Below are 119,585 nucleotides of genomic sequence, written 5' to 3' on the forward strand. Positions count from 1 at the left end.
GCATGACTTGGCCGTTGATAAACAGCAGAAAATGAACGGATGAATGAACTGATGAAATGAGCTATTAAAATTGTAAGTGCTTGGATTTGTATATAAAGCGTTAGAGAAAAACTGCATTGAGGGACTTTCAGATGCCTGAAATTTCAGAATTTCAGTCAAAGCTACAACTGACCACAGCCTAGAAAAAAGGTTATCATCTTTTTTCTAGAAAAAAAAAGCAAATCACAAAACATCAATGCAAACACAACACAACTAAACACAGCAACACGACTACAACATGTTTTTGTTCAGATAAAACTTGTGTCCTCCTTCACTTAAACTGAAAGCAGATTAGAAAGGGACTTTTAAAGGACAGTTTTAACAAGCAGAGTGATTACAGCAATAAGCTTCAATGCTCATAATCTATCCTTTAATTCAACATTATAATTTACCAAATGACAAAAAAAAAAAAAAAAAAAGCCATGTGGTGTCATAAATAGTTTACACATTTGTTTCACTGCAAGCTCAAAGGTGCATCCCTCCCTCCTTCCAGCTCATACAGTTTGCAGCTACCGGCCGAGGGAGGAAGCCAGCTTGTCTGCCCTGCAGTTACCACCTCCCTGCCAGCAGAGGCATCAGAACGACTTACTGTGTGATCCTCAACCTCAGCTTGAGCCCCTCAACAATCTCCATAAATCACGCTGAACCTGCTAATCATAGCTCAGTATCCATCTTGCCAAACATCCTAAAATAACACAGCTGACATGTCTTCTTCTTCTAGATCTTGTGGGTTTAAACCATGTAGCTCTGAATGCACAGCGTATGTGTGTTTGTATGTGAGTGTGCGTGTGTGTGTGTGTGTGTGTGTGTGTGTGTGTGGGGGGGGGGGGGGGGGGGGGGGGGGGGGGGGGGGTATGTTTAGGACCACTGGCATGAGCAGTCAGTGGGCTCCTGGATAGTGTAGCTGACCCAGGTTGCATTGCCACTGCAGTAGAGCTGCACAGAGCGCCGCTGCAGCCCCGTCTCTCTGCAGCACTTGCAGAAGCGAGCGTACGTATTGATGTTGTAGTTGTAGATGCTGGCGGAAGGACATTTTCCATCACATGAGACGATGTTCACCTGAAGGAAACAGACAGTCAGTAAAGAACATGGAAGGAAAAATGTCCATCCACCCATCCATCGATTCTCTTCCGCTGATCCTGTTCAGGGTCAGCGGGGGGGCTGAAGCCTGTCTTTGAAGTAAAAGCACCAAACAGCAGGACTATTTTGTATGGCCGCCCACTAAATGCATAAAGTAAACACAATCAATACTACAAACATCAGAGGAGTGGTCGTGTCACTTTTTACAGCATGATGTAACAATCCGTGACATGCAGAAACAAAACTGAAATACTGATCCAAACCTATTTATATAACATCAAATCACAACAAACAGTCACCTCACCTTCACAAAGTTTTCTGTTAACAGTTCAGATGGCGTACCAAATCAGATCACAATTTCCTGGAACAACCTCTTTCCATTTGTTTAGGACTTGTAACCAGTTTATGTAAATGAATTTATAGCCACCACACTCTCTGCAGCTGCACTGCTGCACTTACACCAACAGGATTCAAATAGGACCCTAATACTAAGCTGCAACCACTGAAATTCAGCCATGAAAACTTACCGGTCTGTTGCTGCGGCAGTCATTCTTCCTGATGGTCATCCTCACCGTCACCTTCTGACATGACTTTCCGTCTTCTTTGCCTGTTCACACAACAAACCAGAAGAAATTCATTGGAACAAAGGTTAAAAAATAAATAAATAAATACCCAGAAGAAAAGGTGTGAACAAACACCAGAAATGGAGGTGATGAGGACAGAGGAAGGAAGGAGATCAAGAGCCCTGAGAAGCTCAGAAGCTGTCGATCATGCAGAAGCAGAATAGCAACAGATAAAATGCGAAAGGAATAATACCGAGGATTGTGTGTAAGAACTTTATAGCTAGAAAAGCCGAGACGTGAAAACCTTCCAGGCAGGGAGCAAGGATGAACGAGACACAGCATAAAGAGTCAAAACTGCTGGAAGGATCAAATCTGTCATGCATTCATCCCGCTCATAAATTAGTGGATAAAAAACAAAATAAACTGGTATTTAAATGAATATAAGAAAAAAGAAAAAACAAAAGAATACAGAAAATATGCCATCAACACAAACAGAGCATTAAATTAAAAACATTATGTGCGGCATTTAGTTTTCTCCATATTAGGGTCATATAATAACTTCTGTGGTAATTTGTAAAAAATGTAACCCTAACAGTGACATCACAGTCATCACAGAACTCGTCACTGCTCGAGATGTGGACGTTCCAATACACTGGCAGGGTCTAACAAAAACAAATGATAAAGTTTCATTGTGTGGAATGTGGGATACAGCTGATATGAAACTGCTGGTCGATGCTGAAGAATGAATCTCTGTGACCATCTATCTCAAATTCATTTCTTTTATTATTTTACTGTTCAGTATATTTGGAAGGCTGCAGCCCTCACTTGCTGTAACTGTCCCCCCACCCTGTCTAACATTAATAACTGCTACCTTTTCTGCACTGATGACTCTATGAAAATGATGAAATGCCACACACAGCAGTTTCAGTTTCACACACAGCTCCCTCTGGAGTGCTCCAGCTATACTGCAGCAGCATGCACATCATCTACAGCAGCTATGAGTTCAGTGATGAAAAGACCCCAACACCATCCCACATCAGCATCTAGTGACACATGCAGATGTCTACGCCCGACTACTGGGCTACTACCAACAGTACATTGTTGGCAATCAACAATGCACTGCCCAAACAGTGCTAAATGGGGGAAAGGTTTATTTGTTGTGTACATGTACACAGGGGATCCAGGGGGAAGGGGAGGGGTAAAAACATGGTTCTGTCCTCTCAAGTGTGATTTCATTTTTTTGGCCTACATAAATAACATGAATAGGATGCAAAATGATCAGATTATATAATTATATTTCTAAAGCCAAGTCACAAGCTATAAAGCTAGGATGAAGCTACATCTATGAGTGCTTGTTTAATCAGCGGCATATGTTGGTTATATTCATTTTTTTTCAGAGACCTGAAATGAGAGAACAGTTGAGAGGACCTTTCTGCAGAAGGGAGTGGGTTTCAGTCAGACTTTGGGGTTTCCTGTGTGTGTGTGTGTGTGTGTGTGTGTGTGTGTGTGTGTGTGTGTGTGTGTGTGTGTGTGTGTGTGTGTGTGTGTGTGTGTGTGTGTGTGTGTGTGTTTTTTTCTTAGAGGGAGTACATTGTTGAATATCAACAATGGCACTGGCAAGCCTTGTTGTTTTGTACCTCTTTCACAGTTTGTGTTAACTGTGGGAGTCAGGGGGCTAACAGGGAAAGGGAAGAGAGGGAATCCAGTACCTGGTGGGATTGGTACATGATGGTAAGCTGCAGCACATAAACCATAAACCCACTTTGTATATCTTCAGATGCTTTTCAGTGACAGGAACTTCAATCATTTGGCACTTTAGAGGTTTTCTGTCAGTATTTTAACTGACAGCACAGAATTCACTGAAAAGCACACTGACAGATCTCTAATGTGAAAAAACGACACATGTAAAGGAAAACATCAGCTGGGGTCCAGACACGAGCCAATTCAGACAATCTGACTGAGGATTTTAGTCTGAAACGAACAAACTGAAGGGCAAACATGTTGGAAACATGTTGAGCGGCAGATGAAGACGCTCTTCAGTGTCTGCTGCGGCCTACAGCTCTACACTAACTACAGAACTGCTGCTGTGATGCTCTGATCAGGTACTCACATGTCTTGCAGCATCCATCCATGTAACTTACGACAGTCCCACCGATCTGAGTGTAGACGAGAGTCACAATGTTAAGACAAATGTAGAAAAATTGATTTCTCCTCCACAGTTTGGTCAGCACAGTTTCTGAAAATGTCACTTGAATGTGTTTGTGCGAGCGTGCTGCCGCATGCTGACCTTCATACACTCTGTTTCGTTGAAGGGAGGGCAGCTGAAGGAGTAGGAGATGAGTGTGGGTCCAGAGAGAGTGTCTGTGCAGTCGAACTTCATGCAGCTTGAGACCCAAGATTTTCCCGGCTGAAACCATCGACAGCATCAGCAACTAAACTACAGCAGCAGCTTTGACTCAAGCTTACTCACACAATACATGGAATAAAAAACTGGGAAAAAAACAGGTGTGAGATCAGCCTTAATACTAACTGTAGGAGAGCCCACCTGAGATTTTAAGTTCAGATTAACAATTTAGAACTGAGACTACAAGTGAAATGTGTTGTGGAGTTGGACTGTAACTGTCTATCAGCTATTTAAACCAATAGTAATTCATTTTAAAGATGAGAAAAAAAGAATTGCTGAATTGTATTATGATTGTGTTGGATATGTCATAATTAATGTTCCATTGATGTTAAACAAATGACTATGTAACATAACAAGATAAATATATTCTCATTTTAGTTCCTAAACCTGGAAGCAAGAGTTTAACAGAGAACTGTAACTCAGGCCTCTCACTTTTAAGTATACATAAAGTATGAAGAATAATGTGGAGGGCTGTTTATATAATATGCAATATGCTTTGTATGTTAGCATAGTTTGTTATTCAGATTTGAAAATTGGTTAACAGCTTTTCCTACCTTATAGAGACCTGTAGTTCCATTCTCATGCTCATAGAGGCAGGAAATGTTCTTACAGACACCGCAGCATGTTGACTGCTCTTTGGGAGGCACGTAGATCTGATTCTGAAATAAAAACATGCCTGAGATTTTTTTTTTTTTAAACATTTAAAGCCCCGGCAACCCAGCCCAGGATAAGCGGAAGTGGATGGATGGATGGATGGATGGCTGGCTATAACTAAGCCCGCCAGCTCAGGTATCTGTGATCTATTCTGTTTAATGTTGTTCTGTGTTTACTACGCTACATGTCAGCAAGAAAGCTAACAAAGCATAAAGGAAGCTAACATTAACGTGTTAGCAGTCTGCAGTTTTTCTCTCCTGCTACAGCAACAAGTTCTGTTTGTTCACAGTAGTTTCTTAGTTAACCTTAAACTTTGGTCAAGTGAGATGACACAACTGAGATGGGCAGGTTGCCACGCCAATACACAGCAAATACAGTGAGGCTGACAACCAAACACTCCCATACCTGGACTGAGAGAGGATACTAAGAGAGGAAAGGCCCCAGCCAACCAGGAACCTTCTTCCTGAGGCAACGGGATGAGCTAAGATAGTTGTAGATTAATTTCTGTTGAGTAATTAATTGATAGATTGATCAGTTGTTTGAGATGTGCTCTCCTCTGATTTTACCAAGTTTGTTCAAGATCTTCAATAAAACGGTCTGCCCTCTGTGGGTGTACCGCTGTGTCGTGGTCTTACTGGTTGGCACTGGTTAGAGCAGTTGACGCTGAAGGTGCGGAGCACATGGAAGCCGCTCGCTGGGTCGAGGCTGCGGCTGCACTGCCTGCTGTGACACAAGCCGTCGTCTCCGCGCTCCACCAGAGTCTGACCGGGCCGCAACACTCCTCGCTCTCCAAGCACACACACAGCCTCACGCACTAAACACACAGCAGAGGTCAGAGGCGCAGGTTTAGTAAGTGCACGTTGTATTTACTAAAGTCAAATGGCAAAAATATCTTCTTTTTTTTTTAAAAACTCTGAACAAACATAAACAGAATAAACACAATAAACTAAATGTTCGAATGTGTACTCAGGTTCAGCTTACAGCAGGTTTTAGTGAGATTAGAATTTACATGATACTATTTCTGCATCTTAAATTTCTCGTCAGAACCCACCACACTTGTATCTTTTGCAGGCGCACTGGTTCTGAGGATCGGACAGAAAGGCTCGGTCCAGCTGGGCAGCCTCCCCCTGCAGAACACGCAGAGAATCAGGTTCACAGAGACACAGAGATGAATATGGAGCACGCAAAAAGTAAATCACACAAGGAACCAAAGACACAAACAAATATTAAAACACACAGAGCCAGTGCAAACAAGGACAAGTGACTAGGATATATTAACAAGGACACATTATATTATATATTATTATAATCAGTTTTATGCTCTATGATCTGGTGGTACAGCATATTCAAGATGTTACTTTTTAGCTGCTACAAAGGCTACAACAAAGTCAGGACATACCAGGCCACATTTTGGGGAGGCGATCTTTTCACAGGAACACTCTGAAAACAGAAAACACAAACAATCATCATCTTCAGATTTAAGTTATTTAACTGACTCGACACTGACACCACACAACACAAAAACTCTACTTTCTCATAAACCAAGGTCAGTTTAAAATCTCTTTAAATCCTGGCTATAAAAAGATCTAAAAGAGCTTGCACTGGTCTGAAATAACAGAGCTCTTTGGAGTAATTTTATCGTTCCTATTGTGGATGGGTTTTCCCCTCATACCGCATGCTTGGTTGGGACAGCAGCGACCTGGACTGGACACAGAAGCCACTGACATCCCGACAGGACAGGTGAGCTGAGGGCACCTGTAGGGCTCACACACTGCAAATACATACACACAAAGCAAAGACGTGCAAGTCATTTATGTGTTCAAGCGATCTGATAGTTGGATCATTTTAACCTAAAGGGGCTCTAATGCTCAGCTTCACGTTTTTATTTTTGAACTCTAATAGAGCAGCTTTATATGATTCACAGTTCAGAGCGATCACTACTGAACTGCACCAAGGCCCACTGAATAGTCGGCCTTGGTGCAGACCAACTTTCTTATGAGTGGCTCCTCCCTAAACAGAAGGTTTGAACAGGAGGTGAGTGGGGCTGTCACGACCACATTAGGGATATTCACTCTCACTGACGTCATACAGAGCCAAGGGTAGAAAAACAGCTGTCGAAAACCGCGAGTCTGGAGCAATCTGCAGCCTGAGCTGTTGGCTCACAGGGATTAATTACGCATACGCTAGTCTTGTTATTTGAAACTCTACGCAAGTTTAATATGAACAGTCATCTTTGTAACAATATAACTATGGCAGAAAATAAGGAAATATATAATAATTCTCCTCTAAGTATCAAAAAAATTGAGTCATGTTAAATGGAAAATGTTTTAATGATCCAACTATCGAAAAGCTAATTAAGAACTGACTAACTGTAAAATGAGAATACACATCTTTGTCACAGTTATTGATAACTAAAGTTAGGTGTTTATAATTAAAATAATATTTCTTATATTTGTACATGTTAGAAGTAAATATGGCCAATTATTTCTAGGCCTCAGACATGTGACTGGAAGTCAATATATCTGAGAGTATGCCAAACCTTTCATTGTTTCTCACAGGAAACTCCCATAATTTGCACAACTTATTGTGGATAACTGGATTTAAAGGTTTGTATTTATGACTGATATCATCCAAGCTGCCAGACTGTCTATGAAATGCAGTCTACGTGTACAATCCCCCCTAACCCCACTGCTCCTGGCAACATACACCTCGATTCAATGAGTGTGTGCAGGAAATCTCTGTATGGGCTGTCTTAGCTGTTCCTTTAACACTTCAGCTCTCCTTACTGCACACAGTAAAAGTGAGACTTTAAAACACATCATAAGAAATATTAGCAAGTTGAGCAATATGTGTGAGTCATCAATTGTGTATGACTGGAAGTTCCATCCTTCTTGGAAAGATATTTACAAAAAAACACAAATATCACCCCATTCCAGCTGCATTAAATCAGACGACCTTCGACCTTTTTACTTCATACCTTGTAGCTTTTTACTTGAAGTAGTAGCTAAACCCACAGAAGAGTGTGTGTGTGTGTGTGTGTGTGTGTGTGTGCTCTGACCGCACTGATAGGTGGGGCAGCAGCGATCTGTGGTGTTGCTGTCGACAGTCAGAACTTCACCATCCTGGCAGAGGGGAGGCGTCTCCACACAGGAAGCACACACTAAATGAAAACACGCTTATTTAACCGCACTGATAACTTTAAATGTACCTGCCAAGAATTCTCTGTTGGCCAAATGTGCCACAAAACAGAATTAATCTGATCAGTTTTTGAACTGACTGCAGATGTGGGCGAGACAGCAGCTGCCTTCAGCTCTGGTGGCGATCCGAACCTGGTCATCTCTGCAGGTGGGAATGTCCGACTCACAGAGCACTGGATCACATTCTGTAACACAACAAAAATTATGTGCTTCTTCACTAAGTGTTTGTTGAGATAATTAGTTCCATTCTCAAGTCTGTACAGTAAATAGAGGCTGCAACAAGAGGACAGTTTAACTTAACTTGGCATGATGACTAGGAACAAGAGAAATGCCCACCTGTGTTTGTCTAGAGGTTTCAAAATGCATCGCTAAAGATTACTAATAAATATGCATGGTGCAAGCACGATGTCTTCTAATAAGAAGGCATAAAGTGTTTGTTTTCATTTTTTATTTATCTTTCAAACCTGCTGTCCAGTTTTGAATGTGCTCCTCCCTGAGCCCGGTTCTACTGGAGGTTTCTTCCTGTTAAAGTGAGTTTTTTGCTCATAGGGGGACGTTTTGATTGTTGGGTTTCTCTGTAATACTTGTTAGGTCTTTACCTTACAATATAAAGCACCCTGAGACAACTATTGTGATTTGGCGATATAAATAAAACTGAATTGAATGTCACTCTTAACTTCTGTAAAGTGTGAAATGTACGGTTTCTGACATTTGCAAAAACTTCTTTTTTACTTGAGGTATTGAATAGTAAATATATTACAGACGACAGTTTGTGAATGATGGGAACAACGAGAGCACCGCCTAGCGGGGCAAAATAAGGCTGTCGCACTGTATCAACCCTGTTTGTTGTCACATGAATAACAATAATTATGTGACCTTAACTTTTAACCTTGACCTCCAGGAGTTGATCTCTGCATAATGTCTTGATATGTAAGCATTCATCAAAATCCTTTAAACCATTTCTTAGATATGAAATGGACATGAAAAAAAAATTAAAAGCAAAGATTTAACCATATGACCTTGACCCCAGTGACCCTATATACAATCCCAACCTTGCTTTGGTCATAAGCTATCTACCCATGAGGTTTGGTAAGTGTAGGCCAAACAGTTCTTGAGTTATTGAGCGGATACCTAATTGGACACCGCCTGGATGCCCGCCAGTCTCCAATGGGTGATCACATAATGCGTCCCGTCTTTCAACAGACGTATAAAAATTGAACTACAAAGATTCATGGCAAAATAAAAAGAACATTACAATAATTGTTGCTTGCACATAGTTACAGTACTTACAAAGCAGGTATCTGCACTAGAACCAGGATCTGTCAGTGATCAAACAGTGGACATAATAAGTGGACAAATGTAAACTCACCACAAGTGTACTCGGGACAGCAGGAGTCCTGTCTGTAGTATGACACCAGCTTCTCCCCATATTTGCACTCAGGAGGGAGCTGGTCACACAGGCTCTGGTTACACACTGCAAGGTTAGAAATTACATCATATCATTAGATAGCTCATTCTTTGTTAGTTTATTAATTTATAAGTGAAATCTATCTTAAATCTGAATCTGTCTTATATGTGAAGTGTTAGACTTGTTGATTTGAAGGCTTTTCTCTGGCATGCTTCAGACTAAAGCACTTGGGACTCCTCATGGACTCACCGCAGACTTTTTGGGGACAGCAGCTGGTGTCATCAGCCAGGCTGATGATCACCTCCCCTGCTCGACGGCACACAGGCGCCACTATGCTGGAGCAGTTGTATTCCACGGGAATGATGGTGTCATTGTCGCAGCGGTACATGCAGCAGGCATCCTTCGAGGCTTTCCAAACCTCCCCGTGTGCACGAGGAATGCCAGCGCTGTCGGTGCAGGCTGGAGACAAGCATACACTGTATTTTAGATAAACACTCCTGGATGACACTGAATGCTTTAAAGCTAAGCCAGGGTAAAAAAAAGTTCAGCTGACTGAAGAAACTACCCCACGCTAAGAAATAACTGTGGATGAAAGATCTTTGACACAGATTTCAATGTAAAAACTCGTGTACACGATGTCACGAAAACATTTCTAGAGACATGCTTGGATGTTTTCTCAGCCCGTGTTTACCATCCTGTACTTTTGAATCGCATCTAAAAACCTTCACTTCTTGCTTTGTGCTCTGCTGTAATGGCAGGTAAACTGGGGTCTTACCGCACTTGTCAGGTGGGATGCAGAGGGCTGAGTATGGCCGGTGAAGGAGGGTTCCCTCAGGGCACACACAGCCCTCAGTCAGGCCAGAGCACTGGTCTGGATCAGAATCAAAGTCGTTGTTTGGGCAGGACTGAGACGTGCAGGCCGGCAGGCAGGCCTGATACCTCAGGGTTTCAGGACACACAAAGGCTGCAGGAGGAGACACAGACTTGTCAGCACTGTCAATATATTATTTAAAATTTTTTCTGTAACCAGATTCATGAGATTAATAATATTATCTGAAAGAATCCAAAATCAAGGTAGGGCTGCCTGGATAAAAATTAATATAACAATAAACAACACAATTTCAGCGTTTATGTAACTCATATTGATGGCCAATTTTAGAATCACTAATTAGCCTAACAAGCATGTCTTTGCATTGTTAGAGGAAGCCGGAGTATCAAAAGAAAAACCATGTGAGCAAAGAGAGAACCTGCAAACTCCATACAGAAAGTCTCCAGCCAGTTCAAACCAGGCATTTTGTTATTGTGAGGCAATACACCACTGCACCACCATACTGCCCTTTGAGGCACCCACCCATCCATCCACTCATCCATCTACTCCAGGGCCTCCTCCTGCTAGGACATGCCCAGAACACCTCACCCAAGAGGTGCCCGGAAGGCATCCTAGTCTGATGCCCAAACTACCACAACTGGCTCCTTTCGATGTGGAGGAGTCGTCCGAAAGTCTTTTTCCTTGACCTCACTGAACTCCTCCAAAACCCGAGTTTTTACTTCAGCCAAGGTCCAAGCTGGATTCTGCTTGGTCTGCCTGTATCCATCAGCTGCTTCTGAAGTTCAAGCTAACCAGGGTGGTTGTGGCTTAGGAGGCAGAGGAGGTCACCTACTAATCAGAAGGTTGGTGGTTCAATCTCTGTTTGCTCCAGTCTGCATGCCAAAGTATCCTTTGGCATCCAAAGGATGTGTGTGAATGTTAGACAGAAAGCACTTAGACATAGAAAAAAAGTGTATGCATGAATGTGTGTATGAAGAAGATATGTTGTATAAAGTGCTTTGAGTGCTCAGGTAGAGTAGGAACCTCAACAACAAAGGTGTGGAAAAAGAATTCCAATACTGCGACCTATAGTAGGATGTCCTGGTGCCACGTGTACTTATTGACATCCATATGTTTGAACATGGTGTTCATTATGGACAAACTGTGATTTGCACATAACTCCAATAACAGAACAACGCTCGGGTTAAGATCAGGCAGGCCATTCCTCCCAGTCACACCCCTCCAGGTCTCACTGCCATTACCCACGTGAGCATTGAAGTCTCCCAGTAGGATAATGGAGTCAACAGATGGAGCACCCTTGAGCATCCCACCCAGCAACTCCAAGAAGGCAGGGCACTCTAAACTGTCATTCGGCGCAAAAGCACAAATGACAGTCAGGACCCATTCTCTGGCAAAGGCGTAGGGAAACAACCATCTCATTCCCCAGTAAAACCTACAACCTACAGGAGACTGGTTCCAGAGTCCAGGCCATAGCTTGAGGTGAGCTTGACTATGTCTAGCTGGTATTGCTCAACCTCACACACTAACTCAGGCTCCTTCCCCACCAAAGAAGTGATGTTCCATGTCCCAATAGCCAGCCATCTAGAGCCAGGGACTGGACCACCAGGCCACCGCCCGACACACATTGCACCCAACGCCACATGGCACCTCCTGCGAGTGGTGGGCCTACAGGAGGGCAGGCCCATGTCTCCTCTTTGGGCTGCACCCGACCAGCCCTCATGGGCTAAGGCCTGACCACCAGGTGCTGTCCTTCGAGCTGCCTTCCCAGGCCTGACTCCAGGTTGGGGCCACAGTAATTCTATCCCAGGCAGGGTAAACTCTTCCCTTGATCTTCCTCTCATAAGGGTCATTGTTTGGGCAGGACTGAAATGTGCAGGCTGGCAGGCATCTGCTAAATTCCCACTTACAACAGGGCTCAAGTCTTTTTTGTTTGCTGCCATCTCAAAATAAAATCATTTCTGGAGTTTTTGTTAACATCTTTGTAGCTGCACAGTAATTTTTATTCTTCTGTACAATCTGCCTTATTTTATTTGAGCTTCTTTTTAACCATTTTTGTTGTTTGCATTGCTCTGTTTCTTTTTTATCTTGTCCAAATGTCTTTTATGCTCACATAAAACACTCTTAATATCTAAGTAACTTTATTTAATAAATGTATCTTTGCCCTGCCTTACATTGCTGTGTAGCTGAAACTGTGGATGTTGAAGCTCTGACACATCTGCCTACTGTCACTGCAGTGTTTAGTTTGCTCCCTGTCCATGTAATGGCTTTAGCTTCATTTCTGGATGCATCAAGGATCAATCTGACAGCAGTCTTACGGCAGTAATCTGGACTCCTCCATTCAATGCAGATATTGAATTTGTGACAGGAAGCCACGTAGGCAGCCAGCGCCACACACTGGTTGTTGACATACTCTGAGTCTCGAACCCAAACCTCACAAAATGTGGTGGGTGGGACCTAAAAACAAAGAAACAATCATTATATGAAACTGCTGTTACCACAGTATATTGGATTACTCTAATTATGCAATTATGTTTGCAACAATATGCAATCCACTCAAAATGATCTAGTTTATCCACATCTTTTTGCCGTTTTATCATCTTCTACTCAGAAGTGACAGAATGGTGTTCAAAATCAGACAGGTAACTGCTGACATACTGGATTCCCTTTAACTAAAGAATTGATGCATGGATTCACATACAAAGGTGTGGCAGGGGGTGAAGGTCTGGTTCTGCAGCATGAAGAAGCAGCTGGAGCAGTCACTGGTGGAGCAGTTGAGCTCACGGCGGCGGCTGTGACTGATGTAACTTGTGGTGTTGGGAACTTGCCAGCTGTCGATGAACACAGCTGGATCTTCACTTTCACCCACTGTGGTGCCATTGGCCAAAGTCAGGTCGTTTGATGGGTCCCCATCACAGAAGCCTAAGACGGGTGGGGAAGAGGGATTCACATCATAAAATTCACCTCAGCCATGACACATCATGACATACATGTCTGTAAATATGTAATGTTATGATTGTGATGGTGGTTTGTCAGAATAAACAAGTTCACCATGTTAAAGGTTTTAAGCCTATCAGCACAACATCTTAATTGTGTAATGCTTGAAAGAAAGAAGAATGCATTTAAGGAGACTGAAACACCTTAGTGTTTTCTTACCACAGAGGCCCATGGTGGAAAGCTTGTTGCCGGAGCTGTCTGTGTCAATGACCATCATGCCTGTGCTGTGGTACCACTGCAGCTTGAGACCAGCTGGGCTCCGGATCAGGTACATGTTGCCTGTGTCATAGATCTCAAAGCCGTACTTTTTGAATCGAGGTTTAGCATACCGCGAATTGACGTATAACTGAAAGAAAGCAAAAAGCGCCAAATGTCATCAGATAGATTTTTATCAGTATTTTTAGCTTTAATTAGCTCAAGGAAGAAGAGCATCTCTTACTCTCCTCTGCAGCCTGTTGATGATGATGTGGTTGGATTTATGGGTGATGTTGAGTGCCACCAGACACAAGTTGGTGAAATTCCAGAAGAGCTTCAGAAATAAAAAAGAAACAATAGAATGATGATAGAATAGCAACTTTTGTCCAAAACGCTTTCAAAGCAACTGGTATGTGTGTGATATTTACTCACTGTTGACTGCGAGTCAGCGGGACACTCCTGAACCAGAACACTGACAGTCTCATTGGGCAGCTGGGTCACTATAAAGGTGGCAGCCTTGTAGATGGCAAAGCTGTTCCCATCAAATGTAATCACGTTCAGATCAGGGAACATTGTGCATCGACCTGGCACAGTAGGGATACCAATGAACACAGTTAAAGATAACAATCTGCCAAAGTCAAATATGTATGGGAGAATTATTATCATTCAGTCAGAGCAGTATTTACAAGGCCAAAGTAGGTTGTCTTGTTAAAAAAATAAATAAACAAATAAATATTCATAGTCAGTTTAATTCATTTGTGCGTTTTCCTCACATGGACAGTCCCACTTAGGGCAGCACTTGTCTCCGTTTACGAGGATAGCAAAGCCAAGCAGGCCACAGTTCGGTGGGTCGGCAGTGTAAGGGCAGCTTTGGGATTTGTTGAACAGGATGAGCTGGTTGTTGACACAGATGTACTTTGTGCATTCATCAACAATCTCTGCATATGGAGGCTGATGCAAAAGAATTTTTAAAAAAAGGTTATTGTTATATATAAGCAGGAGAGTAATATATGTTTTGGCATCACAGTAATCACTGAGCTCAGATTTTACCTAAAGTCAATCTTCTGTATCTGATGAAAAATGAAACACTCAATGTTCAATTTAGGTTTTTCTTTCATACATTTGGCTGTGAGATATTCTCAGAAACCTCAGCAAATGGACTGTAAATGCATTAGCTTAGCCTTTAGAAGAAGTTGTGTGTCTGAAATAAATCTGTCTACCACACTAAAGCAGGAAAAACACAAGAAGGGGAAAAATCTACAATCCTTTATTTTTCAGTTTGTCAATGAAGACCGATATTTCCCTCTCCAGTAATTTATATTTGTCAGCTTTGCTCTGTCCTGCTCTTCCACACACATAAATGGAACGTACAGGACAAAAGAGCACAGAACAGAGCACACATTAGTGGGAACAGATCCAGTCATTCAAACACTGCATAAAAAGAGGAGCTGGGTGAAGGTGGGTTGCAAAGCGGCATGCAGATGTCCAGCAATGACAGGCAGGCTAAAGCAGCTTAAATAGCATGCTCATTTCCTGTTACTGCCTGAGCTTGACTTTGTACCCTGCCTTAAGTTATGCTATACTAGATTTTCCTGAATAAAACTGTTTATATAAATCTGTGCTATTATTTTCAAAAAATATAAACTCCAAATAAAGCCATTGTTAGCATTTACAGAACTGAAATGAAGCCACACAACAAGTTAACCCCCCGTGCACGTCCTTGTAGGTAATACAGCAATAGATGTTGCTCCTTCTGTTGTGTGGCTGGTTGCTTCTGCTGGTGGGTGAGGAGAAGGCGGTGCTGGAGGTGCTGTTGCACCTGGACTTGTACGATAGACTCTGTCCAGCATAGTCGTTTGGGATTTGGTGGCTGATGGAAGTAAAGTTGTAGCAGAAGTAGGAATACTGGGTTGTCGAGTGGAGCTCAGTATATCAGGCACTGGCGTCACCGGCTGGGATGCAGATGGTGAAACATCAGTCTCTGTAATTGTCAAAGTTTCCTCAGGTGTGGTTGACTCTCTGGGGGCTAAAGCTGAGCTGGCTGTAGATGTTGTGGGTGTTGTTAAAGTAGGACCAGGCACTGGAGCAGTTATGGTGGTCGAGCGGGGGCCTGATGTGGTTGTGTCAGGAGGTTGGGTTGTGCTCGCTGTAGTAACTGGCTCTGCTGATGTGATGGTTGTAGATGTCACTGATGTGGTTGTGGTGCCAGGGCTTGGTGTAAGAGCTGGTGGGCCAACAGTGGTTGATCTGGTGGTTACTGCTGATGGCCTTGTTGCTACTGTAATTCTTACGGTGACTGGCCTGACGGTTGAGTGCTCAGTCGACGTGATTCTGGGGGTAATTCTTGTTGTCACAGGAAGTCTAAGTGTCGTCCTGAGAGTGGGTGTCCGTGTGACAGAGGAAGTTGTCGTACCAGGTGTAGCTCTTGAAGTGGACACCAGCCGGGTGGTGACTTTGTCCAGGATAGTTGTTGTCCTTGGAGGTGCTGTAGAAGTGGTTGTGTGGAGTGGAGACCAAGACGGACGTAATGTGGTTGTAGATGTTGTTGACACCTGGACTCTGCCTGTTAACGGATGCATTGTCTCTGCAGTCGATTGAATGATGACAGGTCTTAGTGTTGTGGTAGCAACAGCAGGTGGTACACTTGTAGGGGCTGTGGTGAGAAGTGTCTCAGGGGACATATGCACAGGTAGAGGGGGTGTATCCGGTTTCTTGGCTGTGATGGCTGTGATTTCTGCAGTTGAGATTTCAGGACGTCTCGTAGCTTGGGCAGTGGTGGGTGTGGAAGCAACTGATGTCAGCTCAGTCGTTACTGGGAGATGAGGGACTGCAGTAGTTGTAGTGGAAGTGACCACATGGACAGCAGTTTCAGATTTGACTTCTGGTGTCATCTCCACTGTGGGTCTGTCGACTGGGGTGGAGGAGGTCTGCCAGTGAGGGGGACGCCATGGTTCAGAGGTACTCCTAGTGGTTGGTGGACTGGTGGAGCTCTCAGTTGTGGGCGATAGTGACTCCGGAGTGGTTTCTGTAAGACTTGTTGTGACTAGAGGTCCTGTGGACACAGTAGATATTTCTGGTATTTCCAGAGGTCTTGAGGTTGCAGTGACGGTGGTTATTCTCTCCGTAACTGGGACAGCTGCAGACCAGGAGGTTCTCTCAGTAGTGGTTGTGGAGGTGGACACAACAGGAGTTGTCACCTTTTCAGGTGAAGGTACAGCTGTTGTTGTGATAGATGCAGTGGAGTCAGTTATGGTCACTTTCGTTGTGGGTGTCCTCCAGTCTGTAGTAGTTGAGGTAGAGGGAGTTGGTGCAGCTGTGGTTGGTGCAACATGGATAATGGTTGTCGCAGGTAACTCGGGAACAGTTGTCGTTGAAGTTGTCAGGTCCGTAGAGGTTGTGTGCAAAATCCTCTCTGTGGTAACAGGTGGTGTTCTCATGTGTGGTGTTGTTTTACTAGTAGTTGCAGCTGGTGTGACTGATTCTGTCATCTTTGTCGAAGTGATTTCTGGCACAGATATAGTTCCTGTTTCCACAAAAGGAGAAGCTGGAAGAGGTGAACTGGTTGTGAAGGCTGTACTTGGTAAGCCAGGTGGGATGGATGTTGTTGTAGTTCCTTCCACTGTTGAAGGCTTTGTTCTGGTGTCTGTGTGTGCAGAGAGAGCTGTAGTAGGAACTGTAGCTCTTTCTGTAACTACAGAAGTCCCAGAAACAGGAGCAGGACTGGGAATGGAAGCCGTTACGATTGGAGTGATCCCTGTGGAATGTGTTGTGGCCTCAGTGGTCTGCACAGCTACAGGAGTGCTGCTTGTGCTTGTCCCCTCTACAGAGGTTGGGGTCTCAGCTGCAGTGGTGGTGGTGGTGGCTGACTCAATGGTCACAGGAGTGGTGGTGAAGAGTGGCTGCTGGAAATCAGTGGGCTTGGTGGAAGACGTGAGCCAGAACAGGGGTGTGATAGCAAAAGGGGTGCTACTTGTCCTGGACGTGCTGGGACCAAAGGGGCTGACAGTAGAGCTCAGTGGCCCAGTTATCCATGTTGTTGTACCCGTGATAGTGGTGGGTGGAGCTTCCGTCACTCTGACAGTTGACAGTGGCGCCACCACCTCAGGACTCACAGCAGTGGGTATCATTGGGGGAGCTGGGGGCTCTACTGTACTGGAAGGTTTAGGAGGTGCAGAGGGCAAGATGAAGGCAGGTGGTGTTTGTGAGGAGGTGGTCTGCGCACTCTCCTCTGGAACAGTGGTAGTGACTTTGGTCACGGGAGCAGTGTGAGGAGTGGCAGCAGATGTGGCAGTAATGGAGGTGGTTGTACTGAGGGTACTGGTGGAGGCAGTAGTACTTGTAGTAGTTGTAGAAGTAGCAGCTGCATAGGTTGGCTGTGCAGCGGATGGTGTGATGGGCAGCACGGTAACTGGGACCTTGATACCTGTCCAGCCAATAAAAAGCATGTTAGAGAAACAATGAGCTTGGAAAAGAGACATGGGTCATGAGGCAGAGTGAAAGGATGCAGAGAGCTTTCTTAGGAACTTTCTTTCACTGTTCATACGTTGGGTTAGCAGTAATGTCAGTGATTAGGTTAAATCTGAGATAGCTGTAAATGATTTTTCCTAAATGTGCAGGCGGTATGGTGAAGATGCTGAATGGGTTTATTAAGCCTTTGCAATAATAACAACAAACTAGATTTTTAATAACAGAAAATCTGAAAACCATTGTTGCACATATAGCATTTATTACATGTTTGTTACTGACTGCCATATGTTACTATCATTTTGAATTTTGGTTATATTACTGATCTGTTGTGGTGCCTTAGTTTGATCTATTTCTATTCTATAGGTCACCTATTAAACATTTAAAACTGCCAACTAACTGATATGTTTAGCCTTTGTTAACACTGTTTATTAAGAAGTGTTACACAGATACTCACAGTCTTCAATATAGACACACCGACGGGTGACCTCATCCAGGACCATGTGTAGGGGGCACACAGGAAGGCAACCCTCCACTCTGTACAGAAAACAATACACAGCTATGAAACTACAAACTCTGCTTCGCTACTCAGAGACGAAAGTGTTAAGATCTGTTTGTATGTTGTTTTTAGAGGAGTGTACAAAGACGTAAGAAAACAAAAAGAAAAGGAATTGAGGATTTTATTCCTAAAAGACCAACAATTTGTCATCATTTTAAGAAAAATATATCATGATCAGCATCAGGGAAAGTGTGCCTCTGGATCAGGTCCACAGTATAACTCACTGTATTTCAGCAGTCTCTCAGAAATGACAAAACTTCAGAACCTGTCTGTTTTTAGTCCTCAGTTTTTAGGATTTCTCCAGTCTCAAAATAATTCAGAGATTGTTGTCACTACATTTCAAATATACTTTGAAAATTGTCATTGATGTTTAAGTTCATAGATTTTATTGCAGAGCACCAATCCCACTATTCTCTCGATATAGTGATGATTGATAGCTTTTCTTGTTATTCCAAGATCTTCTATTGTAATTACAAGATCCAGGTCTCATAATTACGAGATCCACCTGTGTTCTGACTGATGATATTGATATTGAGCCTGAATAGATAACCAAAAATCTTAAAGTTTTTCCTGTCACTTTAAATATGCTACCATTAGTCTGGTTGATTAATGGTTGCAGCGACCAACTGGTCACCCAGTGGTTGAGTGTGCAACCCCCTCATCCTCTTTTGATTGCAAAATGACCACCTGGTGGGAAGCAACCTGTCTCCAAACAGTCGTGGCCCAACTCAGACTGACTGTAATCACTGCCTGACAGATTAGAGAAGGTTTGCAGATAAACACTAACAGACTGCCAACACTTTGCAATCAATCTGAGTCAGTCTGCACTGATGAGCACAACTCATCTCCACTGTCTTTTTGCAATAGGCAACTTGACTCAGCAGGATGCCAACTGGTTGTACTCTTGTTATATTCCTATATAAAAGAAAGGTTGCAGAGTGCCTATGTCATTTTGCTGTTAAATCACCGTCAGGCAGCAACTAAGTCACTATTTGTGGAGGAGCTTCTGGATTTCTGTTTCAGATCTATGAGGTTCAGGCTGGAGTCTGAATGTCAATAATTAATGCAGCAACTGATTTCTGATTTTCTCCTCTTTATCACAATTAATATAAACATATTAATCACAAATCTACAATCATAAACTGATACCAGACTGACTGCATCTTGTTTTTCTTTTATCGCTGTCTTGATGCACCAAAGTAACTTTGAACATGACAACCGGCCGCAAGTGTTCTCAGATTTGGTCTCTGTCTCTGAAGAAATCATTTCAAAGGCAAAGAGATCACAAGTGTGTTGTAAACAGTTGCAATAATTTTGAATGTGCTGCAGTCTGATGTGACTGTAGCACTACAGTATAAGCCAGCATCCTGTGGAACAGGATAATTTGTAAAAAAAAAAAACGGTAATAATTACTAAATCTCAAATATGCAGCACTGACTATTCAAAGTGCGGGGGGGAGGCAGGGGGGTGTTATAAGTAAAGGAGAAGATCTCACTGTGGGATGGTGACACAGGCTTCAGCAAAAGGGTCGCTGCATGTCTTGAAACACGGGCTGACACAGGCGTCGTACCTCCACTGACAGCGAGGAGCTGGCGGGGTGTCTGGGTTGGGGCCTGGTCAAAAACACACAGCACTTGTATAAATGCTCTGGGCTACTAGTAAATGGAATAAGTGAACAAAGTGCAGATGCCATTTAATTGTATCGGAGTTTAGTGAGTATATGGCAGTACGTCTGTTAATAAACCTCCCCTAAATTTTCAACTTAAACATGGCAGAGAAACAATGGAAACAAATGTGAGTTTATAGAAGTAAGATTGAATAATTAGTTTGAAGCAGTTTTAAGAGTTAACTGAAGTTGAGAAACCTGAATCAGCAGTTATTCAGTCTTGCTGACTGATGTTTTCAGACCTGCTTTCAGTTCAGTTTAAAGACTTAGTTGGTTATCTGGCATGAGGAGCCTACAGCTGCAGCAGTTAAAGTTTCATTTCAAACAAAACATGTGACACTGTTTCCATAGAACGAAGCCCTTCGTTAGGGTTCAAAATTAATTAATTTTTCAAGAAACACTAAAAAAACTAACATCTCTACTGAGATTTAACTCAAGTAAAACATGCTGGAAGTCTGTTTATATGTAAATCATGGTTCAATTAATCAAAAGACTTGGCTAGAGTTATAAAGTAGCCTAGATAATCTGAGTTTAAGATTAAAATTAGGAAACCATTCAAATTTACAGTAAGTAATGATTCACTGATTTACAATGGATTCCTCTAACACTGTAGGAGGCTGCTTTTTTGTTGTTATGACTATAAATAAAGATGTCTCAGTAACATTGACGATTAGTGTTGTGTGATGAGTTTGCTGCTGACCTGTCAGTTTGAACAGTGTGGCCTTGCGAAAGCTGTCAGTGTGTCTGTATTTGATTAGGTGGAGGCGTGGTACAGTGGCGTGTAAGAAGAAGCCAGGTTTTGCATGGGACTCGAGCGAGTCATAGCCCGGGATCCAGGTGTTCCTGCGGAGGACGAAGGTCGCTCTTTCCCAGAATGCCTCGCTCTCCTCCCACTTGGCCAAAGTCAGATGGCCTCTGGGGCTTGCAAACAGGAAGTAGTTTGGTCTGTCAGCTGCCTCAAAGGAAATCCGTGACGTGTCTATGTAGCAGAAAAATAAATAAGCCATAAGTGTAACAAAAAGCTGGAGAAGCAGGAGTGCTACTGAGTAAAAGAAAAAAAAAAGGCCACCTTTGGATGTACCTATTCCACATACACACAATCACACTGTGGTGGTTAAATAAATCAATTTATGGTGAAGTCTTCTTATAAACTAACTTAAAAAATATTCCAGTATGTTTGTTGGTTTTAGGTTTTAAACAGATGCCAGGTGATAGGTGAAACAAGGTGTGTGACTCCCTGTAAAAGCTAGCCAGCATGGAAATACTTAGAAAGGGCCTAAGCCCCATTCCCACAGGAAGGAAGTGGTTAGGAACTGCATAGCAACCATTGGTCGCCAGGAAAACAAGAGCGTTCCCTCCCGGGTTGCGAGTGCTTGATGAAGGTTGCAAGTAGTCACAGTTGTTATGTTGCTCCCTTATAGTGTCACTAAGTAAACATTATTACTCGACACACAGAGCATGGAGGACAACTTCTTGCTGGTTCACTCGTTTTTTTATTATGCTACTGTTGCTATGGTTACATTCAGAACCCCTGTATGCCCTAGTGGCGGTCTGCCCCTCTGGTGGTAAGTATTGGTAGGACATCTCTAGGTTCATACATCACAACAGTGAAATCGATTGCTCCACACGTACATGGGTATTTTTTAAAATGGGGATTTTCCCAAGTTTGTTTTAAAAAATATATTCATCTGCACGAAAAAGGCGCATAACTTTGATGCTGCGGAACAAAATCTCTATTTTCCTTGTCCACGTGTAAACACAAAAACAGTTTCTGAAAACTTTCACCCTGCAAGGAGTTTTTCAAAAGCTCAATTTTCAGCAGACCCGTCGCTATGGGCGGGCCCTAGGGGGCCGTGCCCGCCCACTGATACGCTTGGGCCCGCCCTGGCCCGCCCGCCCACCCAAGCCAAATCACTAATCAAGCTAATAATAGTGGTGCCCCCCTGTTGGATTTCATAAGCCCCCCTTAAGACTGAGATCTGGCGACGGGACTGATTTTCAGTGAAACAAAACATCTTTTCTTCATGGATAAAAGTATGGAAGCTTGTTTCCGCCAATAAACCAAAATAAACAAAAAAAAATTTTTTTAAAAATCGCCATCCGTAACCCAAAATTTCAAGTTAGTATCTCGAAATTTTGAGTTACAGATGGCGATTTTTTTGTTTTGTTTTTTTAGTGGTAGAAACAAGCATCCATACAAAGGCCAAAACACACACACACACACACACACAAAAAAATGTCTAAGTATAACAAAATACCCGTGTACTTGTGTATGACCAGTGGATGAAATCACAGTGGCTACATTCATCTTTTATATAGAGTCTCTGAACTATAAGTGATGAAGTCTGTCAGCAAGTGAGCTATAGTACAATAACTGAGTTTATTATTTATTTAAAAAACAGACTGGCAGCTTTATAATAACTTTTTCACCAAAGCTGCTGTTAATTTGTTTTAAGCTTTTCATAAGCAGAATCTGCTGTTTCTGACCAAACAGCTATATTAATTAAAAATGTGCTTACTGACATGCTGAGGTTTCAGTAGTTTGATCTCTAAATGTAAATTGTTAAATTTGACTTCTGAAACAGACGAGAAACAGACTAAGCCATTAGGTCTGGGCATGTAAAAGGTCTCAGGTTATGGCTGCAGGCAGGTAATTCCAAAATATAGGAGCACTTTTGAATGTATATTACACATTCTTATGCTTATTACATTCCTGTGTCCTCTTCAAATGTATAATAAATGAAAAAATAATGTGTATTAAATGGGAGAAATTGTGTTTGGATGCCTCTTGACAACAATCCAAAGTGCAGCAGTGTCTCAGCGTACACGTGATAAACAGTGAGACCAGCTTGTTCCAGTCTTGGCTCACTGACCAACCTGCAGCTCAGGTTGCTATATTAGCATTTAGCAATCTGATCTCTGGACCCGGCTACCACTGTAAGTCAATGAGAGTCCATCTCCTCCATCAGTGTTTTCACTAGTCGCACTCAAGTCATTCCAAACACTGTCAAATACAAAGGAAACAGTAGAAGATGAGAAAGCCAGCTGGCCAGTTTTCAGACAAAGCAGTGAGAGATTCTCACTGAAGCTCTCTGATGTTCCAGTTATTTTGAGGTGATGAGCTGGAGGAAGATCAGCCGGCATACAAGTCAAATGTAGGAATTCTGCCCTCATCAGGAAATTAAGTTCAAGCAAGACCTTTAAATTCAAGCACTAAAAGGCAACACTGGGCAGTTTTTGAAATAATAATTTTAACATTAATATTTGTACTGTAAACAAACTGTAAATGGCTACTCTTGGTTCAATGCAACATTTTAATAAGCGTTTTGGTTTTCTGGCCCACAGCTTTTTTGTTGATTATCATTATTAAAAAGTGTGTAGAGTAAAACAGAGCAGAAAGCAGAGAGAACATTGGGCTTACAATTATTCTCTAAAACAATAAAATAATATATCAGTGCTGTGTTTTCAGCTCGTCTCTGCAAGTGTCCCAGTGCTCTGTGTTTTGCAGCTGATACTTTCAGAATGGATACTAAAGTGTGCAGGCTGACATCATTTTACTTCCAAGAATGAAGACGATCTTTACTGGGGTACCAAACAGTTATAGTTGAGACACCAGACTTGAACTTCAGACACTCACATAAGATTTTATTTGTCAGTTCAGAAGGACGCAGCCTAATTCTGTAATTAAGGTGAGAGGTCCTCTGGTTAAACAGCTTCCTACTGGCTTCCTACCAGCATACTTGCGTCTCTTTCATTCAGCCGCCCCCTGTATTCTGCTGACAGGAAAACATACCACTGTGGTATCTACACAACGATCAAACTTTCCCAAACCCACTACAGTAGATCTCTTTCATGCACTGATACGACCAAACCCTGCACTAATAAAGCAGACACAGACTTTTTTCTACAGTGAGAAGAAATGAGTGTAAAATAAAACTATAAAGCCTTTGAACTAACCACAGGTTTCCCACACTTACCAAGACATCAAGTATAAAGACGCTGATTCAAGAAGGTTCCTGTTCACTGCTCTTGGAATTATCAATTATTTCTAAACGATCTATTGGAATATCTTAAATATTACTATTAATAATATTAAAGACTGTTTCTGTCCATTATGAGCTTTGCAAATTTGATAAGAACTGAAATGCTGACATTTAGAAGAAAAATATATAGAAGGAAAATATTCCTAATCTGCAGAATTTCACTTTTGAACAAACTTGCTTTGCTGCTGACTAACCTGTAACACCACCCAGCTGTGAATTTGGCTGCAAAGAAATGATTCCTTCTCTGCAAATAAAGTGAAAATGTTAAATTTACTCACCATGTGGTCGAGCTCTGCTGAGGCCAGGTGTCATCATGAACTGCGAGAGGACGCCGGGGGTGTCGGTGGTGCTGATGTTGCCCCGCTGCAGGAACACAAAGCCACTGGACTTGCTGGCTGCCAACAGGGCCGTCCGATCCCTGAAGGTGAAAAGCCTGAAGGGACCTTTACCCAGAACTGCAGACAGGTAATCATGTTAATACAGCACTGATGTGAAAACAAATCACATGTCCCTGATGGACCAGACAACCATTTTCCAAATCATACTACTCAGTGTTTCACTTTTATGATTGATTTTTCCCTCAGTTCCAGGTGATCATTGGTTTCCATTTATTTCTGTAACTACAGTACACACTCATGTGGCTGTATCCAAACTCCTGGCTGGTACTCAGAGGGGTTTCTTGGCTTTTATTGTATTGACTGCTGTTCTATCACTGCACACTGATTGACTGTTAATGGTTAATAAATTAAAGATAATCAATGCTGCATTGAGAATTACCCAAATTCCATGAATTCCATGATAAATTAAATGCAAGGGTTGTGTTTTAATAATGTGCTTGTGCTTCTTTGTGTAAAGTGCAGGCCATATCATTTACATGTATAGATCCAGACTTCCATGTACAACATTTGTGAGTGTGTGTGTTTAATGAAGTGAGTAGAGAGGCTGTTATACCTTTGTTGTAGAATTCACAATCATAAGCTGCAGAGAGACAAAGACACTCCTATTAATAACAGGATGAGTACTACTGCTAATAATAATGATAGAAATACTATTAAAGTAATACTGAAAGGTGCTTCGTAAACTAAAAATAATGCTCCTTATTTTCATCAAAGTCCAACCAATATGAGACTTTTAAGATCAATACCAATAAAGATCTTTGGTCATTTAATGATCTGATATTCGGGTATATCGGCCGCTATTTTTCTTCTTGTAGATACAAAAAACACAAACAGATTTTGCTAATATTTGTTAAGTGTAGTTTTTACTTGTGCTGTCTGACTCTGCTTGGATCAGTTAATTGTTGTTTTTGTGGCATTCCAAACACTTGTTGTATCAGCAGAGAAGTTGCAGTGTCCTCTCTGGGGGACAAACTATCTCTGTCTCTTTTTTACTTTTTAAATTTTAATTTATTGGGCATTACAAATACAGATAACAATAGAGTGGCAAAACAGTTAATATCAGCCGATAATACTGGGTCACCGATAAATAAGTCAGGTCTTCATTTTTATAGTTGTAACATTTACATAAATTTGCTAAATCTACTGTTAATAATTGATATACAGGGCTTTATAACATCTATTAATAGTAATTTGCACTTCAAATACAATTTGCAGTTTAACTGATTAATTGTCTGATAATGATGCTACTACCATCTTTTCTAAGTGTAAGGTAACCAAATGAAGCAGGAAGTTGCTTTATTCTTTAGGGTTTTTTTTTTTAAATGTTTTGCTAATAAGCTGCTGAACCTCCATCCTTAGAATGTCTGCATTCAAATTAAGTACTGACAGCACAAAATAAAAATGATCAAAACAGAATACTTTAACAAATAAAATCTTTGACCAGTGCTGAAATTCTGACCCTTGGATGACTTATTGTTGGAGCTTAGACAGGAACAATAGAAGGGAACTTTGGTCCCTGTGTTCTGACTCACAGCATAGAGAGGGGGAACGCCAGTCAACAGGTACACCCTGATGGCAGCAACGCTGGGCGTACGCCGCCACACTAGTGCAGAAACACTCGCAGTCGCCTCCGCGGCTGCAGGCACACGTGTCTGCCAGACAGTTCATGTAAAACCAGGTGACATCCACCTGAATGCAAAGATGAGAAACACTTTTGAGTAATTTACTACAACCAGATTCATTAATAACAAGGAGAAATGATTTTAGAATCCCCCTCCCCATTAAAAAAATAAGACCTAGCAAGTCTGTAGATCTTCTAAAAAGTTCAGGGGGCTCCTGCTGTATTGTTACTCACCACTGGGTGGCAGGCCTGGAAGATCTCACTGAGCAGAACAGCACATTGTCGCTTCGCAAAAGGCTCTCTGAGTGGACTGAGAGTGCAGGGGTGTCTGATATCTGGACTGTTTACACACTGAACACACAAGCATGCACAGGGATATTAAATGAAGCCATTTTTATGTCAAAGGAGTGAAATCTACTTTACTGTCACTCATCAATCAAAATTTCAATTTAAAATGAAAATTAAATTGTGATGAACAGGCTTGAAAATTATTGTCAGAGAGCTAAAAACACTCAGACAGTCAACAACCTTCATCAGCTCATCAGAGCCTGAGGATCATACAGGGGATGTTTTGCTCACCTCTGTTGCAGTCCAGCTATTTCCAAACTCCTGTGGTGTGGGGGAGTCGATGTTGTCAGGTGTTCGCATCTCGTTCACCGTCTTCAGGTCAAAGTTCCCACACAGCCCACTCAGCTTCCCCTGAACACATCACATCACTTCTGTTTAGTCTGTTAGATCCTCATATTGTTGACAATATCTTCATGATTACTTCATGTCATATCCTCTTAAAAATCTGTGACTGACAGCAACACAAATCTGCCTGTGTGGTGGTGTTGCTCTGCAAGTGGTGTGTTGAACAGTCCAAAAAAATAAAAATTCTCTGCAGGTTTGTCGGTGCTTAAATTTTAGCAGAGGATACACTTCAAGATCCTTTATTCACACCATCTGACCTTTCATAAAAACAATCAACTAAACTGACAAGCGAGCCGAGGAACTAATAAATCTAAACATGAAGATAATATCAAAGTGGAATAACAGTGGCTTATAAGGCAACAAATTTGGAGTCACTCTGTATTGAAGATAAGCTAAAGCTCTGCACTTTGTCTGAACCTTGAACCTGCATCCTACCTGCCAGCGAGGTCCAACCTGGACGTGAACTGTGGTCCTCCGGTCCCAAAGGACTGTGACGTCCTCCTCTGGGAAATGAATCACTGTGAAGTATCCAGCTGGCCAGATGAGCATCCCCTGCTTCCTGTCAATCACGCTGGATGGATTCTGCATGAAAGAGGGCAGTTTGATAGTAGTTACATAGCAGCTTGTCACAGATCCTTAAACATTATCCAGAAGAAACAAACAAACACATATGACACAATAAGACACTGTGCAGCAAAGACACATCAATCTTTAACAAGCCAACAGTAAAACCTGCTTTAAAAGTGACTCTTACTGGCTTCCCAGTGTCATCATCAAACACTACAAATGATCTTCCGATGTTGATCAGCAGTGATTTCCTGCAGATGATTCCGCTGTCGAAACAGTCGACATTCTCAGCTGTGACGCTGAACATCACATCAGCACTGCTCTGTGGAGGTGAGAAAACACAGCAATTGTGGCAGTAATTGTTTTAATAGCTGAGAAATCCCAGTATAACAATAGGCACTGTGTTTATTACTATAGAATAAAAGCCTCTATGTCTTTTTTTCTGCATTTAAACCCAAAAATGCATTACATACTGATGCTGGGACTATAATGACCATAATGAAGCTGACTAGAAAATAGTTTAAACTATGCAATGAAAAGCAGCTTTGGTTCTTTTTTTTAAAAAAAATCACAAATAAATACTCATACCTTTACAAGATAAACTTTACATGCCCCAACGTAGTCAAATAAGAGCCCATCAAACGTTCTGTAGTGGCGATCACCGTAAGCCGTGCACAAGGATGGGCACGGACGAAACACACACTGGAACGTCCCGTGCTGGCAAACACTACAAAGACAGCAAAGCCTCAGTGATTCAGCATCAACTTGTTCCCACTTAGTTCGAGAACATTTTTTCATGTCTAATAGCCTCCTTTTGTCGAGCACCTCGGGTTTACAGCAGGCAGAAAAGGGACCAGTGAATTGTCAAAAGGCTGAATCGCAGCTCTTTGAGCTATTAGGCTGTCATCTACATCTTCTTCCCTGGCTGAGGCTTGAAGATGAAATGGAAGGATGGGAGAACGACTGAGATCACTGGGAGAGTGTTTCCTTTCACCAGTGATGAACAGTCTGAAGCAGAGAGAATCAAAGAGTCATACAAGGGGCTGCTCTGTTTTCAAGGCCTTTTTCTGTGCCGTGATAGCAGCGAATTATAGATATCAGGTGGCCACTTTCGATGCTCTGACAACCTCAGGACTCTGAGCTTTCAGGCTAAATCTGACTTTGAAAAATTGGCGATGTTGCTAGAAATTGTTTGATTGTCTTATTCATCTTGACAGCCATTGTTATTGAGGCCAAATACAAATTTGTAAAGCATGAAAAAAATGAATGGTTGCCTGAAGAGAGAAAGGAGATGCAATATGTAAAGATAACGTGAAACCAAGATATTCAATTTTAATAAACAGAGTTTTCTAGAATCTGTGGAAACATACCACTGGTAGCAGGGGGATGACACTCTGTCGCCAGGGTAATACTCTTTTCCTTTCCACAGACAGGGGCACGCAGCAGGTTCAAAACACTCATCTCCATGTTTCAGCAGGCTGTGGGAAACACCAAACTGTTCAACAATTTTAAACCTCTGTATTTACTGAGTTTTGGTAGAGCTTAGATGTGAACTGAGGCCAACAGATTCTGAGGATGCACAAATATGTGTTCTTGGGTTAAACCCAAAGGATGCAATTTCTGCAACTTGGATCTCTCATAAAATGCATATAATGGAGAGATGTAGCTTCTGGGGCTGAAAAGTGAAGTCAGTATTGAAGTGCCCTAAACCTGCATTCTTTCTCATAGCCAGCAGGGATCCAAAAAAACATTCATCTCTCTCCTCACTGCTGTATTCTTAAATGTACCTATTACAAATGAAAGAAATTTTACAGAGGCAAGATCGTCCATTGTTTTCCCAAGAACCCCCTACTTTACTAAGCATAGAGCCACAAAATAAAAAAAATATCCATATTTCATGGTGGGGTCTTGCTCAAAAGTGCATTATATTGCCAAAAGTATTAACTCATCTGCTTTCACACACATATGAACTTGAGTGACATCCCATTCTTAAACTATAGGGTTTAATATGATTTCAGCCCACCCTTTGCAGCTAGAACAGCTTCAACTCTTCTGGGAAGGCTTTCCACAAGGTTTAGGAGTGTTTATGGGAATTTTTGACCGTTCTTCCAGAAGCACATATGTGAGGTCAGACACTGATGTTGGATGAGAAGGCCTGGCTCACAGTCTCCGCTCTAATTCATCCCAAAGGTGCTCTGTCGGGTTGAGGTCAGGACTCTGTGCAGGCCAGTCAAGTTCTTCCACACCAAACTCACTCATCCATGTCTTTATGGACCTGCTTTGAGCAGTCAAGTTGGAACAGGAAGTGGCCATTCCCAAACTGTTCCCACAAAGTTGGGAGCATGAAATTATCCAAAGTATCTTGGTATGCTGAAACATTAAGAGTTCCTTTCACTAGAACTAAGGGGCCGAGCCCAACTCTTGAAAAACAACCCCACACCATAATCTCCCTTCCACCAAACTTTACACTTGACACAATGCAGTTGGACAAGTATAGTTCTCCTGGCAACCACCAAACCCAGACTCATCCATCAGATTGTCAGACGGAAAAGCGTGAGTCATCACTCCAGAGAACACATCTCCACCGTTCCAGCTCTGAGTCCAGTGGCGGCGTGCTTCACACCACCACTTGCATTGTGCTTGGTGACGTAAGGCTTGGATGCAGCTGCTCAACCATGGAAACTCATTCCACGAAGCTCTCTACACACTGGCTTGAGCTAAACTGAAGACCAATTGAAGTTTGGAGGTCTGTAGTGATTGACTCTGCAGAAAGTTGGAGACCTCTGTGTAGTATCCGCTGACCCCACCCTGTGATTTAATCTGGCCTATCACTTTGTGGCTAAGTTCCACTTTTCACTGACTGTGGACTATTTAGTAGTGATTAAATTTCACAAGTGGACTTGTTGCACAGGTGGCATCCTAACACAATACCACGCTGGAATTCACTGAGCTCCTGAGAGCGACCCATTCTTTCACAAATGTTTGTAGAAGCAGTCTGCATGCCTGGGTGCTTGATTTTATACACTATGGCCATGGAAGAGATCTGAACACCTGAATTCAATGATTTGGATGGGAGAGTGAATACTTCTGGCAATATAGTGTATGCAGCATACAGGCAGATGTTAAACATATGTATTTCATGTGCTATGTTATCAGTCACTAATTTAAAGTCATATTGAAGACAAAGTGAAGTTCATTTAGTAAATTATGATCCCCATAAAAAGGAGAATAAAGCTGGGTATGCTTTATAGTCATTATAAGCGACTGTCGGTCAGATCCACCCCTTGCTCATCTTATCCATTTTCAAAACACCAAGATAGAGACAGCAAAAAAGGCCAGCTTGAGGTTTTACAACAGGGCTTTATTAACCACTGTGTATCTGCATCCTTTTTAATATAGAGTTAGTGAAAGCAAACAACAAATTAAAATAATGAATTAGTGTGGTGCAGATCTTTGGAGTTGTCTTCATCACCACTGCCAATGAAAATGTATGTGACATGTTCACAACTGAAGTAGTGCACTTTTAAATAATGTATATTTAGTATTTTTGCATAACTAGTAAGGTACATTTTCATCATGTAGTTTAAGTCTAATGAAACAGTAACAAGTAATGTTAGCCAACATAAAGTTTATTGTTAACTTACCTTTAAATGAGTAAACTACCCGTACAGCATCTGCAGTTATAACAAATTCCCAGCACTGTTATCAAACAGATATACTCAAAAGAACTCCATCAGTATGTTTTTGTGAGTATCGCTGAGACATTGCCATACCCATTATTTTATTAGCATGAGTAAAGACAAAATACCTGACAAAACTGTCAAGCACAATGGTGGACAGTAATGATTTTGAGCCACAGGACCTGGGCACCTTGCAGTCATTAAGTCGACCATGAACTCCTCTGTGTACCAAAGTATTCTAGAGACAAATGCAAGATCATTTGTCCAACAGCTTAAATTAGGTTGAACTAGGTTGAATTAGGTTGCAACAGGACAATAATCCCAAACACAGCAGCAAATTTAGAACAGAATGGCTGAAAAAGAAAAGAGTCATGGTGCTGTACTGAGCCAGTCAAAGTCCAGACCTCAGCCCCCTGAAATGCAGTGGTGGGACCTTAAGAGATCTCTGCCTACAAATCTTAATGAACTGAAGTGACATTATGAAAAAGAGTGGGCCAGAGTTTCTCCACAATATTGTGGGAAACTGATAAAGTTATACAAAAAGTAATGACTTCAAGTTATTGTACTGCTACTAAAGGTATGGTTTGGAGTAGAGAAAATCCAAATTCTTGTTTTTTAAAGTCATTAAAGATGTGTGCTGCACCCTGGAATAGGAACAGTTCAAAGAAATCAATAAAAACCTAAAATTACATTCCTGCTTATGATGGGGTGGCTGTAGCTCAGCAGGTAAAGCAGGTCACCCACTGATCGGAAGGTCGGCGGTTTGATTCCTGGCTGCTCCGGGCTGCATGCCAAAGTATCCTTGGGCAAGATACTGAACCCCAAGTTGCTCTCTGATGCAAGCATTGGAGTGTGAATGTTAGATAATGAAAGCACTTAGCTTAGTTAATCATGGAAGTGCTTGTATGAATGGGTGTGAATGGGGTAAATGTAAACGTGTTGTATAAGCGCTTTGAGTGCTCAGCTGGAGTAGAAAAGCACTATATAAGAACTAATCCATTTACCATGAGTGTTTGTAGACTTCTGAGCACAACTTTATGTCACCAAGATGCCTAAAATGAAAACACTGTACTATAACAAGAGAAATGTAGTCTGACCCGTTAACAGTGACATTATAATCCCGCATGGAAGGATGCTAAAATAGTGGATAAAGTCAAAATATTTTTAACAGTTACAAATATGTAATGAATGTGCTTTACTACATCACTGGCACCTATGAGAGCGTATCATGTTACACGAGTTACACCATGAGAACAAATAAATCTCGAAGACTGTTGTAAAATGCTACAATCACAATCACCACATGATGAACCTGACATAAATGTGACCACATTAAAAAGACTTTATCAGAAAATTATCTGCCCAGTTCAGTTGCCGTGTATTGTTATCCTGCAGAACCGCAACTGTGTAAATTCAAATTAATTTTATATGATCAATATTTATATTTACCAAGTCGGAGACAGAGAAATTTCACATGGTTTATTTTATGCTGATTGATAAATAATTATGCCAATCGACACATATCCAATCACTTCCTAAGAGTTCCTGTGTTCGTCTCTAACCCAGATAACGGGACCGTTTTTTGCCAAGAGAATAACAGAGGTAGAGCCAAAGCAGCTCTACTTCCAGAGCAGAGTGATGCCAGGAACCCAGAATAAGTTTCAGGGGTGGGCAACTGTGGATGAAAAGCAGTAACACTCATGTTAGCTACATGAGAAAACCAGACAATTAGGATTCTCAGAGATAGAGAAAGAAACAGTCTTTGTCTGGAACCCTGCATTTGCTTTCGTCTCTGCAAGACGAAGCTGATAAGTATCTTGTAATATCCAGGGTTGAGCTATATCCACTGGCGAGGCTGCAGTGACACGCTGAATGGTCCCACCACAAACCTCAGGTTCATCTGAGTAGAGTTACACCACAGATAAAACGGTGTTAACAGCTTCCTTTATTTGCCAGCCAAGCTGCTGTATCAATTTCTCTGATCAAAGATACAAAAATCATTTATTCTACTGACCTACGAGCACATTATGAATAAATTCTCATAAACACAGCCCTCATTTTGAATTTCATTCTATCAGCCGATGTAAAATGGACTGAGGAAGAAGTAGCTGAATAGCATGACGACAGATGAGTCAAACAGCGCAATGGCTCGACTGCAGGCTGCAATGCATCAGGTGTCCTGCCAAGTGTTGCACACACAGTAGATACAACAGGTTGAAAATTGTCCTAAATACTATTGACACCTTTTTTGTCTACACTGATGGTATGCAAGCTTTGGCCTAACCTTGGCCTAAGGTTCCACTCTCCGTGTCTGCGTTGATTTCCTCCGGGTACTCCGGTTTCCTCCCACAGTCCAAAGACATACAGTTACTGGGGTTAGGTTAATTGGTCACTCTAAATTGCCCATAGGTGTGAATGTTAGTGTGAATGTTGTCTGTCTCTCTGTGTTAGCCCTGCGACAGGCTGGCGACCTGTACATGGTGTACCCTGCCTCTCGGCCTATGACAGCTGGGATAGGCTCCAGCCCCAGCCCCCACCCCCGTGACCCTGATCAGGATAAGTGGATGGATGGATGGATGGATGGATGGATGGATTCTACTAATATAGTTTTTTTTTTCCTTTCATGTTTCCACATTGCTTTTTTTATGCTTTGCTTAATGTAATGTGCAGTTGTAATATAGTGGTGGTTACTGTTGCAACGATTGCAAATTGTCCGTCTTACTATGTAACGACACATTTGATTGCTCACAACTTTCAGCGCTGATGTACGGTGGCCCAGAGAGGTCACACGCACTGCAACTTAAGAAAACTCCAGTAAAAGTAAACAAAACCCACAAAAAAAAAAAAAAATCTCACAAAACCCAACAGAAATGTTTCTGAGGAGACAATAATGTGACGAACAGCTGCAGATGTGACAGAAACTAAAACGTGAAGGATTTCACTGAGACACACTTAAACTTTAGTGTTGTGAGGGAGAAAAAAAATGCAAAGTAATGGGTTTTTATTGCGTGATTCATATAATACTGCTGATACATGTTTGCTATTAGCTGTTTACTGTTAGCTTGTTGCTTCCACAGCTGTTCCATCATGCTGTTGTCTCCCTGGAAACATTTCCATTGTGTTTTGTGTTTCCTCTGTTTTTGTGTGAGCTTTTTCAGCATTTCCATTGTGTTTTAGTCACCTTCTGTTGTGTTTTGTGTGCTTTTGCAGCATTTTTCTATTTGTTGGTGCTTACTTAAGTTGCAGTGCATTTGACCTCTCAGGGCCACTGTACTGATGCCCCAAAGTAACCAGAGAGTGGTTAAAATAGTAGACTATAGATGGATGTAGTTTCAAGGACTGAAACGTGTAAGCCTATGTCTGCAATGCAGGTTTAAGTGCCTTAAACTTGCAGTATTTTTAAAGGCCAGTAGGGAGCGACTCTTTCAGCTTCAAAAAGACCTCTGTTTGTGGTTTCTGTGGGAAAACAGCACCTGAGATTCCTTTCTGGAAACATCTTCTCAGTGAGCTTCTGCTCTTAATCTTTAGTCTCAAGTCTTGCTGAATACAATATAATGTTAAGTTTGTAAATTATTGTTCCCATTTGGAGTGTTTTAGATCAGGCCAACCTTTAAATTGACAAGTCACTAGTGTGTAAGTGTGCAATGTCTCTCAGTTTCTTCAAAATGCTAAAAATGGTAAAACACTCAGCTCGAGGCTTTACAAAGGGGACTTCATAAACCAACAGGCAGAGGTGGGAAGTAACGAAGTACTGTACAAATACTTCGTTACTGTACTTAAGTACATTTTTCAGGTATCTGTACTTTACTTGAGTATTTATTTTTCTGACTACTTTTTACTTTTACTCCCTACATTTTTACACAAGTATCTGTACTTTCTACTTCTTACATTTTTCAAAACAGACTCATTACTTTAGGTCTGAGAAAAGTTTGCATTTCCGTCAAACATCAAACAATCTGAACCTAAACGGAAGAATAATAACATGTAAGAGACAATCGAACTGGCATATCCTCCATCACCGGGGCTTATCGGGTACAAAGGGATTATGTCATGTCCTGGGCCGTTGGCCCAGCGTTTTGTGTTAATTTATTTCCTGAGTTTGTCCTCCCTGTATGTTTGTCATGTTCCCAGTGTTGTGACTTGTCTGCGTGTTCCTTGGTTTATCACTTCCTGTTTTATTTTGCCAATGTGATTTCCTTGTGCTTTGTGTTTAGCTTTGCTTCCCCTGTGTAATTAGTTTCATTTGCCTCACCTGTTGTTCCCTGCTGTTTCCTCTTGCCCTGATTACCCATTGTGTATTTAAGCCCTCAGTTTTCATTTGTTCTCTGTCGCGTCGTTGATGTTGTGTGCCCGTGTGTTCCTGTGCTCCCTGTGGTTCCCCTTCGTCTCCCTTCTGAACGGTTTTTGTATTGTTTTTCCCTACATTAATAAACGCCTTTAAGTTATGCCCATCTCCGGAGTCCTGCATGTTTGTCCTTCCTCGTCCGTTTCCTCCCCGGCCATGACAGAACGACGCGACCATTACAAAACCCCCTCCGGCTCCAATTTTTTCGACGGCACTCGTCTAGCGCTGGGGGGCCCGGCGTCTTTGAACAGTCCCCGTCATCGTCACTCACCTGCCTCCCCTTTCGCTGATCCCTCCCTTCCTCGGCAGCCGCGGAGGAGAGGGAGTTCCCGGCAGCAACGGCGGAAGGCACCCCGAGACCCGAGCGGTATAACGCCGCGGACCGCTTCACCACTTCACACCCAATCCTCCGTTTCCGTGAGTAACACTGGCTTCAACGCTACTATGCCTGCGGACAATTATTCCCGTCACCCCCCCTGCCTTTCCCCTCCCTGAGGTGGCAAAGCAGACCATTATCTGTTGGGTGGATTCACTGGTTATGGACCTTCTGGCTGACCCATGTGAGCAGGAACAGCAACAGCTCACGGCCCAGCTGCAAGGGCTAGTCGATGATTACCCTTGGTTATTTGGCTCTCTGCATGGGTTAGTGCAGGATTTCTTAACCTCCACCCTTCACCTACAGCAGTCCCCAGTGTCAGCTCATTCTCAGTCCCCAGTGTCAGCGCATTCTCAGTGCCCGGTGTCAGCTGTGTCTCAGTCTCCCCAGTCAGCTGTGCCTCAGGCTGCTTCCACGCAGTCAGCTCCTCTCCCTAGCTCACAGTCAGTCTCCTCGCAGTCAGTCTCCTCGCAGTCAGTCTCCTCGCAGTCAGTCTCCTCGCAGTCAGTCTCCTCGCAGTCAGCTCTAACGCCCTTAGCTCCTGCTCTCTCTAGCTCGCAGTCTGCTCTTTCTGTCTCCCGGCCTGCTTCCACGCGGCCAGTTTTGACGTACTCAGGCCCCTCTAGCCTTCAGTCGGTTTCCCTAATGTCTGTTCACCCTAGCACTCTGTCAGTTCCTCCAGTGTCAGTTCCTCCAGTGTCAGCTCCTCCTCAGTCGCAGTGTTCCCAGTCAGCTGTAGCTCCAGCTCCTCCTCAGTCGCAGTGTTCCCAGTCAGCTGTAGCTCCAGCTCCTCCTCAGTCGCAGTGTTCCCAGTCAGCTGTAGCTCCAGCTCCTCCTCAGTCGCAGTGTTCCCAGTCAGCTGTAGCTCCAGCTCCTCCTCAGTCGCAGTGTTCCCAGTCAGCTGTAGCTCCAGCTCCTCCTCAGTCGCAGTGTTCCCAGTCAGCTGTAGCTCCAGCTCCTCCTCAGTCGCAGTGTTCCCAGTCAGCTGTAGCTCCAGCTCCTCCTCAGTCGCAGTGTTCCCAGTCAGCTGTAGCTCCAGCTCCCTCTGCTCACCCTGCTCCCGCTCCCTTGGCTCCAGCTCCCCCTGCACCCGTACCTGTTCCGCGGGTGGGGGCAGCCACGGACGGGCTGACCTCTGCACCCGTACCTGTTCCGCGGGTGGGGGCAGCCACGGACGGGCTGACCTCTGCACCCGTTCCTGTTCCGCGGGTGGGGGCAACCAGGTCCAAGCCTTCGCATCGGTTTTCTGTGTTAGCTGCAGCAGCAGGGTCTCAGTCAGCTCTAGCTCCAGTCGCTCTCCCTCGCCTTCAGTCAGCTCCAGTAACTCTTCCTCGGTCCCCAGTGTCAGCTGTTTCAGTGCCCTCTCAGTCAGTTCCCTCAGCCCCTGTCTTAGTTCCTTCGGTTTTGGTCCCAGTTCCCTCAGCTCCTGCTCCTTCTGTAGCTCCAGTAGTGTCAGCTCCCTCTCAGGCCCCAGTGTCAGCGAGCTCTCGGTCTGTTTCCACGCAGCCAGATCTCCCTAGCTCTCGGTCTGTTTCCACGCAGCCAGATCTCCCTAGCTCTCGGTCTGTTTCCACGCAGCCAGATCTCCCTAGCTCTCGGTCTGTTTCCACGCAGCCAGATCTCCCTAGCTCTCGGTCTGTTTCCACGCAGCCAGATCTCCCTAGCTCACAGCCCGCTCTCTCTGGCTCCCGGCCTGCTTCCACGCAGCCAGTCGTCTCCCGGCCTGCTTCCACGCAGCCAGTCGTCTCCCGGCCTGCTTCCACGCAGCCAGTCGTCTCCCGGCCTGCTTCCACGCAGCCAGTCGTCTCCCGGCCTGCTTCCACGCAGCCAGTCGTCTCCCGGCCTGCTTCCACGCAGTCCCCTGCACCTCTGCTATTCCTCGAGCAGCCCCTGCTGCTCAATAAAGCAGCAGTGTGCCCTGTTCCGCGGTCCCAGCCTACGCATCCGGTGCCTCACTATGTAGGCCCCGTTCAGCCCATGGGCTCAGCTCACTCCAAGCCGATGGGGGTCTCCGCTCATTCCGAGCCGATGGGGGTCTCCGCTCAGTCCGAGCACTCCGCGCCAGAGGGCCCCGCTCAGTCCGAGCCGATGGGGGTCTCCGCTCAGTCCGAGCCAGGGGGTCCCGCTCAGTCCGAGCCGATGGGGGTCTCCGCTCAGTCCGAGCGCTCCGCGCCAGAGGGTCCCGCTCAGTCCGAGCGCTCCGCGCCAGAGGGTCCCGCTCAGTCCGAGCCGATGGGGGTCTCAGCTCAGTCCGAGCGCTCCGCGCCAGAGGGTCCCGCTCAGTCCGAGCCGATGGGGGTCTCCGCTCAGTCCGAGCCAGGGGGTCCCGCTCAGTCCGAGCACTCTGCGCCAGAGGGTCCCGCTCAGTCCGAGCCGATGGGGGTCTCCGCTCAGTCCGAGCGCTCCGCGCCAGCGGGTCCCGCTCAGTCCGAGCCGGTGGGGGTCTCTGCTCAGTCCGAGCGCTCCACGTCACCCGAGGGTTCCCCACCAGAGCCCGGGGTCGCCCTTCTCCGCCGCCGCATGCCCCGCGGTCGGCCTCCAGTGTCTGCTCCCCGTCGCCGCCGCCGCACGCCCCGCGGTCGGCCTCCGGTGACCCCTCCTCGTCGCCGCCACCGCTGGGAGCGCGGTCGGCCTCCAGTGACTCCCCCTCGTCGTCGCCGCCGCCGCTGGGAGCGCGGTCGGCCTCCAGTGACTCCCCCTCGTCGTCGCCGCCGCCGCTGGGAGCGCGGGCGGCCTCCAGTGACTCCCCCTCGTCCTCGTCGCCGCCGCCGCTGGGAGCGCGGTCGGCCTCCAGTGATTCCCCCTCGTCCTCGTCGCCGCCGCCGCTGGGAGCGCGGTCGGCCTCCAGTGATTCCCTCTCGTCCTCGTCGCCGCCGCCGCTGGGAGCGCGGTCGGCCTCCAGGGATTCCGTCTCGTCCTCGTCGCCGCCGCCGCTGGGAGCGCGGTCGGCCTCCAGTGATTCCTTCTCGTCCTCGTCGCCGCCGCCGCTGGGAGCGCGGTCGGCCTCCCTCGTTGGGATTTTGCTTTGTGGCCCCTTGGCCTCTGCGGCCTCCTGAACTGTGTGTTTTTTGTTTTTGGATTTCCCACTGACTCCCCTGAACTGTGGACTGTTTTTTCCCCTGCTGTTTTTTGTTTTGTCATAGCTCCTGGACTGTTCCTTGTTTCGGCCCCCTGTTTTGGACATTGGAGCTCTCCGGCCTTGTGCCGTCGCTTTTTGTTTCATCCGGTTGTTTTTTTTTTGCTTCTCGTCCCCGTGTTTTGTTCTTGTTTGGACTGTGTTGCCTCTGCTCTGCCTCATTTTGATGCCCCCTGTTGGACTGTCTCCGGCCTTGTGCCGTCGCCTTTTGTTCTGGTCCTGTGTTTTTGTTTTCTTCCTGTCCGGGTTTGATTTGTTTTGTTCACGCCCTGTGATTTCTGTTTTGCTCCCTGTCTTTGTTTTGTTTTGGGCCCTCCCTCCTGGTCCCCCGCCTCCCGCCCTTGTCTGGTTTTGTTTCTGGTTTTGGCCGTCGGGAGCCGGCCTTTGAGGGGGGGGTACTGTCATGTCCTGGGCCGTTGGCCCAGCGTTTTGTGTTAATTTATTTCCTGAGTTTGTCCTCCCTGTATGTTTGTCATGTTCCCAGTGTTGTGACTTGTCTGCGTGTTCCTTGGTTTATCACTTCCTGTTTTATTTTGCCAATGTGATTTCCTTGTGCTTTGTGTTTAGCTTTGCTTCCCCTGTGTAATTAGTTTCATTTGCCTCACCTGTTGTTCCCTGCTGTTTCCTCTTGCCCTGATTACCCATTGTGTATTTAAGCCCTCAGTTTTCATTTGTTCTCTGTCGCGTCGTTGATGTTGTGTGCCCGTGTGTTCCTGTGCTCCCTGTGGTTCCCCTTCGTCTCCCTTCTGAACGGTTTTTGTATTGTTTTTCCCTACATTAATAAACGCCTTTAAGTTATGCCCATCTCCGGAGTCCTGCATGTTTGTCCTTCCTCGTCCGTTTCCTCCCTGGCCATGACAGATTAAATACGCAAACATATATAATTTATGTCTCATTTATAGCGCTATAATCAGGGGTTACAGCGGGCCAGACCGAGTCCGTAAGTTGTGCTCGCGGGACATAAACAGCTTAGCTAGCGCTACTGAAGAGGCGCAAGAATAAAGGAAGTAACGTGTGTCAGATAAATGCAATCTTTAAATGCTCAACAAATATCACCAAACACACAAAGTGTCTGCAGTTTGTCAAACAGTGTGTCTGCTAGCTAAAAGAAGAGCTGCTGTATTTCAGGGAGAGAAATGAGAGAGAAGTTCACTCAGAGATGGAAAAAGATGTAAGAAAGAGGACAGGAGAGGAAGAAGAGAGGTTAGATTTAAAGGTACGGACTGCAAAACATACTGAAGTATGCTGACTTTGTGTTGTTCAAAGACTGTATGAAAATACTGCAGTTTAGCATGTAACAAACAGGTCAGCTTGTTGTACTGGATTTACAGTAAAGCTCTGTGTTGGTGCACTTTGTGTTCATGGTCAGAGTTACAGGTTACATCAGTGCAGCAGAGATGAGTTTGCATCAAAGCTGCTGATGCTGAGATTCATTCACTGAATCCAACATGTATTCAGCCTGTATGCTGTCAGTGTAGGGGATGGAGATCAGTTCAGAGAGCTGTGAAATACTGGGTTACATCTTTGTGAGTTCAGTTCATCCACACAGAGCAGTAAACCTCAGAGCAGCAGCAGCAGGTCAGCTGATCACAGCCTGCACACAAGATAACTTACTGGAGCTCACAATAGAAAGTTGTGATTCTTCTCCCCGTGCGGAGCCATTACAGCTGATCTTAGGGTTCCTCCACCTTCTGAATCCCACTGTAACCCCTGAGTATCCTCATGTTGGTGTTTAGATGGAGGCACAGTCACCCTCTACTATGGAGAATAGAGCTATGTTTAAATTAACTTTGACAGTTTGTGTCCTACATAACAGATTCAAGCTGAGTGCATTCATTAGACTTAAAATTTAGATTTGAATAACATTTCTATTCTCATGTATTATTTTATATTACAATAATATACAATGAGGTTTGTTTAGCTTTACAGAAAAATAGCTGGTAGAAACGTCCTCCAAAGAGCTACTTTTACTTTCTTACTTTAAGTACATTTCAGAGCCTGTACTTTTTTACTTTTACTTAAGTACAGAATGTCAGTACGTTTGCCACCTCTGCCAACAGGTGACCTCAGGTGACTGTGTGCATATTTTATAAACAGTCTATAGTTAAAACATAACCAAATCTGAGAAAATGTTTGCCTGAAATGTTTTTGAAGTTCTTAGAGTGGAAAAGGTCAAAGGAGAGGACCTTCACATATCCCTCTGTATCAACCTTAACTGGCAGATTAAACACATAAAAGCAAATCAAAGTTGCTATCTAATACAACTAAAAACCTAACTAATCCCTTAATGAAGGCAACTATTGGATAACTCACAAAGTAGCCATTAATTATCACAAAACATATCATACAGACATAATGAGCAATTAATAAAATGCATAGAACAACTTCTACTACAAATCACTAACTTTTTTTCTGTTTTGGAACTCAAAACAGAAACCACCCAATTTCCAGAGCCAGTGAACACCTTTGTGCAAAGTTTATGATGAGGCGTGTGATCTTTATCACCTCCCTAACATTATTCCTGAGCGTTAAACTTGTTTTTGCTCATAACACATTGAACCGTCTCTTGAGAAGTTAAAAATGAAACAGAATCTCTAACCAAAACCAAATTCCAGTATGCTGCATGCTTGTGTTTTGCACCTGAGAGTCCAGGTTCATATGAGTTCAGCTGGGCTAATTGACACAGAAGGACTGAATGAATGGTCTACATTTTAATCATAAACAAAGTGTGCCATTGTGAATGCAAACACAATGGATTCATCTGTCTGCACCTCAGCTAATTATTTCCCACTAGAGATTTTAAAGTCCTGCTGTGGATAAATACCTTGCAGTTGACTATGGAGAGATTTTTGCATTATGGTAATCATTTAAGTGTAGAATTAATATAAGAAGGCTATTTATTATCGGTTGTCTATTTTAGACTGTACAACTGAAGCTGAAGAGATATGGCTAATCTTATTGAAAGATGAAATGTACAGTGGGTTACAAGATAGGCATTTATTAGGCCAAGGAGTGGTTCAGGATGCAACAGTGGAGTCTGAATTATTAATGTGTGCATCTCAAGCCTGGGGACATGGCTTCATATGCTGTGATTTTGCATTTGTCTTCAAGTTCATCATGTATATGGGAAAAAAAAACTGCACTAATTTTGGTATGTTCCCTTTAGTTTTAACTGTTCCAGATCTTTAAAATCCTATAAATCTGGATTTGTGACATTTTTATTGCATATGTCATTACATTTAAATAACATTTTTTAAAAATCAGGACTATTTACATAAAGTATATTATGCTGCAAGTTCAGACAGTGTGTTGTAGACAAATCAAGACAGAAAATACCAAAATCACCCCATAAATAATCAAGCAGTTTCAAAATAGTGACTACCGGAGCAGCGATGCAAAGAAATGCTAATGCAGCTCAGCCCTTCTGGGTCAGAGACAACTCAATTTAAGCATGTAGCTTAACTAACTACTGACTAATGTTATCACAGATTAGTCAGTTAAACAGACAGGGGCCAGTTCTGATTCCCAAAACCAAATGAACACTCCTCTGTGAACTGAATCTTTTCTGATGTTTTTCCTCGACATTGGTCACATTCTCATTTGGACAGTTTCATTAGATTAAAAAAAACTAGGGTGTATCCCAATTCACCCATTACATTCATTGTCCAGATGTATACTGAGTTTGAGTATCTACATAATATACAGTGGGAGCTCTTGAGATAGTCCTCAATTAATAGAAATGAACCGAGATACATGACTAAGAAAAAAACAGTTCTAGAAAAGAAGCCCTCATTTTATTTCAGGCTGCCAGCTTTTTGTTAATGGCTGCTTGTTGTAGCCATTTTTTTGTGAGATAGTTGTATGCATTTGGAAACACAAATTTGGTAATTATAAGTAATTCTGCTTGTAATGGAATTGTTAATCAATGACTAATTTGTAGAATAATTTGTTGGTTGTGATGTTTGAGGTTTGTATACTGGTAGGAAATGAGGAAAGGGCACCGGAAGTCACTGGACCCTAGAGCAACACAGTTTTTCGACCTACACTACGCTGTACGATGCAGTAAACTAAGTCAGTAAACTAAGTTAAATCAGAAAGGTCAAGATTTCCTTTATGTTTGTACTTTGCTTTCTTCAGTAAAGATACACCAGAAGATTTTTGGACTCAAGACCTTTGTTTACTAACGCGTGTGTGTTGAGTACGGAACACTTGAGGGTCCAGGCTAGGGAGGCAGCCGTGCCGCTGCAGCCACATTAGTCGAAAAACTCGCTATAGTGGAACGACTTGCTGAAAGGCTACCGCTTGCTGTGGAAAGTGTGCCTGGCTTGCCGCAAAGATCCGCAAGGGAAGACGGTGTGGAGCTACAAGGAGCTAACCAATCGGGCTAGCTGGCGGAGGCTACCGAACTTGCTAGCAAAGAGTAAGGAGTACCTTGACGCTGAGTATGCTACGGCAGGAGGCGGTGCTGCAAGTAGAGGTCTGTGCCAAAGGAAGAATCCTCTAAAAAAGGTCTGACACTCTCTCTCTTTATTCCGTTAACTACCTGACGCCACTAATGTTAAACACCATCTGAAGTGAACAAAGTAAGCAGACACTCGGGATTCCGCTCTGAAAATCATTGTGTTTAATTCTACACATAAAGAAACTCCTTTTGCAACTGTTGTGAAGTTTAAGAAGAGTTAGAAGCTGTTGATAATTCGAAGAATTGTAACAGTTTGTGTAGTGATTAAAATAAATGAAGGAATGATCGAAGGAAAAAATTATGGCGGAAGGAGGTGCTGTCCCGCGTTCTGACCAAAAGAGGGCGCCAAAGCCCAAGGAAAAGGCGATAGAGGAGAAAATCAAACGGCTGTCAGGAGAGAGAAAGGGAAAGTTGGCACACGTAACCAAACAGAAGAATGACCTGGAGAAATTAAAAGAAAATGAGCACAATGTTGGACTCATTAAAGATCAAGCATTATTGATGTTTGAAAAATCCCTTGGAGAATTTGCACGTCTTAACGAAGAACTGTGTGAATTATTGGATGTGGATGAAAGACAGGTAGATCAAGAGGTTTATGATAAGAGATATTCAGAGTTTAAACTGTTCATACAAGGCGTGAATGAATGGATTGCAAATGTCCATAAAGATCCTCAAGAAGATGTTGATGGAAAGCCATGTGATAATGAATCAGAGGCCTGTTCAGTTGTATGCCATAGCGTATCTAAGGCCAGTTCAGCTGTAAGTCATGTCTCAAGTACTACTACTGCTAAGCTGAGAATTAAAGCAGAACGTGAAGCGTTGTTGGCAAGAGCAGCAGCAATGAAAAGGAAAGCAGCATTGGAGCAGGAGGAAATTCGTTTAAAATTACAAAGGGAGCAGTTGGATATTGAAACAGAGCTTGCCGCTTCAGATGCCAAATTAAAGGTGTATGAGGAATACGAGGATGCTCGTTCAGTAGATGAACTTTCCGAGCCATTTCCAGGACTCAGGAATTTATCTATGACTGACAAACCAGATAATCTTTACAGCAATGACAATTACGCGCCTCATCAAAGTAAGCCTCTGGTATCCAGTTCAAACCCAGCTGCAAATGTTTCAGAAGAAAGAAAGCTTTGGCCAGGATTGGATGCTAGCAGCGCTGCGCCCCGTCCTGATGATCACGACCATGCTGATATCTCTTCAGACAGCTTGTATGAAGTGCTACGGCGCCAAAATGAAGTCACAGAGATTCTCATTAAACAACAGAGTTTGTCTCAATTGCCTCATAGAGATATACCAATGTTTAGAGGAGATCCTCTGACTTACAAATCCTTCATAAGAGCTTTTGAGCATGCCATCAACAGTAAAACAGACAGCCCTCAAGATCGGTTGTATTATCTCGAACAGTTCACAAGTGGAGAACCACTCGATCTTGTTCGTAGCTGTGAGCACATGAGACCTGACAAAGCTTACAAAGAAGCCAGGGAATTACTTGATCGCCACTATGGAGATGAGTTTACCATCGCCACAGCTTACATCAAGAAGGCAATGGAATGGCCTCAAATAAAACCTGAAGACAGAAAGGGATTGAACGCCTTTGCTTTGTTCTTGATTGGATGTCGTAACACACTGAATGATGTAGACTACATGGACGAAATGAACAATCCAACAAACATGAAGTGCATTTTGTCTAAGCTTCCATTTAAACTGAAGGAAAGATGGAGAAGCTATGCTTATGATATCCAAGAAAAAACAAGAAAAAGAGCTAGATTTACAGATTTAGTGGAGTTTGTTTACTGTCAAGCAAAGGTAGCAAATGACCCACTCTTTGGAGATATTCTGGATTCCACTGTAGGGAATCAGAAAGGCTTGAAAAGAAAACCTAACATTGTCAAAGGTGTATCTAAAGGAAGCAGTTTTGCTGTGGACGTCTCTACTGAGAAGAACGCCAGTAAACGCCAGCTTGAGAAAACAACAGTTTCAGTCAAGACTGCAAGCGTTTTCCAAAATCCATGTCTTTACTGCCAAAGGAGCCATGCACTCATTGTGTGCAGCAAGATCAAAGAGCAGCCTTTGAAAGACAGAATACAGTTCCTGAAAATGGTTGGTCTTTGCTTTGCATGTCTAACAGCAGGTCATCGGGCCAAGGACTGTAGAAAAAGAACCTCATGCCCAGAGTGCTCCCTCAAGCACCCAGCAATCCTGCACGTGGTAAAGGATGTTAAATCAGATTTGAACAGCACAACTGGTGGCTTGCAAGGCACAGGTGAGGTCACAAGTGCTCTTGTGTCAGGAGAGAGTATAAGCAAGAACACTGGGGCTAGTGAGTGTATTCTTCCTATTGTACCTGTGCAGATAAAACACAAAAGGGACTCAAGGATGATCGAGACCTATGCCTTCCTAGACCAAGGAAGCACGGCAACTTTCTGTACGGAAGACCTAGCCAGCAAGTTGAACATCAGAGGCAGAAAGACAGAGTTCATCCTTCGCACGATGGCAACCGAACAGAAAGTAAGTAGCTGTGTGCTTACTGATCTAGAAGTGTGTGGCTTAGGGAAGCAAGACTTCATCCAGTTGCCCAACGTGTATACTCAGCCAGAAATCCCTGCAAAGAAAGCCAATATACCTCAGAAGAGTGATTTGGCAAGGTGGCCTTACCTGAGCAGAGTCCATCTCCCAAACCTTGAAGCAGAAATTGGTCTTCTCATCGGTTCCAATGTCTACAAGGCCATGGAACCATGGGAGATCATCAATAGTCAGAATGATGGACCGTATGCTGTAAAGACGGTGCTCGGGTGGGTTGTCAATGGGCCAATTAGTAGATGCACAGAGAAAGAGGCTGAAGACAACAAAGAACAAAGTTTCCTTGTCAATCGTATCTCTGTGATGAACATTGAAGATATGCTGGTGAAGCACTATAACGCTGACTTCCCAGAAAACCGGTGTGACGACCGGCGAGAAGACTCTGAACAGGACAGGCAGTTCATGCATACAGTGGCAACATCAGCACAACTCATTGATGGCCATTTCTGCATTAAGCTGCCGTTGAAGGATGACAAAGTGAAGATGCCATGTAACCGTGGTATTGCTGAACAGCGACTTAACTCACTAAAGAGGAAATTCAGCAGAAATACAGACTTTGCCCAAGAATACAGAACATTCATGAGCAACATACTTGAGAAGGGCTATGCAACACAAGTTCCTGAACAGCAGCTGAGTCGCAGTGATGGAAGGGTGTGGTTTATCCCACACCACGGCGTGTACCACCCGAGGAAGAAGAAGCTGCGAGTAGTTTTTGACTGCGCCGCAACTTACCGAGGAGTGTCGCTGAATGACCAATTGTTGCAAGGACCAAACCTGACAAACACACTCATTGGCGTACTGCTAAGATTCAGGCAGGAGCCCGTCGCCATGATGGCAGACATAGAGTCCATGTTCTACCAGGTGCGGATACCTGATAATGATGCGGACCTGCTACGCTTCCTCTGGTGGCTGGATGGTAATACAAATTTGGAACCAGCTGAGTACAGAATGTGTGTGCATCTATTTGGCGCAACATCGTCTCCCAGCTGTGCGTCATACGCACTAAGAAAAACAGCAGAGAATGCATTAACACAGACCTCAGCAGAAGCAGTGCAGACAATTCTCAAGAATTTCTATGTCGACGATTGCTTGAAGTCTGTTCCCACAGAGGACCAAGCAGTTGCTCTTGTCAAGGAACTGATGACGTTATGCACTGGCGGTGGTTTCCACTTAACCAAGTGGATCAGCAACAGTAAGGCCCTACTGTGCTCAATACCTGAACATGAGCGAGCTGCTGAGGTCAAAGATCTAGACCTAGAGAACGACGAATTGCCAGTAGAACGGGCACTGGGCATGCAGTGGTGCACCAGTACAGACAGCTTCAGATTCAAGACACACCTGCCAGATAAGCCATGTACAAGAAGAGGCATCTTAGCCGTCGTCAGTACAGTGTACGACCCCATGGGCTTCATAGCACCACTCCTGCTACCTGTGAAGCGTATTCTGAGAGACCTCTGTAAAGAGAAAAGAGATTGGGATGAAGAAATCCATGGAAGGCCACGCAAGACATGGCTGGATTGGTTAGCACACCTCCACAAGCTTTCAGATCTAAAGGTTAGCAGATGTTTTAAACCTGCCACCTTTGGTCTAGCAAAGACTGCTCAAATCCACCACTTCTCAGATGCCAGTCAGGATGGTTATGGCGTTGTGTCATATCTTTTGTTGACAAATGGACAAGGTGAGAAGCATGTATCATTCTTGATGGGAAAGTCCAGAGTCGCTCCACTCAAACAGATCACGATTCCCAGAATGGAATTGACGGCAGCGATGGTGGCAGTCAAGGTAGATCGTATGCTGAAAAGAGAACTTGAAACTCCCTTGATGGAATCGATCTTTTGGACAGATAGTACGACAGTACTAAAGTACATTCGAAATGACACACTTCGTTTTAAAACGTTTGTAGCCAACAGAGTTTCGTACATAAGAGAAGCAACAACGCCAGCCCAGTGGAAGTATGTCAACACGGCTCAAAATCCGGCAGATCAGGCTTCAAGGGGCTTGAAGTTCGAGAGTTTCATTAAAAATGGGAGCTGGTTTCATGGGCCCAAGTTCCTGACTGGTGAGTGGCCAGACCAGCCTGAGCAAACCTACCTCACGGAAGATGATGCTGAGATTAAGACATCGGCTGCAGTATCATGCTCAGTTCAGGAGGAGTGCAAAGAGCCACTGAACAAACTCGTGGAGTATTATTCCAGTTGGCACAAGCTTAAAAAGGCCATTGCTTGGATTTTACGTCTAAAGGAGTCATTGAGGTATTTATGTGAGAAAAGGAAAGAACTGGAACGAACCATGCAACAATCTAAAGAAGGTCCAGAAAGGCAAAGAGACATTATCGAACAGCATATGGTGACATGTAAGAAGAACCTAGCTAAAGGAATTCTTACGGTTGAAGATCTAGCCAGAGCTGAAACAGAAATGATTAAATACAGTCAGAAACAGACCTATGCAGAAGAGATAAAGGCTTTGCTGCTTGGAAACATGCAAGTGAAAAGAAACAGTTCAATCTTCAAACTGGATCCATACCTGGATAATGGTGTGCTGAGGGTAGGAGGGCGTCTGAGCAAATCAGCGATGCCCGAAGAGGCCAAGCATCCCGCTATTCTACATAAACAGCATGCAGTAGCCCGCCTTATTCTCCACCACATCCACCAAGAAGCTGGACATGGAGGCAGAAACCATGTCTTAGCCAAATTACGGCAACGCTATTGGATACCAAGGGCCAATGCAGCAGTGAGAAGGGTGATTTCAGAGTGTAACCTCTGTAGAAGACTGTATGCAAAGGCAGGAGAGCAGAAGATGGCAGACTTGCCACCGGATCGGCTACTGCCAGACAAGCCACCCTTTACTAACACTGGTGTAGATTATTTTGGCCCGTTTGAGGTCAAAAGAGGGCGTGTTAAAGTCAAGTGCTATGGAGTGCTTTTTACATGCTTAACTACAAGAGCAGTGCATATTGAAATAGCCCATTCCCTTGACACAGGCTCGTGTATTAATGCTTTACGGCGTTTTCAAGCCAGAAGAGGGCAAGTGTCAATCATTCGTTCCGACAATGGCACGAACTTTGTCGGTGCTGAACGAGAGCTACGAGAGGCATTGGCAGAGCTGGACCAGTCTCTTATCAATGAAGCAATGGTGAAAAAAGGCGTGCAGTGGATTTTCAACCCACCTGCTGCTTCCCACCATGGCGGCATTTGGGAGCGTCAAATCCGCACAGTGAGGAAAGTGTTGAGCTCCGTCGTGAGGCAACAGCAGCTAGATGATGAAGGGCTACAGACTTTACTGTGCGAAGTTGAGAGCATTATCAATGGAAGACCCTTGACTACAAACACAGACCACCCAAATGACCTAGAGCCACTGACGCCAAACCACCTCCTCCTAATGAAGGCACAGCCTAACTTTCCACCCGGTGTATTCAATAAAAATGATCTCTACGTCCGCCGTTGTTGGAGACAAATTCAATACTTGGCTGATCTGTTCTGGCAAAGGTGGACTCGTGAATATCTCCCTCTGCTGCAAGAACGGCAAAAGTGGCACATCCAGAAGAGGAGCTTCACAGTTGGAGATGTCGTCCTGGTCATTGACTCAACCCTGCCAAGGAACTCTTGGACATTAGGAAGAATCACCAGAGTGGTACCAGATTCTGAAGGGGTCGTTCGAAGTGCCGAGGTCAAAACGAAGACAAGCATCATTCAAAGACCCATAACTAAACTTTGCTTCTTGCAGGGAGAAGATTGAAGCTTGAGAGAAGAATGAAGACCAGATTAGTTTAGAACTGGTTAGGAAAGACTGTTATTTCTTTGCTAATGTTATTCGTAAAGGGATGAAACCTGTTAAGAAATATTAGTTGATCAGTGTAAATGGCTCCAATTTAAGTTTAAGTTGGTAATTGATATGCTGAGGCATAGTCAATTAGGGGGCGGGATATGTTGTAGCCATTTTTTTGTGAGATAGTTGTATGCATTTGGAAACACAAATTTGGTAATTATAAGTAATTCTGCTTGTAATGGAATTGTTAATCAATGACTAATTTGTAGAATAATTTGTTGGTTGTGATGTTTGAGGTTTGTATACTGGTAGGAAATGAGGAAAGGGCACCGGAAGTCACTGGACCCTAGAGCAACACAGTTTTTCGACCTACACTACGCTGTACGATGCAGTAAACTAAGTCAGTAAACTAAGTTAAATCAGAAAGGTCAAGATTTCCTTTATGTTTGTACTTTGCTTTCTTCAGTAAAGATACACCAGAAGATTTTTGGACTCAAGACCTTTGTTTACTAACGCGTGTGTGTTGAGTACGGAACACTTGAGGGTCCAGGCTAGGGAGGCAGCCGTGCCGCTGCAGCCACACTGCTAATTGGTCAGTTAAGGAGCAGGGAATAATGAGTGAATTACTTTGGATACGTTAGTTTACCTGCTAATCAGTGTTAATTTCGTTGAATTTCGTCAACGACCCTTTTCTTCATGACGAAAATGAGATGACAACTAAATAAAAACTACCTAAAAGGATAAAAATGATTAAGAAATTAACTGACACTTTTTATCAACGAATGAAAACAAGACGAAAATGCTTGGCGGGGACGACATCCAATCAGAGCTTATGAAATTTTGTGACAGGGCGGGACAAGTTAGGAAAACATCCAATCAAACACACAGTTGCACAAATTTAGTCTAAACCTGGGAAGGACAAACTACTCTGTGATTTGTCTTTACTTCTGATAGAACTAAGTTATATAAACAATGTCAGCAGGGAGAAAGAGGAGAGCCGATGTATGGACACATTTGTCATTTGATACCATGACAAACAACACGATGTGTAAATTATGTGGGGCGACTATCTTTGATAGAAGACACGACAAATCTTAAACGACATCTGCAAACCAGTCACCCAGATCTCCATGCAAAGGTCAGCATTTTAATGTCATGCAGGGTAAAGTGTTTTTCCCAGTTTAGCGTTTGTGTTTAGAGAAAATCTCCACACCGCGGTGGATTAGCCTTTCCTAATCTTAGTCCTGAACACTGCCCTGTACCTTTCAGAGCGTGTCCTGCTGTAAAACGCTCGTATTATCTCAGTAAGGTGGTGGTAATGATCAGGTGTGTGGGAAGCAGGTGAAACGCTAATGTTAATATTATTAATAATATTTAATAACTTTTAATAAATGTTTAATTTTGTGTAAGTGTGTACAATGACTAATTCAAGGGAATTGAAGAAAAAGCATTTACATTTTACACCCTTTATATTTTAGTCGACTAAATCGACTGTAGATTTAGGATAATTTCGTCGACTAAAACTAAAACTATTCAGATGACTAAATTATGACTAAAACTAAATTACATTTTCGTCAAAAGACTATGATTAAAACTAAATCAAAATTTGCTGTCAAAATTAACACTGCTGCTAATGTAGACACAGTGCTAGCTAAGATTGCAGCTAGTTGACTATATTTAACTTATTTTCTTGTTACCAAAATACCATCTGAAGCTGGTTCAGTTTTTGCTTTTTGAACTTATGTAGAATTTCTTTTGGGGCTTGTGTTGTGCTGGGAGCTAGTCCTTTGGACTCCATTTCTAAGCTAATATTGCTGCTGTAGGGGAGAGAAAGAGTGGCATTTGAGCTTGGGAGTGAGTACAAATATCACATTCCTTTGGATTTTCACAGCAAATCAAACCAATGTCCTTCACAAAGAAATCAGTCCACAGGGTGCTGGTAATGTGACTTAAAAAAAATGAGGCTGCCTCAGTCAGTTCACACATTGGCTATTAAAAGAAAAAGTTTCAAACTGCTGCTATAAAATCAGAATCATAATAAAGGTCTCTTCTGAAAAAATAAGCGTTGATTAACAGAAAAGCTGTGAAAAACAAACAGGCTTCTATCAGGCAGAATGACTCCAGGCTGATGTCATGCATCAGGTGATCACCCAGTGAACCTTAAAATTGTCTCCCTATCATTGCACTTATTAATACAGCTGTCATCGGGGAGCAGAATGAGATTTCTTTGTGTCCATATTTACCAGGAAACTCAGGTTTCAGTGACTTATTAAACTCTTGAACTATAACTGGACGTCAGATTTAGACGTTGTGGTGTTGTTGACACCAGAAAGGTCAGCTTGCTCCATGTGGTGAACAGTCACATCTGAATCACATCGGTGAGGTCAGCAGAGGCGGCACAGGGTTCAGATGACCACCAGGCCTTTCTGCATCTCACCAACCTTTTCAATGTGTCACTGTATTTCAGTAAGTTTGTTGAGATAGTGCTCTGAGTAACAGACAGAAAACCAAAACTGGTGTTATTAATAGAACAGGGCTGACCTAAGGAAAGAGAGCTTCAATGCAGAGCCAAGGCTTCCAGGAAGCCGGTTCAATAAACTCTGAGCTGATTAATCCGTACTGAGTATGTTCACATATATAAATTCTCTGTACTGTCCTAATTTTACATTTGATTTTTAAATCTAATTATTCAGCTCTAACCTGACAGGAACAATGTGTAGGTGACAGAAACTGATAAGATGAAAATGTGGAAAAACAGATAAGATGCAGTTTTCTGATTGACCTGTGATATTAGTTCATCAGGTACCAATAGACTCCGGGGTGGATCCGTCCTCAAGGCAGTTTTTTTTAATAAATTAAAAATTGTTTCTGCATGAGCTTATGACCGTTTCATTTTTTTAAATCTGCCTAATTGTTCATTAAAATTTAATCTACTGATTGGCTGTAACTACCTCGTTTAGCGGATTTTATTATTTCTGCCTTTACAGGATAAAAAAATGCTTAATGAGATTTACAGATAAACTATGAAAAAATGTTCCCCTGTTTAACCAGTTATAATTAGATCTAATATCAGCCTTAAATGACAGATGATGAGCCACAGCAGATGTTTTTACTGAGTTACTGTTAACTCAAAAACAAGTCTTTAATGAATTTTCAAACTTTCTCTATTTTTTCTCTATTTAAAGTTTATCAGTAAAGGCAAACATGGCATAAGAAATATCTAAGCTTTTATAGAGCTATCTACATGATTTTAGATATTTCAGTATAGTTTCACAAGGCTGGTCTCTTTTAGAGGTTTTTAGAATAAGGAATTCAGACTGTGTCAGGACAAAATAAGCCACTATGAATGAATCCAAAACAGATCCGGACAGAATGAGCTGGGAAACAACAGGATCCAGATTGGATTAGGATCTTAATCTGTGACACTTATCTGTTTTGGATCCATCCACCGTGCAAGTGGACTTGAATGCAGACCTGATTTGCTTATCTGTAACAGAGTCCATGGGAGGATCCAGTTCTGGGGAGATTTTCAGGGGAAAATATGTTGAGATTCAGACTTTGAATTTCAGACACTGTAGCTTTCAAAATGCTTTCTGACATCATTTTATGACTGAATCTCAATCTGTGAACAAATTTCAACATCAAATGTTGAGAGCAAAAACTATCTGCAGCCTGCATTTAAACAATCACTTTAAACTATATTTAACCACGTTTAACAATCTTAAAGTCATTTCAATCTCATCTTCACTTGAATATTTACATAATTGCCAAGATCCCAAACATGACAGTTATTGACCACTTACAACAACAAATGATTGATCATTATCATGGTGTTATGTGTCGAAGGCTTTATTTAGATGGGTTTGATTTCAACAGTAATAACTAAGGTACACCAAATGGTTCCAGTGGAAGGAAACTGGCTGACAGTCTGACAGCTGCATTACTGTCTACAGAGTCAGTGTTAGAAAGATGGAGGCTATAGATTTTCTTCTGAGCTTATAATAAATCTGCGATGTGATCGCCGTCCCCATCCTTACACTGATTGATTATAAAATCAGCTACGTCAAGTACAAAAAAAAAAGTAAACTTACATCTAACTAGGATTTCTGTTTCTGTAAAAGTGTGAACTTCTCAAAATTAATTCACTCTGCTATGCACTTTCATAGTAACTTTATGAATGAGGAAATGTGTCAGTCAGCTGGGAGGGGAGAAGAGAGGTCAATGAAAAACTCAAAGTTTGCTGAGAAAAAGCTGCCAGCAAGAGGGTTAAAATTGTTACCCCGGTAGCCCCGGTATAATCCATTAGCTGTAAAATTAAAAGTGATCAGAAAAATGGTAAGACAAAAGAGGATTTTCAGGAAATACTGTTAAATGTTCAGTTCAGACATATGGCACATATGTCATGGATGTTAGAATAATTATTGTAGGTGATTTTATCTGAACTGAGAACTAAATCAGATAAAAAAAATCTTAGAAAATCAGAAACTCTGAGTAAGGGCCAGGAGGACAAAAACAACAACTAGAACTGTTTTTTTTTTGTTTGTTTGTTTTGTTTATTCCAATCAGAATGGACAAGGCTAAGAGTCCGGCTTTCGAAAGAAACTAAAAGTCTGGATCTTTGGTTGATTAATATCTGGAGTGGAAGATTGCTGCTACTCCTCCTCCTCAGCCTGTGTTTCTGAATGCAGTCCGGGTGACTCGACATTCATTTCAATTAGCAGATTGAATCATTTAAACTAGCATATTCATCCTGCTCTAACCAGGTTTCTGTAAGGCAGAATAAATCAATGTTGATAAATCATTGAATCATTTACTAACAGGGACTTAGAGCCCTAATGTTTAATAGTCCACATTAAACTGTTTTACTCTTTGGAGCAGTTGAAGATGCTATATTGTTCTTTCTTTGTGAAATTGTATGCTTAAATATTATTTTGGTGATTTTTGATTTGTTTTTTGGTGTTCTGGGAGCAGGTACCGTCTCTGTGGGTATGGGGTTTTGGAGAGAGAAACTGCAGAGAGTTGTGTAAGACTGCAACACTGTTTCCTGGTCCAACTCTGACAGGCACATTTTGGGGTAAATCCAGTCAGATTTCTAGAAATGAGATACTCCATCTAAAGTGGGATGGATGCTGTCTCTCCCAACAAGACTAAGTTTTCAAGTGAGAGAAAACTACAGAGTCCAGTGTTGTTTTATCATTTATTGTTTTTGACTGTGTGAATGCACATATTTATATACATAATGCACACTTTTAATTGTTTTACTTGTATTTTTGATTGTTTTGTGGTATGTGCTTCTTTCTGCAGTGCCCCCTGGTGTGTATAATATTGGTGTATACATGTTAAAAGTTAAACAAGCTGCAGTCAAAATTAAGGTATATATCACGTCATTGTTATTATCACCTTTGAAGTAAAAACTATTTTTTATTAAAATCGAACATACAATTTATGCAAGAAAATAAATTTAAAGATTTTTTTTTTTTAATCTTTGTTTCACTGCAAACATCAATTAGCTCTATTTTTGGTTTCATGTTGAGTGAATTGTTTTGAAATGGTAACAAAACTGACTGCAGACAGACCAGTTTGAAGTCTGATCTATTCCATTACATAGCCCTGCTGATGATATGAGCAGAATGTATTTTGGCATTGTCGTGCTGAAATAGGCAAGCCTTAAAAAGGCATCTTTTGTAGTACATGTTACTATAAAACTTTGATATAGCATTAATGGTGCCTTCACAGATTTACAAGTTACCCATGCCATCTCATGCATCCCTATTCACAAGGATGTGAGTGTTTGAACTGTACATTGATAACAAGTCAGATGGTCCCTCTCCTCTTTAGCTGGATCTATGATTTCCAAAATTTCTAATTTTCATTGGTCAGTTTTCAAAATCACCCTGAGCCATCTGAGAAATGCACAGACCTAAGAAAGGCAGCAGTGTTTCAGGATCTGGTTAATGCACATGTGTTTTATTTTTTCTTAAACTAAAACTAGGGCCAGGTATTTTTGACAATGTCAGGAAGCCTAACAAAGTTAGGTTTATTTGTTAATAGAATTCCTTTATAAATAGATGATTTGCACTTCACAGACTGAATCTTTGTCTTTCAAGAACAAATTATAGCATTACACTGTTTCTCTTTATGCTTCTTCTAGTCTTTTCACATAAAAAAAAGACTGTGTTGTGACAATTCCTAAAACAGCAAAATACAATCCTTCTTTTGCAGGTGTAGAGTTGTCATATAATCTGAGTAAATGTGTTATAAGATAGGACACATTTACAAGCAGTTTGACTAACCCACAATGTAATCAGGATGACTCTTGGTTGATGTCACAGAATGAAACCACTTAACCCCCTTTCAGGCTGACAGCCAGGGAGGATTAGTGGGATTAGATGACTGTATTCTATCTATAATGTCTGTTCATCTCATCGGCTAGAATCAGGTCTTTTATCTCCCATGGATAATGTGAATGTTTTCTTATGTCACATCAACAGACACTTCCACAAAAGTTATGTCTTTAAATCTATAAATTTTAAAATTGATCTAAAGTATTTGGACAATTTTAGCAGTTTAAGTAGTAGTATCTGAAATGAATGTTCAGAACTGATGTTTTAATTACTTTTGGTCTGATAACAGACCTATATGACCTCAGATCATTCCCGGTGATCTGATGAGTTTTCAAAGTGTTCTCCTTTCATTTATTTTTGAGGAGTATATATTACGAGTCAGCAAGGAATTAGGAGGCTCACCCACAAGATGAGTCAGGTTAACAGAACAGAATTAGGCTAGCTTTGTCTGAATCTGTCCACACAAAATAAACAGATGTATGTGCTTTTTTTGGAGCAGTGTTGGGTGTAACACATTCCAAAGTAATGCATTACTCTAATCATATTACATTTTTCAGTAACACAGTAATGAGTTATTGTACTAAATTCAGTAATCACATTACAGTTACACTTATGTTACTTGTGTTACAAAGATTCTTAAGTTATCTGCACAATGGGCAGATAGAATGAAAAAAAAAAGCATCAAAAAAACCTTTTACTTAATGTGCACTTGTGCTACAGTCAGCTAATTTCAGCTGGCGTGCAGGGAGAAGGAAAATAGCGGCGCACTGTACAACTTTGGAGGAGTGGACATATGGACATTACTTACATTTTTATTGCACAAAAGAACAAGAGTGAGATGGTGAAAGTGCAAACTGCACGAAGAACAGAAACATATGCATCATACTACTAACACAGCATGAGCAGTCAGGCTAGCAGCAAGTCTCTTTGGCTGGTTTTCAACTTTGCATTTTGTTGTTCATTGGTAACACTAAAAGAAAGATTGTATGTGTGTCCTCATTCGGATAGGTATTTGTGTCAGTGTGTGGGACTGTAGCCTAAGGTTTATATAGTTTACTGATAATTATGTGATGATGCATTTCAGGTCATGTTACAAAGTAATGCAAAATTAATGTAACAAGTTGCTTTCTCTGACAAGTAACATACTGCATTATTTTACAGAAAAGTAATGAGTAATGTGTAATATGTCACTGTTTAGGAGTGATACCTTATTACTTTACATTGGGCGAGAAATGGTTACAAGCAAATGCTGACTACATGTATTGCACAAGTAGCATCAAATTTTGTTTTATCCCTGATCCAGTGCCTTCCTGCACCAGAGGAAGGAGGGGGCTGGAAACCTATTTCAGGCCTGTGTGACATTTGCAGAGACTTTAACCAACCCGCGACCCACCTCTCTGTGACATCAGTCAGGTACACTCACAGCTTAAGATTTCATCAAATGACGCACTCATTTCTTGACCTTTACCGCTCAAGAAAAACAACTTGTTCCTTTGCTCAATCAACCTGATGTATTTTAACACCAAACAACTAACTAGGATAATTACATTCTGCTTGAAGATTTCGTAGCAGTTTTGGGAGCCATTTTGGGCCCTTTGAGTTCCTATAGCAATGTTTTATGAAACATAATGGTTAACTTGTTCCATTCAGTTTCTGTCTGTAGTCTGACCTTACTTCCTCTCTGCCACATTTAACACAGGTTTGGCAGTCACAAAAGACCAACGTACAACTGAAGCAGAGTGAAGAAGCAGTTTGACATGTTTAAGTTGTTCAGGATGCTAGCCCAGGGGTCGTCAGTCTTTAATATCAAAAATGGTGCTTATTTGATTCTTACAATGAAGTTGACACAACCTGACAGCTTTACTACTGGGCGTCAAATCTGGATCTGTTGTTCTATGTTGAATTCTGCCATTTGCTAATTTCTCACTGCAGATCACACATCCCACTAAGTCAGCAGGAAGAAAGCAAATAAATCTTCCTACACACCTTTTCCATTTTCTATTTAATCATCTACTTTCCTCCTTTTTACTTCCTTTTTTGGATTTGGAAGCCATAACAAGAGGAACTCAAGATTAGTCTTTGTTTAAAATTGGATAATGTAAAGAATCACTGGCAATGAGGATATATTAAAATCTTAAAAATGAAAAAAAAAAATGGTCCATGTCTATGTTCATATTTTTTTTTGTCAAAATCACAGGTAACCACTGGAACTAGGCAAGAGATGCTCCAGAGCTGCAGGTTTGAGACTCCCGTTGTAGCTTTTAAGAAATCCCTGTTACAACACACACAGCTTGATGACGACCTCAGTCTGACCAGTGTGACCAGTCTGACCTTTCACTGGACTGCTGTTCTTATAGCCACCAAACTCCTCTTACATCTGAAATCAGTCAGCGTGAGCCACTGGACACAGCTCAACTTTTTTTTGTCTACTGTGAGGATTCAAACCAGCGCTCTTCCTGTCACTCACTCTGAACAAAAACCAGTTGACAGTAAACTGTGAAACCTGCCACCCACAAAAAAGAGAAGAAGGAAAGCTCAGAATAGACAGCCCCCCTTTTTTGGGTGCAGGAGCAGCAGGAGGGGAATGGCACATCAGCACTTTGTGTTAGATGTTTGTTTGTTTTTAAATCACGACAGGCAGACATATGATTTGCACTTCATCACACAAGTAACATGAGTCCCTCTCCTCACATCGCAGATCAATACACAGTTGACAAAATTGGCTAATCTATTTACGCTGCAAACTTTCCCTTTCATGTGAGTGGGGCTGTCTGTCTCTGCCTGCGGTTTCAACAACTCCACCACCCACAGCATTCACCTGGAGGCTCTATTACTTTTCTAATCTCTCCCTAACTTCAAATGCATTGTAGTGTGGGAAGTGATGAGCTGTAACATAGACGCCAAACTGTATTCTACTACAGAACTGAATCCATCAATTCAAATATGAACTTCTGACTGGCAGTGTACTGGAAGTGATTGGTTAATGTAAGTTTGGCCAACAATCATTCATATTTTAAACAACTGTATTTACAGTTTATATGATTTGTTATTTTACATAATTCTCCAAAATAAAACAAAATTCGATATTTCAAATTATCAAGCAGTCATTAACTTCGATTTATTCAGCAATGAACAAAATATTTCTATACGAGCTGTCACTCACCCAGGTGGGCAGACACATCCAGCCAGACAGGGCTCATGTACTGAGCAGGTGAGGTTGAGCAGGTAAGACTCACAGGTGCGCTCACAGGCCACACCCCTTTCTGGCAGGAGGTCATCCTCCCCCTCTGAGCAGTTCTGGTAGATCTGACCCTCTGGACACAACCTGCCTGCAAGAAGTAAACAAAAAAACTTCCGGTCAGCTTAAAATATCACTGAAAAACAGATTCCTATAGATATAATCATTCAGTGTGGCTCTCATTACTGAAAGTTAATGTAACACAATCATGTATTCAATGAGCATCTTCTTCTTTTGGCTGCTCCCTTTAAGGGTCACCACAGCGGATCATCTGCCTCCATCTCAGCCTATCCCAAGCATCCTCCTCTGTCACACCAACCCTCTGTATGTCCTCCTTCACTACATCCACAAATGTCCTCTGTGGCCTTCCTCTTTTCCTCCTGCCTGGCAGCTCCATCTTTAACATCCTTTGTCCAATATATCCACGATTCCTCCTCTGCACGTCCAGGCCACTTTTATTCTCTGACTTTGTCTCCAAGTCACTCAACATCGTCAGCCCTGCGGCCTCCACCTTGGCCTTCTGTCTTTTTGTCTCCAAAGCATACATCACAGCAGGTACCTTGTAAATCTTGTAAATCTACACTTTCACTCTTGCTGCTATCCTTCTCTCACAAATCTCCCATCCTTTCCAGCTCGAGCTCTGTGCCAGGCTAATAGATACAAGTCCTTTTCTCCTTCCTTAGTGTCCAGCATCACATACAACTCACTATAAGCCTTTTCCTTTGCCACCTCTCTCTTTCCTGAGTGCCTAACCTCCCAGTATTCCTGTCTACTTTCTTCATCCCATTTTTTCTTTGCCAGACTCTCATGTACTTCCTCATTCCACCACCAAGTCTCCTTGTCCTCGTTCCTTTGTCTAGAGGATACACCAAACATTTTCTTTGCAGTATCCTTCACCCCTTCAGCTGCACTTCCCAATTCATCTGGTAGCTCTTCCCTACCATTCAGTCTGTCTCGACTCCTCCCTGAACTCTGTGCAACATTCTTCTTTCTGTAACTTCCACCATTTAATCCTTGTTTCCACCTTAAATTTCACAAATACAAATAATAAAAAAAGACCAGGTTGCCAAAATGAAATGGACTTACCAGTGTCTGTTTGTGTTTGGGACACCAGTCTACCATTCAGACAGAGCCTGCAGAGGGGCACAAAGAGACCTTACTCACCTTTATGAAGGCGACTGCAGAAACTGCAGTTCACATATTTAAAACTAAATGCAGGAATACTTTGGTAATAACACCAATATACTGTAGTGGTTGAAGATTTTTTTTATTTGTTCTCATACAACAGGACCCCCCCCCCCCCCCCCCCCCCCCCCCCAACATGCCTAATTAAAAATTTATAGAACACGTGCAGCCGTCTCAGGGTGGAAATGATGTTCGCCTTCTTCAACACATTCAATGCTTATTCATAACTGAATTAGCATCTCACCAAAAGGTTTGCTGAGCACAGTCAAACAGTTAGTCCCCACACAATTAAGGCAAACAGTCTATGTTACGTTACTTAACAAAAGGCTGTGAATTTTGCTTTTTTTGGTCTTTTGATGAATACAAATATATTTTATTCTTGAGGAAAGAAAAGCTCACTTTAAAAATGTTCCTGGTTTTCCTTTGGTGGAAGTCTAAAACTGGGACGGGGGGGGCCTTTTATTTGGTTGTGACTGACAGGAGGTGCAGCCTTATATAACTAAGAAGCCTTTTTATTGAAGAAAAGTTTGGAAATCTGACCCACAGCAAACCAGAAACTTTGTTCTGAAAGTAATTTCTGCTCCTCAGTACTGCATCGTTTTACCGGGCTAAATCAATAGTAGCTCCAAGTGTTTTCTGTGTCTCTAACTGCTAACTGAAGTGCCTCAAGCAATGTCTTTAATCAGCACAGTACAACATTAAAATAGAAAATGTAAATAAAAAAGTGCAAAGTTTGGATTGAAGGCAGAGACGGAGAGGAGGAGCTTACTGAACACCTGCTGAAGTCATGATCACATCTCCTGGTTCGTAATCTGCTCCGAGGAAACTGCAGGGACACTCGCTCCTGGAAAAAGAGATGAAACCAAAAAGAACAAACTGACTTCGTCTTGCAGCAGACCTGACTAGAACGACTGGGGTGCTGTAACCCTGCAGGCACTCTGCATACGGTTACATGTTATGCACTGGCCTATCTTGAAATTTTGACTAAAGTAGGTGCAATCCTTGGATTCTGTAATTAACTAATATGCTTACAATTAATTTTTGGCAGAATTTATGGCTTTATGATGACAATGCATTTGATGCCAGACAGCTGCTGTTAACATAACATGGAGCCTATCCCAGCTGACAAGGCAGTAAGATGCAGGGTACACCCCATACAGGTCACCAGCCTGTTGCAGGGCTGACACAAACAACCATTCACACCTGTGGGCAACTTAGAGAGACCAATTAACCTAACCCCAGTAACTGCATGTCTTCAGATTGTGGGAGGAAACCCATACAGACACAGAGAGAACGTACATGAGTCCACACAGCAAGAGTCCCAGGCTAAGGTGGAATTGAACCCAGACTATCAGATAGCTATTCTAGCTGTGAGGCAGCAGTGCTAACTACCACACCACCATGCTGCCCAGTAACACAAATATTTTTTACAGTGTTGAACTGTGTCTGTTTAAATTTGATAAATAAACAAACATGATAAAACTCAGCCCTGCTGAACGCTGGTACATTAACATTTACAAATAACATTTGTCCATGGAACAATAAAAAACTATACGAGAGAGCGTTGTGAACAAAAACCAAACAAAAATACCAAATGTCTACTATTCCAAACAGTGAGAGGCCTGGGCCAAGCCAGAATTGAACCCAGACCTTCTAGATGGTATTCTACCTGTGAGGCAGCACTGCTAACCATCATGCCACCATGCAGCTGCGCATTAAGCCAGTCTGTTAAAACTGGTATAAACTAGATTTTTAGCAGGTGCAAAACTTGATGATATTAAGTTGTTTGAACTCAAACACATGATTACAATAAGATAGACCATCAAAAAGTACAGTCTACTCAGCATTAACAAGTAATGTTCACATTCTAGGCAATTTTAAGTAATATGAACTCAATATTTTTAAGTGGAATCAAAATCTGGGTTTACAGTGTATAGAAGGCAAAATATTGGAGCAAATGTTGAATTAATGACCAACCATTTTTTAAAAATGCAATATGTTGAGATAAAATTCTTTGAACTACATTGTGGTAATTTATGTTTAGCTGAGGCTAAAAGCCTTTGTAAACATATAGGCCACTGCCACACATCAGCTTCTGTACTACAAATTCTTTCTCACTGGTTATCAGATATCTGTGTCGTCCCCAGCCCGAGTGGGAATGAAAAGGGGGTTTCACGGTGAATTCCTTGATGTAACTCTATCACATGGTAAGTAAGGCACGGCGCTGCACTAGGATGTAAAAACCTGGGACATTTAAGAGGAATTAAGCTGCATGTCTTCTAGGGCAGAGCAGGCTAAAAAGGAGAGCACGGTTACTGAGGTCCTCTGGCTCTATAATGTTTGCAGGAAAGATACAAGGCTTTCCACTTAAAGGCTGACCTAAACTTCAGAGCAGATACAAATATCACTTTGAGGGGATTGGTTTGGTGGAGTCACTCCAGCTTCGCCACCATCCACATCAGCACAGCAGGTAGAACAGAAGTGGCTCCGGGCATCGAGTCCCACCTGCTCCATCATATAACTATATTGTCTTCTAAATACAATTTAAAAAAAAAATACCTGTGTGTTGTAATGTTATAAAAGATTAAATACTGCATTTTTTCCCTTTTTTTGCCTTGATATACTTCTACCTGCGAACACCACCCCCTCATCCTTACCTGTGCACACAGGTGTGTGTTCGGTGGTTGTAGAAGGAGCCCTGAGGACAGACGCAACCCTCTTCACACTCCTCCCCACAGTGCTGCGGGACGGAGAGGGAGGAGCAGCGACGCTGGCAGGAGGACACACAGGTGCCATACTGCATGGTGGCAGGACAGGTGACAGCTGCGAGACAGAATTAAACACAGACTGAGAGTCACAGACAGTCAGTCTCGTGTGATGGCTAACCGTACGGTGGCATTTGAATTGGGTACATCAGATAACTTGGTGATGTCACTGTATTGTTATGACATCATCAAATTATCCAGTTTAACAACAAAGACAAAGTGTAGAGATACTGATTGCAGCAGGACCATGCTCCGCCACTGTTTTCCCTCCAAATGAGGAAATGGAATACACACAATTTGCTTTGCTTGTGACATCAATTCATCCACTGAATAACCTGCAGAAATAGTCATCATGACGATGTCAAAAGGAGCCAATTGAAGTGGTTCAGGCATCTGATTGGGATGCCTCCTGGGCACTAGGGTTTAATATTTTTCCCGAAAATGACATGAATCAAATCCCGGGAAATGACGAGCCATTTCCCGGGAATCCCGGGAAAAAGTTTATTTATTTTTTTATTTTAATTAGGCCTTCTGTAGCCTGTGTCGGCCTTAACCTATTGTGATATTGTAGAGGTAGCTTTCCAGCTATGTCCTGTTATGCCCAGTAGGGGGCAATGTTGGCTTGATTAATGCAATAAAACCTACATCTCGACATTTGAGTGCTCGAGCTATGCGGTGTTGTATCGTTCCTCAACACTCCCTTAACAAATATAATTCGAATATTCCTCCATTGTACATGGAATTATACCAAGATATTTTACAACTGCTGGTGCAAAACAATACGGTTCATCTCCACAGCATTGATAAAGGCTCAGCCACGCTGTCGTGGCGCCATCTGTTGCGCTATATCTCCACCAGTGGAACGCTGTAATAGTCATTGAAAAGTTAACTACAGTACTACACTATAATTTGACATAACACAGGGCCTTGAGTAATGCACTACGACTTGGTCATTGCCATTCTGGCAACAACAAATTTATAACACCGTGTCTGAGGGTTAAAGTAGGTTCGCTGTGAATCGTCTTTTGAAAAACTGGCCAATCCTTATAGCCTAAAAAATATACATTTTACTCAACTCCATTTTAAAAGCGAAATATGTTAAAGCAATCTATTTCATGATACTTTCTTCACACATTAGGCCCGCATCCTAATTCATGATTGTTAGTAAGCGGCTGCAAACGAGGAAAAGAAACACTCGAAGTTAAACAGATATTTCTTTATTGTTCAGGGCAGGCATATTTTATAGGCTATATAATGCAATATAACAATATATAATAATATAAAATTATATAATAAAAAATACAAACACATTACCTACGATTTCAACAAATTAAAGAGGAAAAAAGTACAACTGTGTAATACCTCTATTAAAACGCTTGAGATGAAGGCTGAAGCCTTAAACGGAGGCTGAACGTGCCTGAAATGAAGAGTAATGCTTTTCGCATTAAACGAACCCTTCTCTTTCCTTAAATTTAACATTCTGAAGCTTTCTTTTCTTTCTGAAAGTCAAATCGACGCGCGCGACTTTTTTCCCGGTTTCCCGTCTAACGTTTCCCGGGAAACGGGAAATGGTTCTGATCGCATTTCCCGGGAATCCCGGATCCCGGGATTAAACCCTACTGGGCACCTCTTGGGTGAGGTGTTCCAGGTAGGCCCCGGTGCAGACCCAGGACACGCTGTAGAGATTATATCTCTCGGCGGGAGGAGGTGGCTGGAGAGAAGGAGGTCTGGGTTTCTCTGCTTAGGCTGCTCCCCCCACATCCCGGCCCCAGATAAGAAGAAGAAAATGGTTGGATGGATTCCTATGTGCACATACTTGACTAACATTATCCAGAAAACCAGTGAGGTGCTCATTAATGTGCTCCAGTATTTAAACAAAGAACAGCACAAAGGTTTGACGTTAATGATGGGATGATGTTTGTTGTGGACCTCATTAGAAATGCATTCACATTTCCTACTTAATGGCTCTGTCACACTGAACAACCTCCTTGCCACTAGGAAATGTTGGTGGTTGCTCGGCAATTGCACTCAACACCCTCAACTGCAACTGCACAGGTCACCTGGAGGCAACTTGTTTTCAAACAATGGTGGCCTGAAATTACTCTCAGAGAGATTGGTGAAGGTTTGCAAATAATTGCTGTCTAATTTCTAAAGGCACACAGACTGCCAGCATGTTGCAATCAATCTGAGTCAGTCTGCACCAATGGGCACCTGTTTCATTTTGCTGTTAAATGATCCTGCAGCAACTGCATCACTATTTGTGAAGGAACTTCTGAATTTCTGTTTCAAATCTTTGAGGTTCTGGCTGGACTCTGAATGTAAGTAGTTCATATGAATTTCTGTTTAATGTTCATTTCTGTCTATGTAGACGGCCACAGAGATTTGCAACACATGGCAACAGGTTTACTAGACTGATTTTTGCTGATTTAATTACAGTTAATTACTGTAATATAAAGAGAATGTAAAGAGATTGCACATAATTGGCAACTTGGTCCCATTCAATCGCAAACTGATAGCAGGAGCAGACTGACTTCATTTTATTATCACCCTCCTGAAGCACCAAAGTCGCTTTGAAGATGGCAACTGTGAATGGTCACAGAACTGATCCTCATTCTTAAAGCAACCATTTAAAAGGCAACAATAACGCAGGTTCATTGCATACAGTCTCAGTAATTTTATTACTGTGGAAATTTAAATTTTAGCAAGATCGATTAATTAACCACACATATCAATCAGCTGGGTCAGTCACATCTTCTGACTGAGGTAATTGCTTTAATCTCTTCTTTGTTAAGAGTTGCTCTGAGAATTTTCCAAAATTGCTCCTAAGCTGTGACTAATTGCTGAAACTAGTTGGGATAAGTTAGGAGCTCGCAGAGGATTTTCTGAATGTGTGTGAATATAGCCACAGTTTGATCTTTTTGTCATATCGTACTCTAAAAGGTAAGATTCCCATAAACAGTCCTACCAACGACTCTTCAGTCTTTTACTGTCACCTCACTTCTCTCCTCTATGTACTAAAATCATCTAAAAACATGAACAGTGCATGTGGATTTGATATTAGACATGAAAACAAAAACAATCTCTGAGTGGCACCATTGTCAGAAATAATTAACATGTTTGGCGTGAATGTGACTCACCACAGTCGGATATGTGTGACCGAAAGTCGATGATGACAGAGAATCTGCGGCAGTGGCGAGCGTAGTGGGCCAGCGATGAGCAGAGGCAAGGCGTCCCGCACTTACACGTGTCTGAGCGACACTGCTGGTGGAAGGGTGTTGGACTAAGGTACTCATGGCAGGCAGAGAACAGATCCTGATTCAGCACATCGCACATCTCTGAAGCATAGGTCACTGAGGAGGAGAAGGCGCATGTAGAGATATGCCAAGAATGTTAAAAATATCAGTTTAGAAATAACTCAAGTAAACAAGGCTGCCTCTTAGTAAAAGCATCTAGGAGTCTGATGTCATGACTAAAATACAGACCCTAAAAATAGATTTTTATAAAAGTTTGTTGTAAATATGTCTGCAAGAGCAGAGCCAGGGTACAGTATTTATATTTTTACTATCATATCAACATCAAAATGCCCAAACTTTATATAATAATGCATATGTTTTATGTTATAAGGCATCACTTAGTAAATATCTTCATTTTCTAGACTGCAACAGAAAATAGGAGGAAGAGAAACTGACCAGCCTGCTGGTGTGTGTCACAGGGGTCAAGCTGAGGCGTACTCAGGCTGGACAAACAAGCAGACGAGACCCTCCAGGCATTTCCAAAGAGCTGAGGAGTGCTTTCAATCATACCTGATGGAGATCTGCACCAAAATCAAAGCAAAGATTGAATACAACAGCACACAGAAGAAAAAAAAATACTGTTAAGCAACATTTATACTGCTGAAGCATCATTAGCTGAGCTTTAGTTGTTTTGGTGTTTGAAACCTGAAAAGTACTGGTCGCTGAGCGAGACAGCACATCTTGCATTTTTGAAACTTTTAAAGAAAAGTTGTGCACTATTAAATATCAATTTTACTTGTGTTTCTTTGATGTCTAGCAGGCAAGAAGCAATTGACGCAGTAGTCTCATCTCTGTCCAAGCCACCATTAATCAGATGAGTTTCACCCACTTCTCTCTGAAGTAAGAACAGACGCCTGCATTTCTAACTTTCTGACTTACTGCTCATTTTGTTAAAGCAAAGCAAAACAAAAGAAGTTAGCACCCTGCACCAAATAAAGAAAACCTAGACTGAAAGATACAATTCTGCAAGTCATCACTTTAACTGCGAAGTGTTTCTGTAGAGCTTCAGGCAAAGTGAATTCTTAGCAGCGTACGGCCACTTCAGTCACTAACTGCAATGTATATCCACTTACAGCTGTTAGACAACATCCGCCCTTTATAGTCAGCCATTACGATACAGTACAGTGGAGCCCCTATTCCGCTAACAGTAAATTCCTTGTTGAAGTGGCGTGTCCAGTTGGGCGCTCATCTGGTCCACCTAAAAGAGCTGATCAGAGAGCCGGGCTTTTGATGCCGAGCCGCCCGACCAGTGTGCATTACAGAGAGCACAAGTGTGAGAGGGAGAGCACTTCACCATCACCTCCCTCTCTGCCTCTGAAACAAGAGTATGCTCTCGCTTTTTATTATTGGAGGAGGGGTTAACAAAGAGTGCGGGAGGGGTCAAAGGTCAGCCAGCACACACTTACAGGAAGTCATCTTGAATGTTGCCATTGAAGGTGCCGCACAGCCCCACAGTGTCATCCTTCCACAGCTCATCAGCCTGCAGGTAGAGGCGAAACTCCTTCCAGCTGTACTGCAGACGCAGGCCAGACATCGTCCTCACCTGGAGGAACATCGACGATAGCTCCTGGATGTGGAAGAGGTCTGCGGGACATGTACAGGACAATATTTAGCTCAAAGGCTTGTTCTTTAAACACTTTCAAAACAACATCATTTGCATGTAAATTTCCAAACTAGAAACCTTCTTTCTTGCATGTTTCTTGCAGTTTTGCATGGGTAATTCACTTGGCATGTTAGCACCACAGGTGGTGCATCAAATTAATTAATGATCAAAAACTCTATACAGGAATCTTTAAAGAATAAAACAACATTATGCAAGAATGATGATAAAAAAATTAAGCCAGTCAGACCCAAACAGACTCCAGCACACTTGTGTACAAGAAAACTATGACACCCATTTCAGGGTCAAGAGGGAGGAGATCAATAATACATGAGAGACTCACAATAAAGCTACTCCTCCAAATCAAAAGGAGCCAGTTGAGGTTTTTCAGGCATCTGACTAGGATACTAGGATGTACACCTGCTACTGGACAAGGCCCTGAGGGAATACCTAGGACAAACTGGAGAGAGTGGCATGTACACCTCACCGCTTAATGATGGACTTTATGCCACTCGGACCCTAGCAGACTCACAGAACCAAAATTATAATTATGGCTTTAGTCTCCTGCCCCGTGACTTGGATGCATATAAGCAGCAGAAAATGGATGGATGGTTCATACAATAGACTAATATTAATGCTTCAGAGAAGAATCACTGTCAAGGACAGATCAGGGTCATGATGTTTTGGTAGTAAAATAATTAAAATCATCAACATAATAACGACCCAAAGTTGCAGATGGTGTCATCTGAGACTCTGGTTGCTATTTCGTTCTTTTCCAATGTCGTCTTCCAGCCATTTGTGATTGACCGGGCAGCCACGGGAGCTGTACCTCGCTGGTTCAATCATGACCTTCCCCAAGGAGGTCGTGTTTTTGGTTGCAATCATTCTGTCTGTAAACACGAGAGCTCAAAAAGTTTTGATGAATTCTGATAAAACTAGTCAAGTGGGGTCATGTTAATAATCCATTACAATTTGCTTTATGTCCACCGAGGTCTTCAAGGTCATTTTAATGATTTATTGGTCCAAAATTAACAAAAAGCCTGATAACTTAGAAACTATGATTCTTACAAGTGTTTCGTGTGTTGCCTACATATAGAAAGTGCTGTATAAAGATTTAAAATATTATGTGACATTTGACCTGTGACCTCTCCTTCAAGGTCAAAAGATTGATCTGAAGGTCAAAGTCATAATAATGCTATACAGAGCTATCTAAAACCACGTTTCTTACCACCATTGTGACATACAGGCATATATGATATGATCTATGGGGATTCTAAATATCACATTACTTTGGACCTCTGACCTCTTCTTCAAGGTCAAATTAGGTCAAACTTTCATAAAATGTCTTCTATCTTTAAAATTTTGCTTATTTGTATTGGCAAAATTTAGGAAATGATACTGGTATATGAGGATTCTAAATATCATATTATGGTTTGCATCCAAATATCATGTCACATTTGACCTTTGACCTCACTTTGACATTTCACAGCTGCTTTTCTTTCAAGTTGACCCCAAAATGTTTTACACCTTTAAAGAAAGTTTCATCAAGAAAAAGAAAATGAGCTGCCTGGTTAGTTAGAAATATTAGTACTTTTTAAAGTAAAAAAGATCAAAGAAAACATGAATAAATACAAAATACAATATTATTCCCTTAAAAGTAAATACTGCCCAGAGAGCGAGCTGCCTTGGTGGAGGTTTGTGCTCTCGGAGTGCTTCTTATTAATTAATTTTTATTTAACAGTTGCTGAGCAATTTAAATCTCTTTTAGAAGAGTTTGCTGCGGTACTTATCCTAACCATAGCTCTATATCCAGCCACGGGGGGTAGAGATCAGCGTTTTTGATTCTTTAAAAATGCTTCAGCCAGAAGACAGCATATCATTTTTAGATGGTAACTGGCTAGCTAACTAACAGGTAAGTTTTAACTCTGGTGAAACTTTTGCACAAATGCCTAGATGCAACATTTGATTGTAATGGCTTTAGCTTTGCAATTAAAGAAAATCAAACTGACTTTAATCACTGTTTTAATCAGGAACTTGGTAAGTTGATTAATTAATTGTTTAGGCCACAAAACAATAAAATTCCAAAGTGATGTATTCAAAAGAATTAGTTTAACCAACAGCCTAAAACCTAAAAACGTGTCATTCATAATGATTCATTTCAATTTTGACTGTTTGTGGGTTTTTATTTAGAACTTACAATCTTTTTTATGTCAGTACAGCACAGCAATAAATGGAAACTACCTGTAACAGAACATAAAGCCTAATAGCTGTTAGTGTTTTTATTCATTCAGGTACAAAATATCAGATCACTCTCACACACTGCCAGATAAAGCACACAAAAGCCTGTTGACTTGATCTTGAAAACACTGGCAGGTAAAATGAGCAATGCTCAGAGGATAGACATTTGGTGCAACACAATGTGAGAGCTAACCCAGTAAAGTATTGGGAAAAAATTCCATTCAATAGCACATCTGTCATTCAATCTGTCTCTGCCGTAACCCACAGAGTGCTGAATAAAGTCGGGCCCTGGATGGGAACAATGTTGGAAGGTGATAAAAGATGAGGAGGTTACCATCAGAATAGGGCAGGGAGATGCGGTACTGTCCAGCAATGAAGACCTCTCCGATGTGACTCAGTGTAATTTCTGTTCTTGGATCTTCATCAATTACCAGGTTAACCGACTGTATGCAGGCCCCATCCAAATTCTGCAATTGAGACAAGATGGCGTGATAAAGCACTCGGACATTTTCCCAAACAGATACACAACAGGACACACAATGAGACCAAGATAATGGGAAGAAACAGACTCAAATAAAGCTCTCACTGTTCCAGAGTGAGAGCTAAATAGTAGTGTATAAAAGCATCAGGTGGGATTTTACTCTAGAAAGACAGCTGCAATCATTTTCTCTTTACTATTTTCAGATAAATAGTGAGAGACACACAGTTCACGTAATACCAGAATATGCTCTGCACCCCCACTGCACTGGTCTGTTGAAATGAACAGACTGTAACTCTTCATTCATATCTTCATAATCAAGGCTTTAAGGAGGTTGGAGTGGATGGTTTGGCATTGGAAACATGTGAGTTTGATACTGGAGACTATGTTGCCTGTTCTGCCTCCTACCATCACTCAACACTGGTGCCAATAAAGCGACAATAACAGATTTTTCTGGCTTCTTGAGGGCTGCGGAAACAAAGGCTGTAAATACAGCACTGACATGACCTTCTAAGTTGATGAACCGGCAACTTATGGCTTCTTTCAGCTCTGCAGCAACTTTTCTCAGTTTTTTTTTGCCAAATAATCCAAAATATTCTCCCACACAACACTGTGAGGACATTAGCAGTGAACCAGAACAACAAAGATGCATGCAAGAAACCAAATTAGCATAAAGAATTACAGGTTTGTTCCCCAGAACAACCCCTCAGACACACACATGACTGTGTAGTCTATTTTCAGGATGAAAAATGTTGCTTATAGTCATTTTAGTGCCCTGAATCTGAACTATATGACTGGACAATTCAAAATAGGTGCATGAAACATTTCAGCAACTATCAATGGGGCAATTTTGCAGAACAATTACACAAGTGCCACAAATAATTGCTGACAATTCTTATAGCAGTTGACATCTCACAATACCCAGTGACAGATATTCCACTCCTTGGGCCAACCATTATCAGGACAAAAAAAAGTCTCATTTTTCATATTGCATCAGAAGATTGTATCAGATAAAACTTAATGGTACAAAATAAAAATACTTAAGGCCAGCCCTAAATCACAAAACCACCAAAGTTACTCTGTTACTTTTTTCTAAAGTAATGAAGCCTGAGTGTCGCTGACAATAAACAATCTGCCTCTATGAATCGTCTCTTTCATAAGTGGCAGAGCCCCACAGCCGAACGGCTTTAGCACCCCTCCTCCTTCTACTCTTCCCATCATTCACCTCCTGTTTTCGCATAACCTTCTCTCTGTCCAACCACACACACACACACACACACACCACTTCAGTGCCCACTTCACTACAAAGCTGTACGCTGCTCTGTCAGTCAGGCCAGATAAGGTAATCCTGTTCAGTTGGCTGTTAGAGGTCTCGGGCCTCTGCTCTGATGAGTGGGACATCTTATATCTCACCTCCTTCCCCTCCATCTCCCCCCACCTGTCTGCTCGGCAGCTCAAAGACTGCTGGGAAACTGAAGGCTTGGAGATGAGGGGGAAAGAGAAGAAGCCCTCAGTCTTCTGTATTTTTTTCATTCCATGATCATTATCTGCCAGAGCAGTTGCAGCAAGGCTCTTGAACAAAAAAGGACCTGGACTGAGGGGATTATTGAGCACTTAAATTATGATAGGATCTACATGAAAGACAAATTGTATGAATTTGTAAGCTGAGCGAGTAGAACAGTTCTGATTGCAGTGGCTGAAGTGAAGGAGTTGGGCAGTCTCCCAGACGTAGGAACACTTGTTTCAAAAGCAGAAAGAGGAAAATGCAACAATTATGCAAGAAGTAGTAATACAGATTAACTCACAGCTCCACAGGGCATGTTCTGGATGGTGACTGTAAACTTCCCTGAGTTGCGACTCTTGGCGAGCACGTACTGGCACGTTGCAGGAAAAGTGTAGATCCGCCCATCAAAGGATTGAAAATACATGTCACCTGTGACTGAGCACTCGACTGTAAAGAGAGTGGTACATTTATTACATATTTACTTCAAACCAAAGTCACTGCAAACGTGCCTTGCTCCATAGCAAATATCAAATCTCTTTCCCTGTGAGCTTTTTCCACCCTTGCTTTGCTCCATATCTAATATAACTGGTTTGCCCTTGGTTCTTCCTTGAAGCTTCCTTTTGTCACAAACCCTAACCAGAAACTTTATTTCCTCCCAAACTATGAGTATTATTTTCTTCCATTCTCCCTCAGCATCCTCTGCCCATTTCTTTAAAACTTGCTGCCATTCTAAGAAGCATCCTGTGTTCTTGGACCATGTCAAGCATTTTTGTTCCCCATTAATTGAGCCCATGCTTTTTTCTTCCCTGTTTCTACTAACAATGACGAATCTAGCCTTTTATTAAGATTTTTGCTTTGTTTGCCTACTTTTTTGCTTTTTTACAAAATTAGAGGAATTTCCTTGCAGGATACATTCCAACGTCCTTCTCGCTGTCCCACAGGGACAGGTGCTTTATAGTACCTTACAAAGAAACCCTTCTCTTGCCTAACTAGATAATCTTTAAATAGCGCAAACAGAAAAGTTTTCAGATCCAGTTCTCCATCTCAAAAATTTGTTAGATTCTTTTTTTCCACATTAATCTGCACATATTACCCCACAATGAACCAGCAAAATCAGTAGCGTTTTTTTGTAAATGCATTAAAAGTATATTACTAAAATTATCCATTTTAAATGCATTTATTCAGACCCTGATACTTGGTTCAAGTCTCTTTGACACCAACAGCAGCCTCAAGTCTGTTTAGTATTGATTATCCAAGCTCAGCACACCTTTTCTTTTAGATGTTTCTCAGATTCTTGGCTTGAGGTTGGAGCACCTGCAGTTTAAAATATCTCCAAAGATGCTAAATTGAGTTTGGGTCCAGATTCTGGCTGGACACTAGAGAACTTTATTACCAAAAAGCACAAAGCCACTAATGCGATTTCTTAGATGGCCTCATTGTCTTGTTGAAAGCCTGAGATCCTGAACACTCCATGGTTCCCTTTATTTTATAAGCTTGTCAAACACAATGGTGGCAGGATTGGGTCTGACTGTAGGCAAGGTACACATGTTGTTGGGAATTCCAGTCAACCAGTTCAATCTTAATTTCATCAAACCAGACGAGTTTTCTTCTCATGTTGTGAGAGCCACAGAGCTGCCTTTTACCAAGCTCCCAGCAGGTGGTCATATGCCTTATAGCGACTGATATCTTCCCTCTGGCCTATATTGTAGGGTACTACACTGATCTCTCATCCTCATACCTCTGGACCTCATTCATAGTGACCACTGAGTTTTTGGTTATAGCCAAGGCCCTTTGTTCTGATTAGTTGGGAGAAGCAGACAGATCTACTGAGAATGCAAACTTCTTCCTTTTGAAAATGATGGAGGCTGTTGTTTCTAGAGCACCTGCCATGTTGCTGTGTCTAGATTGTGTCTAGACACAACCCTCAAATATGTACAAACACTTCTCCGGACCTCAAGGCTTTGTTTTCACTGATATTTCAACTGTACCACCAGCGCTCAGCTGGAGTTATCATAAGAAAGGGTCTAAACAGTTCTAATAATATTAAATGAGATATGGCTCTTATTTTCATAAGTTAGCAAAACACTCTAAAAAGATCTTTTCACTTTGTCATTGTAGAGTATTGTATGAAAATTGAAAGTATCCAAATTGGAAAACTGGATCTTGCTGAATTTGTCCTGTAGTACCAGTAAAGTAAAAATGTAACCACCCACAGAGGAAAGGCACAAACCTGGGCAGCTGTGGTCAGTGCAGTTCCACACTCCACCCACGCATGTACTGAAACAGAAAGCAGAGACGTCCACAGGTGGCTCTGGGAACATGAAAGGCTGAGCTAATCAGCAGGGTCACTGACAGAAACTGGACACACTGCGCCCAGGTGGTCAGATCTGAGAAGATTAAAAGGACTGCATGGAGAGTGCAGGATAATATCTTGTTTTTTAAATACATGATGCTGAAATGCAATGAAGCACGCTCTCGTATGTGTCCATCTGCTAAACAAGGAAAACCAAAACTGTCACGACAGGAAGAGATGTTATTTAAATACTGTAAAAATAAAAAACCTGGCAGGCCTCGCTGGTCCCTAACTTTTTATGGGATGAACAGTATCTGAACAGATAATGAAAAAATGTTTAAAAGTTTCTTCATCCAGATTATTATAATGGTATAGAAGGTGATAAAGGTGTTAGCACTGCTCACCAGGTATTGCATTCCTCCTGCAGCGTCTGACCAGATGGATAAAACATACCGTGGTACTCACAGGGACAGTCGGAGGGCATCACGCAGCCTCCATCTTCATATATTAGACCTGGGGACAGATAGAGATTATTACTTCAGATCACTTGGGGTTGAAAACATCACAATGCAGATAAGAAAGAAAAATTAAATAATGTGTTAAAAGTTATCTGAAGAATGCAAAGGGGAAATAACTAATAAATAATAATAATAATAAATAATTAATCTATCTTAAGCTGTTTATCTTAAGGTCAAAACAAGACAGAAAATAAAACAAATAGAGCTATTTTGAACAGTGAAGTAGTAGAACCTTAGTAGAAACTCACCATCGGGACAGTAGCATCCATCCAGGCAGGCGAGCTTGCTGTCGATACATGTTCGCTCCAGGTTGCAGGACTCCGGGCAGCAGCTAATACATTCCCTGTGCTGCAGGCCTAGAGAGCACTGCTTCGCTGGTCGCAAAAATAAAACACAACACGTGTCAAAAACCTTTAAGCTTCCTACTATAAAACCAGATTACACATGCTGCCAAAACCAATGAATTATATGGAATTTGACATGGCAGTCACACAAAATACACAAAAATGTGATCAACAAAAATTATTTTTAGAATTTTTTTTTTTTCTCATGCCACTTTTAAGTAATGTGATTACATTTTAACAGTTTTATACATTTAGTAAAAATGTAATTCTTGCGCTCTCTTTTCTCCTAGGAATCAGGTTTGCTGAACTTTACTGTAGTAGAAACTATAACAGTGGTTCTTTAGTTAACATTACTCCAACCACCATGTGAATAACATGTTCGGTTTTCGCTGGTAATTTCTGAAGAAATATGTAAATATGGATTTTCTCAGATTTCTGAGAAGACTAAGTGACATTAGATACCACAGGAAAAGCTCAAACATTAAATGCACAGGTTCTTATATAGCACTTTTCTACTCTCCTTGAGCACTTAAAGCACTTTATCTAATATGCTTCTTTCATACAAGCACTTCAGTATCTTGCCCAAGAAGGGATTGAACCTCTTGATTAGCAGGTGGCATGCGCTACCGCCTGAGCTACATCCACATTACACACTACCATGACACACAAAATGTTATTTTAAAACGTGGCCTGTAGTTTATATTCCATGTCACTATATCAGGTTGAGTTGACTCCTGCCACCCATAAGGGTGCTCATTTGGAAACGGTCATATGTGTTGCATGGGAACAAATAATTGCTATTGTAGTTCAGACTGGGGGACATGCTGCCCATGTTGCCCCAGGAAGAAACCTTGGGCAGAACCAGGCCCAGGGAGGGGCAGCCATCTGCTGCAACCAGTTGTGGGTGAAGGGAGAAAGACAGGACAAAAGACACACTGTGAGAGAGAGCCAGAGATTAATAATAACTAATGATTAAATGCAGAGTGCGCGATAAACACACAGAGATTGAAAAGAGGTCAGTGACGAAGAAACAGCAGTCTAGACCTATTGCAGTGTAACCAAGGGAGGGTTCAGCATCACTTGATCCAGTAGTATCAAAAGCTGTGCTGAGGTCCAACAGGACAAGCACAGAGATGAGTCCACTGTCAGAGGCTGTAAGAAGATCATTTGGAACCTTCACTAATGCTGTTTCTGTACTGTGATGAATTCTGAATCCTGACTGAAACTCTTCAAATAAACCGTTCCTCTGCAGATGATCAGTTAGCTGTTTTATAACTACTCTTTCAAGGATCTTTGAGATAAAAGAAAGTTTGGAGATTGGCCTATAATTAGCTTAGACAGCTGGGTCAAGTGATGGCTTTTTAAGTAATGGTTTAATTACTGGGATTTTAAAAGCCTGTGGTATGAAGCCCATTATTAGAGATAGACTGATCATATTTAAGATTGAAGCATTAATTAATGGTAGGACTTCCATGATTAGTCTTGTAGGAATGGGGAATGAAGTTTTCTTCATTTAGTTTATGGAGGGCTTTATATATATATTTTTTTTTTAAAATAGAGCAACAAACTTTTTCAGGCTAAATGAAGATCTTAAATTAGAAATACACCATTTCCTCTCCAGCTTACAAGTTATCTGCCTTTAGGTGCACATTTGTGAGTAATACCAGGGAGTCAGGCACTTCTAATTTAAAGCTCAGCATGTACACAGTGAGGATGTACTACTTTTAATGAGATAATTGACCTCTGTGGGAGTAGAGTTTGGGTAGCACTGCACTGGCACATAGTACTGACAATAACAGTGGAAGAATTATATCCTTAAAATAACAGATAACAGGTTAAGGTGTTAATAGATCTGTGTTAACTTCAGTGCAGCGTTCGATACTGTTGGATCTTCTATATTTTGATTTCTCTATTTCACAGAAAAGTAACGCATAGAGGCTAAGATGAGGGAAAAAAATAACAGTTCCCATATGTAGATCCCTTTCTCAGATTATAAACCAAGTTTGTGCACTTGTGCTCATGGATTTGCAAACAACTTCTTCAGATAATAAATGTTTCCACATGAGGCTAAAACTGAAGCAGCATGAAGCACAATGAAAGCAATTAAAACTACTGAAATTTTCAATGCTTAGCAGTATAGTATTCAATCTATAATGTGATCTTGTAAATCTTGTAATATGATGTATATCATCTAAATAATAATACATTTCAACTACAACTAAAACAAAATGTACCTTTTATTATTTGTTTGGATAAAACAGAAAGATGCAGCTTTCTGCTCCTCTTGGCACACCTTTTAAAACACCTGGAAAAACGTACCACACTGAGGAATGTGCTGCCTCCACTCGTGCAGTGGGTGGTCAGCATGGGCGCATGCCCGGGCGTACTCGGTGAACACCTGGCATACCACATCACCGCTGGGACCCGACCTTCAACGGGGTAAAAAACAGAAAAGAACTCTTTGAGAAGAGCCAGCAGAGGTGTGGCTACAGAGCCAGGCACACTGAAACAAGACTGGGCAGCTCAAATAAATAACTGCCCACCAGTTGTTCTCACCAGCTTCCAAATACAATACAAAATTAATAAGCAGCTATAGTAGCAAACGTTTTTTGTAGTATAAACTTGAGTGATGACTTCAGTTAAAGTGAATGATGTGATGAAGTAAATAAAAATCTGAACACAGTAAACTGTTTTGTCTTTAGTTGCAGGAACAGATTGCCATGGTTAATGTTACTCTGGGTGGGGGGGGTGTTAAGGATCATGGACCTGAGCCATGAAAGACACAACTGAGTGTCTTTTAGAGTGGGATCACTTTGAACCAGTAAGTAACCAAAGTGCTCACAGTCTGAGGGCTTGGCTTGAAAGGCAAAAACCGAAAAGTGGGTACATTAAGATATGTTCAAAAAAGAGAGATGCCCAACCACCTGAGCAGAATGTTACAAATTTTTAGATAATGTCAGGCATGTGTCAAATTACTGAAGAAAAATCCCATTAATAAAACTGATGCAGACTAAACTTCTCGAGGCCAAGTGGCAGCTTCAGGACTAAAAAAATAAAATCAGATCCATACGGGAGTGCCTACAGGACTCCAAATTACCCCATGAGACAGCCACAAAAGTCACTCCCATAGGTTGTATATAAAGGATGGATGTAGCTTCCTGGTCTAAAAACCGGATGCAAAAGTGCCTTAAAGCTGCACTCTATGTAATGGCCTGCAGGGGGTGACATCATTGGTTGCAAAAATCATTTATGATTGTATGACCTCAGTAAACACTTTGAAGATGCGTCAGCTTGTGACAAATGGTTTCAAAAGTAGCCAAAATTATATTTATTGCTTGGTACAAAATGTTGTATTTCTATTCTGCACATATACTCTGAGGAGCCACTGTTCAGTTTCTTGGAGAAGTAAGTTTGATTTAAATCCCATTTAACAGTAAATTTTGGAGAAACCTTTTTCATTGTACTCTGATCCAAATATGGTTATGTCTTTATTTTCCTCAGTGGGGATGTTACAGTGACAACAATCCTACTTATATACATTTCCTATTTTCAGCCGATGGCATATGCAGCTATCAGATACTGGAACAGAGCCATGGGATGGGGCAGCGCCTGTGCAATTCAGAGTTCCAACTGAGTCATTGGTGCAACCAGGTCTTTTTTTTTTCTAGCCGATAATACAGCCAGCGTCTCCATAGTCTTGGTACCAGCATTAGGATTTCAGTCAACCCTTGAAGTTTCTTCAAATCCCACCTTCATGTATAAACGGCCATCTTTGTAATGGATAAATGAAATTTGCTGGAGATTTCTCTAGAGCACAACCCCTTTGCATTTTGGACATAGTTTTGCACACAAGTGGTCACATTTCACAAGCATAAACTGTCAATAATAATGGTTCATGATGCATGATTTTTGACAACACCCAGACTTTTCCTCAGGAAAAAATTAAACAGTCTCAACAGTCAGATCTTAATCGGTTGCTCTTACGTGCAGAGGTCATTGGAGCAGCTGGCCATGTAGGACAGTGGACTGACAAAGTCGTGGCAGCTCTGAAATGGTGGATCCAGCAGCATTGCACATACCTCTTCCACCTTCTGCAGCCGCAAAACACACAAAGATACTTTTTTACTGATCATTCAAGTAACTTTATCTGTCATTTAACTTGTTTGTCTCATATGTGCTGTTTGATATGACACCTTACCAGCAAGACATGAGATTCGACTGTAGCACAAGGCGAAGGAAAGCCAGAGGGCACCATGGAACATCTTTCCTCATGTGGCTGTGTCTCTACCCAGCTATTCCCAAACATTTCTATTTCATGACTCAGCACACCTGAGAGATGGAGAAAATGTCTATCTGATGACGCCAGTGGTTTTGCCTCCTATAAACTACCTTAGTATTGTGAGTTAGAAATAACTCGCTTGAGTAGATTTTGTGTACAAGCTGTGATCAGCTGGCCTGTGTTGCTGCTCTTTGTGGATTTACACAAATTAATTCAGCAAGATCTAAGCAGGTGCTACATGAGCTGTCAGACTCAATGAGCTCACCATAGCTCGTCTTCAGGTCGTCCTGGACGTCAGCATTGAAGTTACCACATAAGCCGCAGGTTCTGCCCACAAATTCTGGGCTGAGTTTGATGTAGACAGAGCCGCTTCGTCCCTCCCACGCCAGCGTGAAGCCGTGCTGCTGCGTTACCAGCACGTATTGTGAGATCTGCTCCAGCTGCAGGTCATGGATGTGATGAGGCAACTGCAAACTAAATGTAAATGTAACCCTGTTAAAATCTGTTCATGTAATGTATGCGGAAATAAATAAGTTCATAGTTCGTAAATGGTATTTGTTAAAAATTCGTTAAATAGCAAATGAGGTTTGACGTTTAAAATTGTTTAAGAAAGAAAAAGACAAAAGTTGTATATTTTATTTCTGTAACTTTTTGTGAGGGAAGTGATCACATCTCCGGTGAATGGACGGGAAATGAGGTGAGAGGAAAACGTGAGGGATACGTGGTGGAGAGAGCAAGAGAAAAGTGAGAGAGAGAGACGAGCGAAAGAGATGCAGGTGTACACTGCGGACTGTTAAGCCAGCTTTTATCATCGTTCAGTGAAAGTGCTCGACAAGGACTCTTTTCCAAAACCTGAATGGTGGTGAAGTTGGTGAGTTTGAGTGGAAAACTCAACCGAGGACTGACGTTAGCCGAGTGAGCTGCTAATACAGTGGCTAATGCTTTCGCCTGTGCCATGCTAAGAAGCTAGCAACCCGCGAACTCAATTAGCAGGGCCTGCGTGAAGCTGTGAGCGGACGACGAGGACAGAGAGCCGACGGAGCTGGTCAGCGCTGTGTGTGAGGGCTGTGCCTGCATCGTCTGCTGCGTGTTTCCCCTCGTCTTCCAGGCGAATCACCTCTTCTCATCTTCTTCTCCTGCGTCCTTGACTGTGTGAGTGGTTGACTCCATCAGCAAAAGGTACCGCTTTTTATTTTGCCCTTGAGGTGAAACGGCCATTTGTTTAAGGCTACAGCGTTCCCGAGCAGCGTTCAGGCCTGCAACGATTGGACTGGAGTATCATATTATTTTGTTTTCTTGCCGGCTGTAGGTTAATTATTGGGGCCCATAGGAGATATTTAAGTTTGACGTTTTTATTGAATGTTGAATGCATTTATTGGTTCAAAAGAAACTGAACCGAATATGTAAATAATTCCTTCTATTTTGCTAAGTAAATGTTCTATATATTTTTCAATTAATTGGTGTGTTTATTGACTGTTCTGATATTATAAGTGTATTAGTCAATGCAGGGTTTAAAGGGACATTTATTTAAATTTCGTAGAGAAACCCCAGGTTCTGTGAATACTTGAAAGAACTCAGGTTAGCCACCTCTCGTTATAGCTGTATGCACTAGAGAGGCGCTACATAAATTGGAGGCACCGCTGGGATCAGGATTATTGTGTGGGTTTCTTGTTTTTTGTGCATTATCTTGTGAAAAGCATTCTGTTGAAACCGTAAATGGTGAAAAGTTTTTCTCTTTAACATGGGAACTCGAGACGAGTTGGTATTAGAGTTAAAGGGTTGGTGCCAAGGGGAGTCAGTAGATGAGGCTCATGCAGTCTTGGTGCTCATGCAAGAAGATGTAACTGCAGCAGTTATTGAGGAGACTATGCAAACAGTGAAGAGTCTGGGACGTGTTCGTGTCAGAGGCCGAACACTAAGTTTACGGCAAAACAGATTTCTTGTCTTGTGTGAATGCAAGGAGGCCGTAAAGAGAGACATGGTTCCCTTTGAGGTGTTCCCCATTGATGGGGGAGGGCCGTGGTCTGTGGTCACAGTTGATGAAGGTCTTCGAGCTAGTGCACAAGCTCAGGGGTCATCTGGACCACAGCAGGCTAAAGATAAGCCTGTAGATGAACAGTGCACATTATTCCCAGAGGGAGATACTGTTGCTAAGTCAACAGAAGCTATTTTGCGAGCTGTGAGTGAGATACTTGACAAGAGCAAGTCTTCGAGTGAGCATGGAAGCTATCGCCGCTTACGAACCTTTTCGGGGTTGTTGCCCACCCCGGCTGGAGAGGAGCAGTTTGACCACTGGTTGAGCCAAGCACGGCTCATGGTGGAAGAGTGTGATTGCTCCCTCAAAGAGAAAAGACGGCGACTGATGGAGAGTCTTAGGGGCCCGGCGCTTGAGATTGTCCAAGCAGCACGCGCTGGCAATCCTGACATTAGCCCTGAAACCTGCTTGGAGGCACTTGAACATGCTTTTGGAATAGCAGAAACAGGTGAGGAGTTGTATTTTGCTTTTCGTTTGTTGCAGCAACAACCAACTGAGAGGCTCTCTGACTTCCTTAGACGTCTAGAACAGTCGTTAAACCGGGTCGTGCAGAGAGGTGGCCTTCCTCCTGGTTGTGCTGACAGAGTAAGGCTAGATCAGTTGTTGCGTGGTGCTACCGCTTCTGATCTGATGCTGATTAATCTTCGGCTTAGGGAGAGAAAAGATAAGCCACCCTCTTTTCTCCAATTGTTAAAAGAGATTCGTACAGAGGAAGAATATGAGGCCTCAAGAAAAAAGCTTCATCCTGTTGTGCAAAGTGCATATGTAAAGCAGGAAGTTGTTGACAAGCAGACTGAATTTCAGAATTTGAAGTCTGAGATGAAGGAGCTCAGGTCCTTAGTTGCTGCTGCTGTGTCTAAGCCAGTTCGAGACACACTAGCTAGCACTGATCAGACTCCTCGTAATGCTGTAGCCAGTGAGTGCAGTCCTGACAATGAGATAACTGCATTGAAAAAGCAGTTAAAGCACTTGCAGCAGAAGTTCACAAAGAATGTGGCTGAACCACAAGCAGCTGTTTCATCCGTAAAGACATCAAAGCTAGCTGCTAGCTCTCCACAGAGATCACTCAAAGTCTCAGAGGAACATTTTTGTTATCGGTGTGGAGAGAATGGACATTTCGCAGGGAAATGTCAAAATCCGGAAAATCAGGCTAAAGTTATCAAGAGATTAATTCAAGCCCTGAAGTTGTCTAAGACCAACAAATCATCTGGTGATGCCCCTGCTAGCACAATGAACTGTTCAGTCGAGAATAGTACTGCAGACATGCCAGAAAATGTGAGCATTCCAGATGGGCTGGTGGGGCCGCCTAGCCTGGTCCCACTGAAAGTTAATGGGCAGCCCTGTACTGCTTTATTGGATAGTGGCTCCCAGGTGACAATCATTTTTGAACACTGGTACCAGAAATACTTGTCTGATATCCCCATTCAGCCAGTATCTGGTCTATCCTTGTGGGGCCTAAGTGAGTCAGGTGTTAGCTACCCATACACTGGATACGTGGTAGTCGACCTTGAGTATCCAGCTGAGGTGCTAGGAACTGTTCAGACAGTAACTGTCCTTGCCCTCATATGCCCTAGTCCAAGAGCTGATGACAATACCTCTGTCATTGTAGGTACTAATGCTAGCCATGTCAGACGCTTGGTGAACCAATGCAAGGACAATGGTGTTGATGTCACACGGGCCCTGGGCCTTCGTGTTTGTGTCAGTGAAGGCCAACCTGTACTCAAAGGCGTTACTGTTCCTGTCCAGGATGACGACGAGGCTGGTCGTGTCCGATGGATGGGTCCAGGCCCTTTGACTGTACCACCACGCGGTGATGCACCAGTTGTGTGCAAAGTGGAACTGAAGAAGCCTGTTCAGCAGGAAATCCTCCTGATGGATTCCTCACCAGCAGTCACTCTACCTGCTGACGTGTTCATCCTTCCCATGGTAATGCCCAGTGGGGCATTAGATGCTAATAGGTTCAAAGTCCTAGTCAGGAATGAGTCTACAAGAGAGATTTCTATACCTGTGGGAACAGTGATTGGCAGTGTGTTTCACATTGATTCAGTTTCTACCATTCCACCGAAAGAGACAGCTCCCTCCAACTTTGATGTGAGCAAAATAAACTTTGGAGACTCTCCCATCTCCGAAAAATGGAAGAACCGGCTGCGTCAGAAGCTAACCCAGAAGTCTCATGTCTTCTCAATGAATGAGTGGGATGTGGGGTTAGCAAAAGGGGTGGAGCACAGAATTCGACTGTCGGATTCCAGGCCTTTCCGTCAACGATCACGTCGATTGGCGCCAGCCGACATTGAAGATGTGAGACGACACTTACAAGAGCTGCTACAGGCAGGGATCATAAAAGAGTCAAGAAGTCCCTATGCATCCCCGATAGTTGTTGTTCGGAAGAAAAATGGCACTGTCAGGATGTGCATAGATTACCGACTATTGAATAGCCGAACAGTACCAGATCAGTACACCACCCCATGCATTGAGGACGCACTGAATGCCTTGACAGGGAGTCAGTGGTTCTCTGTGCTTGATCTGCGTTCAGGCTACTACCAGATTGCCATGTCTGAAGAAGACAAAGAGAAGACGGCATTCATTTGTCCGTTAGGCTTTTTCCAGTTTGAGAGGATGCCGCAAGGCATCACAGGAGCTCCGGCAACCTTTCAGAGGTTAATGGAGAAGGCAGTCGGAGACATGAACCTCTTGCAAGTGCTAGTGTACCTTGACGATCTGATTGTTTTCGGAAAGACTCTTGAAGAGCACGAAGAGAGACTGCTCAAGGTCATAGATCGTCTTGGGGAGGTAGGACTCAAACTTTCAGTCGACAAGTGTCAGATCTGTCTGCCCAGAGTCAAGTACCTGGGGCACGTAGTGTCTGCTGACGGTGTTGCCCCAGATCCAGACAAGATAGAGGCTGTTACCACCTGGCCTATGCCAACAAACCTAAAGACACTGCAATCGTTCTTAGGGTTTTGCGGCTATTACAGAAGATTCATCCAGAACTATTCTGCAATCGTTCGACCGTTGACCGAGCTCACCAAGGGTTATGCTCCTACCCAAAAGGGAAAGAAGCAAGCCCCTGATGTCAACAAAGTCTACTTGAAAGAGTCAGAGCCCTTTGGAGACAGATGGGACAAAGCATGCACAGATGCGTTCCACCAGATTATCCATTGCCTGACCCATGCACCTGTCTTGGCATTTGCCAACCCACAAAAGCCATACACTCTGCATGTTGACGCAAGCTTGAAGGGTCTTGGTGCAGTACTTTACCAAGAGTACCCTGAAGGCCTGCGGCCAGTTGCTTTTGCAAGCAGAAAGCTGAGCACAGCTGAGAGAAATTATCCCATACACCAACTGGAATTCTTGTCTCTCAAGTGGGCAGTAGTCGACAAGTTCCACGACTACTTGTATGGGGCAAGATTCACAGTACGTACCGATAACAACCCGCTTACGTACGTGCTGTCAACAGCTAGGCTTAACGCGGTAGGGCATCGCTGGCTAGCTGCCCTGTCGACGTATGAGTTTGACATCCAGTATCGTCCAGGTCGACACAACATCGACGCCGACCTGTTGTCACGGAACACCCCAGATGTGGATGACAACGGTTGGGTGACTATACCGCAGTCTGGTGTCAAGACTATTTGTCAGCAAGTCTGTGTACCAGAAGCTGCTCATTTGACACCTGTATATGTCGCGCAGCTAGGGGCATCTGCACAGTGTGTTCCTGACCTGTATGCATATCCAATGCATATGAACTTGAAATCGCTTGAGCTCATGTCAAAGCAGAGTCTCAAGAAAGCTCAAGAAGGAGATGAAGCCATTGGACCAGCCATCCAAGCTGTCAAGCATGGACAGTGGCCTGATGAAGTGTCAAAGAATCTAGAGTTATTGAGATTGAAAAGAGAAATAGGAAAGCTTTCCATGAAAGATGGATTGTTGTACCGTTACAGTAAGAAACCATCTGGAGAAATGGTCACTCAGCTTGTCCTTCCAAGGGAGTTTCGACCGATGGTCATGCGAGCCATGCATGATGATCTGGGACACCTTGGGCAGGAGAGAACTATTGACCTTCTCCGTAGCCGATTCTTTTGGCCAAAGATGTCAATGGAGGTGGAAGAGTATATCAGGAACTGTGGAGAGTGTGTTGCTCATAAGACCCCTCCACAGAAAGCTGCTCCATTGCACCAGATTGTCAGCCATGGGCCAATGGATCTAGTGTGCATGGACTTCCTTTCCATGGAGCCTGACTCCAAGGGCATAGCTAATGTCTTGGTAGTCACAGATCATTTTACAAGGTATGCTCAGGCTTTCCCAACTAAAAGCCAGAAGGCCCAAGTAGTGGCTAAGACCCTGATGGAGAAATATTTTGTTCATTATGGGCTGCCATCAAGGATCCATTCTGATCAAGGGAGGGATTTTGAGAGCAGACTGATCCAGGAACTACTGCATCTGATGGGGATACGCAAGTCACGGACTACTCCCTATCACCCGCAAGGAGACCCGCAGCCAGAAAGGTTTAATAGAACGCTGATCTCTATGCTTAGCACGCTGGGTCGTGAGAAGAAACATAGCTGGAGCCAGCATGTTCCTTACTTGGTCCATGCGTACAATTGCACAAAGTGTGACGCTACAGGGTACTCACCCTACCATCTAATGTTTGGTAGGGAGGCAAGACTTCCTGTTGATCTGTGTTTTAAAACATCCCCAGATGGCCTAGAGGATGCATGCCACACCCGATATGTCACTAAGCTGAAAGAAGATCTGAAACAAGCCTACAAGTTAGCCTCGGAGGCTTCAGACAAAAGGCACCAGAGAAACAAACGGTTGTATGACCAGCGAGTTACCTTTCAGTCCCTCGAGATTGGTGACAGAGTTCTACTCCGAAACTTGGGTCTGAGAGGAAAGCATAAGCTGGGAAGCAAGTGGAGTACTGAACCTTATGTTGTCACGGGAAAGCTGCCCAACCTACCTGTGTTCAAGATCAAACGGGAGGATGGAAAGCCAGGGACAAAGACTATCCATAGGGACCACCTTCTACCTATTGGACAGTTTGTGAGAATGCCACTCACCAAACAGATTGAGGATCCACCTGCCAGGCCCAGGACCAGAGCATTCACTCAAAAGAAAAACCAAAGAGACCAAAGTCCAGAGACTCCAGAGTTACAGGAGTTCTCTGACTCGTCTTCTGATGTGGAGTATTTTGTCACTCACCGGGCTATGCCAAAAGACCTTGCCCGTAGAGTGTTGAATACTGCCAGGTCAGTTGACATAGATGATGAATCTGATCCAGAGCACGACGCTGACTCAGAGTATGATAATGACACGAGAGTTGAACCTGTTGATGGACAAGACTCGGATATAAACAATGATGGTCACAACTCTGATCCTGAACTAGAGGATGAAAGGGGTAAGGGGTGTGAAAGAGGAAAAGTTCCAGAACATGTCAGTGAGAATGAATTGGAGTCTGGAGAAGAATCTGTAGTTGAGGTCCGGGAAGAGAGACTGAGAACCAGAGCTGAACCCAGACCAAAAAGAACTATTAAGCCTACCATTAGACTCACCTATGATGAGCCTGGTAGATCCAGTGACAAGCCCTTGACCATAGTCCACAGGGGAATTGTTATTAAAATAGGACCACCCTAGAGGTACTAGGTGTTGTGCCCTTAGGACTCCTTAGTTTGGTGTCTGGTGAGGACACACAGACATTTCAAAAGGGGGAGGGTGTAACCCTGTTAAAATCTGTTCATGTAATGTATGCGGAAATAAATAAGTTCATAGTTCGTAAATGGTATTTGTTAAAAATTCGTTAAACAGCAAATGAGGTTTGACGTTTAAAATTGTTTAAGAAAGAAAAAGACAAAAGTTGTATATTTTATTTCTGTAACCTTTTGTGAGGGAAGTGATCACATCTCCGGTGAATGGACAGGAAATGAGGTGAGAGGAAAACGTGAGGGATACGTGGTGGAGAGAGCAAGAGAAAAGTGAGAGAGAGAGACGAGCGAAAGAGATGCAGGTGTACACTGCGGACTGTTAAGCCAGCTTTTATCATCGTTCAGTGAAAGTGCTCGACAAGGACTCTTTTCCAAAACCTGAATGGTGGTGAAGTTGGTGAGTTTGAGTGGAAAACTCAACCGAGGACTGACGTTAGCCGAGTGAGCTGCTAATACAGTGGCTAATGCTTTCGCCTGTGCCATGCTAAGAAGCTAGCAACCCGCGAACTCAATTAGCAGGGCCTGCGTGAAGCTGTGAGCGGACGACGAGGACAGAGAGCCGACGGAGCTGGTCAGCGCTGTGTGTGAGGGCTGTGCCTGCATCGTCTGCTGCGTGTTTCCCCTCGTCTTCCAGGCGAATCACCTCTTCTCATCTTCTTCTCCTGCGTCCTTGACTGTGTGAGTGGTTGACTCCATCAGCAAAAGGTACCGCTTTTTATTTTGCCCTTGAGGTGAAACGGCCATTTGTTTAAGGCTACAGCGTTCCCGAGCAGCGTTCAGGCCTGCAACGATTGGACTGGAGTATCATATTATTTTGTTTTCTTGCCGGCTGTAGGTTAATTATTGGGGCCCATAGGGGATATTTAAGTTTGACGTTTTTATTGAATGTTGAATGCATTTATTGGTTCAAAAGAAACTGAACAGAATATGTAAATAATTCCTTCTATTTTGCTAAGTAAATGTTCTATATATTTTTCAATTAATTGGTGTGTTTATTGACTGTTCTGATATTATAAGTGTATTAGTCAATGCAGGGTTTAAAGGGACATTTATTTAAATTTCGTAGAGAAACCCCAGGTTCTGTGAATACTTAAAAGAACTCAGGTTAGCCACCTCTCGTTATAGCTGTACGCACTAGAGAGGCGCTACACAAACACAGTGATTCCAATGTGATATAGACACAGCCTACAACAAGATGTAAAATAAAGCATACAGAGGGGAAGCAGCTGACCTTTGGCCTTTGAAGGTCACGTTGGTGGCATGTAGCCGGACCTCACCCTCCCATGGCAGGAAGAGACTGACAGATCGTTGGCAAGTGTAGGGTGCTGAGCTACAGCCTGGGTCGTTATGGATCTGCAAACAGCAAGAAGGAGCATAGAGTTAAACACGGGTGGTTTCATTGAGGATTAAATAAATACAGATTAGCACGAAAGCTAAACTGTAATATTAACACACTGATATCACTGGAAACGTCACACTTTTCATGTCCATCTTGGCCCATCATAGAATTCCTATTATGCAAATTTGAACAGCAGTCTTAACTAGTTCTTTTGTAGTAACTAACTTTACTAACTAATGCTTTTTTGGTAATGTTTGTAGTGAAAATCAAGCCAACAAGTTTAGCATCATTAATTTGCCATATTACAGTGGTCAGACTCTCCTCAAGCTCCCCTGATGTCAGTTCTCTGATTTTAGCTTTACCTCAACAATACAAGTTATTTGTGAATGAACTTAAGCTTTAAATGTAAAGAATCACCCTTAGTTACTACTACTTGAGTGCTTGATTTGGCATTTTCTGATAAATGATGAGGATGGCATCATTTATTTTTGACAATACATAAGCACAATGAAAGAACTGCTAATGGGCACTGAATTTGTATGTATGAGTGCTATAATTCATGATGGGTTATCCTAATATCCTCAAACTGCAGAGCCAAAGAGACCTGGCACCCAGAGAATACTGAATTCAGCCCTTTGGGAGAATTTATATAAATATATTACAGGTCTGTGATCTGTTTTTGAGATTCATTTAGTGGACCAGTGGACTTAAATGTACTCATCTCAGAAAGTATTAAGAGATATGATAAGAGTATCAGCAGCCTCAGGCATAAATAACAATTTAAAAGTTACCCTAGCTGCCAAAAATCAAAGACAGTTTCTGCCAGTTCTCCCCAAGAGTATTTAAAAAGCTGAAACTTGACCCTGAAAGTAACACACACACACACACCTCAGACTGCCACTTTGTGACATTCTTGAGTGTGTTATTTTATCTGCTATAAAGGAAAATGTCATCTCCTCTCCTGCTTACATGCTCCTTTAGAATTGCAGTGCTGTGTTTTCATGTGTTATCATTAGTGAACTGTCATTCTTTCATTAATCAGAGCTGCATTTGGATCTTTTAATGTTCCCTGTTTAGGTTGGTTTCCCCTACACAGATAAGGTATCTGTTGCCTGTTCAGGGGAACAAAGTCCCAGTCTGTTGCAGATACTTTCAAGGCATAGTGGGTAATTGCAGTATTTAATGGTAATTGACTCTAATAACCAGATAGCTTTCACTAATCTTCAGAGCAAATCTTTTCCTCAGGCTGAGTCTGAATCAGAAAAAAAAAAAAAAAATGTGTTTTGGTGCAGGAGGCCACAGGGTCCAAACTTTCCCCGACTGGAGGCAGGCGTTGAACCAAAAACTGCTGGGCAGCCGTTAGTCTGAAGGTTTCATTTCACCGCAGCGCAGGTCCATGCGGACGACTCACCTGGACAACGATGCTGGCCTGGGTGGTTTCCTCACAGTCCCTCAGTAAAGTGTACGTGCATCGGCCTGGGAAGTAGTAGTAGAGGCCATCAAAGGTCTCAAAGTTGTACTGACCCCACGTCCTACACGTCATCTCCCTCTCAAAGCCAGGATTTGGAACTGGGAAAATAAATATGAAAAGAACCATGTTTTCTCTGCACTTAAGTTCAGTCTGAAAAGCTGCTCGTGCTGAAGAAAACATACAGTATCTGATGTTACAGTCACTAATGACCACCCTTCATAATAAACTATATTAATGCTTAATGAGCTTAGTCTAAAAGGAGGAGGTCCACTCACCAAAAAGCTCCTTGAGAATTTGTAATCCATCAGTATCAGTATCAGCTTTTTGGTGTGCGGACCTCCTCCTTTTTCATTGAGTTTTGCTTGGATCCAGCACCCTGGTTGCATTTTTTGGATGTGCGTGTTTCTCTTTTATTAATGAGCTCAGTGTGCCATTATGGGACAGAAATACTATAAAACACACTAACAAAGCTTTTCATTTCAGCACCTTTCAGCATTCATTTGTGTTGGATTTTTGCCCACCTGTTGAATGTACAGTAATGTGAAAGTCTTGAGTCACCTTTATATCTTGCTAGGAACATGGGAAATAGGTGAAACGGTTGATCGAAACATGTACAAACATACATGGAAATACAGCATATAAGGGGGAAAAAAACAGAGTTTGTACAGTTCTAAGGAGCTTTAAAGTCAATATTTGGTGTGACCACCTTCATTCTTCAGCACAGCCTGAACTCTCTGAGGCAGCTTTCATGTGATTTCCTTAAGCAGTCTTCAGGAACAGCTCTCCAAGCTTCTTGAAGGACATTCAAAGCTCTTCTTTGGTTGTTGACTGCCTTTTGTTCCATTTTCTCTCAAGACGATCCCGAACTACTTCAATCATATCGATGTTTTTTGTTGTTGTTATTTTTGTTTTTTTGTGTACAGTATGCTGTATTGGAGTTAGCCTTAAGACAAATATAGCAGTAGTTTTGCAAACTTAAATTTCTGGTGTAGGATAGCTCAGAGTATCTCAGAAATAAGGAAAACACATCTGTAAACTTCACTGAACTACTTTGCAAACTTAATGAACTGACCTCCAATGCTATAATAATAGGCCTATAGGGAAGCATGTGCAGTAATACTGCATTGAACTGAACAAGCTGGTTGATCATTGAAAGTTTTCAAACTGACTCAAATGGGTTCTAAAAAGGAGAATGCCAGGTGTGTTGTCGGGGTTTACCTGTCTGACATCTGTGTCCAGTAGCCTGATACAAGCTGCAGTCACATGACTCTGACTGAACGCACTCTCCTCCGTTCAAGCAAGGAAACACACAGGGCTCCCCTGAGAGGAAACAAAAGGACAAGCCAACAATTACACTGCTGCTCATCAGACTGCAAACCTGAAAAAAGACTCAGGGACTAATTTAATAAAGAACAGATCATACATTAATACACCAGGAATAGTGTGTTTCTTTCCCACTGCTTAATTTTCTTCATACGGTACACTCATGCTAATAACCACTACAACAGGTGACTGAGTTTGGGTGTTTGCAAGGCACATATTTAAGGAAGTCGCCATCTGCCTGTCTGCTTTCATATGGAGCTCAAATGTTGCAGTCACTGAACAAACCACTGAGCACCAAACAATGGTTTATCATCTTGCAGTAAAACCAGCTGCTCAGTGGAACTGCATCTCATCTGTCCAGTCAGCCCTGCCTCACATTAGCACAGGTAAAAACCATACAGGGGTCTGGGGGTGGGGAGCGGGGGTCCAGTTAGTCAAGCTATTTTCCTTCTGTTCATTCTGTGAGGCACAAGCACGGCAGAAGGCTTACTTGTCACTCCGTCTAAAGCAACATTACTACATTTCAATCACTTTAACCCCGTAAAACCTGAACTATGAAATAATTGTTGGAAAATCCTAATTTTTTTAAACTGGAGTATTTATTAAATCTTCTGATAAATAAAAAGAAATCAGATATTAATTTGCATATATGAGTTTTAATTTGTATCGTATTTGCTACATCCAACTTTTTTTCTCAATCTAGTGCTTAAAAATTTATCGTGCAGTCCATTTAGGTTTTTCAGGGGAAACACAATGATGATGTAAAAGTCTCAAAACCTATAAATATAAAATGACCTATTTAAAACTCAGTATAGAAGCACATTTCACAATGTATTCTACTAAAACTGCTAGGTTTGGTTGAGTCAGACAAAAGAAGACTGATATTTCACTCCACAGTAATTTATATTTGGAGGTGTGCCTGTTCTGGCCATGATAGCAGCAGCTGAGATAGAGGAGGTTTGCAAAGTGGCTTGCATATTTCCAGCAACTGTGAACAAGCTGGAGTATCTTAAATAGAAGTCCCTACTAAATGGGATTAGCCAACCAGTGTTAATTTTGACAGCAAATTTTGATTTATCTTTAGTCATAGTCTTTTTGAAGAAAATGTAATTTAGTTTAATCATAATTTAGTCATCTGAATAGTTTTAGTTTTAGTCTAGTTTTAGTCGACGAATTATCGTAAAAATATAGTCGAATAAATCTACAGTCGATTTAGTCGACTAAAATATAAAGGGTGTAAAATGTAAATGCTTTTTCTTCAGTCCCCTTAGTAATTAAACACACACAAAATTAAAAATGTATTAAAAGTTATGGAATATTATTTAATAATATTAACATTAGCGTTTCACCTGCTTCCCACACACCTGATCATTAACACCACCTTACTGAGATAATACGAGAGTTTTACAGCAGGACGCGCTCTGAAAGGTACAGGGCAGTGCTCAGGACTGGAGATCTGGGTGACTGGTTTGTAGATGTCGTTTAAGATTTGTCCTGTTTTTACCCGAGATAGTCGCCCCACATGGTTTACACACCATTTTGTTTGTCACAACGTCAAAGGACAAATGTGTCCATACATCGGCTCTCCTCTTTCTCCCTGCTGACATTGGTTACATCACTTAGTTCTATCGGAAGTAAAGAGAAATCACAGGCTAGTTTGGCCTTCCCGGGTTTAGAGCAAATTTGTGCAACTGTGCGTTTGATTGGATGTTTTCCTAACTTGTCCCGCCCTGTCACAAAATTAAATCAGTTCTGATTGAATGTCGTCCCCGCCAAGCATTTTCGTCTCGTTTTCATTCGTTGACGAAAGTGTCAATTAATTTCGTTAGCGTTTTTATCCTTTTAGGTCGTTTTTATTTAGTTATCGTGTCGTTTTCGTCATGAAAAAAAGGGTCATTGACGAAAACTATGACGGAAATATTTCGTCAATGAAATTAACACCGTAGCCAACTGGATGTGCAGAATGGGCTGGCATAAATATCAGCTGATCTCCCAGGATTGTGGCTGAGCTTGACTTTTTGGTCTACCTACCTTTTTGGTGTGCCCTGGTGCAAGCTGCAAAAAAGACTGAGGTTTCCACTCAATTTTTCCATCCAAACATTACAGTTTCTCTCTTTTTTTTAAAACACATTTCCAGAAAATCAGCAGAAAATACTGCAAATTGATTTTCAGAGTTGCTGAAATGTCATAGAAATGTATTTAAGAGAAATAATATAACAGTCCAGAAATTGCTGAAGTCCCCCCCCCAAAATTCATAAATTTATCTTTCATTTATTGCTCAGTACTTTCTGAACCTACCTGGAATCCTACGAAACGATGACCTCAGGGCTTCCTTCACCTGCCTGGTCAGCAATGAAGTATTGACTGGACGTTGGTCTGGTGAAAGGGCTCCGTTGTCCATGTTTCCCAGTAACACTGAACTGGATTCATTTAATGTTACTGAGCTGGTCATGAATTGGTCATATGGTGCTGAATTTGACAGTGACTGGTTATTAGAAGGTAAGCTGTATGATAAGTGTTGTGAAGTCTTTAAGCTGTGCATGGATTGATTAGCTGGTATTACACTATTTACGGATTGATTTAACATTTTTGAGACAGTTTTTAATTGACTTAGTGTTGTTTGGCGAGATTTTGTAGCACTGCCTTTTAAATGGTCAGATATGGTCTTATTGAGTGCTTTACTGACAGGTGAATGCTTGTCTGACACGGTGCTGCTTGGTGATTGGCTAGACTTTGCTGTGCTGGTTAGTAACTGGTTAGACGGTGCCTTTTTTGTTGATGATTTTTTAGCTGAAGTTGTCCTGCTTGCTGGCTGGCTGGCTGGTGTTGTTCTGGCTGATGACTGGCTGGATGGTATTACTGTAGCCAGTGATGGTCCAGTGTGTGACTGGTTGGGTTCTTTTGTCACAGTTATTGATTGAGTATATAGTGTTGTGCTTCCTGGTAATTTGTTGGATTTTATTGTGGAGGTTAGAGATTTTTGATATAGTTCTGTGGTTGTTGGTGATTGGCTGGTTTGAGTTACAGTATCTGATGTTTGGCTGGTTGATGCTGTGGTTGTTGGTAATTGACTTATTTGCACTGTGGTGCCCGGTGATTGGATGGTAGATGTTGTGGTTGTTGGTGATTGACTGCTTTGAGCAATACTGCCTTGAGATTGGCTGGTTGATGCTGATCGAGGTGGTGATTGGCTAGAAGGTTCCAGGCTGGTTTGAGATGGTGCTTTCTCAGTTGGAGATGGACTTGATGGTGCTGCAGTTCCTGTTGATTGTTTGGTTTGGTTTGTTGTATCTGGTGATGCTGACATGCTTTGTGTTTGAGTGACTGGTACTGGGCCAGTGTGTGATTGGTTAGATGGTGTTTTCCTACTTAGCAATTGACTAGATGGTACCGTGCTGCTTGATGAGTGGCTGTTTTGTTCCATGCTGCCTTTTAATAGGCTAGTTGATGCTGAGGTGGTTGGTGATTGACTGTCTGGAACTGCACTGGTTTGTGAATTTTTTGATGGCACTGTCTTTGTTGGTAATTGGTTAGATAAAGCTGTGCTCCCTAGCAGTTGGCTGGTTTGTTCTGTGCTGCCCTGTGATGGGAAAACTGATGCGGGTGGTGATGATTTACTGAGTGGTACAGAACTTGTTTGTGATTGATTAGATGGGGTTTTCCCAGCTGATGATTGGCTGGATGATACTGGGCTGTTTTCTGTTATGCTTCCTGGTGATTGTCCAATTTCTGTTCTGCTGCCTTGTGACTGAGTAGGTGATGCTGATGCAGTTGGTAATTCACTGCCTGTTAGTGAGCTGGTTTGTGAGTGTCTGGATGGTGCTGTCTCAGCTGGTGATTGACTGGAAGGCATTGTTCTTGGTGGTGTTTTACTAGATGGTGCCATGACTGCAGACAGTTGGCCAGAGCTCAGGATCGATGAGACGTTTGGTGTCCTGTCTTTGAAGGATGTAAGATTTGACACAGCAGCCCCATTGACCAGTGGTTGACTGGGGGCAGATACGTTGGTTTCTAATGTAGCGACTGTCCTCTGGAGGTGCTTCAAGGAAAGAAATTGCATCAGCAGGTATTTCATGCATCAGTTACAATAACATAGTCACAAAGCTTTAACCTGATCCAAAGTAGCAATCTTTCAAATCCTCTTACAACCTAATATATTACATCTGATCATTTTCATATCAGGTCCTGGCAATGTTTGGCAAAGAAAGCAAGTAGCCAATTTCAGCAAAACCCAATTAAGTCCTTGTTATGCTTTACTGAATTAATTCTGCAAGTTTAATGTCAAACTAATCTGGAAAACGAGCGCAGCTCTCAGGTGACGGATTAATAAAGATTTGATTAAAATGTAAGACACTTAAAACTTTCACAATTTGGTGTTTTGTTGAAGCAAAAATTCCTCCAGGAATTAGACTGGATGTTGCCAAACTAAAGTCCTGACTGGCAAGAATGAAACTTAGGTGGCACTGGGAAAGAAGCTCTAAAGAAAAGACCTATCATCCTGTCTTCATTAATGACTCCACTGTGACTATCAACACAGTTTACTTATCCAGCTCAACAACCCCACTTACTCAATTTTTGGTTGTGCGTTTTCCCTCTCTGGATAATCTCTGTTGTCTAAGATTTGGAATAACGCAATATTTATTGAGCAGTGAAATCTTCCCTATCAATCTGTTCCACTTTACCAAATAGACTTGCTGCAATCAGAAGCTTAGGATTGGTAAAGTGTTCCCAAAAGAATAAAACAGTGGGGGGAAAAAAATTAGTATCTGGAATATTTTGTCATGGTGATTACCATATTTAGATAATTGGATATTTTACAGAAAATATATCACTCTAAACTCGTTTCTACATTTTAACCAGACTGGATACCTGAGCTCTGAAACCCAGGCTTTCACCTCAAAGAGCAGGAGCAAAGCAGATGGCAAGGGTGATGCGTAGGGGGGTATAAGGAGTGACTGACTATAAATTATTAATCAGCTATCAGTATCAGAGAAATAAAGACTGAGCAGCTCACACATGTAAAAGCAGGATGTCAATCTGCATATCACAATGCACTGATTAAACTAAAATTAGAGCAGTTAAAGCCCTTGTGATTTGATATCAGAAAGATCAGCTCTCCATACCTGTCACCTGCAACCTGTGCTGCCAATTGCTTTGCTCATTTACGGGCTCCTATAGTTTGGACTGGATTCTCACGTATCCCCAAACCAAAGGGAAATGGGACAAAAGAGTGACCACATTCGGGCTAACAGCGGTTCTGACAGAGGACGAGCAAGACAGCACGGCAGCTACTTTATATTCCTGCTGGGACTCCTTCACATGTCCGTTTCTGAGGAACAAATATCCCCGTGGAACAACTTTACCGTGATGAAGCGGAGAACAATGCACATTTCATATATCATTACAGATCAATGAGTGGCAGCCTGAGCTTAACATACTGGACATTTGTGTGGTTTTTTTGTGCAGAAATATATGTATCACAAAGAGGTTTAACATGTATTTTTCAATAACCGACTGTCCATCATTAGGGATATTTTTGGGAACACAAAGAACTACTTGGACGCAACACAGGTGATTTTTTTTAAAACTAAGTTCTACAATAAAACTACAAACATGTTGAATTTCACAGAAGTTAAATTAACTTAAAACATTTTATTTTTATTTTGAAAGTATGCATCTGTGATTTTTCTGTGTTTTTAAATGTCTTATGACTATATATCTAGTCTAAATGTAAACAATAGATTTTTTTTTAGGAATTTTAAATAGGAAAGACTTGAACACCTGGTATAAATTACAGGAATAAACGTTCTTTGGGTGATGTGAGTGATGCTGATTTTTTGGTGATCTCTGGCTTTGCTGCCCGAAGCAGCTCCATCAACATCAACGATCAATGCGGCTGCCTACCTGCCCTCCCTGGGAAGCGGTGTCCCATTTCTGATGCTTTATCCTGCTGCTCCCGCTGCTGGGACAGAGAGAACAAGGAGAGGTTTGTTCCCACTGCAGGTTTCACCCCCACTGACACCACAAACCCACCACCAAAGAGGAATCACCCAGACCACCAAACAATAATAAAAAAAAAAAAAAACTCCAACTGGTGATTGACTAGACTGTCATTTTTCTCAATTAACCAATTAAAGCACTAGAAAATAGTCATTTGCCCCTGAGCAAAAGCAGTTATAATTAAAAAAAAAAAAATCATATTGTTTTTTTATGTATGGCCAAATCCCCAAAGGCCAACATAGAATATAGTACTCACATTTGAGAACAGAAAAAGAGCTGTAGATGAATGTTTTCAGCTACAGCAACAACTGTTCAAAATTATTCTGAAGTATGAGCCATGGGAATAAAACAATTTTATTTAAAACTTTTTTTGTAACATAAATAACAATTTATATTAATAGATAAAATATGTACTGGCTTTAACGCAGATTACATTGCCATAATAAATAACTGCAATATGTAAATTACTAATATGTAAGAAAAATTTTAAAAAGACTCACTTATTAAATTCATCCACACCCCAGGAAAGATGCGCTGAAATCAGGACAAATGAGTGGCAAAAAGAAAGAAATAAAGTCAATATGAATCTTTTCAAAAGAAAGAAACTCAAATAAATAAATAAATAAGTGTTAAAACTACAGAATGGACACCGGGCTGCCGCATGAAGCACATGCAGCATTTAAACCCTTCCTATACTAACAGGCTATGGACCGTGTTGGGACTTTGCTTCTGCATCTGCCTCTTTCACTCAGAAATCACACTTCATCTTCCCGCGGCATCAGGGGTCGCGTGCGTGCTCTCCGGCGCATGTGACTCACCTTGATAAATGAGGATAAAATACCAGGATAATAAGTGTAAAAGCCTTCTCCAGCTCCGTCTTAAATAGGGATCCATTCGTGTTTCGCGGATCCGCACTCAGTCGGGTTTGGACAGCATCACCTGGTGAAAACCCTCCGGCTGGACTCCCGTCTCTCCCTGCGCTGCTCCATCCGGCTCATCCCCGAGCGGCCCTTGGCGCGCCTCAAAAAACCGCTGCACCTGCTCATTAGCATAAATTATGCACAGGTGTGCGCGCGGGCGGGAGGGGCCCAGTAGCAGAGCTCTGATGACACGGAGCCACCATGTGGAAGTAAAACCCCTCACCTGGACTTGAGCTGAGGATAAATCCACCTAACTAAGCAAACTATAAATTACGTGAATTTTTATTTTTTAAACACACGCTGAGCGCTGTTTAAAACTGAGGAGGAGAGCACAACGGTAACCACGAAAACAACGCCCCCTTATGGTTCACATGACAGCAGCATGATAGTCCCGGCGGATGGATTACACACATCCATGCAGTCTCAACTCAGCAAAGAATCTAAAATAAAGTGTAACTTTAGGCACTTTGTTACTGGCTGCCTGATGCAAAAATACAGCATTTGTTTACATTTTTATAGTTGAATCTATGAACAATGCCAAAGATAACACAGTTTGACAGGCAAAAAAAAAAATAGTATTTTTACACCAACAGGTGAAGCCCAATGAGCTATTAGCCAAAAAACTTGCCATAACTCAACTGGACAAATGGAGGACAGAAGAAGAAGTAGCAGGCAGTGAGTGCTGCTGGAGATCCACCACACAACTCAAAACATCTGATTGCTTCATGGCAATGTGGCTTCATTTTTCAGCGTGACAATGATCCCAAACACACTGCTAATGTGATCATTGACCTGAACAGGTGACACAGGCACTCTGAAGCAGGTTACAGCCCCAACCAAGAGATATCAAAAGTTGCCTGATTTCAGACAGAATTGCCAACAGTCTGGAGCCAAACACAAAGGACAACATAAAATCAGCCCCAGCAAGGAGACATATTGACCAGAATCCAGGAAATGACATGTCTGATGCTTAGTGGACCAGAAGACGTCTGAACAATGTGGTCCCTGTAAGACACAAATGAAATCTACTGTATGACCATGTCTTCAAAGATGCTGAACAAGGGAAGGCCTCCCTCCAGCATTTCACACATCATATGAATTACTGAGGATGGAAATGAAAACTCCTCCACCCACTTGCTGATCCATTTGCAGTGCTTGTCTTTTATTCTCTTTTATTTTTATTGTATTTAATTTCTTTTTCAAACACTAGATCTTGGTCTCAGTAGGACTGCCTTCTGCAAAAAAAGGATTTTTACTGCATCACATTTGAAATAAATGCACTTGTTTAAAAAAAAGAAAAGCCAACAGAAAAATATTAGTAAGACTTTGAGTTTGGACTTTCTCTTCTGCCACCTGCAGGTCATAAGATAAAACTAGACATCCTGACAATAAACTGTCTTCGGCAGTAATTTGCTTATAGTAAACTATGCAATATGTAATGCTGCACTGTCATAAAAAATGCTTCTGTTCTCAGTTATGATTCTAAATATTTAAATGAGCAGCATTTGCTAGAAAAGTCTTTGTAAAGTGAAACTCTCTGGTTTCAGCTCAGACCACAGCCTGATCTCTAACATCCAACAGGAAACACAAACCTCAGGAGTGAAACTTCTGATATTGTTGAGGTGACCCCGGTGTCACCGGCTGCACAGACTCGCATTTGCATGTGAAAGTTTGCTTTTCGGCAGAGGAAACGCTTCCTGAGTCTGTCTGTCTGTTGTCTGACTTTTAAAAAAAGGCCTTTGACTGAACGAAGCCCTCAGAGACCCCAGTGAGCTTTGTGTGGCCCAGCCCGGAGGTGTCTGCTTTCATAAATGGAAACGTGACCTGAGGAGAGCGGGAGTGGCAGAATGGAGGAATGTTTTAGGATGAAACATTAAAAAGTGATTTCTGATTTGTCTTGTGTGATTAGTCCATTTAATGACACATACATACATACCCACTCTAACAGGTCCTCCTTTTTACAGACATGAAAACTGAAGCATCTCAAGCACGAAAGGCTTTTTGCTTCATCTCTCTCTCTCTCTCTCGGTCACACACACACACACACACACACACACACACACACACACACACACACACACACACACACGCACTGTATTGGAAACATGGCGCCTGCTTTGTCCCCTGTAGGCTGCTCATTAAAGGTCTCATGAAATGACCCATTGTTTCTGCATGGACTTATAAGAAAAAGTCTGCTCTTTCTTGCTGCTTTTTAGATCATTGTTGATCAGACAAACATGGCGAGTTAAGCATTCTGTTGTGCTCCCCTCTCATGTTGTCATGCATGTCAAACGCATTATTGCCCCTGTTAAACTGAAAGTAACCAGCACTTATAAGGAGAAACATCCATCCATTTTCTTCAGCTTATGCTTTTCAGGGTTGTGGGGGGGGCTGGAACTTATCCCAGCTGTCATAGGGCGAGAGGCAGGGTACACCCTGGACAGGACGCCAGCTGTCGCAGTGAGGAGAAACCAGATTTATTAAAAGTAATCAGTTATCTTAAATTCCTTTGTATCCTTTTTGAAGTTTTATTTTCCTGTCAGACGCTCCTACTAAATATGACCAAAGTTTCAAATAATGAAGTCAGTGTATATACGAGCAACCTAAGTCACTGCACTGAGAGCTGTGTCAGGCTTTTTTTCTGCTCTTGGCTCGGTATGATGTCAAAGCTCTGGCTGTGATTAATAAAAGTGCCACCCACATTTAGGCCACCCCTTAAGCAGAGCTCCCTGGGAGCAGCTTTCCACGTGTGAACGTGATTTGTTTTTGGAGTTGTCAATGATGTAAACGGAAAAGCTTTAGTTTGTTGACTACTGATCAGACAAATTAAATCATAAAAATCATTTTTACCTGGGCATTCAAGAATAATTGTGGGTAATTTTAAACAAAAAAAACTGAAAGAAAACACCTGTCTGACAACACAGCTCTCCAGATCTAAATTATACAGGTCTCCACAGTTAGCTGCCTGCTTTTCCCAGTTCATCATCTGAGCTTTAAGTGCTGGCACATAACACTAGCTTACTAATGAAAACAAATACATATAAAGACTGGCAGGAATCTCAATTTTTTATTACCTCTTTAGTCATCAAAGTACTGTACACATTTAAAACCTCCCAATGATGGTAAGAAATGGAAATTTAACCTTTAAACTTAACTGAATCCAGAGGGAGAGCTGAATGCATGTCATGCAGTTTGACAGTATAAAGTAAAAATTTAAACTGGATACACAAGGAACAAATGTCACAATAGGTTACACAACAGATGCACCGCCTTAAATTACAGTAGAGTTAAATAACATGACAAACTATAGTCTCCAGAACAGTTGGGGTTATTGTAGAGTTATTGCAGGATTGTTCTATCAGTTTTAGATGTACTGAACCAACTGACTGACTCTTCTCCACCTTTAAGATGTTGCCAAATCCCATTTTGTCATGGAACAAAGTGCAAGCACAAGGCAGGAAAGCAACACGCTGAATGCAAACAATTTATATCTCTTGTGAAACACAGCAAACTGAATCTACAAAAGCTGTACATGATGATCCAAAATAAAATCAGATGCAAAAGAAAAAAAAAAAAACATTTGTAAGGAACTCCTACTCCTAAATATGGGAGCGGAGTTTATGTCAACTCTTTCACTCAAACATTCAAAACACAGAAAAGGCAAAAAAAAAAAAAGCAAACATTCAAAGTTCACAGTGCCAACACATCCAGCTGCTCTTAATTATGTTGCATTTGTGCACTTGGGGAGGGGGGGTTACCTGTGAAGTTGGGAGCAGAAATTTTATTTCACTGCAAGTAAACAAAGATAACTGAATAAAGATTTTTGCTGCTTATAAATTAAACAGGAATATTTTTATATCACATATCAATCAGACTGAGTCTTCTGTGTTGATACATGTTTTTCAGCATGTTTGCTTTCAGCTTGACTTCACACTCAGTCTGACCTCTCAGAGCAGATCGAATGTCAACAGGACGACAAAGAAACAAATTTGTTGCCATTTCTTTGATCAGATCCGCTCATTTATATTTACTCAAGAGGCGATGACATCACGATCACCGGGTTAAGAGAACTACATCACAATCACATCTCCGCTCATCCTCTGCATTCATTTACAATCAAAGGCAGGTTCATATTCAGACTACAGATGGCATACCACACCTTGAAAAAAAGGTTTTAATCTATATACACACATTGGGGAATTTCAAAATGCATCATTATACACATTTTCTTTATAAACAATAAAACAACACTAGGAAAGATTTGAAGCATCTGATAGAAGGCAGGTGTCAGAAAAATTCTAAACATTTCGATGTAAAGAATGCCGCCACTTTAAGTCATCAGCCTAAAGTATCTTCTGTGGGTTTGTTTTTTCTTTCAGTGCAGATCACAAAAAGGGCACACAGTCAGCCAAATGGATAGGTCATATTTTTTTTTCCAGACTGGATTGGAATCAAAATAATCTGCCATCTTTGTTCCCACAAAACCTCTCGTCCTTTTTAGGCTCAAGATGATGAAATACGTCTCAGGTGAAACAGCAGATTTAACAGGGTTAACACTCTTTCATCACTGCGTCCAATTTGTGTATGCGAGATCTCTGATCTTTGGATAAAGAGTCCTGCACGCTGCTAGGCCTGCTGCGTTATCTGGGCCTGTGGTTGGCGAGCAGGAAGTCCTTGTCTTTGCAGGTGAGGCAGAGTTTGAGGTTCCTGAGCGAGCCGCCGGCAGAGTAGAACGCCCAGACGCCCATTAGGAGCAGGATGACGTAGGTGGGAACGAGGCTGGCAACGTACTCGGGGTTCTGGAAGGTCTGCGGGACAAGACGCTACACATTTATTTTACAGTATTACAAAATAAGAGAAAGTAACATTTATGGGGGGCATTTCCAGGATGGCTGCAGCTCCAGAGGTAGAGCAGATCTTCTACTAATCAAAAGTTCAGTGGTTCAATTCCTGGCTGCTCCAGACTGTATGCCAAAGTATCCTTGGGCAGGATAATGAACCCGAAGTTGCTCTCCAATGTGTTCATTGTGCGTGTGTGTTAATGTTAGAAAGCACTTGGGTGTAGAAAAAAGTGGTTATATGAATGGGAATGTGTTAAAGTGCTTCAAGTGCTCAAGTAGAGTAGAAAAGCACTATACAAGAGCCAGTCCATTTACAGAGAGGCTTGAGGTTAATTAAAAAAGAAAACTGACTGATACGATTATAGATTTTTATGATATGACAACACTTTCCTCACATAGCTGCTTAACTGTGAGCTACACCTCTGCTAGTGCTTATTTTTTCTGCTTTTACACAGACTCAAGTCCACACTTCTTTACAAACCACTCACCAGGCAGGACACTACAAGGTGACTGATGACAACGGCTCCCACTGCCCACCAGCGCTGCTTCTCGCAGGCATCAAAGAAGACAACGCCCCAGAACATGTGAAGCAGGATGATGGCCATGGTCATAAAGGCTGAAAGAGAAGGGCAATAAAAAAAAAAAAACCTAAGTGTTACATACAGCTCTAGCACAGTTACTTTTTAACAACATGTTTAATTACAACATTTGCTAGAATGCCTTTTGATAATCCCACACAGTGGAACGTGTTACATTAAGCTAGGATTCAGACAAAAATGTAGGCTGTGCTATGAAGGATATATTGCATGGCTTAGCTTAAATGCATGATTTGCATGAATATAGTCAATAAACAGCAGTACAAAAGATAGAATGGCAACTTTTTAGGCCTTATGTCTATTCAAAAACAAGGGACACAGCATGTTACAAAGACAAAAGCTAAGCTAACAGAGTACAGGTTTGGACCAGGAAATAGCATTATAGGCAGGTTAATGTGTCATCACTTGAAGTTAACAAGAAAATAAAAATACAAAAAAAAAAAAAAAAAAAAAAAAAAAAAGGAACAAGACACTCGAGAGCAAAGCTTTCACAAATCTATGGACTCACTTAGCAGGAGAAGTTTAGAAACTTTTGGCAATCAAAAAATCGAGCATGTGGCAATTGTTACCTGAGGACAGGAAGTAGTGCTGCGAGTCTCCGTGGATCCCCACAGTCCCCGGCCCTGCTGAGTCAGCCAGGATGTTCACCACAGAGAAGGCTCCACTCATGAAGCCGAAGCCAAGACCAGACACTGAGACAAGACCAGACAATGTATTATAACATGTTAATCACAACAACTTTCCGCCTTTACTCAAGAAGATTACAATGGAGAAGTATAGTTAACTGTAAGCTACTTTAATATCCTAAATGTAAGGGATCATGGCCAAATGTGTTACATGTTTACATTAAAAGGTTTCTCCAGCTGACTTACTGACTTTACTGTCAGTCTCCCCAATAGCACATCCAGGGGAAGAATGAGCACTTCCCCCGTATGTGTTCATACTCTATATCAACAAAAGTATTGGGCCACACCTCTTAATCTTTGAATTGAGGTGTTTTCAGTCCCATCACCACAGGTGTGTGAAATCACACTTGTGGTGATGGGCACTGCCTTTACAAACATTTGTGTAACAATGGATCACTCAAAAGAGCTCACTGAACTTGAGCGTGGTACTGTAACAGGATGACACCAGCACAACAACAAGTCAGTTTGAGGCATTTCCTCCCACTTAGATATTCCATGATCAACTGTAAGTGGGATTATTGCAAACTAGACACATTTAGGAACCACAGCAACTCAGCCACATAAAGTTTAAAAAGCGGGGCCACTGAGTGCTGAGGCACAGAGTGTGTGAAAGTTGCCAACGCTCTGCTGACTCAGAAACTGCAGAGTTCCAAACCTCCTCTGGCACTGAACAGCAGAGCTTTATGACATGGGTCTACATGCCCAGCAGCTCCTGTAGGTGTAATGTTCAGGTGGCCCAGTACTTCGGGTCCATACAGGGCATCTTCCATTCTCCAGCACCCTAGTCTAATTTTTAAACCAAAAATGAACATAAGTGATAAAGTTTTTTGAATGTTAAAAAGCTTGTCTAAAAATCACAAGTGACCTTCCTCAACTGTTTTTACAGCATAGCACAAAGGTGAATTTGAGGTGAAAAAAGTGAATAACAAAGATGCAAAGAGGTAATCGGTGCTTTGTGTTCTCTCTTCTGACAGAATCGTGGGTGAACAAATGCCACGAGTAGGTGATATAAAGCACAGAAGAAGCAGTGCAGACTAAGCGTACCATAGGCCAGCTGCCGGATGGAGATGGGCATGGTCTCCTCCTGGCTGAGAGTGAGCAGGCCTTCATTCGCTTTCCTGCAGGAAAACACACACAAACACCGTTTTAGTTCTGAGTTTCACTGTGTGCTTTAAACAAGAACACGAATAGTCAGCAGGTGGAAGATGATCTGAGATGCAACAATGAGCTTTTTACAAGTTCAGACTAAAAGGCGTGAAACTGAGACAAACAAGGACTCGATAAGTATGTAAACATGCTGGGAACCTAAAAATGACTGGTGGTAATATGATGATAATGATACAGTTATCAGAGGTCATGTTTTCATATTTCTTAGTTATTAATAACAGTATTGTTATGTATGTAGGAGTTGACTTCTGACAGTTTAGATCGATCAATTGATAGGTAGATACTTTATTGGGCCTTTGTAATAATATAGAATTAATTTGATTGAATTTATGCTTGTTTAACCAACTGCTAAATATCAAAGTTGAGATATGTGCTTTCATTGGTTCTCAGCTGACACTTTTTACTTCAATATATATAGCACCAAATCATAAGTTGCCTCAAGACTTGAAGACACAAGCACGTGTCAGCTTTGTCAAGTAAACAAGTGAGAAAGTATTCACAAAACACAAAGAACTGGTTTGATAAACGTCAACAGCAATTTGATTTCCAGGCTCAAAAACCATGATGTGGTCCTTTTAGTATGCTCCAATAGAAACCAATGTTATTCAGCATCATTAATCACATTCTACAACTACTAAAGCGTACAGACCAACATAGTACAAGACATAATGAGCCATGTTCATACAAGCTGAACCTGAACTTTCCAGACATTACCCAAAGGAAGTACATGTGAGGTGCTGGGCTTTCATTACTGTATGGTAACTAACAGGTTATAAAATTTTAGTGGCCTCTTGTGGCTGCTGATGTTCACTGACATTAGGTGCCCTGATACTTATTCAACATCCTAATTCTAAGTTTTGAGTACAAATGTGTGACAAAAGGAAGAAAGCAATGTAAAATTATAGTGAGTTCAGACTGGGGATGCATGGTTATAGGAAAAAAAAAAAAAAAGTACATGCTGGGCTATACTTTACTATTCTTAGAGTAAGGTGATAAGAGGCAATGTTTGTACAACACATTGACCCTGCACTCCCAAGTGTGTAACCTCTGGAATCAAATGTTGTACAGTTATTATTAAGTCTAAGAAAATGTACACATACCAAATAATATGAGCCTGATGACTAATATCTGTTTTTCACTGGTAATGTATTTGTGTTTTACGCGTGCACTGATGTAGAAAGTCAACAAGTACTGACAGGCCTTGTGCTGAGAAGGGGAATAAGCATTTTAATTCTAACACTGTTTTTCACCCTCTTTCTTTTCCATGACGCATTATATTCTTTTAGATTATAACTTATATTCTGTGCGAAATTTTTTCTACATTTAAGTGGCAGAATAATTAAAGTCAGTGTGGCCACTGAGGCTGTAACTGGGAACAATGGTGAAGTATACAGCAAGAAGAGCCATGCTCAAACATGATGGCAGCAACTTACTTCAGCAGCTTGTAGTAAGCGAAGCGGAAGGTTTCCTGCAGGAGAACGGACAGCACCACGCCAAAGATGAGCAGGCCTTTCTGCTGAGCTGCGCTCTCCTTATTGCTGATCTGAACCGAGATGAACCACACCAAGGAGGACAGCAGCAGGGACACCAGCCAGAAAAATGCCCTGAAAGAATGAGAACAGACATCACTCATATGGTCATATCAAAGCTTCTGTGCACACAGCAATACTGGCTTTGCTGTGTATACAGAAGCCCCACTCATCTGTTGTTCTATTTGTGAAGGGCAGCCAATTAAGAGAAAACTGGCATAAAGGGAACCTAAAAATAGCTGAAAGAGCTTCTTTCAAACTGAGGATGAACTGAGGGGCAGATCATAAGACTAAGGATTATTTTTTGATAATTTTGGCTTAAAATAATAAAAAGTAATTGACCATAACAAGGAAACAAAGTTTCAACGAACACAAGTAGCGTGACACTATTACAAATTAACAGGCAAGATGTATTTTATCTCACTTCTGGTCACAAGCTTATCTCCCATTTGGGCCAAGACTGTCCACACCGTAACCTCTACGGTAGCGGTTAACTAATGCAAAAGCAAAACAACCCTAAAGCTAACTACTTATGTTTATACAGCCATCTTTTAGCGACATGAGTGGTCAGCTGCAGTTGGTTATATTTGACCATTTTCATGACATCACTTTTCTTAGCCTTCAAGATGGGGTTTCGGAAAGAAGTAAAACTGACGGCCCTCAGGTTGAGTTAGCTCTTTCTCTGATTAGACGGCTAATAACAGGCACTGTTGGGACTTTACAGCTGTCTATCGTCTGCCTCTGTCTAAGGCTGGTGTATTTATGAGCGTCTGTACAAATCTGACTGTGGTGTTGTATGAGTAAGAAGGAAAAACAGTCAAGTATAAGACCAGAACACCAGAAATTGGAAGCTAATGGTAGCACTTCAGCTAACAAGAGAAGCGATAGGTAAGCTAGTAAGCTAACGCTGTTAAAGGTTGGGATTTATTCAGCATAACGCGGCAGTGGCATCGGTATCACCAAACAGTGATACATTTAAGTCACCTGCCATGCGCTACGACCACTCAATGTTTAATTCTCACCCTGCTATGAGGAAAATGACTCTCAGCGGCTCCCGGGCAATGGTAAACAGGAACAGCGCGATGGCTGGGCCGAAAGCGATAAAGGTGCAACCAAAAAACACCGCCGCTGTCATTTTGGCTCTACAGGAGGAATTCAGCGACTTAAGGCGCCCGGTCTTGCTCTGTTCACGAGTATTCTGGAAATTTTACAAAAACACAGCCTTCTGATGTCGCGGCTGATTTACTTCCACAATCAGTGTGTCACAGGGTCATGACGTCACACCTTTTCACGTGACCGACAACCTCACCAAAAAAAAAAAAAAAAAAAAAAAAAAACTTTACTGCAAATACAGTTTGTAAAATGAATAAATTTACTTTGGAACGGCTGCAGAGAATAACTAAATAAAGTAACAAAATATTTATTATTTTTGTATTGATGCTAGTCCAAGTTTAAATTTCCATCCATTCTCTTCCGCTTATCCTGTTCAGGGTCGCTGGGGGGGGCAGACATGGGGAGAACATGCAAACTCCACACAGAGAGGCCCGGGCCAAGGTGGAATCGAACCTAGACCTTCCAGATGTCATTGTAGATGTGAAGCAGCAGGTTAAATTTATGCTACCAATTTTATACTTTTTTATTATTAATATTTTAGTTTCCTTTTTACACCTCTCTCTCGTATTTTTGGCATTTGCAAGTTCATCTTGATTTAGCCATGTGGGGCAGCCTGTGTTCTGTAGTAGCCTGTTTGCATTTATCAAATCACATCCATTAAATCAAAAGAACACCGCTGGATTTATTCTTTTTATTTATTTGGAGCCACAAGAGTACCTGGCTGCAGGTAAAAGGGGGTAGCCATACCTCAACTCTATTCGGGACCTCCACAGGAAGTTGTTGTTCTAAACCGGAAGTCATGTGACCTTTATGGCGGAAGTGGGTCTTCTTCGTGTGCTTATTCCCCGTGATGTAGCTGGCTGGTTTAAAACGATCCGTCAGCTAATTTTGTTTTTTCAGTTTGTTAATTTACATTTTCAGGCCGTTTAACCATATGTTCGTTTCTCAATAAATTCTCCGTAATGAGTTGCTGAGTCACTTTGACCTAAGGCCAGTTTTATTTATCCAAAAGTGTCAGAAATCAAAAATTTCCAATAAACATTATTTGGGTCTGATTATTAATTTCATTACTGACCATTTCAATCAATATTTAGTGCAGTGGTGTTCTTTGCCGCTCAGTTCAGTGAGCATGTAATGACATAATTTATTTATTTTTTCCTATGGAGTGATCTTTATAAATTAACATGAGACACCTCTTTTGTTCAGGGTCAAATTGACCCTGTGACTTAAAATCCAGACAAATGAGCCATACAGATGTTTGCATTTTTGAAAATACAATTTGTTTAAGCACTTCTTTTTTTAGCCTTAAATGAACATTAATTTATTTATTACTTTTTGAGCTCATTTGGAAGACATATATTGCTTGAATGGGCACTGACCTCTGAATGCCACTAGCCTTTCTTTCTTTGCTATTTCATTAGGGCCTGGGTTATAGGGTAGTGGCAGGTGCTCTTTCCACTTGTCCCACATTCTCCTAATACTGCCAGCTTGTCTCTCTTATTTCTTATAGCTCTTGACTCTTAAATATTAAAAAATATTAAAATTCTCCACACATTGTGGCACAAAATAAAGCCCCGCCCATCTTTCCATCCCATATTTTGACTGTTGATTCATCCTATCATAGACCCCAGCCAAGATAACCACCCTCAGATATGCATGTAAATGTATTTTATCCAGCTCTTTACACTTGTCCTCCAAAACACATTGAGTTGGGAATGACCCACTGCCACACTCTTCATTATGTTTTCTGCAGACAGTTTTATCTCACATACACTGTTGCTAAAGTATTCACTCACCCTTCAAAGGGGACGCTCTTAGGAGCTCAGTGAACTCCAACACTAAAACACCTTTGGGATGAATTAGAGCGGAGACTGTGAGCCAGGCCTTCTCTCCAACATCAGTGTCTGAACTCACAAATGTGCTTCTGGAAGAATGGTCAGAAATTTTCATAAACTCTCCTAAACCTGTGGAAAGCCTTCCCAGAAGAGTTGAAGCTGTTATAGCTGCAAAGGCTGGATCAACATCATAACAACATCCTATTGAGAATGGGATGTTACTCAGGTTCACATGTGATTGAAGGCATTTGAGTGAATACTTTTGGCAGTATAGTGTGTCTCACACTTGCAAAGTAACAAATAGTATTTCACACTTCACACCCCTTTAACCTCCAATGTAAAAACAGCAAAAATTACTTGATCTAAAAAACAAACAAACTTCAAACTGTAAAATGGGTCAAACTGCTGACCCCTAACATAACAGTATGGTTAACTTTGTGTAGTATGGAGATTTCACAAGCTATAAATCATCAGACCGTATTTTTTTCTAAAGTTAAATCATCAAGTCTTTTGAATGTTGCCTTTAAATCCCTTTAAATTAATATTTAAAATGATTTTAAAATTAAACTTAGCTATTACAATGTGAAAACAAAGTAATTGGGCAATCTTGTGAACAGCTGATGCCAAACACCATAGCACTTAACCTCTGTCATGACATTATTGCCACTATTGCATTACTTTTTTGTGCACTTGAGACGTTTCAGCCAAAAACAGAACAAGGATAACAATCACATGGTAATGTCCACTAATCCACAGTATTCCATCTCCTTGACTCTGAACCACAGCTGTGACTTCTTATCCTGTTCTGTTCTTATATATAATATGTACATTGATTTATTAAATATAATAATATTTATCTATTAAGGTCACTTAAATTGTTAGAATAAACATGAGATAAGAGATATCATAACAGACAAATCAAAAAGAACATCAAAATGTATAAAATAGGTTACATAAAATAACAAAAGAAAAAAAACAAATGTAAAAATAAAAGGGCATTCTTGCATAAATAACATTCTAAGTGGGTTAAATTAAGTAAGAGAGGTGACAGGAGAGTTTTTTGCTTGAGGTTTATCGATTTTGTCCAAGAAAAGTTTTAAAAGTCGTAGTTCCTGTTTAAATATCAACCATAAAGGCGTAGATTTTCGATATCTGCATTTATGTATATAAAATTTCAAGATAATAATCATATTGTTTACAAGATATTCCACTTTTTTATACTTAGAAATGTATCCATATAAAACAATATGAGAAGATAAGGGGTCTACGTTTATGGCATTAGTGGTCAGGAGATTGTGCAGAGATTCCCAAAACATTTTTACAGGTTGACAGAAAAAAAATAGGTTGTCATGTCCTGGGCCGTTTGCCCAGCGTTTTGTGTTATAGTTCATTTCCTGAGTGTGTCCTCCCGGTATGTTGATGTCTTGTGTTTCCTAGTGTTGACTAGTCTGCGTCTCTGTCCTGAGTCTGTGCCTGTTCCCCGTTTTTAGTCAGCATGTTCCTTGGTTAGTCACTTCCTGTTTATTTTGTCAGTCTGGTTCCCCTGTGCTTTGTGTTTAGCTTTGCCTCCCCTGTGTAATTAGTTTCATTTGCCTCCCCTGTTATTGCCCTGCTGTTTCCTCTTCCCCTGATTACCCAGTGTGTATTTAAGCCCTCAGTTTCTATGTGTTCGTTGTCGCGTCATTGATGTTTTGTGCCCGCATGTTCCTGTGTTCCCTGTGCCTGCCCTCCGTCTCCCTTCCAAGGTTTTTGTATTTATTTTCCCACCTACCTAAATAAATACCGCTTTAAGTTATGATTAATTCTGGAGTCCTCCATGTTTGCCCTTCCTCGCCCGTTTCCTTCCCGGCCATGACATAGGTGTTCTGTTGTTTCGGGTTCATTACATATATATCACAGTCAATTTTAAATCTCTGTCTTATAAACTCATTTGATGGATATGTATGGTTATGTAAGGTTTTAAAATGTATTTCTTTAAATTTTGGTGGGAGAGCAAATTTTAGAAATTTTGTTAGCAATTTTATATGGTCTTTCTTTTCATAATTTTCCATGAATTTCCTTCTTATTAGACTCGGATGCACTTGTTTTGTTAAGTATTGTCTTAAGAAATTGTTGTTACATTTTTGGTGTAGTAAATCCAAACCATTAATCTTGATACTCTGTAGTTTAACTGTTAGTTTGGTTTCATTATAATTCTTCACGAGCTGAACAAATTCCTTAGGTGTCATGTCCTGGGCCGGTGGCCCAGTGTTATGTTTTCTTGGTGTTTGTTATTTTCTCGGTTTCTATGTTGTCATCTTGTTCCACATGTTTTCCTGGTGTCTAGTCTGCGTCTGCGTCTTTGTCTCCCCCTTTCTGGCTTCCTGTTTTACTTTGATGGTCGTCTGTTCCTTGTCTTCAGTTTTGCTTTCCCCCCGTTAGGGTAATCATAATCACCTGTGTGCCCACCTGTTTCCTCTTCCCTCATCAGCCCCTCTGTGTATTTAAGTCTTGTGTTTCCCATGCTCCTTGTCGCGTCGTTGATGTTTTGTGCCCGCATGTTCCTGTGTTCCCTGTGCCTGCCCTTCGTCTCCCTGTGCCTCCCTTCCAAGGTTTTTGTATTTGTGTTTCCCCGTTGAAATAAATCCCCTTTTTAGTTATGTTTGCTTCTGGAGTCCTTCATGTGAGTCCTTCCTCGTCCGTTTCCTCCCCGGCCATGACAGAACGACGCGACCATTACAAAACCCCCTCCGGCTCCAATTTTTTCGACGGCACTCGTCTAGCGCTGGGGGGCCCGGCGTCTTTGAACAGTCCCCGTCATCGTCACTCACCTGCCTCCCCTTTCGCTGATCCCTCCCTTCCTCGGCAGCCGCGGAGGAGAGGGAGTTCCCGGCAGCAACGGCGGAAGGCACCCCGAGACCCGAGCGGTATAACGCCGCGGACCGCTTCACCACTTCACACCCAATCCTCCGTTTCCGTGAGTAACACTGGCTTCAACGCTACTATGCCTGCGGACAATTATTCCCGTCACCCCCCTGCCTTTCCCCTCCCTGAGGTGGCAAAGCAGACCATTATCTGTTGGGTGGATTCACTGGTTATGGACCTTCTGGCTGACCCATGTGAGCAGGAACAGCAACAGCTCACGGCCCAGCTGCAAGGGCTAGTCGATGATTACCCTTGGTTATTTGGCTCTCTGCATGGGTTAGTGCAGGATTTCTTAACCTCCACCCTTCACCTACAGCAGTCCCCAGTGTCAGCTCATTCTCAGTCCCCAGTGTCAGCGCATTCTCAGTGCCCGGTGTCAGCTGTGTCTCAGTCTCCCCAGTCAGCTGTGCCTCAGGCTGCTTCCACGCAGTCAGCTCCTCTCCCTAGCTCACAGTCAGTCTCCTCGCAGTCAGTCTCCTCGCAGTCAGTCTCCTCGCAGTCAGTCTCCTCGCAGTCAGTCTCCTCGCAGTCAGTCTCCTCGCAGTCAGTCTCCTCGCAGTCAGCTCTAACGCCCTTAGCTCCTGCTCTCTCTAGCTCGCAGTCTGCTCTTTCTGTCTCCCGGCCTGCTTCCACGCGGCCAGTTTTGACGTACTCAGGCCCCTCTAGCCTTCAGTCGGTTTCCCTAATGTCTGTTCACCCTAGCACTCTGTCAGTTCCTCCAGTGTCAGTTCCTCCGGTGTCAGCTCCTCCTCAGTCGCAGTGTTCCCAGTCAGCTGTAGCTCCAGCTCCTCCTCAGTCGCAGTGTTCCCAGTCAGCTGTAGCTCCAGCTCCTCCTCAGTCGCAGTGTTCCCAGTCAGCTGTAGCTCCAGCTCCTCCTCAGTCGCAGTGTTCCCAGTCAGCTGTAGCTCCAGCTCCTCCTCAGTCGCAGTGTTCCCAGTCAGCTGTAGCTCCAGCTCCTCCTCAGTCGCAGTCTCAGACCCCTCAGTTAGCTCCAGCTCCCTCTGCTCACCCTGCTCCCGCTCCCTTGGCTCCAGCTCCCCCTGCACCCGTACCTGTTCCGCGGGTGGGGGCAGCCACGGACGGGCTGACCTCTGCACCCGTACCTGTTCCGCGGGTGGGGGCAGCCACGGACGGGCTGACCTCTGCACCCGTTCCTGTTCCGCGGGTGGGGGCAACCAGGTCCAAGCCTTCGCATCGGTTTTCTGTGTTAGCTGCAGCAGCAGGGTCTCAGTCAGCTCTAGCTCCAGTCGCTCTCCCTCGCCTTCAGTCAGCTCCAGTAACTCTTCCTCGGTCCCCAGTGTCAGCTGTTTCAGTGCCCTCTCAGTCAGTTCCCTCAGCCCCTGTCTTAGTTCCTTCGGTTTTGGTCCCAGTTCCCTCAGCTCCTGCTCCTTCTGTAGCTCCAGTAGTGTCAGCTCCCTCTCAGGCCCCAGTGTCAGCTAGCTCTCGGTCTGTTTCCACGCAGCCAGATCTCCCTAGCTCTCGGTCGGGTTCCACGCAGCCAGAGCTCCCTAGCTCTCGGTCTGTTTCCACGCAGCCAGATCTCCCTAGCTCTCGGTCTGTTTCCACGCAGCCAGATCTCCCTAGCTCTCGGTCTGTTTCCACGCAGCCAGATCTCCCTAGCTCTCGGTCTGTTTCCACGCAGCCAGATCTCCCTAGCTCTCGGTCAGATACCACGCAGCCAGATCTCTCTCGCTCGCGGTCTGTTTCCACGCAGCCAGATCTCTCTCGCTCGCGGTCTGTTTCCACGCAGCCAGTCGTCTCCCGGCCTGCTTCCACGCAGCCAGTCGTCTCCCGGCCTGCTTCCACGCAGCCAGTCGTCTCCCGGCCTGCTTCCACTCAGCCAGTCGTCTCCCGGCCTGCTTCCACGCAGCCAGTCGTCTCCCGGCCTGCTTCCACGCAGCCAGTCGTCTCCCGGCCTGCTTCCACGCAGCCAGTCGTCTCCCGGCCTGCTTCCACGCAGCCAGTCGTCTCCCGGCCTGCTTCCACGCAGCCAGTCGTCTCCCGGCCTGCTTCCACGCAGCCAGTCGTCTCCCGGCCTGCTTCCACGCAGCCAGTCGTCTCCCGGCCTGCTTCCACGCAGCCAGTCGTCTCCCGGCCTGCTTCCACGCAGCCAGTCGTCTCCCGGCCTGCTTCCACGCAGTCCCCTGCACCTCGGCTATTCCTCGAGCAGCCCCTGCTGCTCAATAAAGCAGCAGTGTGCCCTGTTCCGCGGTCCCAGCCTACGCATCCGGTGCCTCACTATGTAGGCCCCGTTCAGCCCATGGGCTCAGCTCACTCCAAGCCGATGGGGGTCTCCGCTCATTCCGAGCCGATGGGGGTCTCCGCTCAGTCCGAGCGCTCCGCGCCAGAGGGCCCCGCTCAGTCCGAGCCGATGGGGGTCTCCGCTCAGTCCGAGCCGATGGGGGTCTCCGCTCAGTCCGAGCCAGGGGGTCCCGCTCAGTCCGAGCCGATGGGGGTCTCCGCTCAGTCCGAGCGCTCCGCGCCAGAGGGTCCCGCTCAGGCCGAGCCGATGGGGGTCTCCGCTCAGGCCGCGCCAGGGGGGCCCGCTCAGTCCGAGCGCTCCGCGCCAGAGGGTCCCGCTCAGTCCGAGCGCTCCGCGCCAGAGGGTCCCGCTCAGTCCGAGCCGATGGGGGTCTCCGCTCAGTCCGAGCGCTCCGCGCCAGAGGGTCCCGCTCAGTCCGAGCCGATGGGGGTCTCCGCTCAGTCCGAGCGCTCCGCGCACGAGGGTCCCGCTCAGTCCGAGCCGATGGGGGTCTCCGCTCAGTCCGAGCGCTCCGAGCCAGGGGGTCCCGCTCCGTCCGAGCCGGTGGGGGTCTCTGCTCAGTCCGAGCGCTCCACGTCACCCGAGGGTTCCCCACCAGAGCCCGGGGTCGCCCTTCTCCGCCGCCGCTGGAAGCACGGTCAGCCTCCGGTGCCTGCTCCCCGTCGCCGCCGCCGCTGGGAGCGTGGTCGGCCTCCAGTGACTCCTCCTCGTCGTCGCCGCCGCCGCTGGGAGCGCGGTCGGCCTCCAGTGACTCCTCCTCGTCGTCGCCGCCGCCGCTGGGAGCGCGGTCGGCCTCCAGTGACTCCCCCTCGTCGTCGCCGCCGCCGCTGGGAGCGCGGTCGGCCTCCAGTGATTCCTTCTCGTCCTCGTCGCCGCCGCCGCTGGGAGCGCGGTCGGCCTCCCTCGTTGGGATTTTGCTTTGTGGCCCCTTGGCCTCTGCGGCCTCCTGAACTGTGTGTTTTTTGTTTTGGATTTCCCACTGACTCCCCTGAACTGTGGACTGTTTGTTCCCTTGCTGTTTTTGTTTTGTCATAGCTCCTGGACTGTTCCTTGTTTCGACCCCTGTTTTGGACATTGGAGCTCTCCGGCCTTGTGCCGTCGCTTTTGTTTCATCCGGTTGTTTTTTTTGTTTTCTCATCCCCGTGTTTTTGCTCTGGTTTTTGGACTGTATTCAGCTTGTGCCGTGGCTTTTCTTTGTTCGGTTCCTTTTGCTTATTGTTTTTTGCCCTCGTGCTCTACCCTTGCTCCAGTGCTTCCTTGTGTTTTTGGGTTTGTTCCTGGTTTTGTTTGCTCCCTGTCTGTTTTTGTTTCGGGCCCTCCTTCCTGGTCCCCCGCCTCCCGCCCTGGTCTGGTTTTGTTTCTTGTTTTGGCCGTCGGGAGCCGGCCTTTGAGGGGGGGGTACTGTCATGTCCTGGGCCGGTGGCCCAGTGTTATGTTTTCTTGGTGTTTGTTATTTTCTCGGTTTCTATGTTGTCATCTTGTTCCACATGTTTTCCTGGTGTCTAGTCTGCGTCTGCGTCTTTGTCTCCCCCTTTCTGGCTTCCTGTTTTACTTTGATGGTCGTCTGTTCCTTGTCTTCAGTTTTGCTTTCCCCCCGTTAGGGTAATCATAATCACCTGTGTGCCCACCTGTTTCCTCTTCCCTCATCAGCCCCTCTGTGTATTTAAGTCTTGTGTTTCCCATGCTCCTTGTCGCGTCGTTGATGTTTTGTGCCCGCATGTTCCTGTGTTCCCTGTGCCTGCCCTTCGTCTCCCTGTGCCTCCCTTCCAAGGTTTTTGTATTTGTGTTTCCCCGTTGAAATAAATCCCCTTTTTAGTTATGTTTGCTTCTGGAGTCCTTCATGTGAGTCCTTCCTCGTCCGTTTCCTCCCCGGCCATGACATTAGGTAACCTTTTTATTATTTTTTCATAGTCACTTTTTGTGCAAAATAAATTATATTTTCTAATAAAATTGTCATATGCATACATGTTGCCATTATCATCCAATAAGTGACTTATGGACCAAATATTTTTTTTCATCCACTTTTCCATGAACATAAACTTCCTTCTGTGAAGAACAACCCTGTTGTTCCATATAGGGACAGTATGAGGACTGAAATTGTTTATATGCCAATTTCCAATTTAGTAGTACCTGTTGGTGAAAAGCAGATAATTTCACAGGTAATTTAGGGATATCAAAATCACATCTTAATAGGAACTCAATACCACCAATTTTGCTAAATACCAAGGAGGGGACAGCAAACCAAATTTAATATAGTGATGTTTGTTTCTCCAGATGAAGTTAAAGTTTAATTTATTGATTTCCTTGATAATTTTGGAGGGTATAGATAAGGAATATGCAGGGTAAATAAATGATAAGGTCTCCATTTTGGTGAGTAAGGTCCTACCAAAAATAGTTAAGTCTCTCTGTAACCAGTTGTTTAATATCAATTTACATTTGTTTAAATTATTTTCAATATTTAATTTGATACTGCTACCTTGATTTTTTGTTACCCAAATTCCCAGGTACTGAACCTCCAGTTTGACCCTTATGTTATATAAGAGTTTGAGAGCAATCATGAAGACACACTAATTCACACTTATCTAAATTTAGATTTAGGCCTGAGGCTTTGGAAAATACTTCCACTGTTTGGATGGCCAATGGGATCTGGTCTTTATTTTTTAAAAATATAGTGGTATCATCTGCTAGCTGACTTATGATAATATTCTGATTCATGATTTGCAAACCCTGAATACTGGAAGTTCTTATGAGTATAGCTAAGAGTTCTGTAACTGTGATGAACAGAAGAGGTGACACACTACATCCTTGCCTAATCCCTCTATTTATGGTGAATCTTGGACATGTTCCTTCTCTTAATGAAACACAGCTCTTGATGTCTTTATATAGCATTTTGATTACATCTAAAAATTTCTCACCAAAGCCAAACTGTTTAAATGTCTCCAAAATAAACGCATGTTCCACCGAATCAAAGGCTTTTTGGAAATTCAGAAACAGGATAAATCCCTCATCCTCAATTAAATCGGCATATTCAATTAAATCTAGAACCAGACGAATATTATGAATTGACCTACCCTTTAGAAAACCAGACTGAGTGGAGCTAATTATATCCGACAAATCTACTTTTAATCGAGCTGCTAAGACTGTAGTAAAAAATTTATAATCCGTATTGAGAAGTGTGATTGGTCTTAGATTATTATTCAGGTGTCTTTTATCTTTTCCTGGTTTAGGAATTAATGTGATGACACCCTGCCTCATAGTTGTCATAAGTTCTTTTTGCTTGACACTTTCCATAACAGCATCGAAAAACAACAATCTTATGTCTTTCCAAAAGAATTTATAAAAATTAACAGTTATACCATCTGAGCCAGGGGCTCTATCTGATGCTATATTTTTAATAACACAATAACACAATCAATCCGGAAATCTTCTTCACACCTGTTTCTAAATGTCACATCAATAGTAAAAATATAATTGTGGATTTTTTAAAAAAATGATTCTGAATCTTGTTTTGAGTACACTGATAAAAATATCCTGCCCTATCTACATAATAAAATTAAGGCAACTATTTGCATAATTTATTTATGTTGATCAAGCAAGACTGTTCTGTGTTTAAAGTACTTACTTATTTCTTTACATGAAATATAAAATCCAAGTAAAGTGAACTTAATTTTGTCAAGTAGATTAAGCAAAACTAAACTTTGTATAAATCACTCAACTTTTTCAATGTTGTAAATTAAATTAGCAAGTAAAAGCAACTTCATTTCATTATGTAGATCAAACAAAAAACCTTTGTATAAATTACTTAATTTTGTTAAATGTATTTAATGATTTTTCTTAAATAGAATTAACTTGATTTTTGCATGTACATGTAAAGCAAAACCATTTGGTAAATGGACTAGTTCTTATACGGCACTTTTCTACTCTGTCTGAGCACTTACACAACACGTTTATATTTACCAGTTCACACAAGTACATCCATGACATTCACACTCCAATGCTTGCGTCGGAGAGCAACTTGGGGTTCAGTATCTTGGAGGATACTTTGGCATGCAGCCCAGAGCAGC

At 42.5% G+C, this 119,585-nt stretch overlaps 2 protein-coding genes across 3 annotated transcripts; both read right to left on the bottom strand.

The window, feature by feature from the left end:
* Nucleotides 1-897: 897 nt before the first annotated feature.
* Nucleotides 898-98,610, bottom strand: otog (otogelin). The gene is made up of 58 exons (XM_030726226.1): nucleotides 98,486-98,610; nucleotides 98,168-98,201; nucleotides 97,572-97,629; nucleotides 95,059-95,706; nucleotides 93,966-94,152; nucleotides 91,563-91,664; nucleotides 90,285-90,442; nucleotides 88,766-88,887; nucleotides 80,066-80,274; nucleotides 79,720-79,850; nucleotides 79,506-79,612; nucleotides 77,841-77,950; nucleotides 75,426-75,551; nucleotides 75,064-75,172; nucleotides 74,597-74,643; nucleotides 72,668-72,813; nucleotides 70,719-70,851; nucleotides 67,953-68,130; nucleotides 66,943-67,067; nucleotides 66,391-66,603; nucleotides 63,146-63,311; nucleotides 61,258-61,332; nucleotides 60,390-60,436; nucleotides 59,229-59,394; nucleotides 28,745-28,852; nucleotides 27,963-28,101; nucleotides 27,562-27,696; nucleotides 27,243-27,389; nucleotides 26,694-26,813; nucleotides 26,349-26,465; nucleotides 26,026-26,182; nucleotides 25,047-25,073; nucleotides 24,374-24,550; nucleotides 20,753-21,031; nucleotides 19,882-19,999; nucleotides 18,285-18,364; nucleotides 15,073-17,786; nucleotides 14,137-14,314; nucleotides 13,796-13,947; nucleotides 13,608-13,697; nucleotides 13,328-13,514; nucleotides 12,873-13,093; nucleotides 12,490-12,628; nucleotides 10,121-10,309; nucleotides 9,595-9,804; nucleotides 9,307-9,411; nucleotides 8,018-8,122; nucleotides 7,799-7,900; nucleotides 6,413-6,511; nucleotides 6,140-6,180; nucleotides 5,792-5,867; nucleotides 5,376-5,554; nucleotides 4,641-4,745; nucleotides 3,970-4,089; nucleotides 3,793-3,838; nucleotides 3,320-3,391; nucleotides 1,647-1,726; nucleotides 898-1,098 (listed from the first exon to the last, which is right to left on the bottom strand). The coding sequence occupies exons 1-58, from the start codon at nucleotides 98,559-98,561 to the stop codon at nucleotides 898-900; spliced, it is 10,488 nt and encodes a 3,495-aa protein (XP_030582086.1). The 5' UTR covers nucleotides 98,562-98,610.
* Nucleotides 98,611-102,743: 4,133 nt separating this feature from the next.
* aph1b (APH1B gamma secretase subunit) lies at nucleotides 102,744-108,680 on the bottom strand. 2 transcript variants are annotated; one of them, XM_030726326.1, is made up of 7 exons: nucleotides 108,429-108,680; nucleotides 107,311-107,481; nucleotides 105,755-105,828; nucleotides 104,594-104,716; nucleotides 103,917-104,044; nucleotides 103,261-103,395; nucleotides 102,744-103,203 (listed from the first exon to the last, which is right to left on the bottom strand). In XM_030726326.1, exons 1-7 carry the CDS (start codon nucleotides 108,539-108,541, stop codon nucleotides 103,138-103,140), a joined length of 810 nt encoding a protein of 269 aa, XP_030582186.1. In that variant the 5' UTR covers nucleotides 108,542-108,680; the 3' UTR covers nucleotides 102,744-103,137. The 2 variants fall into 2 exon arrangements, with proteins under 2 accessions (XP_030582186.1, XP_030582187.1); XM_030726327.1 differs by having other exon boundaries at nucleotides 102,744-103,395.
* Nucleotides 108,681-119,585: the final 10,905 nt, after the last annotated feature.

Source organism: Archocentrus centrarchus, chromosome 3 (assembly GCF_007364275.1).
Source record: "Archocentrus centrarchus isolate MPI-CPG fArcCen1 chromosome 3, fArcCen1, whole genome shotgun sequence".
NCBI lineage: Eukaryota > Metazoa > Chordata > Actinopteri > Cichliformes > Cichlidae > Archocentrus > Archocentrus centrarchus.

Bases quoted from the DNA above. Each gene is read 5' to 3' on its own strand.
- otog (XM_030726226.1), bottom strand. From the start codon at position 98,561: ATGGATCCCTATTTAAGACGGAGCTGGAGAAGGCTTTTACACTTATTA. The intron at 75,173-75,425 runs GTGAGTTTCTAC...ATCTGTCCCCAG, and splicing joins TGGATGCTACTGTCCCGATG to GTCTAATATATGAAGATGGA. The intron at 74,644-75,063 runs GTGAGCAGTGCT...TTTCTGTTTCAG, and splicing joins CAGGAGGAATGCAATACCTG to TACATGCGTGGGTGGAGTGT.
- aph1b (XM_030726326.1), bottom strand. From the start codon at position 108,541: ATGACAGCGGCGGTGTTTTTTGGTTGCACCTTTATCGCTTTCGGCCCA. The intron at 107,482-108,428 runs GTGAGAATTAAA...TCATTCTTTCAG, and splicing joins GTCATTTTCCTCATAGCAGG to GGCATTTTTCTGGCTGGTGT. The intron at 103,204-103,260 runs GACTTCCTGCTC...AGCAGCGTGCAG, and splicing joins GCCTCACCTGCAAAGACAAG to GACTCTTTATCCAAAGATCA.